This window comes from Homo sapiens, chromosome 22, assembly GCF_000001405.40.
Source record: "Homo sapiens chromosome 22, GRCh38.p14 Primary Assembly".
Classification (NCBI taxonomy): domain Eukaryota; kingdom Metazoa; phylum Chordata; class Mammalia; order Primates; family Hominidae; genus Homo; species Homo sapiens.
This window is the reverse complement of record NC_000022.11, coordinates 15,740,005-15,884,183: the sequence shown is the minus strand read 5'-3', so window position 1 is coordinate 15,884,183 and position 144,179 is coordinate 15,740,005. Positions and strand designations below refer to the sequence as shown.

The window sequence follows — 144,179 nt, the reverse complement described above, 5'->3', positions numbered from 1 at the left end:
TATTAGGCCCCAGAATGACACCAGTCCCCAGGTTAACAGGAAGCCCCCAGTGGGCACCTATGCCCCAGCTGGACATCAGGCCTAAAGTGGACACCCAGGATCAAGATGGACATCAGTACTCAGGTGGACATCAGGCTCCAGGTTGACATCAAGCCCAAGGTGGACACTGAACTAGAGGTTTACACCAGGCCCCAGGTTGACACCCAGGCTCAGGTGGACATTGGGCCCCAGGTGGATACCTAGGCCCCTAGTAAACCTCAGATTCTAGGTTGACATTCAGGCCCCCAGTAGTCATTTGGCCCCAAGTGGACACTCAGGCACCAGGTTCACATGATGTCTTAACTGGACACCAAGGGGCCAGTTTGATACCCAAGTCCTATGTGGGTGCCAGGTCCAGGGTTACACTCAAGCCCCAAGTGGACACCAGGCCCTAGGTGAATAACACAACCCACGTGGTCATTAGGCCCCAGAATGACACCAGTCCCCAGGTTAACAGGAAGCCCCCAGTGGGAACCTATGCCCCAGCTGGACATCAGGCCTAAAGTGGACACCCAGGATCAAGATGGACATCAGGACTCAGGTGGACATCTGGTGACAGGTGGACATCAAGCTTGGTGTGTACCTTGTCCCCGGGTAGTCATCAGGCCCCAGTTCAACACCAGTCCCTGGGTGGATTCCTCGGCTCCAGGTGGACATCCGGTCTTCAGCTGAACATTAGACCCCAGGTGAACACCAGGTCTTAGGTGGACATTAGGCCCCTGGTGGACATAAAGTACCAGTGGACATCCATGTTGCAGGTGGACACCCAGCGCCCAGATGGGCATCAGGCCACATTTGGACATTGAGGCCCCAGGTGGATATCAGGCCTCAGGTGAACCCTAGGTCCAACATAGACATCAGGCCTTAGGTCGACACTCAAGCACCAGATGGACTGCTGCACCTAAGTAGAAAACAGACCCCTATCTGGATATCTAAGATACAGGTATACAACAAGCCCCAGGCTGACATCCAGACCCCAGGTGGACACCATAGCCCAGGTGAACAGCAGGCAACAGTTTGGCACCAAGTACCTAAGTGAAACAAAGCCTTAGGTGATTACCAGGCCATAGGTAGTCATTAGTCTCCAGCTGGACAATAGTCCCTAGGTGGATACCTAGGCCCCAGGTGGACACTAGACCCCAGATTAACACAAAAACCAAGTAAAAAAAAACCCCAAGTGGAAAACCAGTCCCTAGGTAAATACACAAATCTCAAGCTGACACCAGGCCCTATTTGGACACCCAAGCCCTAGGTGGACTTCAGGCCCCAGGTGAACACTGAACTCTAGAAAGTCTTCAGGCCCTGTGTTGACTACCTGGCCCCAGGGGGACACCAGGCATTCATGAACTTCAGGCACCAGCTGTACATCAGGTTCCAGACAAATGTCCAGGCCCCAGGTGGATATCAAACCTCAGATGAACACCAGGCCCCAGGTAGACATCACAAACCAGGTGGACACTCAGGCCCCTACTGAATATCTGTCCCCAGGTGGACATCCATCCCAAGGGGAACATCAGGCCACAGATGTACACTTAAGCCTAAGGCAGACCCCAGGCCCCAGGAAAACTCCAGGCTCCATGAGGGCACTCAGACCCCAGGTGGATGCATTGGTCCTAGGTAAACACATGGCCCCAGGTAAGACATCAGGCTGCAGTGAACACGGGAGCCCAGGTGGGTACCTAGTCCCCAGGTGTGCATCAGGCAGAAGGTTGACCCAGTCCCCAGCTGAACTCTGGGCCCCAGCTGAACGTCATAACCCAGATGGTCACCCAGGCTCCAGGTGAACACATAGTCTTAGGTGGACATCAGGCCCCACATGAACACCCAAGCCCCAGGTAGAGATCAGGCCTTAGGTTTACACCAAACCTCAGGTGGGCATCTGGCTCCAGATGGCCATAGGTGGATAACTAAGCCTCTCCTGGATATCAGGCCCCAGGTAGACACCAGGCTCCAGGCGAACATCTAGCCCCAGGGGGACATCCAGCCCCTGGTGGACATCAGGGCTCGCATGGATAAGCAGTTTACAGATGGACACCTGCCACAGGTGCCTCACCTCTACTCCCTGAAACCTCACTTCCCCTCATGGGCCTTCTGTCCGACTTGGGGTATCCCTAGCCACCCTAGGCGCACACTGGACTCGAAACAGGGACGCCAGGGTCCCTGGGGCTCAACGCAAGGGTTCATGGGAATACACTTTCGTCCGTGGGAGACCCAGTCCCCGGTTCTCGGCGGTGCAGTTCTTTTTTTTTTCCTCTGCCCCAGGTGCCTCACCTTCCCCTCATGGGCCTTCTGTCCACCTTGGGGTACCCCTAGCGGCCCGAGGCACACCCTGGGCTCGAAACAGGGATGCCAGGGTCCCCGGGGCACAGCGCAAGGGCTGATGGGGAGACACTTTCTTCCGTGGGGGACCCAGGCCCCGCTTCTCCGAGGCGTGTTTTTTTTTTCCTCTGCCCCAGGTGGGTCACCTTCCCCTCATGGGCCTTCTGCCCGCTTTGGGGTACCCCTAGCGGCCCCAGGCAGGTGTTGGGCTCGAATAAGGGTCGCCGGGGACCCCGGGGCCCAGCGCAAGGGTCGATGGGAAGACACTTTCACTGGTGGGGGACCAAGGTCCCGCTTCTCCGCAGCGCGGTTTTTTTTTTGTTTTTTTTTTTGTTTGTTTTTTTTCTGCCCCAGGTGATTCACCTTTCCCTCATGGGCCTTCTGCCCGCTTTGGGTAACCCCTAGCAGGCCAGAGGCGCACCCTGGATTCGAGCCAGGGATGACAGGGTCCCCGGGGCCCAGCGCAGGGGCTGATGAGAAGGCACTTTCGTCCGTGGGGGACCCTGGCCCTGCTTCTCTGTGGCGCGGTTTGTTTTTTTTTTTTTCTGCCACAGGTGCCTTACCTCTCCTCCCTCAAACCTCACCTTCCCCTCATAGGCTTTCTGCCCACCATGGGGTACCCCAAGAGGCCTGAAGTGCACCCTGGTCTTGAACCAGGGATGCCAGGGTCCCCTGGGCCCAGCTCAGGGGCTGATGGGAAGACACTTTTGTCCGTGGGGGACACAGGCCCCGCTTCTCCGCGGCAGGGTTTTTTTTTTTTTTTTTTTTCTCTGCCCTCTCCGCGGCGTGGTGTTTTTTATTTTTTTCTGCCACAGTTGCTTCACCTCTCCTCCCTCAAACCTCACCTTCCCCTCATGGGCGTTCTGTCAGACTTGGGTTACCCCTAGTGGCCAGACGCACACCCTGGGTTCGAAACTGGGACACCAGGTTCCCTGGGGCCCAGCGCAAGGGCTGATGGGAAGACACTTTCTTCCTTGGGGACCCAGGCTCTGCTTCTCTGCGGTGATTTTTTGTTGTTGTTCTTTTGTTGTTTTTTTTTTTTTTTGCTTTTCCCCAGGTGCCTCACCTTTCCCTCATGGGCTTTCTGCCCGCCTTGAGATACCCCTAGCGGTCCAGAGGCGCACCCTGGTTTCGAGCCAGGGACGCTAGGGTCTCTGGGGCCCAGTGTAGGGCTGATGGGTAGGGACGTTGGTCCGTGGGGGACCCAGGCGCCACTTCTGGGCGCCGCAGTTTTTTATTTTTTTTCTCTGCCCCAGGTGTCTCACCTTTCCCTCATGGGCCTTCCGTCTGCCTTGGGGTACCCTTAGCAGGCCGAGGCGCACCCTGGGCTCGAGCCAGGGATACCAGGGTCCCCGGGGTGCAGCGCAAGCGCTGATGGGAAGACAGTTTCTTCTGTAGGGGACCCAGGCCCCGCTTATCTGCGGCGCGGTTGTTGGTTTTTTTGTCTGCCCCAGGTGCGTCACCTTCCCCTCATGGGCCTTCTGTCCGCTTTTCGGTACCCCTAGCGGCCTGAAGCGCACCCTGGTCTCGAACCAGGAACGCCAGGGTCCCCTGGGCCCAGCGCAAGGGCTAATGGGAAGACACTTTCGTCCGTTGGGGACCCAGGCTCCGCTTCTCCGTGGTGCGGTTTTTTTTTTTTTTCTGCCCCGGGTGCCTCACCTCACCTTCCTCAAACCTCAACTGCCCCTCATGGGATTTCTGCCCGTCTTGGGGTACCCCTAGCGGGCCCAAGGCGCACCCGGGGCTCGAACCAGGGTCCACAGGGCCCAGCGCAGGGGTTGATGGGAAGGCATTTTCCTCCGTGGGGGACCCAGGCCCAGCTTCTCCTAGGCGCGGCTTTTTTTTGTTGTTTTGTTTTGTTTTGTTTTGTTTTGTTTTGTTTTCTGCCACAGATGCCTCACCTCTCCTCTCTCAAACGTTAACTTCCCATCATGGGCTTTCTGTCCGACTTGGGGTATTCCTAGCGGCCCAAGGCGCTCCCTTGACTCGAACCATGGACGCCAGGGTCGCCGGGGCCCAGCGCAGGGGCTGATGGGAAGGTACCTTCGTCCGTGGGTACCCAGGCCCCGCTTCTCTAAGGTGCGTTTTTTTTTTTTCTCTCTGCCCCAGGTCCCTCACCTTCCCCTCATTGGCCTTCTGCCCTCCTTGGGGTACCCCTATCAGGCCCGAGGCACACACTGTGCTCGAAACAGTGTTGCCAGTGTCCACGGGGCCCAGCGCAGGGGCTGATGGGAAGGCATTTTCGTGCATGGGGGACACAGGCCCCCCCTTCTCCGTGGCGCTTTTTTTTTTTTCCTGCCACAGGTGCCTCACCTATCCTCCCTCAAACCTCACCTTCCCCTCATGGGCCTTTTGTCCGCCTTGAGGTACCCCTAGCGGCCTGAGGCGCATCCTGGGGTGGAACCAGGGACGCCAGGGTCCACTGGGCCCAGCGAAGGGGCTGATGGGAAGGCACTTTCGTCTGTGAGGGACCCAGGCCCCACTCCTCTGCACCCGAGGTTTTTGTTTTGTTTTTTTTTTTTCTCTGCCCCAGGTGCCTCACCAGCTACTTGGGAGGCTGAGTCAGGAGAATTGCTTGAGTCTGGGAAACCGAGGTTGCAGTGAGTCAAGAGATCACAGCACTGCACTCCAGCCTGGACAAAAGAGTAAGAGTCCATCTTAAATAAATAAAGAAAGAAACTAAAGACGTAATAGGCATCACTGAAAAAGTTGGAATTAGTTAATACAGGGAAACATTAGGATGAATGATATAAAAGAACTAAAATCAAAATGAAAATAAGTATGCTGACTCCTCACACTCTCTTTTATCTCCATGATGAAATAAATACAATTTAAATACCAAGATATGATATACATATTAAATGAGTTTTGAGGAAGGACAGTAAAAAGTAACCATGCATCTTGTATTAATGAACCAGATAACCTATGACATATGGTTTTAGCAGTAAGATTTGATAATATATGTATTTCATATTATTTCATAAGAAAAATTATACATGGATTTTTCTAGTGGCTACTTCATCTCCCACTTCTTTTCATAGTACTGACTAGATTTTAAATTACTGATCATAATGTGTCTTAGTTCACTGAGATGATAAATAGCAAAACATTTCGAATTTAAATAAAGGAAAGAAATTTTAAGTTTGATTTTTCCACTAAGCTGAGCTACCTTCCAATTAGATTATTTGAGATCTCACAAACAAAATAGTATCACAGCAGGACATAACCTCAGGATTCCTTTTCACATCAAAGTTTTTTACTTTCAAAACTCCAACCTTTACACTATATTGATATAAACGGCGGCAAGACCCGTAGACGGGAGGTAATGTTATAAATGTACAAATTCCTTATCTATATTTAGATTTATACTTTACATAAAGATGTTCCCAAAACAGAAATAATATTATTAGAAATACTAAAATTGAATTTCATCAATACCTAATTTAGATAATAATTATGAGAAAAAGCATGTATTACACTTCATTGTACCTTAAATTTTTCCCATACCTTCATTCACTAGATTCACCATCAATTCAAAATTAGATAACCCATGAAGGAGCTCATGTATATGTATATATACTGATGAAGCACTACTATGTTACTTTTGGAATAAAAATTAATGCTTATCTATATAACTTGCCCATTAAAATCCCCAAGCATGGCAATGTGTATAGTCAAAATAGCTACTAGAGTTCATTTTTAAATTCTTGTATATATAATTCTAAGATATAACAGTAAATTAGAGTCTGGCACATAAGGTTTTTTTAAATAAAAGAGAAGCTATAAAAATGCACATGAAATTACACTCATTAGAAGAGACTTAATTTTTACATAAACTTGGATTTGCCACTAGTTAGATTTGAGTCCTCAAACATAAACTATATATAAATAAGGGTTGATGTCAATTAATATTATGCTAGACTTATGCCACGACAAAAGCATCATAAAATAATACCAGTCTTTATGATATAAATTATGTAATTGCTAATAAATATTATTCTTCTGAATAATTTTACCCTAGTAATTTTCTTCAACCTGACAGGGTTTCATGGACAATTCGAACCATGAGTATATGCAAATGATAAGGTCAGGATTCATATTTTACCTCAACATAGTATATTATAATCACTATGCTATCTTTGTTAAGGATTTTCTATTTATTGTCACAAAAGGCATTCCTTTATAGTATAACAACCTAAATGTCAGGGTTTTCTTTATTTATTGTATAAATATCTATCTGCATTAGTTCTAAAAAATGTATTAGCACTTTAAGGGCAGAACCCAAATACTGTAATACATTTACACAGCACTGAGTACATCATGTATAGTCTAAGTGTGTATAAAATACCAGCAATTGTACATGTAAAGAAAACTTACCAGACAGTTGTTTCCACTTGACTGTCATTGAGCTGCCAATTATCCAACTGGGGAAACAGTGGAAAAAGCACTTGAATCTGTCCAATTGAATGAATTGCACTATGAATTGAATGTGTTACTATCCCTTTCACATCCTATGTCTAAAAACAAAAATGTTTATTAAACTTCTATAGAATGATTTTCATCACTATTTCCTTGGTCCAAATACGTTTATAAGGGAATTAAATAACATAGTTGGAAATTTTTTAAGCCCTCAATTATAATTTTTATACACATGTAAGACAAAAAAGTGAGTACCTTTGCTAATCACTTTTAAATTTCAAATCTTAGGTCAACCTAAGATTTTTTTTTACACTAAAAATATGAAGTTAAAATCAAATGTTATTTTAAAATCAGAAATACTATTGATGGATTTAAAGACAAGTAATTTTAATGTTACAGAATATTAGTAATACAATCTTAAAGCAAAGTATGTTTTTATGTCTAACAACTAACTTATTCAGTTAATTGATTTAATTTGAAAGGCTGTATAATATATAAGATAATAGGTATGACAGATTTCCTACTAAGGAGACAAGGCCAGGGTAGAGCATATTGCTACAGAAAAGATAGACATTCTTTAAAGTTTCACTTAAAAGATCTGCAAAAGCCAAAAAGAAACAAAAAGTCACAGATTTATAGATGAGCAATGTTTGATATATAAAATAAAAATATTGTTAAATTCTGACAAGAACATGAAAACAAAGCCATGATTCACCCACCGGAAGCATTAGAGCATGTTGGGAATGCACAAAAATTGATGCATCCTCTTTTGGTGATGATTCCAGGCAGAGTTGAGTATCAGTGGCCCTAGCAATTATATGTAAAGGCAATGCTACTTGCAAGTTTCCCATCATATAAAACCTGTTTATGATGTTCTGCCAAATGAATATCACTCTTAGATTTAAACTTGAAGGTACTCTGAAAAAATAAAACTAAGGTAAACCCTGTTTTTAAAAGCAACAATTAAAAAGCCAAAGTTTTAAAGCAGAGAAACATTTGCAATAAGAAAGTACTTGTGTACCTTTCATGTGTCAGGGACTATTCAGTGGTGTTACTTACTTCGTTATAGTCACTTCAATTCAATGAGAGTTAAGTTTTATTATGCCAATAAAGATGCTCAGATCTTCATTTTCTAATTTAAAGTTTTTGATTACTGGCAAAATCATTTCATTAGAAAAAAATATCAAACCTGATTTTATATATAATAGGATTGTACTTGACTACATCATAGCATAAGTTTAACTTTTCTTGTTAATATTTTAAAAAGTATTTATGTAAATAAACAGTGCCTGACACGTGAATTACTTACAAAAAAGACTATCATTTGAGGCTATAAAAAGTTAATATGCAAAAATATTCATATCTTTACTAAAAAGCAAATCAACCTATGAAATACCAATGCTACTCAACAATAATATCACAATATACATACTAAACTCAGAAGATAAGTTTGTTAAAACATGTTATTACTTTTTATGAAAGACAACTAAACATATGCCATCTATAACAAGAAAGGTATTGTTAGACGTGGTTAAAATTGCTCTGCAGATATGAGTCTAATAATGATAAATGATATTTAACCTTTGCAGTCATCACATATCAATATTACTATTACTTTCAACTTACAACTATGAAAGCTTAATGTTAAGAAATTAAGATTTAGAAGGGAAGGGGCCAGCATGTAATTCTAAGTCTTTTGATTTATAGTCCATATTCAATGTATCACTAGTGAAATCATCTTAAAATCCTGACTCTGCCACTAATCTTTCTCAGCTTAGGAAGTCATTTAGCTGATGTGGCTCCAGTTTTCTCACTCAATGTTATAATAGGGTTAAATCAAATGTCCCAAACTCAAGTTCTTACAGGAGGCACACAGATATGCATGTAAGCGAATTTGGCCAGATGGGGACTTCCTCAAACTAGAGAATGTTTGTCCTTCCTAAAAGTGGCCCCTACTCCTCAGTTCAAGTCAATTGTTCAATGTTGCTAGTTCTTCCATATTTTTCAAGAGAAACATGAAATCCGAATTTTTATCTAAAAGCACTATATTTTACAATTTAATTAAAACATTTTAACACTGTGAAGACCAATCATGTCAGTTTTTACTTCTGGACTAGTGTGTAGAGACTAATACAAAACTGGATGCAAACTATTAATTATTAGGCATGTGCCAAGACAAGAGCAACATGAATAATTAAAAATTTGTGTATGCTGTAGTCTGAAGTATTTCATTGATAATACTTTTTTTTTGAACGAGGAGGGTAGTGTTATCACTAGAATGCTTAAGAACTCAGCATATCTGCATTCAAAAAAACAATGACTGAATTAAAACACACAAGATATGTTGTTAAACACTAAATCAGCTTTCCGTGTCTGCATTTTACAAATGCTGAAACATTTGTACATCCCATTGTCTAGAACAAAACTCCTGCTTTCATTTTGTTCATCTTGCTTACACTGGAATTAACAAGTTTTAGTATATTATCTTAAAAGATTTAAAATACTTTTGTGGAAATGTAAGATGTTTAATAAAACCTATTCTTATTTGGAAATACATTGGTCTTAGTTTTTCTGAGTCCATGATACATAACATACCCTATTTTGGTTTGTAGGAGGAAAACAAGTTTATGTAATGAAATCTAACACTTTCAGGTTAAAAAAGTGTATAATGTAATTTAAATATAAACATGGAATCCATTAAATAAAACTAATTTTCTTATCTCCCCTTATTTGTAGTATTAGATTATTTCTATGTCTTTAAGTTTATATATAAAGGCAGACATGCACAATGGCACACACCTGTAATCTTAGCACTTTGAGAGGCCAAGGTGGGGGACCACTTGAGGCCAGGAGTTTGAGATCAACCTGGGCAACACAGAGAGAGACCCCATCTCTACCAAAAAATTAAAAATTAGCCGAGTGTGGTGTCACATGCCTGTAGTCCCAGCTCTTCAGGAGGTGAAGTGGAAGGATCACTGAGCCCAGGATTTTGAGGCCACAATGAGTCATGATCATACCACTGCACTCCACCCTGGGTGACACAGTGAGACCCTGACTTTAAAAAACATTTAAAAAGAAAAAATTTTACATAAAAATATAAGCCTTTATATAAATATCAATATTTATTGTATTATTTCTTTCAAAAGGATTTTCAGAGGAAGAATTGTTATCTAAAACTGTATGAATAGGACACGGATGAGAATGAGGAGTGATTGCAAATAGGTAGGTAGGATCCTTCTGGGGTGATAGAAATGTTCTAAAATTAAATTGTAGTGATGTCTGCACAACTTTGTAAGTTTATAAAAAATAATTGACTTGTACACTTAATGAGTTGTATGGCATGTAAATTACACTTCATTAAAACTGTTATAATTATTTTAAAAGAAGAAAAGAAGGTATGAATATATTTTGTACCAATTATACTCAAATGAGTAGAGTATTATGCATGCTTTTCAATACGGACCACTTCAGCATAACAAAGAAGGTGGATGGAAGCAAAGTTATACTGAGCTAAGGAAATGACTCCAAGTGGTAACTGAATCCGCAGAAACAAATGAAGAGATTCATAAATGATAAATCAGAAGATCAATATAATAAAATCTACAAACATATACTGTATCGCCTTTCTTCTCTCAGCTTCTTTAAAATACACAATTATAGGAAGTAATAATTATGTCATGTTGGGTTCGTAACATATACAGATACTATATGTGTAACAATGTCACAAAAAATGGAGAAAACAAATAGAGCTATATAGAAGTAACATTTATATAACTCACTAGGATAAAATTAGTATAAATCTGAGGCTGATTCCAGTGAGTTAAGATGTATATGGTAAGCCCTAGTGCAATCACTAAGGAAATGTTTTTTTCAGTGAAAAAAAATTATTTAAAAATTGAAAATGCTATATAAGAAAATAAGCACATAATCCAAAGAAAGTGGTAAAGAAGAAATAAAGAAATAAAAAGAACATGAGACACATAGCTAACAAAAAGTAAAATGACACATGGAAACCTATCAATAAACACATTAAAGATCAATGAAATAACCAATCCAATCAAAAGGCAGAGATTGTCAGACTGGATAATAAAGTAAGATTCAATAACATACTCTTTATAGAATATTCAAAGATAAAAACATATTTAAAGTAAATTAAATGGGAAAAATATCAATAAATCACAAGAAAGCTGGAATGGCTGTGCTAATATCAGACAAAACAGACTTTAAAACAAGATATATTACTAGATATTAAAAAGACATTGGATAATGATAAAAGGGCCAATCATGAGGAGGATATAGCAATTGTAAACATATATGCACCTAACAGCAGAGTGTCAAAATACATGAAGCAACATCTGAAGAAATGAAGGGAGAAATAGACAAGTTAACAATAATAGTTGGGCACTTCAATACTCAACTTTCCATTCATTAAATCAAGAAGGAAACTGAAGACTTGAACAAAAACCAAACAGAACTAACAGACAACTCTAGAACACACCATCCCAAAGCAGCAGAATACACATTCTTCTAAAGTACACATAGCTGGGCTCAGTGGCTTATGCCTGTAATCCCAACACTTTGGGAGGCTGAGGTAGGAGGATCACTTGAGGCCAGGAGTTCAAAACTAGCCTGAGCTAGCAAGACCCTGTCTCTGTAAAAAACTGAAAAATTAGTCAGACACAGTAGCTTGTGCCTATAGTCCCAGATACTCAGGAGGCTGAGGCAGGAGGATCACTTGAGCCCAGGAGTCTAAGGCTCCAGTGTGCTAGGACTGCACCACTGCACTCCAGCTTAGGTGACAGAAGGAGAGACCCTGTTTCCAAAAAATATGTACACACAAAACATTCTCCTGGATGGACCAAACTCAGGTCATAAAATAAACCTCAATAAATGTATGAAGACAGATATAATACAAAGTATATGATCTGTCCAAACTGGAATGTTAGAAACCAATAGTATATGGGAATTTGAGGAATTCACAAATATGTGGAAATAAACACATTCCTAAATAACCGATGTGTCAAAGAAGAAATAATCAAAAGGGAAGTTACAAAATATTTTGAGATGAACAAAGGCACAAATACCAAAATATAAGCAGTTAAGGCACTTAGAAACTTATACGTGTAAATGTTTGTATTTAAAAAGAGGACTTCAAATCAAGAACTAAACCTCCCACCTTATGACCCTGGAAGCAAAAAAGCAAACTAAACGTAAAACAAGCAGAAAGAAAAAAATAAAAAGAATTATAGAAGAACTTAATGAAATAGACAATAAGAAAACAACTGTGAAAACACAATAAAATCAAAAGCCAGTTCTTTGAAAAGATCAACACTACTAACAAGCCTGTACCTAGACTGATTAACATATTAATATTATTATCTCAACAGATACACAAAATGTCTTTGACAGAATCTAACACTTTTTATAAGAAGCATTGAACAAACTAGGAATAGAATGGAACTTCTAACTACCAAAAAAAAGCATCTATAAAAAACCTACAGCCAACAACATAGTGCAATTTGTTGCAGGATGTCAGAGCATAAGAAGGGTAGGAAGGGTAGGTAGGAGAGCTGCCCAGTTCGTGAAGTCAGAATTCCAAAAAAGTGATAAGGCGTCTACCTGAAACAACAAGGAAGAGGCAAGTGGGTTGTGCTTTGACATAAAGTTTCTGAGTATGTGCAAGGTAAGGAAGGTTAGGTACACTAAAGGCTTCTCTGTGTAGAGATTCAGAGCCTGAAAAGGGTGAGAAGGCTTCTGCCTGGAGGAGAGGGCAAACGATCGGAGGCAGCTGGACCTAGAGTGGGGGTTGAAAATCATTCATTTGGTGTGTGGCTTGACATGTTGGAGCCTGGGCAGCCAGAGAAGGGCATCCTCACAGAGGGTTGCCTGGCTCAGTTTGTTGTAACCTGAGGAAGATGAGAAATATGCACAAAGGGAAGCAACCAGGCAAGGGAAGGCACAACACCAGCAGGGCAGGGAGCACATTGCCTAAAGGAGTAAGCCAGGGTGGGGTGTCAAGAGTTCTAGAGAGAAGGTAGCATCTGAATAAGAGGGCTGCCCAGCAGGAGGTAAAGAAACCCGGGGCTCCAGAAGGATATAGGGAAGGCATCAGCTCAACAGCCTAGCTAAGTGTATTGTGCTAGAACTGAGGAAGGGTTAAGAGGGCATCCATGACGGAAGGTAACCGGAAAAGAAGCCAACACCTGCCTCAGGTTAAGAGGGCATCCATATGGAAAATGAAGGAAAGACTGAGAAGCTGTTTGATGCATTATAATGTAAACGCAGTAAACTGGATCTTTTTACTATAAAATATACAACAAATAGCAAAATTTTAACGGGGTCTGAGAATTAAATGGTAGTAACAAATCATTGCTAATCTCTTGATTTTATGTTACAGAATAATTATGTGAAAGAATGTTCTTGTTTGTAGCAACATAACATTCAGGAATGATGGAGCATCATGTCAGTAGTTACTCTCATAGTTCAGGGAAAAAACTGGCATAGTGCTTGTAGCTTTTCTGTAATTTTTATTTTACTTTTAAATTTAAAAATGAGAGAGAAATAAAGAAGGAGATAAAGATTTAAGAGAAAGTGAAATAAAATAAGTGATTTAAGAGGAATATTAAAGATAAGCAAAGTAAATAAACTTGCATAGTCAAGTCTCTGGAGAAGAAAACCAAAGCAAGGAAACAGAAGAAATTGTAAAAGTATAGTATAAGAACAATTTCTTAAAATATGAAAAGATGCAAACTACATATGAAAGTGCACACCATATACCTGAGAAATTAACTCAGAACGACCAACACCAAGACATATCTACCAAAATTATTAGATTTAAGGAAAAAGAAAAAAAAGTCCTTTGAACATCTAACAAGACTGAGTGTCTTGTAATGGAGAAGATATTACATTGTCAACAGACTTTCAATACTAATACCTCATGCCAGGGAAAAATTAGTAGCATATTTAAGACATCCAAAGAGAGAAAGAAAAGTCAAGGATTTTATAGCCAGGCAAAATGACTTTCAAGTAAAAAATATAAAGCACCTTACAAACTAGTATCAAAATGCATTTCTCAAGAAATACTGTTTCCATGAACTCTTCCTGAGGAATCTACTACAGAAAGAGCTAAAACACAGCCAAAACACATCAATATAAGGAAATAATATGAGCCCTAAACACACAGGTACTTATAGGACTATGATTAAATAAGAGTTAAGAGAGAATGGTATGTAATAACTGTGTGTGCTCACAATGTAGATAAGACCTTGTATGAGCTTGCTGGGTCTGCTATGACAAAGTACCGGAGTCTGGATGGCTTAAATAAAAGTTGTTTATTTTCTCATAGTTCTGGAGGCTGTAAGTCTAACATATGCGTGTAAGCAGGGTTTTCTTCTGAAGACTCTCTCCTTGGTTTGAAGACAACCTAACTACCTTTTCTTCCCTGTGTCTTCACATGGTCTTTCTTTTGCATGTGTCTGAGTCCTAATTTCCTCCTCTTTATAAGGATACAGTTATACTGGATTAGGACCCAATAACCAAAATGACCTCACTTAATCTTAATTACCTCTTTAAAGACCGGTCTCCAAAAACAGTCACATTTCAGGCTACTGAGGGTGAGAATTTCAATGAATTTTAGGGGAACATAATTCACCTTGTAACATACCTCAACTATTTTAAAAATGGCAAGAGGGAGAATGAAGAGAACGCATGCAAAAACAAATTAACTGTATTTTCAGTAATTATAACAATTGGGCATTATTGATATTATTATTCTGAGGCTGTTCTTTATGTATAATCATGGGATTTTCTAATCTATTATCCTGTGTGTATTTGACAGTATCCTCAATGAAGAAAGGAGATTTAACTTCAAGTAGGTCAAGTTAAAACACCACACTCTCCTGCTTTTTCTCCTTATTCCCTTGCTCTCCTCTTTCTCCTTTGCTGCTTCCTCTGCATCTCCTCAACCTACAAACAGTGGCTTTCCCAAGGACTCATTTCTCAGTTATCTTTTTCTCTGAACTCACTTCATTGGCACGTAAATCCAGTCCTTTACCTTTAAATCCTGTCCATATCCTGCCAATGCCAAATTTCTATCTCCAACCTAGATGTCACCTCTAAACTCCAGACTTACTTCATTTTTCCATTTAGATGTTTATTGGGCATCTCAAACAACTATGCCCATAACCTATGTCCACAACCTAATATTTGATCTTCTCTGCCAAAACTTATTTCTTCATAGTCCTCCCATCTCAGTAAATGACAACTCCATCAGCTCAGTTGTTCAGGCTGAAATTCATGGGGTTACTTGCTCCTGTCAGTCCTCTCTTGCTCCCTTACCCCATGTTCACAGTGACAGAAAATCCTACTGGCACTACCTCCAAAGTATATCCAAAAGCTGACCTTTTAGAGTCTTAGATATTTTAGATATGCTTTATCAAAAATCTAATCAAGTCTCAATACTTTCCAGAGCTCTTTCACTAAATAACTGCAGCAGCCCCCTAACTAGTCTCCCTATTTCCACCTTTTCTCCCTATTTACCATAGTAACCAGAGTGATCCCTTTCAAATTGGTATCAGGCCAGTACACCCAAAACTTTTCAATTGCTGTCCCTCTCACTCAAGAGCAAAAATAAAGTCATAACAATCCTCTGAAAGCATATAGTTGTTCTCTGAATTAATCTTCTTTGACTCTCCCCCTTGCTCCTTCTGTGACAGTCACAGGAAAACATAGTCACAGTGTTCTTTAATCTGTGAAGTAAGCTTCTGCTAATGGCCTTCATTCTTGCTCTGGCATTTACCCTTAAAGCTCTTCCCCAGATATCCACTTGGCTAGCATCAACTTCCATCTTTTTTACCTGCTTTGTGTGTCTCATAGCTCTTATCACCATATACACACTATATATTTTTCTTTTGTTTTGTTATGTCTTCTCCCATGATACTGCAAACCCTACTTCTCCAAAATACAGGCAAGGGGTTTTTGTTGGTTTTGTTTGATTGTTATGTCCCTAGCATCTAGAACAGTGCCCAACTGTTTAATAAAAGAATGAATGGATGAATTAGTGAAGGCTAATTATTTGTATTTAGTTAGCATTGATGTATTTTGTTTTCCTTTCAATTGGGCTTTTGTTATCTTTAATTTGAAAGAGGGGTCTACAGCATATGCTGTGGGTAAATGAAATACCAGATACATACCTATCATTCAAGAAAAGACATGCAATTTTGACTTTGATAATTTTGTTTTAGCCATTGAATTGTAGTCAACATTCTATCAAGACACATTGCAAAATACATAACTTTTCAACTACATAGGTGCATTTATAGCCTCTCCCCAAATCTTTCTGTGAGTTATCATATGTATTACATGTATATACACTGAATCATCCAGGTTTTCTTCTTTAGTCAGTAATGAGAGTCAAATAACAACAAATTTTTAAAATTTTCTTTCAAAAGACTTAAAGAATATTTTCACTGGATAAAAAATTCTAGGTTGACAGATTTTTTTCTTCCTTTCAGAACTTTAAAGATTTTGTTCCACCTCTATGGCTTCCCTGCTTTCTGATGAGATGTGTACAGAAATTCAAATTATTGTTCCCTTATCAGTATCTAGTTTTCCTCTGCCTGCTTTCAAGATTTTCTCTTTATCTTCGGTTTTCCACACTTTGACTGTAAATGCCTACTTTGGTTCTCTTTGCATTTATTTTGGTTGGAATTTTCAGAGTTTCTTCAATCTATAAACGTAATCCTTTTACCAAATCTGAAAAGTTTTCTGTCATCATTTAGTCAAATATTTTTTCTGGCTCTTTCTCTTATACTGTGCCTATTAGACCTTTCAAAACTGCCCCCATACATCTCTATGGTTCTATTTTTTCACCCCAATCTTTCATAACTCTCTTCAGATTTTCTATCAATCTATAATCAAGTTCATTTACTTCTCTATAATATTAATTCTGCTAATAAGCCCATAGAGCCTATTTTTAATTCTGATATATTTTTCAGCTCTAGAATTGCCATCTGATTTTGTTTTATTTCACGGCTGGTACTTCCTATCTTTTAATTCATTATAAGTAAACTTTTCTCTACCTCGCTAGTTACAATAGACCTCATGTGATATTTCCAACATGTGGGTTATCTTAGAGTTGGTATATGATGATTTTCTCTTCCCTTGAGAATAAGTCACATTTTCCTGACCATTTTTAGAATAAGTACTTTTGGATTATATGCTAAACAGTGTGACTATAACTCTGTACAATATTATGGAGAAACTTTCTGGCCAGAAAATTTCCTATAAAAGCAAAAAATGGGGATATCAGTCCATGTAGACTGACTGTTCCATATTTTGATTACGCTCCAAAGCTTGCCTGCTTTTATTCAATCTCCACAACCCTCAGATAGATGTTATCTATATTATGTGCAGAGTTTACAAATGGTTATTTGTGAGAAGATCAGTTTGTTAGGAGCTCACCCCTCCACACAAGTATTGGAAATCCTCTGAAGTGATTTTTAATTTTGGAGGTTGTGTTATACTTTTTCTCTTATCAGTTAGAACTTTATTATGATATAGCAAATTATAAAAACCATTATGCTATCATATTCATAAATGAAAGAGAGAACTCAAAGCTAAATTTTCAAATATCTGGCCATGAAGACTAACTGCTTGCTACACGGGATTAAGAGAACAATGAGAAAATGTCTAGTAATAATTATAAAATATAAAAACTTTGTTAAAATCTGATTTGCAAGCTTTTGTCAAAGGGCCACCTCATACAGAATCTTGAAGACATTAAATAACCCCAAATAGAGATCCACAGTAAACTTATCTGGTAGTAAATTTTACTATACTAGACAAATCTACAGTGAGATTTTCTGTATTTAAATATTTTCTGTATTTCTGTATTTTCCAAACTGAATGGTTTATTTAGTTAATAAGTCATACCCTAACTTATTTACCATTTCCAGAAAATAACCAAGTACAGAATATTTACTGATAAGATGCAATGCTCAAAACCAAATATTCGACAGAAAAAAATTTACCTAGCACTACAGTGACCAACAAGTCAAAATCATTTGTGACAGACTCTATTGAATATTTAGTTTGATGACATTATTTGAAGGTAGAATTAACTTATTTTATTAACTTCGAAGCCCATATGTTGACATGCTATCCACACTAAGCTCAGAATCATAAATTTTGTCTGACCATTACAATGAAAGAAAGTTCCATATAACTTAAGGCAATAAATATAAATACTATGTTATTATACAACACTACGTAATTTAAACTCCATTTGTGATTTATCCAAATGTCCATTAGTTATTATATTATCTACACCTTAAAAATTCCACTGTAGCCCTCCACCCCTTCTCTCACAGAGAGTGACTTTACCAAGATAATTGTGACTATAATGTGTGAACTACTCAGCTTTTCCGTCAAAACACAGTCTGATCATTTGCGTTCCTCCTTCTCTATGTTCTCTGAATTTCTAAAAAGAAAAAAAAAGCTTTTTAATATAAAAAAAATTTGCTGATGCCTGTCATGGTGCAATTGTACTTACAATATTTACAAATTGAGAAAATGCATGTACCTGTGGATTTATCATCCATCCCCACTTACAACAAGGGTGCAGTAAGCTGAGAACTTTCAAAACTTAATAAAATACTATCTGATGTAATGCCCAAATTTACAGGTATCTCTCTTAAAAGTTCTGACTTTAGGTACTCTACTGTGTGTTAGGATACTAAGGATACTATACTATGTCACATGAGCTGTGCACACATGATGACCGGGTTAAAAAGAATGACAAGATGACTGTTGTTAAAAAGAACGACAAGAAAGACGTGTGAAAAGAATACTACCAACTACAGAGTTTGCAAAACTGTTCAGGACACAGTTTGCTTCTTTGTGAATAGAATTACAAAATTGCTTATATTCAGCCTTTTTTCTTGATGTTGCCAGGAAGCTCCCATCAATTCTGAAATTTCACATTAGCAATCATATTGGATTTGTATTTTCTTGATATTCTACCTTTTTATATTTCATTTGTTTGCTTGTCACTGTATTTAATATCATTCTACTAGAGCTTAAAAAGACACTACAAGTATTTTATGAAACAACTCAAAGAAGTAGGAAAGAAAAGCAGGCAGCATATTAATAAAAAATGTGAATTACAAAAATATTCCTATGCAAGATCAACAATGGAAGAACCAGGATGCAAACCCAACAAAAAGACCCATGAAAGAAGAAGTAGCTGGACAGGCACAAATTCATTTCTAGAGCTAGTAAGACAAAAACAAAAATGATATGGAAAATATATGATAGCAAGTATTGTTACCTTGACATAAAAATAATAGCATTATTATTCTTCAATATTATTATGGTTATTAAAGTCACTGAGAAAAAAAGATCTTTTAATATAGGTAAATTCAAACTTTCCTCTCTCTCTCTCTCTATATATATATATATACATATGTGTGTGTGTGTGTGCGTATATATATATATATATGACATAAAAATAAAAAGAGAAATACCAATGCAAAAATACAAAGGCCAAAGAGGGACTTTTTTAAATGTTTTTCCTTTCCATAACACAATCTTCACATTAATTATTTAAATTGAGTTCAATAAATAAACCAAGCTTCCATACAAGACAAGTACTCCTTCAGAATTATAAACACTTTGAGTATAATGTGTAATTCTCTTTCGGCTCCAAGTAGTTTGAGACTTCACAATTCCCAATGTGATTTAAACAGAACCTTTATATATTTCCCTAGCCAGGTGTACTGCACATTTAAAACTAACTCATATATGTGCATGCTATATCTTACCTAGAGTCTTTGTTCTTAAGAATCAATGAATGAGTTCATATTAAGTGCCCATTTTATAGTTACTGCTGTCAAATAGCATTTTAAGTATCTGTTTTAATATGGATGGTTTGATTTCTGAAACAACCTTTATTCTCTTGAGAGTTAATACCCTAAAATAGAGAATATAGAACTATTTTTTTCTAAAGTATAGAAAAATACAAATGATCTATAAACATTTGAACAAGTATGCTTTCTGAAGTTAAGAGGGGAAAATTAACTGGTTTCTCCCTCCCACCAAAATATAAAATACAAACTTTGTTCTACAGATTACTTGAATGCACTATTCAATTATTTCATATATATTTTGAGAAATAAAAAGTTATAATAATCCTTAATCACTAAAATATTAGTCATTTCAAGGTATCTAAAATACTTTGAGAAAAATTCAATTTTGTCCATTTCAATTTAGAAAATAAAAATAGGCTGGGCACGGTGGCTCATGCCTGTAATCCCAGCACTTTGGGAGGCCAAGGTGTGCAGATCAACTGATGTCAGAAGTTTGAGACCAGCCTGGCCAACATGGTGAAATCCCGTCTCTACTAAAAATACAAAAATTAGCCAGGCGTGGTGGCATCTGCCTGTAATCCCAGCTACTCGGGAGGCTGAGGCACAAGAATCACTTGAACCTGGGAGGCAGAGGTTGCAGTGAGCCAAGACTGCACCACTGCACTCCAGCCTGGGTGACAGAGCAAGACTCTGTCTCAAAAAAAAAAAAAAAAAAAAAAAAAAAAACAAGGAAAAAGAAAAAGAAAAAAAAATAGTGTGTTAAAAAAGTCAGTAATACAAAACAACAGTGTGCTTCTATAAAAGCAAGGAGGTCAGGTCCAGACATTTAACTGTCTAAAATGCTCACCCTTTTTTCAGGTTTTTCATTCCAGGTAATCGTTAATTTATTGCAAACTAAGTCTTTTACTTGATTCGAAACTGACATATATGTTAGCCCTGATTAAAATTAGAAGAGAAAATCTTTAAAGTAGTCATTTAACCATTGTTTCTAAATATTACAAAATTATCAAGAAGAAACCATAAAAAAAGAGCTTCAAATAAATTTAAGGAAAATCTTATAGAATTTTACATGTATAAGAATTAAAGTTTGCACATATTACCTTCACTGAGTTTGAAACTATCCAACCAGAATGCTATCTAAATAACACAGAAGACACAATCTTTATATTCTAGAGTAAAATGTAAAGTAAAATGTAAAGAAAACTTTACATTTCTTTTTTTTTTTTCAGAGAAAGATATGCCACTTTTATAATAGACAAAGTTAACCTGCCTTAATTATTAGGAACTCTTATAAATCAACAAGAAAAGGAAAGCTATTCATTAGAAACATGAACAGGTGGCCTAAACAGCAAATTTACAACGAAAAAGAAATACAATGGCTTCTGAACATACTAAAAGATATTTAGCTTGTAATTGTAAATGTTTGTCTAGCATGGAGCTAACCTGCACAACATGCACATGTACCCTAAAACTTAAAGTATAATAATAAAAAAAAAAAAAAAAAAAAAAAGAACACAGGCGCTGTCCAACTGCAGCCTGGTAGTAAAGTTGCCCTATTCCACTTCGTTTCTCTTCCTACATTTCTAAAGAGAAGAGACACAAATAAATACCTATATATAGGCAAAGATTTCCTGCCCAAAGACAATTTTAAGATAAATACTAGATGTATTATCATACTTATTGGTGTACTTACAATTAAAAAAGTACTCATTCAAACAATACTTACTGAGTTCTTACTACTTCAGATAACTTAATGTACTGGGCAGGATAAATTTTACTTCCTAAAGACATGAATTGGTTCCCAAATTACTAGCTCTATGGCTTTTGGCAAATTACTTAGCATCTCTGAACCTATTTTCATCTCTGAAAAAGGGGAATAATAATGCCTACTTTGTGGATTCCTTGTGAATATTATAAACAGATAATGTATGAAAACTATGAAGAAAAGTTCCCAATGTATTTGGCACCCATAAATAACATACCATTCACTAAACTACTATTTTAATTTTATCTACTATGTCCTCATGATGAGGTTCATTTATGCTAAAGTTGATTATTATTTACCTTTCAGAGTCATTCATTCATTCAAAAAATGTACTAAGAGCCTACTTTATGCCAAGTACCCTGTCCCAACCTTGGATCATGGATATATAAAGACAGACAACATACGCACACTAAAGGAAGTTTCACTAGAGAAACAGTTATGAGAACAATAGAGAATATCTAAAATACAGATATGAGAGTAATAAAAGTAATTACTATAAGTAACAGGGAAGGAAAGACAAATAGAGAAGAAAGACTATCATAGAAGTATTCACTAAAAGCATAAAATGAACCACAAGACTATGCTTGAAGGATGAAAAGGAATTGTTCAGCAGACAGGGGTAAAAAAAACATTCCAGGTGGAATCTTAATATGATACAGCACAGATGCTTGACAAAACTTTCTTCAGTGTGTAGGTTTAGAAGGAAAAACAAAAACAAAAACAAAAACAGGCAAAGACCAGATTATAAACAGACCTTTAGGAAACTGGCCTTTGTTTTTTGCATAATGTGGTATAACTAAATAATTTTGAGCAGGAAAGTTAAACGATCAGCTTCATAGTTAAGGAAAATACCTGGCAGCAATGTGGAGGTGAGATAGGTAGGCAAGTGTGGACAAAGATAAAACTGAAAAACCACTGCAAAGGTTGAGGTAAGACACCATAAGCCGCTGAACTAAGACAAAGTCATTAGTAATTTTAAAATGAGGATGGGAATTAACTAACAGAACTGATAGGAAGTGTTAACATACAACAGGGGAGTCTAAGATGGCTTCCAATTTTCACTTAGAGGGGTAAGGGTACCATTAACTTAAGATCATTAATACAGAAAAATTAATCAGATTTGGAGTTTACCAAGGTTTGCTTTTGGTTGTAACAATGATATATGATAAAATTAAATGAATAAATAAGTGAATGCACTGGTGAATTAATGAGCTGATCTCAGTTAAGACCAGAGTACTTATTTATAACAAAAGTAACTTTTCTCTTTCCTTGGTACATCAAACTGTACTCTACAGATAACAGACACAAGTGAGTTTTTCAATGGTTAAAAAAAGCCTAACTTTTGACCTTATATATGTGGACTAAAGAAAATAAAAATAAACTTGGAAACTAGCTGTGCATACTGATATTATGTATATATAGTGAAGTCTGCATTTAGTTTGAGACTCAAAAAGAAATTTATAGAAGAAGGACACAACCAGGAATAAGGGAAAAAAAAGATCCATATTAAGAATCCACAAGATATATATTACAAGTTGAAGATATGGAAATAAATTGAAGACAAAAAAGTACAGATGATATCAATAATAGCTAATATGTCTAGAGCACATATTACCATTAGGTAACATGCTAATGGTTTATACCCATTTTCACAAGTTCTAACAGCTGGTAAGCGGTGCAGCTGGGAAAGCAAAAGTTTTAATGTAAAGATTTCTTTTTGAAAGGCCAGTAAATCTCTTATTAGGAAGGATAACAACAACTTAGCTAGGGCATCTGTGGGAAATTAAAGAAAGGAAGAAATAAGAGAATAAATTTATTTTGAATAATGAAACACAATAAAAGCAAATACTTATGACTTTTCAAGGTTTTTGAGAATCTTCACAGAAGACTTTTTAAAATCCACATCATTCTCTGGCCCTGCTCCTAACTAGACCCTTAGTATCATTGCATATTGAGAGCTTTACAAAGGAGAATGTGTTTTCCACAAGTAAACAGTGAAGAAAACACAAAATAGAAAACGTGAGAACAAATGGGTTAAAGTGCTTTTTATTGGCTAATGACAATTTCATTTGGTTATAACTTCACTCTAATTGTTTGCATGTATATTCTTTAAACCACTGTTTCCTAAAACTGTCTGATGAGAAAGTTACCTAGAATATTCATTAAAAACACACAATCCTAACATGAAAAATTATAATACCAACAATCTGTACTTCTAATCAATTCCACTGAAATTCAAAATAATTTGGCAATTTTAGCAAACAATCTTGGTCTTATCTTAGTTTTAATAAAACAGAATGTCCAGAGCAAAGGCAATGTGATTGGTATTAAAGTAATCAATTTGTATTAAAAAAGAAAGAATACACCATTATAACGAACGAATATATTTATTCAGATCATTGCTTTTTAAACTATTTTCTAAGTATATATTGATGAATTATTGTTAAATTGATATTCTTTAATAGAAACCACAATTACTGACATTAAATATAAAACAAATATTTTAATTAGAATCATATAAAATCTAAACAAATTTTTGAAAATACCACCCAAAATATTTTTTTTTCTGTATATGACAAGACACACATCAGATCATAAGCTACAAGAAAACAAACAAAAAAGATATGAAAAAGATATAAAGACCTCCCCCTCACCACGTTTGGATTCATCATATCTATTATGATTGTACCATTAATCACAAAGGGTAAGGCGATATTTCTGTTAGGAGGAGGCAGTGTGCCCTAAAAAACGTTGACAATCTCACTGTCATATACCCAAGAAAGAACCCTGAACCTGGAAGGGCAAAAAAGCCTTAAACATGTGAGATGGGAACTGCTATGCACTCTGTCCTTGTTTTCTTTCATCTGGACTTTCAGATGGTTTGTTACTCTGACACAAAGATGGAGTCCGGTACACAGGCAGGAAAATCTCTCTAGAAAATGCCACCCGATTATGAATGAATTATCTCTTATAATTCTAATTATACAGTTGCACATTTCTCTGCATTTTCTCTTTACAGCAGTTTTTAAAATGTGTTTTGACCTTGTTTTTGCTATTATTTGGGATATTAAGTAAAGACATATTTTATGAGCCAAAACTAACAGTACAGCAACATTCAACTCCTTGAAGCCAGCATTATTAAAGCATCAGAAATTAACAAAACCTCCACTCTTAGGAAACAAGATTCAGAACTACTAGGATTAGGTGAATCTCCCCAAGAAAACTATCTGTGCATTGCTTAATCTGGGGGTTTAACATTTAACTTTTTTAAAAAAGAGGCAAAGATTTATAACTCCCTAGTGCCTACAATGGTGTCCAATACTCAGTAAATAATAAGTATCTATTGAAAGAATGCCATAGAACAGATGAGACTGAGATAATGAGAGAATGTAAGAGAAATACACGCAAGAGATCAAAGCACTGACCTTACAGAAGACAAAAATTAGACATAAAAGTAAAAAGAAAATGCAAACAAGGATAAGAGAAAACCATTAAAAGCATAGGAAATCCAGTGAAAGAGAATGCTACAGAGGTCATAAAAGGATAGTTAAGAATTCTGTCATAACAAGTGAGTTATAAAAATATTTACTTTTACCTACCTTACGTGGTTGAAAATCATATTTCACACAATGCTGAAAACATTTTCCTTTGGACTTCGATGATGTGACTATAAAACAGTTGCCAACAAAATGAGCAGAGTAACCAACTCCTTTGCTAGCATGAAAACTGTAAAGACAACTGAGAATAGTATAATATCCTCTGATAAAAAGAACTAAACACCTAATGGCTATTAAACATTCCTATAAAAATAAAACTTATTTCCCTGTATGGTAGAAGGAGTTTAATATGTGTCAAATAAAAACTAAACAAAAATATAAAAGGTTGAGTTATAAGTAAATATAAGAAATTTAAACTAGGAAATAAAAGACTATGGAAGCTTTTAGTATTTCCATCTAAAATCTCAGAAATACATAAAAACAAATTAACTGCCAACAAAACCCTACCACCAAGTAGACTTTATCTACCTTTAAGGACCATTTGCAATCAGCAAATACAGAACACATTTATACAAAGTTCACATTTTAAATAACAACCTGCTCTCTAATTCTGGTATACCTTTGAAAATAGCATACAAATTAAAAAGAAAAAGGAAAAAAAAAACTTGGTCATAGTCAAGTTTGATAAATACTGCAGTTGATTGAGCAAAGCAGTACATTTTTAGTTTAAAAAATTAAAAAGATGTAACTATGAAATATGGTTGTTTTCTTCTACAGAAGCATTCCCTTAGCTGTAAATTTAATCATGAAGTAGAAAAATGTGTAATCATTGAAAAATGAAGGTACCACTGAAATTAATATATAATCTCCCAAAATGACCACTTTGAAGTTCAACCCCATTTATGTTTGGAAGTTCAGATGCTTATTTAAAACTCGCTCTCATGTTATCCATATATAGTATTTTATAATAGAGCTTAAAAGATAGTAATAGCGCACATATTTCTGTGCTCACATTTCTGACCCAGCCATTACAAAAGGGCTTTAAATATGATTCTCTCATTAAATCCTATGGGATAGGCACTATTCCTATCCTCATTTTATAGTTGAAGACACCAAAAGTACAAGGTGAATAGTAGGTGGTGAAGCCAGAACTTGAACACAGGCAGTCTTATTTCAGTGTATTGCAAGTAGTAAATGAGTACATATATATAAACACTTACAATGCCTAACATATAGAATGGCAATCAATGAATGTTTGATGTTCTTATAGGTAAATATGCTGTACTGTGCATTACTGGCATACTAAAATTACAGAGGTTTCAATCCTTACAGATCAACACATTGTTAAGTTGATCAACTCATTCTAGTGGTTTTCAGTAGCAATCCATTTGGTTAAAGGAGATTGAATCCTTAAAGCCAAAAATGACTGAGCTAGAGAATGTTAATGGAATCAATATTGAAGAAATGCAAGCATTAAGAGATAATGTTCATAATGTTAACAACATTGAAACCAAGAAAGGCAAAGCATGACATTTATTACTCAGAAACATAACCACTGATATTTATAACCAAAAAGGATTTAGGTCCATTCATAAGCAGAAAAGGAATAATGTAGGACTCCTTTGAAAATAGCAATCAAATAAAATGTAGCCATTCTAAGGAATAAATGAGAAAGTAGCTGATTATTTCACCTGACTTCAAGAAACATCCGAATGGATTTATTTATTTTCCTAGACTTTATTCAAATTCTACATAAAAGATAATTACCCATTATGACTTTAAAATTAATCTGTTCCCCAAAAAGATCCTTCACGTTGCTGATAATGGCCTTTCTCAAATACAACATGGACCTTCCATGTCAAAAATCTTCTGCCTTCAGAATAAAATTGTAATTTCTTCAGGTTATACAAGACTTCCCACATGCTATGGCTCCAACAAACCCTTTCGATTTTATCCTCCTCTAGTACCCAACCCCACATTCCAAAGTACATCTAAATATACCAGCTGTTGCACTTGTTCTTTTACAATTCCTCTTCCTATACATCACGTTGCTTCTATCCAAATCATTCTTCCTTCCGACAAAATCTCGATTATTCTTTAATAGCAGACTAATATGTTCCTCATCTGTGAAGCTTTTCTGGACTTCAACTTAGCTTGGTTTCTCTTTTCAATTGTGTCCCCATAGTTTTGAGTACCTAAATCTACAGTATCAGTTATAAAACAAGCTGTATTTGCATGTCTAGCCATCAGAGTTCTTCAAGAATAAGGAATGTAATCTACTCCAAACATAATGGCTGAAGATATAGAAAATACTCTGTAGGTGGCCAATAAATAATTTCAAAGTAGTCAAAGAATTCTAAGTGCTTGCCATGAAAAAAAAGTACACATACACACACATACACATGCATGCACACATACACACTATTTCAAATGAGTTAAACCCTATACTAACCTTTCAGATTTTAGTGTGTAAGCAACTATTTCAGGCAGTTTTATTATCATACAATATAACTAGCATTTTATTATCAAACAAGATAGCTTTTCTTATCAATTTGCTATAAATGTTTAATTTAGCCACCTTCTAGTGACACTTTTACTACATTATTAAACAAAAAGTACCCCATTGAACTTAACATACTACAATACATTCAGATGTGAACAGTTAGAAGTGTTTTGGTGGCTACTGGTTCTTCCTTAGTATAATATTTAAAGTTTAATTTCTCTGTTAAAAAGCAAGACAGAGGTATTTTTCTGACATTTATTCTCTTTTCTCATATCCTTCCATCATCAAGCTCTTTTGAAAGGAAATACTAGAAATTACAAAAAGTGAAAAATTTTGTGTTATTAATATTATTACTGAGAAAAAGATAGGAGAATGAAGAAGCTTTATATAATGGCAATGTCAAAATATGAACTTCTATGGTACGATCACCCTCACTGTCACTTTTACATTTCAGTGTTGATGAATTATGTACTAGTAAACTACTATGCATGTAATTTTGGCTCATTCTCTAAACTGCACTCCATAGAGTAGCAGGCAATTTCCAAAAAAAAAAAAAAATTAAGAGCTTAAACTCAGATATAAGAATTGAAGGATCATATGATGTTCTATAAAACATGTGTACACATAAGTCTATATTAATAAATTCCTATTAAGTAACTCTAGAATTTATAGAAATGCTACTATTAATATATCTGTATTAAAAAGGTATTTTAAGAAACAGATGTGTGAATCTCATTTTTCACCAAGTTAGCCATCGGTCCCCAATACAGGGGTGCTAAGTCATTATAAAAAAAGATACTTGCCACCCTGAAGGTAATTACGTATGATTTTTAATATATTTTCTCAGAAAATCAAATTTTGGGAAATATTTAAATTCAAAGCATTCTTTTTGCGATTTTGCATTCTTTTAACCCATTTTTCATTCCATTCTTTCTCATTTAATGTCTTGTTACATAAATTTTAAACATAATTAAATGCGTGAGTCAAAATGTTTAAGAGTATTCTCTGGTATCTGAACTACTTTGCAGGATCAGATATAATACTGTGGAGAGTAATATCAGCACTTTTATAATTATGAAAATGCTTTTATGTCAGAAGATACTTAAGCTGAAGATTCATGGGTTACAAAAAATAAACATTTCAAACTTTAAACTTATTTTCTGGAATGATACTTGCTCTGAAATAATATTCAAAACACTTTTCCGAAATGCATCTAGCCACACAGGAGAATGAGCATGCAAGGAGGTAGAGGGTCGGTGGTGAAAAAATTATAGATTTCAAAGTTATTGTTTGAAATAACCCAAACAAGCAAAACATTAGTATTTTTATCTTGAAATTCTTGGTGAATTTTATGTTCTAGCCCATAATATATTAGTTTATTTTAACACAAAAGTTTCTTCCAAAATGGACATGTCCAAAAGATACACCATGCTGGCGACGGGGGTGGCGGCGGCGGCAGCGAGTTCGGTTGCGCGTGACGCACCGGGTGGGAGCGGAGACCAGGCCGGGAGCAGGCGCCACCGCCAGCGACCATGGGGAACATGTTGGCCGCCAGCTCGCCGCCCGCAGGGCCGCCACCTCCGCCCTCGCCGCCGGGCTTCACGCTGCCGCCGCTGAGAGGCGGCCTGGGCGCCGGCACCCCTAGGAGTCGAGGTTCGGAACGGACCCCCGGGGCTGCAACCGCCAGCGCCTCAGGGGCCGCCGAGGATGGGGCCTGCGGCTGCCTGCCCAACCCGGGCACATTCCAGGAGTGCCACCGGAGGTGTAAGGAGCTGTTTCCCATTCAGATGGAGGGTGTCAAGCTCACAGTCAACAAAGGGTTGAGTAACCGTTTCCAGGTGAACCACACAGTAGCCCTCAGCGCAATCGGGGAGTCCAACTACCACTTCGGGGTCACGTATGTGGGGACAAAGCAGCTGAGTCCCACAGAGGCGTTCCCTGTACTGGTAGGTGACATGGACAACAGCGGCAGTCTCCACGCTCAGGTCATTCACCAGCTGGGCCCCGGTCTCAGGTCCAAGATGGCCATCCAGACCCAGCAGTCGAAGTTTGTGAACTGGCAGGTGGACGGGGAGTATCGGGGCTCTGACTCACAGCAGCCGTCACCCTGGGGAACCCAGACGTCCTCGTGGGTTCAAGAATTCTCGAAGCCCACTACCTCCAGAGCATCAGGCCTTGCCTGGCCCTGGGCAGAGAGCTGGTCTACAACCGGCGGCCTGGGGACGAGGGCACTGTCATGTCTCTAGCTGGGAAATACACATTGAACAACTGGTTGGCAACGTTAACGTTGAGCCAGGCGGGCATGCACGCAACATACTACCACAAAGCCAGTGACCAGTTGCAGGTGGGTGTGGATTTTCAGGCCAGCACAAGGATGCAGGATACCAGCGTCTCCTTCGGGTACCAGCTGGACCTGCCCAAGGCCAACCTCCTCTTCAAAGGCTCTGTGGATAGCAACTGGATCGTGGGTGCCACGCTGGAGAAGAAGCTCCAGCTCCTGCCCCTGACGCTGGCCCTTGGGGCCTTCCTGAATCACCGCAAGAACAAGTTCCAGTGTGGCTTTGGACTCACCATCGGCTGAGCCCTCCTGGCCCCCGCCTTCCACGCCCTTCCGATTCCACCTCCGCCTCCACCTCCCCCTGCCACAGAGGGGAGACCTGACCCCCCTCCCTTCCCTCCCCCCTCAGGGGTTGGGGGGGACATCGGAAAGGAGGGACCCCGCCACCCCAGCAGCTGAGGAGGGGATTCTGGAACCGAATGGTGCTTCGGGATTCTGAGTACCAGGGGCAGTGTGCCCAGTGGGCATGGGGTCCCAGGAGGGATTCCGGAATTGAGGGGCACGCAGGATTCTGAGCACTAGGGGCAGAGGCGGCCAGACAACCTCAGGGAGGAGTGTCCTGGCGTCCCCATCCTCCAAAGGGCCTAGGCCCGCCCCGAGGGGGCAGCGAGAGGAGCTTCCCCATCCCGGGTCAGTCCACCCTGCCCCGCCCACTTTCCCACCTCCTCGGTATAAATCAAGTTTATAAGTTATGGAAGAACCAGGACATATAACAGAAAAAAAAAAAAACAACAAAAAATATACGTGGGAAAAAAAAAAGATACACCATGCTTATCTAAGGCTTTTAGTACCTCCTGTCATAGTTGCATATATGCCAGATTGAGGGGCACAGAACTAGGGGAATTTGATAAAATGCTCATTATACAGAACTGTAATACCTATTGTGGCATTTTAATTATGTAAAAGCTTAATGAAATACTACATAAAAAGATACTGTTTATTTTTCTGATAGATTTCATAGCACTCCGTGGTACTGAGATTTTCTAAAATTTAGAAAACAACATTAGTAATTATATTTGTCTACTATAGTAAGTATATTTTTCTTCTTTCACTCTTCAGGTTTTCCATTAATATAAAAAGTAAAATTTCCATACATTTCCATTTATTTTAAATCAAAGTAGTGTCAACAAATCTACATTACCTATAGAATATAAAGAGAAGTATGTGAAACTTTATAAACTTTTAAGTTATACTTCCCTAACAATCAACCCCATACCTGCTCTCATGTCATCTACAGCACTCATTTTCAGCAATACTTGTTTAATTAGCCCAACTTCTGTGCTAGTCTGTACATTCCAAACACTTTTTCATAGAATGGCTGTAAACATGCTCCCTATTTCTGCTTGACATGTTACATCACAGTGCTCTAAAAGCTCTGTCATGCGTATTATACTCTCAGCATCCTGGATAATAGAGTTCATCTCCAGTTCAAATTCTCCACCAACCAGCTGAAAGTAAACAGAAAGAAACAATAGTGTTAACATGGGAGGTTACTGATAACAGTAGAATAAAATAATAACAAGAGTTCAAATCTACTACTCTAAAAAAGTTTCAAGGCTTTTGGTGTAAAATTACTTTTTATAAAAAGTATAAGAGCTACAGATAAATGACAGGCATTGTAAGCATTGAAACTAGCGAACACTGAAGGCGTGGCCTGCCGCTCCACACCTGTGGGATATCTCATCGGGTGGGATGAGAGACTGAGAAAAGAAATAAGACACAGAGACAAAGCATAGAGAAACAACAGTGGGCCCAGGAGACCAGCACTCAGCATACCAAGGATCTGCACCGGCACCAGTCTCTGAGTTCCCTCAGTTTTTATTGATTATTATTTTCATTATCTCAGCAAGAGGAATGCGGTAAGAGAGCAGGGTGATAATAAGGAGAAGGTCAGCAAAAAAACATGTGAGCAGAAGAATCTATGTCATAATTAAGTTCAAGGGGAGGTACTATGCCTGGATGTGCACGTAGGCCAGATTTATGTTTCTCTCTGCCCAAATATCTCAGTGCAGTAAAGAATAACAAGGCAGCATTGCTGCCAACATGTCTCGCCTCCCGCCATAGGGCAGTTTTTCTCCTTTCTCAGAACTGAACAAATGTACAATCGGGTTTTATACCGAGACATTCAGTTCCCAGGGACAGGCAGGAGACAGTGGCCTTCCTCTATCTCAACTGCAAGAGGCTTTCCTCTTTTACTAATCCAACTCAGCACAGACCCTACACGGGTGTCAGGCTGGGGGACGGTCAAGTCTTTCTCATCCCATGAGGCCATATTTCAGACTATCACATGGGGAGAAACCTTGGACAATACCTGGCTTTCCAGGGCAGAGGTCCCTGTGGCTTTCCACACAGTGCACTGTGCCCCTGGTTTATCGAGACTAGAGAATGGCGATGACTTTTACCAAGCATACTGCTTATAAACATTTTGTTAACAAGGCACGTCCTGCACAGCCCTAGATCTCTTAAACCTTGATTCCATACAACACATGTTTTTGTGAGCTCAATGTTGGGGCAAAGTGGCTGGGGCAAAGTTACAAATTAACAGCATCTCAGTGAAGCAATTGTTCAAGGTACAGGTCAAAATGGAATTTCTTATGTCTTCTCTTTCTACATAGACACAGTAACAGTCTGAGCTCTCTTTCTTTTCCCTACAAACAGAAATCTAATTTTCACATAAATGGGAAAGGGTGATTTCAAATCTAGTAAATCAGAGCAAACTACAGCATGTGATTCCTGGATGGGATTCAGGAAAAATTCCTAAAAAGAGGGTTTGGCCTTTAAAAGTGATAATCAACAGAAAATATAGAATTTACTAAGGATAAATTTTAAGACATGAAATTCATTTTCCTTTTTGATATTACTAGTCTTACAGATAAAGAGATGTAACTGGGGCATAATCTCCATATATAGAAGATGAAGAAACATGAAACTGATACAACTTACAATAAATGTTGCAATAATGAAATGAATGTTAAAAATAAGTTGAACAGAAATATGCAAGGTCTTGTAATGCTTTTTTTTTTAAGCACAAATGTGAATTGGGTAAAGAAAGCTGATTTAACAGCAACACATTTGACTTCAATATTATGGCAAATGAGTCCAAAGTCATACTGCCCCTCCCGTTTGGTATTTTAAGTACAGTAATAGACAAATACACACAGAATAAAATAACATAATAATACTCTGTTACTCTCTGTTGATCGAATCCCATAAGAACTATTATATTCGGTTATAAGCATCATTCTTAAAAAAGAACACTGTCAAACTGGATATCCTTTTGGTCTAAAGAATGATAAGATTTAGGAATAAAATAATAATCATATACAACACCTCACAAATTCAAAGTAATTAATTCCTTTGTTCATTCAATAAATAATTTATTAAGGTCTAGAAGTTACTGTTCTGGGAACTAGAATATATGAACATCCAAGATAAAGACCATGCACTAACAGTGCTAAATTCTAGGAACAAAGATTTATATGTATGTATGCATACACTACTTTATTCCAAAAAAACACTGAAGGTGGCTACAAGTTATGTAAAGCATGAAGGAAGGCATAAAATATGAGTAGATGAGAAAAGAGGAAGCAAAGGAAAACAAGATTAGGAACAGACAGGGAGTAGAATTAGGATCAAGAAGTAGAATTAATTTCCTATCACTGAAAGGTATTCGCAAATACGGACAGGTCACCACAGAATATGATATAAATAAGATAAATAGTAACAATACCACCACCTAACCTTACATGGCGTTTAGTCCTGTTTTAAAGGTTTTACATCCATTATGACACTATTCTTATCTTCATTTTACAGAGAAGGCATCATAGGCACAGAGTTATAAGTATGTTGAAGAATGTTACAAAACCGGTAAGAGACCCAGGATCCAAGCACAAGACGTCTGTCTTCGTGCAAGTTCATATAAACATTACAATCTCATTTAAGAATATTTTTTTAGGAGGGAGGTGAGACAAGACGGCAGAACAGAAAACTCCACAGATCATCCTCCTACCCCTACCACAAGGATACTAAGTTAACAAACAACTACACAGGAAAAAGCATCTTCCTAAGAGCTAAAAATCAGGTGAGCACTCACAGTACCTGGTTCTAACCTCGTATCACTGAAAGAGACACTGAAAAGACAGAAAAACAGTTCCGAGTCTCCGATGCCACCCCTCCCTGACCCCAGCAGTGTGGCTTGGTGCCAAGAGCACCTCTGGGTGCTGGTGAAGGGAGAACAGAGCAATTGTGAGGCACTGAACTCAGTGCCATTTTGTTGCAGCAAAAAGGAAAACCTGACCAAACTAAGCTGAAGTCCACCCAAAAGAAGGCATGTCAACCAGCCTTAGCCAGAGGGCAATCACTGATACCAGCAGTCCAAACCTGACTGCCCGCAAACCTCAGTACCAAAGGCCACAGTGCTCTTGTTGTCTAAGTAAATTGGAAAGGTAGTCTAGGCCATAAGGACTGCACCTCATAGGTGAGTCCTAGTGCTGAACTAGGCCCAAAGACAATGGACTGAAGTGGCATGGGACATACTGAGATACCAGCTGGGGCAGCTAAGGGAATGTTGGCATCACCTCTCCCCTAACCTGAGACTGCACAGCTTGTGGATCCAAAAGAAACCCCTTCCTTCCACTTGAGAAGAGGAGAGGGAAGAGTTGGGAGGAGTTTGTCTTGCATCTTGCTTATCAGCTCTGCCACAGAAGGACAGGGCACCTTGAGGTCATGAGGCCCTTGTTCCAGGCTCTAGCTCTGGGATGACATTTCTAGATACACCCTGAGCCAGAAGGAAACCCACTGCCTTGAAGGAAAGGACCCAGTCCTGGCAGCATTCATCATCTGCTAACTGAAGAGCCCTTGGGTCCTGAATAACCAGCAGTGATACCCGGGTACTACGTTGAGGACCTTGGTGAGCTTCTGAGACTTGTTGGCTTCAGGTGAGACTATGCACATTACCAGCTGTGGTGGCTATGGGGCAAAACTCCTTCCACTTGATAAAAACAGAAGGAAGAGTAAAGGGGACTTTGTTTTGCATCTTAGGTACCAACACCACCACTGTGGGGTAGAGCACCAAGTGGGCTTTTGGGTTCCCAATTCTAGGACTTGACTCTTGGACAGCATTTCTAGACCTGCCCTTGGCCAAAGGGGAGCCCACTGCCCTGACGGGTGAGTCCCAGGCCAGGCAGCATTCACCACAAGCTGATATAAGAGCCTTTGGTCCTTAAGGGAACATCGGTGGTACTTTGGCAGTACTCCTCATGGCCAGGTGTGGCGGTGGCTACGGGGTAAGGCTCCTCAGCTTTTGGAAAGGGGAAAAAGTGGAAAGAGTGGGAAGGATTGTGTCTTGTGGTTTGAGTGCCAGCTCAGCCACAGTACAACAGAATGCCAAGTAGATTTCTAAGTTTTTTGACTCTAGTCCCTGACTCCTCTATGGCATCTGTGGACCCACTGGTGGCCATGGGGACTTTGCCACCCTGAAGAGAAGGACACAGGCCCAGCCGACTTTTCTACCTGCCAATTGTAGAGCCCCAGGGCCTTGAGTGAATATAGGCTATAGCCAAGGAGTGATTAAGGCAGGCCTTGGGCAAGACCCAGCACTGTGCTTGCTTCAGGTGTGACCCAGTACCTGAAGTGGTGGTGGTGGTGGTCATAGGGGTGCTTGTATCATACATCATACCAGCCCCAGCTTTAGGTGTCTCAGAACAGAGAGAGAGAGAGACTCTGTGTTCTTGGGAGAAAGTAAGGGAAGAGAAAAAGAGACTCTGCCTGGTAATCCAGAGAATCACCCCAGATCTTATCCAAGGCCATCAAGGCAGTACCTCTACAAGTCTGCAAGAACCAGTGTCACTGGAAAGCCTTCCCAAGAAGGATGGCTACAAATAAGCTCAGGCAATGAAGAGTACAATAAATACCTAACTCTTCAATGCTCAGGCCCCGAGGAACATCTACTAGCATTAACACCATCCAGAAAAACATGACCTCACCAAACGAACTAAATAAGGCACCAAGAATCAATCCTCGAGAAACAAAGATATGTGACCTTTCACATGGAGAATTCAAAATAGCTGCGTTGAGGAAACTCAAAGAAATTCAAGATAACACAGAGAAGGGATTCAGAATTCTATCAGATAAATTTAACAAAGATATTGAAATAATTTTAAAAAATCGAGCAGAAATGCTGGAGCTCAAAAATGCAATTGGCATACTTAAGAATTCATCAAGTCCTTCAAGAGCAAATTGGATCAAGCAGAGGAAAGAATTAATGAGCTTCTGAAGAAAGGCTATTTGAAAACACACAGAGGAGAAAAAAGAATAAAAACCAATGACACATGCTTACATGATCTAGGGAATAGCCTCAAAAGGGCAAATCTAAGAGGTATTGGCCTTGAAAAAGAGGTAGAGAACAGGGTGAGAAAGTTTATTTTGAGTAAACCTTCAAATAACAGAGAACTACCCAAATCTAGAGAAAATATCCAAATACAAGAAAGTTATAGAATACCAAGCAGATTTAACCCAAAGAAGTCTACCTCAAGACATTTAATAATCAAACGCCCAAAGGTCAAGAATAAAATAAGAATCCTAAAAGCTGCAAGAGAAAAGAAACAATAACATACAAAGGAGCCCCAATACATCTGGCAGCAGACTTTTCAGTGAAAACCTTATATGCCAGGAGACAGTGGCATGACATATTTACATTGCTGAGGGAAAAAAACTTTTACCCTAGAATAACATATCCAGTGAAAATATTATTTGACCATGAAGAGGAAATAAAGACTTTCCCAAACAAATAAAAGCTAAGGGATTTCAACAACAGCAGACCTGTCCTACAAGAAATGCTAAAGGGGGTACTCCAATCAGAAAGAAAAGGGCATTAATGAGCAATAAATGATCACCTGAAAATACAAAACTTACTGGTAATATAAGTACACAGAAAAGTACAGAATATTATAAACACTGTTACTGTGGTTTGCAAACTACTCTTATCCTAGGTAGAAAGACTAAATGATGAATTAAACAACAATAATAACTACACCAACTTTTCAAGACATAGGCAGTAGAAGATATAAACAGAAACGACAAAAAGTTAAAAAGCAAGGAAATGAAGTTAAGGCAAGTTTCTACTAGTTTTCTTTTTGCTTGTTTGTTTGCTTATGCAAATAGTGTCATGTTATCAGGTTAAAATAATGAGTGATAAGATAGCATTTGCAAGGCTCATGGTAACCTCAAACCAAAAAACATACAATGGACACACAAAAAAATAAAAATCAAGAAACTAAATCACCAGAGAAAATCATCTTCACTAGAGGAAGACAAGAATGCAAGAAAGAAGACCACAAAACAACCAGAAAACCAAAAACAAAATGGCAAGAGTAGATCCTTACTTAATAATAACAGTGAATGTAAATACACTAAACTCTCCACTCAAAAGACACAGACTAAAAGGATGAAAAGACAAGACCAATTGATCTGTTGCCTAAAAGAAACACACTTCACCTATAGAGACACACAAAGACTGAAAACAAACAGATGGAAAAAGATATCCCATGCCAAAGAAAAACAAAAAAAGAGCAAAAGTCACTACACTTATATCAGACAAAAGAAATTTCAAGACAAAAACTAACTATAAAAAGAGACAAAGAAGGTCACTATATAAAGATAAGGGGGTCAGTTAAGCAAGATGATATAATAATTTCAATATATATTCACCCATCACTGGAGCACCCAGATATATAAAGGAAATATTACTACAGCTAAAGACAGCTATAGGCTCCATAATATCTGCAGACTTCAAAACCTCACTTTCAGCATTGGACACATCTTCCAGAAAGAAAACAAAGAAACATCAGAATTAATCTTCACTACAGACCAAATTGAGCTAATAGATATTTACAGAACATTTCATCCAGAAGCTGCAGAATACACATTATTTTCCTTAGCACATGGATCAGTTGAAAAGACAGACCATATGTTAGGTCACAAAACAAATCTTGAAATATTCCAAAAAAATGAAATAATATAAAGCATCTTCTCTGACAACAATGGAATAAAACTAGAACTACCAAGAGAAGTTTCAGAAACTATACAGATACATGGAAATCAAACAATACGCTCCTGAATGACAAGTGGGTCAATGAAGAAATTAAGAAGGAAATTGAAAAATTTCTTGAAACAAATAATAATAGGAACACAACATACCAAAATCTAAGGGATACAAGAAAAGTTGTACTAAGAGGGATGTTTATAAGTGCCAATATCAAAAAAGAGGAAAAATATCAAATAGACAATCAAATGCTGCATCTTAAAGGACTGAAGTATCAAGAGCACACCAAATCCAAAATTAACAGAAGAAAAGAAATAATAAAGATCAGAGCAGAAATACATAAAATTGAAATAAAAAAATACAAAAGATCAAAGAAATGAAAAGTTTATTTTTTGGAAAGCTAACGAAAATTGACAAATCTTTAGCCAGACTAAGAGAGAAGATCCAAATAAAGAAAATCAGAAATAAAAAAGGAGACATTACATCTGATACTGCAAAAGTTCAAAGGATCATTATCAGCTACTGTGGGCAACTGCATGCAAATTAGTTGGGAAATCTAGAAGAAATTTATGAATTGCTACACACATAAAACTACCAAGATTGAACCAGGAAGAAATCCAAAACCTGAACAGACTAATAACAAGTTACAAGACTGAAGTTGTAATAAAAGTCTCCCAGTAAAGAAAAGTCTGGGAAATGATAGCTTCACTGTTGAATTCTAACCAAACATTTAAAGAACTAATATTAATCCCACTCAAACTATTCTGAAAAATAGAAGAGAAGGGCATCCTTCCAAATAGAGGAGGAAGGAATACTTCCAAACTCATTCTATGAGGCCAGTATTACCCTGTTACCAAAACCAGTCACAGACACAAATTTTTAAAAATATATTTATTGACTGACCAAAAAATAGAACAAATGAGGGATTCTTACCCCAATTTTGTTCGTTATAAATATTTATAATATGTCTCTAGTTCTACAGTAAGGATATAAGCTTGGTTAGTTACATGGCTTTAACAAGTTTACATCAAAAAATATCTCATAAGCCACTGGCACTCTGAAAAAGGTACTGTGATGCATTTCATTGGTTTCATTATAATAAGGTCTCTTGTAAAAATTGTCACTAAGCAAAAAATAACATAACTCTGGGCTACTAGAAAATCCTTAGTTCTTCATAAGTACAACAAACAAGCACCTAACAGTAGAATTAAATTGGACATACTGCCAGAAATTACAACAATGAATGCAAATTTGAATACTAGCTTCATAGTTCTCAGCCTCAAAAGTGAGAACCTTAAAAGGTAAAAAGACTTTGGGATGACAGTTTCAGTAACACTTGGTTGGGAAAAGATTAGTAAAAATACAAAGAATAACTTTATTCTTAGTTTTTCCTAAAAATGAATTATTAGGCAAAAATATAATGGATATCATGTCTGTAACTCATAAATTACTGACATTACACAGCATAAATATTTTTAAACAACTACATTTACATGTAAGAGTTTTTGAGATATTAGCTTGCTGGTCTAGAAGCAAAATAATTACCACTTGGGGAATAATCGTAAGGAAGAATGAGTTCATATATCAATGTGCAATGGAATCAGAGTATCCACATTTTAAAACTGAAAAAGATGTTACAAACCATCTATTTGAATTGCTCCCTTCATGGAGAGCCTAGCTAGGCTTTTATAGAGACAAATGGATACTGTTTAAGTGACTTTTAATATTTCAAAAAGTATCACGTATCATATCTCACTGGAAAACAAAGTCATATTTATTTAATAGAAATAACAGTAGAAACTGGAGAAGAAGGTAAGGTAAGAAATAATTTTAAAAATTAAATGTTGGTAATCATGGAATCCCTACACCAAGGTCAAAAACTAAGGTAACAGACAGGTAGAATATTCAAATTTCCTGACTAGTCCAGGCTACCTGAGGTAGGCTACTAGTCTTGCCTACCTCCACACTACTTTGAATACAGGACATAAATAATAGATTTAACAAATGTCAAATGTTTACAATAGTGACCATGGAGCAATGAGATTACTGGCGACTTTCCATTTCTTCTTCACATGTATTTTTAAATGATTTGCAATGAGCACATATACTATTATAATAAAAACATACACACACATGCATACACACATTCACACACATTTAATAGTGAGTCTTCCTAAAGCAAAACCTATAATTGGACAAATCATGTTCAGAAATATGATTTTCCCATGTTTCCTTTTCCATTCACATAATCTTGGAGTATGTTTCGTCATTTATAAAACAAGGGTAATGGTTGGTTCTTACACTATGTTTCACTAATTATTGCTGGGACCACTCAAAAGATAGATGTAAAAGTAAATCTACTAACCGATTATGCAATGAGTGCCACTCATGTGGTATCTAATAAACAGTCTTCATTCACTAGAAACATAAGAGATTTTTTTTTTTTTTTTTTGAGACGGAGTCTCGCTCTGTCACCCAGGCTGGAGTGCAGTGGCGCGATCTCGGCTCGCTGCAGGCTCCGCTCCCCGGGGTTCACGCCATTCTCCTGCCTCAGCCTCCCGAGTAGCTGGGACTACAGGCGCCCTTAAAAGCCTAAAGGAGAACTAACATTTTATTCCTTACTACACCTATCTATTGAATGTATTTTGCAAGCCATGTGTAGTTTCAAGGTACAGGAAATGTAGCGGTAAATGAAACAAAGTCCCTGTCCTCATATAGCTTATGTTCTAATACAGGTCACAGACAATAAACTAGTAAAATGTATATAAATAATATGATTTCAGAAAATGATACTTTTTTATGGTATTTATTTTTATGAAAAAAATATAGTCTTGTAGTAATTTGTTATACAATTTTTTCCTGACTACCTTAGCACTACTTGAAGGCAGGGACTATAGCTTATAAATAAACTCTGCAGCAATAAGCTATGCTCATTGATTGATACATGGTAAATACTTGATAAATGTCTCAATTAAGGAAAGAAAGGAGGAAATAACTTAAAGGTAAAAATTCAATACATTCAGTAGTTTGATACAGATTACTTACATTACAAGGCAATGTCACATATTAAAGGAAGAAAAACAAAAGGTTTTAAAGTCAGAATAAAATCATTCCTCTAAAGGACTGTTAAATTCCCTAAAACATGATTTTGGGGGAATAATAAGGTCCTCAAAACTAGCATTCAAAGTATTAAACCATCATTGTTGTGTTAAGTAAATTATTTGGCCTCTTGGAGTCTTGATTTTCTTACCAATGAAATAGGAATGAGAGCATAGGAATGAACAGCTCTCATTATAGAAAGGGGTTGTAAGCACAAATGAGATAAATTATGATCCTTTGAAAAGTACAAAGTATTACAGAGAAAGCAATAGCATTAATTCTGGCAGCAGTCTGGAATGGAGCAGTAATTCCAGTCATCTGGAAATACAGGCAGTAGTGAGTCATGGCTACAGACTCAGAGCAGGGAACTGGTTTGGATAAAGTGTGTGACAAGTTGTGGGGGATATTAAAAGGAGCTAGGCAGGGTCAGGCATGGTGGCTCACGCCTGTAATCCCAGCAGTTTGGGAGGCCGAGGCGGGCGGATCACCTGAGGTAGGAAGTTCGAGACCAGCCTGGCCAACATGGGGAAATCCCGTCTCTACTAAAAATACAAAAATCAGCCGAGCGTGGTGGTGCATGCCTGCAATCCCCGCTACTCGGGAGGCTGAGGCAGGTGAATCGCTTGAACCCGGGAGGCAGAGGTTGCAGTGGCCACTGCACCACTCCAGCCTGGACAACAGAGCAAGACTCCGTCTCAAAAAAAAAAAACAAAAAACAAAAAACAAACATCGGAGCTAGGCAGGTTCCACACCCAGAGCTAGTGGTCAGGAATCAAATGGCAAGGAATCAAATCTAGTCATACAAGCCACAGTCGGGTCAAACCTGAAAAGACAGTTGCAGTGACCATGGATCCTCAAGAACAGAATAGGAAGGCAATATAAAGTTTGGTAAACAGTCAGGAATCTGGAAATGTGATGAACAAAAAGAAGGATAATGTAAATGAGAGGCCAAATTTGAGATCTTCAAAAATGCAGCAAGGCAGTTTTGTGCATCAGCTCCAGTGTATGTATAAGGATCCTTTGAAGGAAAGCATTCACTCTTGAGGAGCAGGTGCTCAGGATTACATGATTGAGGTAAGGGAATGTAGGTGGAGCCGAACCAACACTTTCTCCTCAAGAAAATTCTGGCAATAAATATCTTAGCCAGTTTTTAGAAGAATCTTTCCAGTCATTCATTTTCTAATTGGACAGCAAGATAAAGCTTCATCAAATCTCTAGACAAATTTCCCTTGGGACTTATGCCATGTTTTCATGATACCACAAAATATTTTGAAAGTAAAAAAACTCAATCGTCGATGTATGCACTCATTATTAGATCCTCAGTATGTATGGTTTCAGCTATGAATGAAAGCATTGCCTCCTTTCTTGTTGACCTGAGTTTACTAAGTAATTGGCTAAAGTTAATTAATGAATCAATTGTACTGTAGCAACATGCATGTGAATGCTAGGCAAAACCCTCCTGTGGATGGGAGAGAATTACTGTCTTTGGGTAACTGTTTGTTTGCTTTCTATCTCTACATTCAAAACTGACCAAGGAATGCCACTAGCTAGACATGTGTAGTGACTACCAGTGAACCTCAGGGAGGCTCACTCAGGACTGGCTACCCCCAGGATGGAGGGGTGGCATGCCAGTAAGGAACCTGGCCTTAGCAGCAAGTTGGTTTTTTTTCTGCAAGTATCTTCTATTTCTTCTCCAACCAATTTTGTTCCCCTTGGTTCTTGGGAACCATTATACTGTTAGGTTAATGGATCATTGGTTTATCCACCTGTACATTTCCTGAATTTTGGCCATTCAACCATGCATTCCTGGTGACTGGGTTTATAAGTATTAGTTTCCTAGGTCCAACACCACATTTGGATATCTCTTAACTATAAATTGGTGTAGTAACCGTGATATATCAGCATAGAGATGGCTCCATCCATTAAAAATATATTGGTATTGGTGGTTTCAAAAAATTGTATATTTGTTACTGGCATCTAAAACAAATGAATGGCCAGATACAAAATTGTACAGAACCCAGATTAGTATCTAATAAAGAATTAATAAAGAATATGAATTAATGTAGATATATCCATTTACATATTAATTGTTTTTTTCAAATTGGCCAAATTTTTCAAAACAATTACATATTAAAAACTGAGATATACGGAAATTCTAACTAATAGGTTTATAGTCATTCCTAGGGTAGGCATTAACACTTCTTGGTAAGTTCTGTAAGTTAATTATAGTTTAACTTCCTAATTAATTAATTCTGTAAGTCAATTTATAGTTTAACTTCCCAGAGGCTTTGGTGTCTTTTTTTACCCTCACTTTAAAATACACACAATAGTATATAATATATCACATTTGGTCAACAGTTCAAATTTTTTTATTCTTTAAAGCATGTACAAAAAATATACTAGTTAGAATTCCTGTGAAAAATTCTAATACAGAGGAATTATATGGCTATGTTTGGAAAGATAATATTTCTTTAAAAATGTGTTTTCTTTATGTTTTATGTTTGCAATAAGGATTATTTAAGTTTGATTGAAGAACTTCATGATTCTTATGTATTATTTTCTTGTATTGAGAAATAGTGGCCCATTGTTGGGCTGTATTTAAAATTAATGTGTATGAAACAAGAAATATTTAATTAGAGTTATTAATTTTCCACAAGTAATATGTGTACTTGACCTAAATCAGTATCTTTTATCATATCAGCCTCACATACAACAAGAATAATAGCAAGGACAACAACAACAAATTTGAATGTTTCCTTTGTGCCTATGCTCCTAACTATCATGTTATACTCATTCATATAAACCTAACAATTAATTTGAAGTTAGACACACAGGATTTACTCATCAGTATTAGAGCATTCGCTGTTATCCAGGAAGAAAACTATCCCTGGTGCTGAAACTGCTCTGTGTAGTCCATGCGGTTGAAGAATTAAAAGTCTCTTTTAGACATTTCCTTTCATTGAAATTATGAATTGGATAAGTGTTCATACCTTAAAGGAAGTATTAAATTTCACATATGTTAACATCTTAATTAATATAAGATTAATATTCTACTTATGACTATGTTATAATATTGAAAAATGAGTTTATGATGAGTTTCATTAGTTTCTAGAGAAAACAGTGGTTTAAAAAATTTCAGTCATAAGACATTGAAGAGTCTATGACTGTTCCAGAAATCTGAAAACATATACCACTAATCAAAAGTTTCTCCATTCATGTTGACTAGCATTTGCCTTAGGTGTCAGAATTAATGGATTTGTGTTAAAAATAAACACCTGAAATCTAATTCCCTAACTACATTATAACACACTTGATTTCAAGTTCTTAGCTTTTATTTAATGCTTCTAATGACTTTAAATTGTAGCAAAATGGGCTTCCCCCAAGAGCACTGCTTTGTTGATCCTGAGTTGGGGTCCTAAGCCAGAAGTTAACTATGCTTTCATATATTCTTGCAAGTAGAAGTACAGTGTTGGTGTAAATTCCCCTTAGATGGATAGCTAAGCCCAGAGGAAATAATGGTAATTGGAACCATATGACCGTATGCAATTCATGTGCATATTTATATCAAGAAAAGAACATTATAGGTCGGGTGAGACCCTATTTTGTTCTGACAATGTCATCTGTATTTACATGTCTGTTTCGGGAGTTTGGATGTCAAGGGATTCTGTGCTGGATTGTAAAGCATGTGCTTCTGCTTGATGTAGCTACTCAATTTTGTATTCTTGACTAATAAAGTCATAAACATAATTCAACCTCTGTGTGCGTGCTCTCCTTCCATTAATTTATACTTTAGCAAAAAGTATTGAATGTGTGTGTTATGTAACAATTTCCTATAAATTATATTAAATGATTTATTAGCTTTATTCAATAAAGTTTTAAGTGTTTTCTTCTATGACTACATTATTTGTTAACAAGAAATTTCTTTAACTGAAAACTTCAAGGAAGACTATCTGGGTAACTCTTTCAAAAAGAATTGTCCCTGTATTTTGGGATTGAATATATTAATTTCTTGTACTGTTTTAACAGCACATAATTTTACAAGACAAGCCACTTTTTCAAAGCCTGCTTCTCCTCCCATTTTCCCTATCTCTGTGATTGACACCTCCAACCCCTGTAGCCTGCCTCTGCTCTCTCTTAACCAGTCCTACTGATACTACTTCCTAAGTATTTTTCAGCCCTGTCCTTCCTCTCCATCATGATGGATTCACTTCCAGTTGAAATCCTTATGGTACCCTCCCTGGATTATGGCAGTAATCAGAGAGCTGGTCTCCTTAACTCAGGATTCACTTCTTCTCATCTGTTGTTCACAGTGACATCAGAAAGATATTTTAAAATGATGAACTAGAATTAATTATATAAAACACACATACACACATAAATAATACTTAAATTTTTCAATGATGTTCCAATTATGTAAAATATAATATAGGAGGCACTTTATGTTCTGGCCTCAATCTTTCAATTCAAACTTATCTCCTGCCACTATCTCCTTTGAACATTGTATTCCAGCTACTTTAGAATAATAATAATACATAATATTCATAGAGCCCTTCCTGGGTTCCTATCACCGTACAAAATACTTCACATATAACATTTAATCTTTGACAACTTTATTAGGCATGCACAATTATTATCTATCTATATATCTATATCTATATATATAAAATCTATATTTTATAGATAAGAAAATAGAGGGTAAAAACTTGCCAAAATTACAAAGCTTAGAAGTGTAGCAGTTGGGATTTGAATCTAGGCATCCTGCCTCTATAGTCTACAGTGGCTTTCTTGTGCCAAAAGCCTTGCAGTTCCCTAGACTTAACATTTCTCAAAATCTGTGTCTTTCACATGCTCTTCCAATTGTCTGGAAAATCTTTCCCAACCTCAGTCTAACTGTGGTACTCATGTTCACCCCACAAGAATTGACTCCATCTGTCCCCTCTCCATGAAAATTTCTTTGAATCTCAGCACTTTGGGAGGCTGAGGCAGGTGGATCGCCTGAGCTCAGGAGTTCGAGATTGCCCTGGGCAACATGGTGAAACCCCGTCTTTACTAAAATACAAAAAACTCACCAGGTATGGTGGCACACGCCTGTAATTCCAGCTGCTCTGGAGGCTGAGGCAGGAGAATTACTTGAGCCTGGGAGGCAGAGGTTGCAGTGAGCCAAGATTGCACCACTGCACTCCACCTTGGGCTACAGAGTGAGATTCCGTCAAAAAAAAAAAAAAGAAAGAAAGAAGAAAGAAAGGAAGGAAGGGAGGAAGGAAGGAAGGAAGGAAGGAAGAAAGAAAAAGAAAGAAAGAAAGAAAGAAAGAAAGAAAGAAAGAAAGAAAGAAAGAAAGAAAGAAAGAAAAGAAAGAAAGGAAGAAAGTAAGTAAGTTTCCCTGGTAAGGGCTCATGCCTTGGCACTGAGGGCATCTTGCAAAACTCAAGGATGCCACTTGGCATAGCAGATAGAAAATAATTGTGATATGAGACAGGCCTGAATTGGATTTATGGCTCTATTGCATATTTGTTTTGTGATTTTGGGAAAGTCATTTAATCTCTCCGAATTTTAGTTTCTTTAGGGATTAATAGTACCTTTTCCAGGGAGCTGTTATTAGGATGAGACAACGACCAGAACATAGCAAGAATTCATTAGTGCTCTCACCACCCTTCCCCCATTGCAGCCCTCAGTACCTGAATGGCAATCGTGCATCTTCTCATCAGCCTGGAATTGCTTCCCCTTTCATCTTTGGCTCTGCAGTATTCAGTGTCACTAGTGAAATGTGTGAAATGAATGAATCGACAACTGATGCTTAATACCTAATGAGACAAGTGAATGAATCCTTTTGTTCATTTTATGGCCAGAAAGATAGTGTAATTAAGTAATAACAACTGGCAAAAAAGAGAAACTCAACCTATACTTTGTCCTTTTCTCAAGTAGCATCTAAAACTTTTTCCCTCTGATTAAAAAATTATCACTGAAGGATCTCTTTGAATGTGTCTTGAATTTTATATAAGCAGATGATCACAGCTCAGCATAATATTAGAAGATTATATGATTTTAAAAATTGGTTCATAGTTTTATAGTCTTGGAATATCTATCTATCTGTCTGTCTGTCTGTCTGTCTGTCTGTCTGTCTGTCTATCTATCTAGGTATCTATCTATCTATCTACCTACCTACCTACTTACCTACCAATCTGTCATCTTCAAATATATTTAGGCTGCTTTCCTGAGGCTAATTTTTTATTCCATTCTTTCATCTTTTTCAAGATCCTCGTATTCCCTGGTGTATTGGGTCTAGGTATTTATGATTAGGAGAAGAAATGATTCAGTGGCAGCTCCACAGGATTTTGAATTATGAGATATGAAACTAGAAATGGCAACTTAGGTGGATTGTTTGAGAACACTGTGTATTACTGCTTCTGTATCAACTTCTATTCTCCCTTGTTCATACTTTTTTAATACGCATTTCAAGCACTATATATTGGTGAACATTTGAACCCGAATCATATAACGATAGAAGATGCCATAGTTGGAAAGGCATAAAAGGTCATTCTAAATGTGTGAACAAATTAGAGAACTACAAAATTAGAGATCATCATAGCTATATTGCAGACAGACTTCATTGCTTTTCACAGAAATTAAGCCATAGATAACAATGACAGGTTGAAATAGGTCATGATTTCTAAAAATAATGTCATGTAAATTACTTATCTAAATACATTAAAATATGAATTATTTAAAAAAATGAATAGCAGGTCCTCAGAATAGCCCTACACATAAGTATCTAATAAAAGCATGAGTTCAAGAGCAGAATGTTAATGAAGCTCCCTGCCTTGGTTTCTTTAATAAGATTTTCTATTCCGCTTTCTGGAACTATTATGTTCCCATTATAAACTTTGTACCAAGTTAAAAGTAAGGCCCCTTTTGCCCCTTTTTTCTGTCTTCCTGGCTCTCTAGTCCTAGGAAGTTAAAAAGAGTCAGAAAATCCCATCTTTTCTTCTATGAAGTTTGGGAGAAAAGTCAAGATAGGCTATAAAGTGTTGCACGTGATAATCCAAGCATCCTTCTACTGATAGTAGAGTCTCATTATCCTTCCTCAGATATATGCAGTGATGAAAATAGATAATGAGAATGCATGCATCCAAGTAACTCTTTGAGTGTATAAGGGCTGATTAAGTTGAAAGAAGATTGCCAGGCGAGGTGGCTCACGCCTGTAATCCCAGCACTTTGGGAGACTGAGGCAGGCAGATCACTTGAGGTCAGGATTTCGAGACCAGCCTCGCCAACATGGTGAAACCCCATCTCTACTAAAAATATAAAAAATATTCGGGCGTGGTAGCGCATGCCTGTGATCCAGGTACTCGGGAGACTGAGGCAGGAGAATCACTTGAACCCAGGAGGCAGAGGTTGCAATGAGCTGAGATGATGCCACTGCACTCCAACCTGGGCAGAAGAGTGAGACTCCATTCAAAAAAATTGCAAAGTATCTACTAATCTAAAAAATGCACAGCCTCAGTTCTCAAAGAGTTTATGTTGTAGGATCACGTCAGTTCCATATATAATTTGTTTATCACAACTGCACACTGTTACTGAATCTGAAATGCTTCAAAATCTGAAAGTTTTGAGCACTTACATGATGCTCAAAGGAAATGTTCATTGGAGCATTTCAGATTTCAGATTTTCAAATTAAGGATACTCAACTGGTAAGTATAATGCAAATATTCCAAAATCTGAAAAATATCCAAAATCCAAAATACTTCTGGTCCCACGCATTTTCGATAAGGGATACTCAACAAGTATTTTAAAAGATCAAAATAAGGGTAAGAGAATATGGATATTTAGGCTTATGGTTACTTACATGGAACAGTTGAGGCCATTAAAAAATGTCTAAGACATAGGCAGTGGAAGGCTGAATTCAAGAAAAAGTCTCAGAGCTGAGGAAACAAAGAACCTATGAGGTTAAGGTGTTAAATGAGCCAACCACATGAGTGTGAAAGGGAGGCCAAATGAGAAAATGATGTTGCTTGGGTGTAGAGGAAGTTCTGGAATAAATGTGGCAGTTGTTAGAAGACATTATAGTTAGAAGACATTATAGTTAGATGGATAGACAGTAAAGAAGGGGCTTTTGTATTAAAATAGAGGAATAGTGGTTGGGAATAGGAAATATGGAGCTAAAATTATGCCAACCCACTTCTATTAAATAAATTCTATGACACCTTAGCCTTTGGGAAAATGACTAGCCTTCAGTGGAGCACATGTCAAGGGAAGCATTGTCCCCATATAGATAGCTGAATTTTAATTAAAGCAAAGAAATGGAGTCAATGTCCTCTAATGAGGTTTCCAGAAGTCACATTGAAAATATTTGGGAGGGAGGGAAGATTGATTCAGAAGTAAAACACAGAGCAGTATGGAGATATGACACTGGAGAGCATAAATGAGTCGAGTTTTCAAAAAAATAGAACAAAATTTTTTGAAGTCAGTTGCCTATTAGCTTCCCTCACAGTTCTTAGGGAGATATAACTGAAGGCCTCCAAAGAATTTGTGTCTGTCCATAAGGTACAGAATAAATTTATTTCAAAGATCTCCTCCTCCCAGAGTTGATTATTTGACTTAGGGCAAAAGACTGAATGTAAATAGTAGCGAAACTGTCTCTGATATTATTGTAAGGAATAAAATAATTTTGCTTTGTAAATAAAATAGAATATTTTCTAGAGAGAACTGACCCAAACTCAATTTTAGGACTGGTCCTGAAATTCAGAAATGCCTTTCCCATATTGCCTAACTGTGCCTTTTTCACTGGAAAGAAAGTGCTGCCTTCAGGGAGCACGCCTCCGCAGAGATCAGTAAAATCAATGAGAAATGCAATGTCCATTTGTCAGTAAAGACATCTGAAGTTTGATGGGTTTCTTGGGACTGGATAACTAGTTAAAGATTCTAAAGAAAAATTAAGTGGGGCATAGAAACCAAAAATCTCAAGAGATCTTTGAAGAAAGAAACATGAAAAATGAGGACAAATTTAGAGAAATGTTGCTGGCATAGATGTTAACTTCCAGAAGAAGATGGAAATAGACTACCATGCAAAACAAAAAGACAGAAGAGAATATTAGCACTCTGTTGCAAAGGAGAATAGGTATGCTCTACTGGTAAGTATAATGCAAATATTCCAATATCTGAAAAAAATCCCAAATCCAAAATACTTCTGGTTCCCTGCATTTTGGACAAGGGATACTCAACAGGTATTTTAAAAGATCAAAATACAGATCACAGAATATGGATATTGAAGAATATGAGCAAACGAGAGTAAGAAAAAATGTTGGAGGACTTTTAAAAATGTATAAAGGAATTAATGAATGCAATTAGTATTATTTTTTAAATCAGTCATTAATAGCCACTCGCCATGATTGCCAACCCCTTTGATGAGTACTAATTTCAAAATTATTAAGGAAAGGCAAATATTTAGATTCATACAGGTTAAAAGAAAATATTTTCAAAATTTCAAATTTAAGCTTATAAATGTTCTAATCTACTTTTGAATGTGTATTCGTGACCCAAGATTGGTTTTTTCCAGGCCCCATCATTCTAATGACTTTTTTTTTTTTTTGAGACAGAGTCTCTCTCTGTTGCCCAGGCTGGAGTGCAGTGGTGTTATCTCGACTCACTGCAACCTCCACATCCCAAGTTCAAGCAATTCTCCTGCCTCAGCCTCCCGAGTAGCTGGGACTACAGGCACATGCCACCATGTTCGGCTAATTTTTTTTTTCTTTTTTTTTTTTTAGTAGAGACAGGGTTTCACCATGTTAGCCAGGATGGTCTCGATCTCCTGACCTCATGATCTTCCTGCTTTGGCCTCCCAAAGTGCTGCGATTACAGGCATGAGCCACTGCACCCAGCCCAGAGTTTTTTTTAACAAGGTTCTTCTCAGCAATTCTAGTATCCAGATATAGGCCCATCATAGACATCACACAAGCGTGTACTTCATAATCCTGGTGAATACAGAAGTTTCCTGGACTCCTTGATGAGCTACTGCTTTCGCTCCTATATCAGTGTTTTCAGCTGATGTCATTTGTGATTGTGTTTCTGACTTTCTGTAGGCAGAAAAAAACTTTCATTTTTTTTGCTTACATGCACATAAATGTAAGCGCTAATTCTTATATTAAACTGTTTATTTCTATAATACTTAATTGGCTGTTTTCCTGGCTGAACCAAACCAAGAGCATAAGGGATGATAACCTTCAAAACTGATTAAATTAGAGATCAATAAATGGAGCTGTTTTAATTCTATTATTCTTCTTTCATAGATGAAATAGAAAATTTTTGTAGATAGTTTTTCTTCGCTGTCTCTTTGGTTACCATGAGGTACTGCTTGTAGTGAAAAGGTAGAATAAATACGTGATCCTTTCCCTTTATTTACCATTTTCTATTTATCAGTTACTCTTTTATTTGCCAGTTTTCTAAGTAGCAATATGGTTTCCTAAAATCCTAGAAAGTACTTGAAGAAATTAAAAATGGATTGACTTTTTAAAAATTAATTTTGGGAATTATTCTCCTGACTCTTCTCAGTCTGATGAAATTTTTCTGTAAGATGTTGTATTTTTAAGTACTAGAATTTTTTTTAAAGTTTTTATCTCTGCTGAGGCTTCACATCTGTTTTCTCAATTTTATTTTTATTTCAATCCTTGAGCATGTTTATAATATAGTAGTATCCCCTTATTGTGGCTTTACTTTCCTCACTTTCAGTCACCCACAGTCAAAAAATATTAAATATAAAACTCCAGAAGTAAACAGTTTATAAATTTTAAGTCACACCTTGTTCTGAGGAATGTGATGCAACCTCCCGCCATTCTGCTGTATCCAGTTCAGGATGTGACATACCCCTTTGCTCAGCAGATACACAATTCCTGCTTCCTGCTCATTAGACATTTGCAGCTGTCTAAGTTATCAGATGGACCTATCTCAGTATCGCAGTGTTTGTGTTCAAGTAACCCTTATTTTACTTAATAATGGTCTCAATATGCAATAGTGTTGATGCTGGCAATTCAGATATGCAAAAGAGAAACCTGAAAGTGCTTTCAGTAACTGAAAAGCAGAAAGTTTTGCACTTAATGAGGAAAAAGATATGCTGAGATTGCTAACATCTAGGGTAAGAACTATTCCTTTATTGGTACAATTGTGGAAAAGGAAAAATAAATTCTTGCTAGTTTCGCTTTTGTACCTCAAACTTCAAAAGTCACAGACACAGTGTGTAGTAAGTGCTAATGTAGGGTTCGGTATTATCCATGGTTTAAGACATCCACTGGAGGCCTTCCAAAGTATGCCCCACAGATAAAGAGGGAATACTGTAGTCTTTTTATGCTAATTCCAATACCTGCATAATGTATTTATTCTATTGACTGCATGCTTTAACATCATTATAAGCTCAATGATTTAAACATATAAGGTGTGCACCTGCTCATTGCAGTCATCATCATCATCATCATCATCATTATTTTGGTTTGTTTGTTTTTGAGACAGATCTTGCTTTATGGCCCATGCTGGAGTGCAGTGGCATAATCACAGCTCACCGCATCCTCAGACTCCTGGGCTTAGGTGACCCTGCCACCTCAGCCTCTCAAGTAGCTGGGACTACAGACACAAGCTACCATGCCTGGCTAATTTTTTGTTTTCTATTTTTGGTAGACAGAAGGTTTTACTATGTTGCCCAGGCTTGTCTTGAACACCTGGGCTAAAGCAATCCACCTGCCTTGGCTTCCCAAAGTGTTGGGCTTACAGGTGTGAACCACCGTGCCTGGCTTGTGGTCATCAATATTATTGATGCTTATATTAGTTCATGTTTGGAGAGTGGGACTTCCTTCAAGTTGCCTCTTGGATCCTATGGACACGATCCTAGGGGGTATAAAAGTGTCCTTGCATTCCAGTATGACGAGATGCTCTAGATTGATTTTGCACATTGCCTGCCTGCAGCCAGAAAGCAGCCATTTCTCCAAGAAGCTTTGGTTCCTTTTAGTGAATGATGACATGGAGAATCCAAAGTTATGGCACCAAGGTGCTTTCTGCTTCTGTTTTATTTAATGCTTCCAGGACTTTTCAGTGGATAAGTCTAAAAGATAAGTGTATTTTTTTAAAAAATTTATAACTTTTAAACAAACCTTTAGGTTAACAGTCTTGATTAGAGGATTTTAATTATGCTCAGAGATATTACATCTGTATCTTCTTCTATTTCATTAGAAAAGTACCAGTTTTCAATGTCACACCCATAATGAGATGGAGTCTAGCTCTGTCACCCTGGCTGGAGCGCAGTGGTGTGATCTAGGCTCACTGCAACCTCCACTTCCGGAGTTCAAGCAGTTCCCTACCTCAGCCTCCAGAGTAGCTGGGATTACAGGCAAACTCCACCACACCTGGCTAATTTTTGTATTTTTAGTAGAGACGTGGTTTCACCATGTTGGCCAGGCTGGTCTTGAACCACTGACCTCGTGATCCACCCACCTCGGTCCCCCAAAGTTCTGGGATTACAGGCATAAGCCACCGCGCCCGGCGCTTTTTTTTTTTTTTTTTGAGACGGAGTCTCGCTCTGTTGCCCAGGCTGGAGTGCAGTGGTGCAATCATTCTCCTGCCTCAGCCTACCGAGCAGCTGGGACTATAGGCACGTGCCACCATGCCTGGCTAATTTTTTGTATTTTTAGTGGAGACAGGGTTTCACCGTGTTAGCCAGGTAGGTCTTGATCTCCTGACTTCGTGATCCACCCGCCTCAGCCTCCCAAAGTGCTGGGATTACAAGCATGAGCCACCGTGCCCAGCCCCATAACTACTCTCTTTTTTTTTTCTTTTTCTTTTTTTTTTTTTTTTTGAGACGGAGTCTCACTCTGTCAGCAGGCTGGAGTGCAATGGCACCACCTCGGCTCACTGCAACCTCCACCTCTGGAGTTTAAGCAATTCTCCTGCCTCAGCCCCCTGAGTAGCTGGGACTACAGGCACATGCCACCACGCCCAGCTAATGTTTGTATTTTTAGTAGAGAGGGGGTTTCACCATGTTGGCCAGGATGGTCTCAATCTCTTCACCTTGTGATCTGCCCATCTCAGCCTCCCAAAGTGCTGGGAACTAATCATTTTTTTAAAATCCTGCAATATAAGACAAACCAATAGCCTAAGACTAAAAATACAGCCTTCTGAAAAATAATAAGCAATCTGAGATTATTTTTGTGCATTATTTTGTTCTTAGGCTATATTTCATCATGAATATACAGTCATATTATTGCTTTTTAAAGTCAGTGTAATTCTGATTGACAGATGACATAAATATATTGATTAGAAAATAAAATATGATTTTCCAACCATTCCTAGACAGTGTTCTAACATGATTAACTTTAATTGCCAGAAGTAAAAGCTTTTATTTTACATGATTACACTTCATTGTACTAGAACATATCACAATCTCTATTTCCTTGAGACAAACAGTTTCCCTAATATGGTATTATAAAACTGTTTAAACATATAAAAATGTTGTGGGAAGTGCATATTTATAGTCCAACCACTTAGATTGTACAATTATCATTTTGTTATATTTGCTTTACTACATATCTATCACTCTATCCACCATTCTATCCAATTATCAACTCACCGTTTCTTATTTATGTCAAAGTATATATTTTTCTTACATACTTAACATATGTAGCATTATTGTTCAGTATTTGTGTACAGCTCATTTTTTTTAAGTTACTAAGGTTTTTTATTAACACCTCAGAGTAGAGGTTATGAAAGGACCCTGAATTGTTCCAGGAATTTTCTTCAGTGAGCATTTGTGAAGACTCGGGGATCAAGGTTGGGTTAAACTTTGTGATGGGTCCATTGGCAGTCTAGTCACAAGCACCTCCTCGATCCTTAGGTCCCAGCGGAAAATGATGCCAGACTCTTAAACTGCCACAAGGTAGCCTGGAAAGAACTCTACAGTCCAGAAAGAGCCTGGAAAGTGGTTTTGTGAGATGAAATTTACTCCTGGTGAAAATGCTGTGAATATTGTTTAGCCTACAACAAAGGATTTAGAATATTGATAAACATAGTAAAACAGTGGCAGGGTGTGAGAGGACTGACTCCAATTTTGAAAGAAGTTCTACTATGGGTAAAATGCTTATCAAACAGTATCGCATGGTACACTGAAATCTTTCGTGGAAGGAAGAGTCAGTTAATGTGGCAAATTTCATTGTTTTCTTTTAAGAAATTGTTACAACCACTTCAATATTCAGCAACCATCGCCCTTATCAGGCAGCAGCCAACAACATCAAGGCAAGACCCTTCACCAGCAAAAAGACTAAGACTCCCTGAAGGCTCAGGTGATCATTAGCATTTTCAGCAATAAAAGATTTTTATATTTTTTCTTTGTTTTAAATAATTGAGCTTCAAGTAAGGGCAGCAAGTAGTTTTTCTTCTTTTTCTTTCTGTTTTTCTTTTTTCTTTTCTTTTTTTAAAGACGTGTTTTGCCATGTTGTCCAGGCTGGTCTTGAACTCCTGAATTCAAGTAATCAACCTGTCTTGGCCTCCCAAAGTGATGGGATTACAGGTATGAGCCACCGAACCCAGCCAGCATCAAGAGTTTTAAAATTAAGGACATAACGCCATTTCACACTTTAAATAGACTATAGTGTAGTGTAAACATAGCTTCTTTTTTTAAATAGAGACAGGATCTCCCTATATGCCCAGGTTGATCTCACAATTCCTGGGCTCAAGTGACCCTCCCGCCTCCGTCTCCTAAAGTACTGGGATTATAGGCATGAGCCATCACACCCAGCCAATATAACTTCATATTCACAAGGAAACAAAACAATTTGTGTGACTCACTTTGTAGCAATATCTGCTTTATTGTGGTGGTCTCGAATCAAATCTACAATATCTTTGAGGTATGGCTGTACTTTCTAAGCATTTCCTGAGTCAGCCTACTGTTTCTCCATTTTTATTGTCACTATTCTATCTATTTTTTGTTTTGTTTTGTTTTGTTTTCTTGTTGTTGTTTGGAAACAGGAACTTGCTGTGTCACCCAGGCTGGAGTGCAGTAGCACGATCATAGCTCACAGCAGCCTCGATCTCCTATGTTGAAACCTTCCTCCTGCCTCAGGCTCCTGAGTAGCTGAGACTACGGGTGCATGCTACCACACCTGGCTCATTTTTAAAAAGATGTTTTTAGAGATGGGGTCGCATGATGTTGCCCGGGCTGATCTGGAACTCCTGGCCTCAAACAATTATTCCACCTCAGCCTCCTGAGTAGCTAGGGTCGATCCATTGTTGAAGAGTACATGGATGTTACTTTGCAGACTGTCAACCTGAATTTGTATTTGCTTGACATTGCCTAATTATTAGTTTCAGTGTCAGCTTACCCACTTTTTGTCTGCAACATGCAGAAGAGACAGTGCCCTTTTTAGTGTATCATATCAGGAATCATCTCACATTGGTTTGTGCCATTACTGGTGCAGTGACTTTCAGCCACTTGGGTAAGGTGGAGTTGGCCATATGTCTCCACTGCAAAATTACTGATTTTCCTTTTGTAATTAATAAGTGCGTGTGTGAAGATTCTTTGAGATGAGGTATATATCTCACTCTTCATCAAACTATAAGTTTTTTTAAGTAAAAGAAAATTTATTATGAAACTAAAGGAATAAAAGAATGACCACTCCATAGGCAGAGAAACGTCACTTTAAGGTTTTGACATCAATTGATTTTTGTCCAAATCAATAATTACTGCAATGATTGAAAAATGATTATTACTAAGTTTGTTTTCATTGTCTCAAGGTCTGCTGAACTCTGGATCCAGGCTGTGTCAACAGGGTAGTGTGGTGCCTCCTGTACCTGTCTTGGCCTCCTACAGTCCTTTTTACTTATTTTGTTTTTTAGAATAGAGACAGGGTCTTACTATGTTGCTCAGACTGGTTTCAAACTCCTAGGCTCAAGCCATCTTCCAGCCTCAGCCTCCTAAAGTGCTGGGATTACAGGCATGAGCCACCACACCCGGCCAAGTTCTTTACCATCTTCAGAAGGCTTAGCTTGCACTTTTGGAAGAAGAATAGACTCCCAGGAAGACTGTGAGAGAGATTTGGGGCCCAAATTGATATTATCAAATACACTGAACTTGACTGTATTCACCATGTTCTGGCTCTTGAGAAATGAGAGTGCTAGTGAGGCTGGTGCCACTTTGTGTATCTTCTGTACCTTGAAGTCCCTCAGAAACCTTGCCCCTGGTCTTCTCTGGTCTTCTCATTCTAAGGACATAACAGGTTCTCTTTTTCTCTGGAGATGAAATCTAGATCTTTGATTTTGGAACCAAATTTGGACTCTTGACTCTGAAGCACCAATTTCTTCAGCAAGTTGTTCTCTGGAATCAATCCCAGGGTATGGGTTTTTCATAAATGCATGGATGACTGTGTGTAATTGAAAGGTGCTATAGGTGGTACAACACCATCTGGCTTCTCTATTTTGAAACTCCACACCAGGTTAATCTTGTCCATGGCTGTGGCTTAAATCTAAAGTCAGGTTCTGGTGTTTTCTGGAATCCATGCCTAGCTCTTTGATTCTGAAACCAAATCTGGATTCTGGACTCTTCTGCATTGATTGCTAAAGCAAGTTTTTGTTTGGTAGCATAACCTGGGTAAGGTTTTTGAGTGAAGGTATTGATGAGGATTTTCAATTGATCTTCTGTGAATTTGGTGCAATTGCACCTATGATTTGTTGCTACCATCTTGTGTGAAGAGGGGTCTTCAACTATGCAGAAAGAGAGTTCTGGAGGCTGAGCTACTGTCTGGGAGACTGCTTACAGCTCATTTTTTAAAAAGAAAGGTCACATATAATACAATATAAAATTCACAAATCTAAAGCTTATGGTTTTCTGGGTTTTGACAAATGAAAACTCCTGTGCAACTTCAAGCCTTACCAGGATATGGATGAGGGTTTCTATCCAAAAGCACCAGTATTCTAACAAACAACTTTACGTTTTTTGAATTGTCCAGTGCCTGTGAGGATTCCTTACTCCAAGTTTATGACAAACATATTCAGAAGGCATAGTCTACAATTAGTGTTTGGGTAAGTATTTTCATCAATTGTCTGATTATTTGCTGTGAATTTGAAGTATGCTGATTCTTATGTAATTGTCTTCTGAGAAACATTGTGCCATTTTTCTTGTGGAAACCACCTGTAGAATAAACAGAAATTATGAACGCACAGAGTTGGTTGTGATGGGCACGTCTACCTGTGGCTGCCATTTAAGTGGAAGGTGGAATCCGACTCTGGAGCATCGGCAGCCTGAGCTGCTGCTGGGCTCACACTGACCCTGGGAGTGCTCTATGCATGCTTCACCTTATGAGGGGTGCAGAAGGAACAAAAGTAGAAAAGTGTGCTCTACTTTCATGTGTTACCAAAGGACAGAGGACACTACCAAGGATTTAGAAAACTGTTAAGTGAGGATTTATTCTTCTTAATAGCCTTTCAAGCAAGGAATTTGAAAACAAGATTCTACTCATCCCACACCAAAATGTAAACAGATATATTATTTTCTATACTCCCAGGATAATTTTGGTTTTACTTAAGCATCACTATCGCCCTCAAATGTCAAGTGGAAAAATAAATGTGAATAATCCCACCACTAGCCTCCAGACTTGATGTTCATGCTATTTCGTTTTTAAAATGACCTTTTAAAAGTTATAAATTAGAAACGTGGAAGTAGAATGGCTTCATGCAAGAAATACTGGAATAAGATCCCTGTTCTGGTCCCAGAGTCTTAGACAAGTCATTCAGCCTTTCTAAGCATCAGTTCTCCCTTCAGGAAAACATGGGCATTCATCTCTACGGGAGCTGCTAGCTCTAACTGTCAGTGAGTTTCTGAAACTTGCCCAGGAAGGAGCAGCCCCAGTGTGAGTGCATGCCACCCCTGTGCTTGCCTTTTGCCTGCTTCTTATCCTTGAGGTAGCCTGCAGGCTTCTCCTCATTCATCTCCTAAGCCAGTGCTATCTGACGGCACAGAATATGTTTCCAATTCTGGTCTCATCTGAAATACATTTTTCGTGGAAGAAAGATTACATCTATGACCTGCAAAGCATTATGCTCCTCTCTGTATTCCGGATCTTGTGTTATTTTTTTAATATGGGAAAATTTATGATTTTTTTTTTCCTGAGATGGAGTTTTGCTCTTGTCACCCTGCTAGAGTCCAATGGCATGATCTTGGCTCACTGCAACCTCTGCCTCCTGGGTTCAAGCGATTCTCCTGCCTCAGCCTCCCGAGTGGCTGGGATTACAAGTGCCTGCCACCACACCTGGCAAATTTTTGTATTTTTAGTAGAGATGAGGTTTCACCATTTTGGCCGGGCTCATCTTTAACTGCTGACCTCAGGTGATCCACCAGCCTCAGCCTCCCAAAGTGCTGGGATTACAAGCATGAGCCACCGCTCCCAGCACGATTATGTCTTTTTATATGAGAAAAATTTATTGAGATCATAAGGAAAAAAAAATCCCTGAGCCAAAAAATGTCAACCAAGAAGAAAAAGAAAGTGAGAAGTAAGAAAAATATGTATTTTAGAGAAAGTGAAGTGGGCATAGCAATCACATTGAAATCTGGGTATAGAACAACCTTCATCTCTAAAATTTATATTTAGTCAACCACTATGCTAAGCAAGGTTGTGGTAGGAATACCTGCCACCTATTTTAGGCCACATGTCTCTTACGGGCAAAAAGTAAAGCAAAGCCATAATTGTGGTTCGATATTTTGGATGTATTAATTCTCATTTCAGCATTTGCATAGTCTCACATTTTGGAAAACAAAATTGTGGTGATTTCACTTGTCTCTCCATATCATGATTATATTCAAAACTAGGAAACAAACGTAGACTAAAGAAGCAAATACTAAAGAGTGAGATCATGCAGGTTAAACAGATACTCTTTCTCAGGGAAAAGTCATTTACCCATCATGAGCTGATATACTGTTGTGAGTTTATATGGTTTAGTGTATTTACAACTTAACTAAGTATACATGATTCACTGTGTACTGTAGAATATAATTAAATTGACATTTGCTGGTACGGAATAAATTTGCACATCAGTGAAATAAATGATGAAAATAAATAAAGTCTGAGGCCAGATAATTCCATTGGTTACCAATTTATGTCTTCAGCTCTACACCAAAGCAAACATTTGTACTGGTTCTTTTTTTTTTTTTTTTAGTCACGCTGTACTTTATTTAAAGGTGGCCATAGCATTAAAGTGTGAATTCATTTTGTACAACCAGAAATGGAAAAGGAGTCAGTCAAGGTGGGGCAGAAGTTTCTAACAAAGTCTAAAGCATAGTTTTATATAACTAATAATAAGGACACAATGTTTAGCTTACTTAATTCCCAAACTGAGGTCACTAAAACTTAAGAATATCTACCAAAACTTAAGCAAAATCTCAGAGAGAAACTTTAAAAATAACATTTTATTTTTGATCATTCAAAATGTTTCAATCAATATTCTGAGCCTAAACGTGTAGGTGAGTGCTTTCTCCATCTTTGCACATGTGAAGTGCGCCTGAACCATAGCCCCACATTTTCTCAAACACCATCACACTCATAGAACAGAAAGGAAAGGGCAGTTTCACCAGCTAGCCCCCATAAACCACTCCCTAGGGTCCTCCCCAGCACCTGCTAAATTTGGGAGGCCTGATTCCAGGGGGCTGGATAATGAGCTGGCAAAATAAACCCAGAAGAATCGTAATTGCAGACAAAGATAAACTCAGGTTCCAGCACAGATAGACAGCCCATACCAGTGCTTTTGATATTAGCTGCAGTTAAGCGGGCAGGAAAGGCTCCCACTCTATGGCCGGTGGTGTGGTCAGCTCAGCGCCGCCACCTCGGCAGGCTCCATCCCACCATCACCCTCCCAATCAGGCTGATAGTGTCTCCTTATGCCAAGTGGAAGGAACTGCAATCAAATTCTGACACGACCTGCAAATCCTCCAGGGCCCTGGGCTACTGGTTAGGCCAGTAGGGCTGTGTATCAACCGATTAAACCAATTAATAACTGGCAGCACAGCACGGCCTCCTTCTCAACAAATTACGATGCTGATCCCCAGACTCGGCCATCCATGCCCATGGTCTATTGTTCTTACGCTTTCAAAACGCCTCCCCTGCTTCATGCTTTCTAGTCTTGAGGACTTGGCTTAAATATGCTTCTGAATTGCCACTCCCTCTTGTTGACAATTCTTCTTTTTTTTTTTTGGGAGACGGAGTTGCTCTTGTCACCCAGGCTGGAGTGCAGTGGCGCCATCTCTGCTCACTGCAACCTCCGCCTCCCGGGTTCAAGCAATTCTCCTGCCTCAGCCTCCTGAGTAGCTGGGATTACAGGCATCCACCATCACGCCTGGCTAATTTTTGTAGCAGAGACGGGGTTTCACCATGTTGGCCAGGCTGGTTTTGAACTTCTGACCTCAAGTGATCCGCCCCTCTCGGCCTCACAAAGTGCTGAGATTACAGGCGTGAGCCACTGCACCCGGCTGACAGTTCTTTACACCGTTCTCCAGTTGGGGCGGAGTGGGAGACACCACGGAGCCTACCTCTGCAGGAGGCACAGCTTGGCAGAAGGGAGACACCAGCCAGAGGAAGGATGCATTTTAGGCACCGAACTTTAGGTAAAGCGCTCTGGGTCAGGGGTCTCCTCCAGAGTGGTCTGTTTAAAGTTAAAAAGGTCGCCTTCAAAATAGTTGTAAAATCTATACACTTACCCAGACATACACATTTTTCGAGACAGGGTCTTGCTCTGTCGCGAAGGCTGGAATGCAGTGGTGCAGTCGCAAGCCATCTTCCTGCCTCAGCCTCCCGAGGAGCTGGGACCACAGGCCCGCACCACCACACCCGGCTAATTTCGTTTTCTGTTTGTTTTATTTTCGTTTGTTTGTTTTGGAAGGATGGAGTCTGACTGTGTTGCCCAGGCTAGTCTCGAACCTCTGGACTCAAGGGATCCTCCCTCCTCGGCCTCGCCAGGTGCTGGGGATTAAGGCTTGAGCCTCCACACCCGGACCTATTAATTATTCTTAATTAAAACATTTAAAGGACACAGCATTTGGGGTCAGCACAGCATTTGCAGTGGCTGCTCCAGCTTCGGGTCCGCAGGTCACCGCGGGGGCCCGGTGCCTACTGGCCCGGCCGCCCTGCGGGTTAGCTCATGGGGATTCTCTGGAGAACCCTGAGCCCACCTCCTGCGCCCCGCCCAACCTTGGGTCCCCAGGCCCAGCCTCCGAGGCCCCGCTCCCAGCGCTGCCGCCAGAGCTCCAGGCTGCGCTCCCCCAGGCAAAGGCGCCACCGGCGTGTCCAGCGCAGCCTCCTCCTCCAGGCGGCGCGTGTGAGTCAATGGAAATGACCGTGGCGGGCGGAGCAGCCACCTAGGACATCGCGGAAGCCTCCTGAGGGGACTTCCACGGCTTGTCCCAGGAGCTTCTACAACAGCTGGCATTGAGAGTTCAGTTATAATATTTTCCGCCAGTTTTTCCCAGCCCGGCCCCCAAGCGTCTGATTTTAAAGTTCCCGCCTCAGGCTCCGGGGCGCCTACCCTGCAAGGGCGCCAGTTCTCCGACACCTGCTAGGGAATGAATCCCCATCCCAGGAGGAAGGCGTGGCGGGGACGGAAGAAACAACCACACGATCTGTGACAGTGACCAAGCTTTAGAGGCCCCGTGTGCCTGCCAGGCGCCTGAGCCCACACCGTCCACGCTTCCCTGCCCCGGCGGGAACCACCTGTTCTCCTTGCACCGGCGAGGGCCCGGGGTCACCCCCCGCCGGGCCGACCCCAGGCAGCTCCAGAACCCCCTCCCAATCGCCCCGTCTTGGGAGCGCAGGGAGTCTGGCTCTTCCCTGCCAATAACGAAATCATCACGGACATTAGGAAAGCGGGGCGAGGCTGGGAAGGGAGCGGCTTTAATCCGGGGTCCGCCCCCTTCAATTCTCCAGCTTAGCGGTCCCGAAAGTGGGGTGGGGACGGGGATTGAGGCTGAGCTCGCTTCTTCCTTGTTTTCCGGGTCTTGCGCCTCTGAAGCGAACTAGGCCTGGAGGAGTGCTGGGGGTCGAGGAAACAGGGTTGGGGTGACCGAGGGACAGGTGGGGCGGGCACCTGGGCCCCGGTCGAGGCGGATTCCGAGGCGGAGCCGCTGCCTGCCTGCGCCTCGCCTGCTCGGTCCACCCAACAGCTCCGCCCTAGACTCGCAGCTGCGGAAGCGGTGGGCCGGGTGGTGATTACAACCCTGAGCGCTGTCCCTTTGGAACCTGACTCCCGACTCCGCTCAGCAACCGGGAGGTTGCGACCTCAAAGCCCTCTGTGCTTCTCCATCGATACCGGGCCGCCTCTCTCGCCTGCAGCGCACGCCTCCGCCCCCAGGGGCAGCGCAGCGAGGCGGAGACCCTCCTGCATTCCGAGCGTGCGGGGCAGCCCTCAGACTGAGGACCTGCGACTTCGTGGGACGCCGGTGTCCGCCACTGCGCCCCTCCAGGGAGCAGAGGCGGCTCTGGAAGTCGGTTTAGGGCGGAGACCGCGACTGGAGGGGCGCAGAACGCTCTTCCCAGCGTCCCGGGCTCCACCGGCACAATTTTAAAACCAGGGGCGAAATCCGAGTCCTGCCGCCACGCGGGGGTGGAGCGTGACCGCCTCGCCGCGCGCTGTCTCAGGCTCCGCCGGCTTTAGCGCCGCGAGGCTGCCAGGTGAGTTCCAGGGCTCTGTGGTTCCTAGAGCGCTCCCGGGAGTCTCCTGGCTGCAGCGGGAACCGAGCTGGATGCCCGGACAGCGCCGGGGTCGTTTTTCTGCCCCTGCCCCGTGGCCGGAGCCGCAGGCCTGCCGCTACCCCCACCCGGGCCACGCCTTCCTTCCTCGCGGCCGGACCGCGCCAGAGTCCCGGGCCCTGGCTGGAAACTCGCAGGCCCCGGGCAGCCTGGGCCGCAAGTGCGATGAAGAAGCGGGGCCCGGCGCGCACATGTGGTTCCGGGCAGGAGCCCCGGCCGCCTCGTGCCCTTCTTCTCGCCCACGACGGTGGCCGGCGGCGGCCTCTGCTTCCCGGACCCATGAACAAAGCTGGAGATGCGGCTTTGGAGTCGGCCCTGGGACCTGCTTCTTCTCTTGGCTTCGGGGACCGCAGCCCAGGGCGTTCCCTCCGGATCGGTGGCCAGGGCTTGCGGGGCGTGTGCGACTCGGGACCCCCAGCCGGGCAGCAGCGGCCGCCAAGCATGGCAAGGAGCAGCGCCAGCTTCTCCCCACCGCGTCCCGGGATGGCGGGCTTCGGGTGGGAGCCGGCCCGGGACATCCAGGTGGGATCAGCCACCGCTCAGGCCTTGTCCCAAGCGGACGCGGCCAGAGGCAGTCTCAGCACCACGCAGGCCGCGGGCTCAGTGGGCAAAGAGAGGGGCCCCCGGTTTAGACCAAAAACGTGTGTTCTCCAACCTCCTACTTAACAGCCCCTGTCTCATATGCTGGTTCCTGTCTCTAATAGTTCCTAGGTGTCTGGGACCGGTGACTTGGCCCCTGTTATCCCCGAGCTCAGCCGCAGGCTTCAGGGACCTGGGCAAAGTGTGGATAACCCTGCCCGCCTTTTGGGGAGGAAAGCCAGTTGCTCCCCTAGCCTCTACTGTGGCACTACGAAGCAAGGGCAGCCAAGCTGATCGCTGGTTTCATCTGCACCACCCCACTCCCTCTGGCAGGTGATGAGATGGCCAGTGACGGGTGGGTTGGCAGCTGGACTGGCGTGGCATGGCTAGCTGCCCTGGGCACCATATTCCCTGCCTGTCACCACTCCTGGTTGTCCAACAAAGCAAAGTCACAATGACAAGATCCAGAGAGGGGAGTCTCCAGCTGGAGATGGTGCCGCTGTCACAGGGCACCAGAGCAGCAATGTGACAGCTTCTCATGGAGGCAGACTCTGTTCCCAGTCCCTACCCAACCCTGGCTTGATCCTTGTCAGTGTCTTATTTCTTTGCCTTGCCTTTATCTCAGCCTGGCTTCCCTTCCAGGCAGCTCTGAGTGGCTCTTGGTCCAGGCTTGTCTCCATCTCTCCTTCCTCTTCCCAACTCCCTAAACTCAGGACCCAGTCACTCCTGCTCCTTACATACACACACACACTAACACACGCACACACTCACTCTCACCCTCTCCCCCCCACACACTCACACACACTCCCACCCTACCTTAGGAAACAGGTTTCCTTCCATGAACCTTTATTAAGACCTGTGGGGAATGACCAGGATCTGGGCCCCCAGTGTGTCTGTGAGCCAGCTTGTGTGTGTGTGCAAAGGTGTGAGTGTGTGAGCATCCATGTGGCTGTGGAAATTAGAAAGCATGTGTGTACACACGCGAGTGTGACAGTGAAGTGCTGAGAGTTGAAACAGTGTGCGTTTGGGGTCAGTGTGACCTTGTCTGTGTGGGCACACAGGTGAGCTGTGGCGACGGTGGAGGGATGTGAGTGACTCTGAGTGTGGAAGCTGAGCCCAGGGCAGATGGACAAATGCATCCTTTGAGCTCCTGTAGAGACTGCCACTCCATACCTTGCTCAACTACTCCCTCTTTGTCATCCTGGGCTCCCTCAAATCAGGATGGGGTGCAGGAAGGGGAAGTGAAGCTGGTGACCTATGGGAAGGGGACTGTCTGCTTCCTGGGCCTGTCAGCCACTGATCTGTTCCATGTTCCTACAAATACTTACAAATCCCAGCTGCTGAGGAGCAAGACATCCTCCACCAGCCAGTTGGGGCTCCTGGCCTGGAGCTATGGAGCGAGACACATGGGGGAGGGGAGGGGGGACCGCATCAGAAAGGCTGGCATCAGGGACTCCTGAGTTCAGCTCCTAGTTTTGCCAAAGGTTAGCCTGGGCACCCCAGTATGTCTTCATCAGGAACTGCAGAGCCAGACACACCATCCACGCCTCTGCCCCAGGAAGCGGCCCTACCTCTGCCTGAAGAGAGAGACTCCCACCTCAACAGCCAGCTTTCTGCCTTCTAGTCACGCCTCTCAATTAGGGGTAAAAAGAGGGGTCTTCTTGTTTTTTGTAGTGGGGGGTGTCTCACTGTGTTGCCCGGACTGTTCTCTAACTCCTGGCCTCAAGTGATCCTCCTGCCTGTAGCTCTGAAAGCACAGCAATTACAGGTGTGAGCTGCCACACCCAGCAGCTTCTTACCCTTTAAACACCACACAAAATTCTCCTGGAGTTCCTGGGGGAGATTGTCTCTTTGAAATCAAAATCTTTCCCAGGACACCTTGAGCAATCCTTCAGGCTCTTTCTGGATTGGAGGCAGAAGAAATTGCAGCTCGGTGACCCTCCCTTTGCAAGGGCCCCCTCTGCAGCCCTTGAGGGGAGTGAAAGCATTTTCATTTGGCCTCATGCCCAGCTGAAGCCAGCTCTTTCACTTCTGGAGCTGGGCTGGTTGTGATAACCTGGAGGAGGGGGAATGAGTTGGGATGACTCACTTGCCCCAGCCCATCAACCCTGGCCTAGGCTTGTGGCCAGACACCTGGTTAACCACCCCAAGAGAGCTTCCTTTCTCAGGGAAATAATGATTATTGATTATTGATCCTCTATATCCACTTCCCAGGACACTGTCAGGCACACCACAGGCCCTTGGGCATTTTTGTGGCATCATCAGCCTTATTCCTGGATCACCATGTCAAGCTTTCCCAATAGCAGTTGGTGGCAAACTCCAACTCCTACTGTCAGAAGGCATCACAAGGCCCAGATATGCTGGGCCTCCCAGCTCAGGCAAGCCCAGCTGTCAGGGACACAGAAACCCCTGACACTGAGCCAAGATCTTTTCCCCCTGTCTTGGCTTGAAATTCAGATATATTGATGTTGAGCCCTCCTGGCCCGCAGTGGGACCCCCCTTAGCCTTACAGAGGTAATGCCTATATCATGGCCTAGGTTTTTCCAAAAAGCCAGACTCTGGGAAGAACCTGGAGTGGAGGAAAAAACCAGGCAGAGGTAACCCCATGAGGGGCTCTGGCATGTGACTCCCTGCTGGAAACGTGCCCCTAACAGGGCATCAAAGCCAGGCAGGCAGGGGCTCCTGCTCTGCCAGAGGCTGGAAATCAGGACTGCAGCTTCCCATCTTACTCTGGGGATGCAGGTCAACTATTTTCCCTCAGATGAGAGATGCTGAAGTTCCAATTTTATAAGATGAGAAGAAGGGCTGAGGTGATGCCCATTCTGCCACTTTGCTGAGTCCAGAGCTGTGATGAAGAGGGAGAAGTCACAGGACAAAGAAGGGGGCTCAGGGACCCCGGAGTTTTCCTTGGCAGAAGTCAACTTGCCCCGCCCCTGAGAAAACTCTGACCTCAGCTGCCAGGGAGGAAAGCAGGGACTGGGGAGGAGGGGACAAGGAGAGGGAATAGTCTGGTGCTCTGTGCTCTGGGAGAGAAGTCTGATGGCGGCAGTGACTCAGGAAGGGTTAAGAATATTCCTAAAATAGCCAAGCCACAGCCTAAGCCAGTTCATGAATGCCTCTTCCAGAGAGCAGATCAGTAGCAGGAAAATTCAGCCTGATCTTCGCCCCACTGCCTGCCGCCTGCCCCTGGCTACTAGTTAAGCCTCCCACCCTGTCCCCTTCACCAACTCCTGTCCTAGTGGGGATGGGGTAGGAGTAGTCAGAGGGGCCAAATCTCCCCCAGTCAACAGGGAACTCCAGCTGGGACCAGGAGTACTGGGCCCCAGTGCCCGCCACCACCCCCCACCCCCATCCACATTCCTGGTCTGAGTCAGGTAGGAGGACTTGGGACAGACAGGCAAAGTGCAGGCCTTGTACATGGGATGGAAGGTGCCAGAAGAGAGCAGCCAAATTCTCCCACCCACACACATGCATCACCAGCCATGATCAGGTGGGACCTCCAAGATCATCCTCAAATACTGCCTTCTCCTAGCTCTGTGTTCCCCTTTACTTAGGGCATCTTGGAGTGAGATGGGCAGGGAGGGGTCGAGTGAGTCCCTTCATGAACAAACCTTATCTTTGTTTCAGGGACAGGACTGGGTACATAATTTGCAGGACCCGGTGCTAACTGAAAATGTGGAGTCTGTTCAAAAATTGTTAAGAATTTGAAGGCAGTGACAACATAGCACTAAACCAAGTTCAGGTCCCCTCTGACAGTGGGGCTTTTGCCACTGCACAGGTGGCACCTCTATGAAGCCAGCCTTGTGCAGGGGTTTGGTTTAATGAACATTTACTTAGCGCCCACTGCTCAGCTCTTCTGGCTCTGTAATATGGTGTGGCTCTGTGTCTGCACCCAAATGTCATTTTGAACTGTAATCCCCACGTGTTGGGGGAGGGGCCTTGTGAGAGGGCATTACATCATGGGAGTGGTTCCCACATGCTGTTCTCGTGATACTGAGTGAGTTCCCACGAGATCTGATGGTTTTATAAGGGGACTTTCCCCTCTTCTGCACTTCTCTCTCCTGCTGCCACGTGAAGGATGTGTTTGCTTCCCCTTCCACCATGATTGTAAGTTTCCTGAGGCCTCCCCAGCCATGTGGAACTGTGAATTAAACTTCTTTCCTGGAGTGTGAAAATGAACTAATAAACTCTGTGACCTCAGAGACTCCCTCTCTGTGACCCTGTTCTCAAATGTATGAAGATGGGTGCTCAAAGATCTCTCTCTAAACATGGAACAGGGCCTGTCTGAAGACATAAGTGATTAACTTCTAATCTATAACTAAGGTCTGAGTCCTGAAGACCTTCCTCTGGAGGCTGAGTAGTTAATCTAGATGGGTCCAGGTGCTGCAGGTGATTACCTTTATCTTGTTTCCTGCAAAATCATGGAGGTTTGGGAAGTTCCTTTAGACCCATTCTCGTATGGAGGTTTGTTTTCTTCTTTTTTCTTTCCTGCAAGGACAAACCGAATTCTGTGATGGTTTGTGTAGCATTTTTGAGTTTATTGCCAAAAATTGAGGCTCGTTTGTAGACTACATTTTTTAATAAAATAAAACTTTCTAGACAAAGAAATGCAGGTGAAACTGTTCCTTTGACACCATTTTCCAAATCTACACAGAGTTGATAGCAAATTTTTCTCTTTATCTTTCCTTAAATTGTATATATTCATATAAATGCTCTTAAATTCTTAGTGCAACCGAGTGGATTGTCATTACAGAGCATGTCCTTAGCATAGAGCACAGATCTTCCCACTGTCAACTGGGCTCTGTTCACAAAGCACCCAGAGCTGGCCTTCAACTTCCACTCCTCAGTTCCTTTGCCTACCTTATTTCTAAAATAGGGAAGGTATTTGTCTTTTTAATATTTAATAAATGACATTTATTATCATTCTGCCTACTGAATTTCACTTGTCTGTCTGGTAATAACCTACTCCCGTAAGAATCAATGAGTTCTTGGTACATATTGGTCTAAATTTGCCTCCTCTTTGAACCTTTTTCCAGTTTTCCAGGCAAGGTTGATTTATCTATCTATTTATTCTATGTTTCCATAACAATCTTTCCAAGCATAATACAGTAAAAAAAGAGCTGATTCATCATGTCCTGTCCGTTTCCCTCTGGAGACTTTGGAGCCAATGTGAGGGTACAGGTATGCTCCTGTATAAGCTCTTTGGTCGCCTTTGTCAGTTTAGGACAGTTCTCAGTATGTAATTGTTCTCAGGTGCCATTAAACTAGACCTGAATAATTGAAGGATTGAAAGTGTTCAGAAATCACCCAGGATGCTTCAATAATTCATCCTAATTAGGGATATGGGGATAGTTTGCATGAGAAAGAAGTTTTTCTTTTTGAGGAAAAGTTAAAATTCAGCAGGCAGAATGAAAATAAATGTCAATAATTTTTTATTTTAAAATATTCATGTTTTACTATTTTGATATAATTTTTAAAGAAAAAGGCAGAAACCACTGCTTATTAGAAGGCAGATTTTATTGATTTTATACCCCTAGACTTGTTGCATATCAAACCTATGTAAAAACATCTATAAATCAAATCATTAATTGCACCTAGTATAATAATTCTATATATGGAGGTAATGTTTGATTCTTCAGGAGCTTTAATAACTTGAAGCCCGTTTGATTGCTTTAAAATGATTTCTCATTGTATTTGTTTATATTGTATCATTAAGCAAAAGTACAGAGTAAGCAATTAGTGTGATTAATTCCTCTTCCATAATACAGTAAAGCACTGCCTCCATAGACCAATTCTCTGGGATCCCTGGAAAACATCTGGCATCCAGCAAGTCTTGACCCCTCTTTAGAAAGCCATGGAGAAACTGGAGGCAATTCTGTTAATTATTTGCCCTCTAGAGGCAATTGGGTTAATTACCCTCCCTTCCCTATCCATGACACAATTTCTCCAGTTACATGTAGAATGCTGTTATGTGTCTCCTGACCAGACCCCTTATTTCATAGATGTGGAAACTGAGGCCATGAAGGATGAGGTGACTGTTCACAATCCACATGGCTAGTTAGTGTCCAGAGCCTGGCCTGGACTTCTCTCTTGTTCTGGGGCCTTGAGTTCTCTCCCTCTTCTTTAGTACATATGGCCACAGGTAACGTAATCTGCGTACCACATTTGCATTTGGAGTGCATCTGTTTTGCATTCATTTAATCTTGTTGAGATGGTTTGCTTGTTGACCTACTCAGTCAGTTATCTTTTCACCTTTGTGAGTTGAGAGCTTTGTGTATTAAATCTGTAAAACTTTGCATCGTGGAAAGTGACATAATCTGTAGCAGACCCATGCTGTTTTTAGATGCATCTTCATTGTGGTAGTGACAGTGATTGAGAAACTTTACATGTTTTTCTGTGCTATTTCAGAATATGCCTTCTGAATTCAGCTAGAGGTGGAGTCAAAAACAACAGAATACTATATTTTTGTTTCTCTGATTTAGGTAAAATACCTCTTTTCTGACAAGACTAGGACTCTTACATAGACTACCATGAACTAAAAGAAGCACAACATTGCCAGAGTAACCTGTGGTACGTGTATTAATCACTTACTGAACATTTTACTTGCATTCTTTCAAGAAAATGAGTTTATTTTTAGATACTTAGTCAAATTATCTTGACTCTCTGATGTTTTTAAAGAGTATTTATAATAGATTTAGTTATTTCATTAATATTGAATGTATTTAAAACTAAATGCATCCCAAAGGAAACTGAACAGTTAAAACATGGTTTATTTCTGCAAATATTAACTTAGTGAGAAATCCCAGGGAATCTGCACATTTGTGTTTTCTATCTAACAATCATGAATTTCTTAGTGTATGTTTTGATCAGGCTGTCTTTTGATCACAGTTTTGTGACCACTCTGTTATTCCTCTCTCTCTGGCAGTCATTTCCCAGAATTGACAAGGAATTCATCCTGAGATGATTTCTGCTAAGTAAATCCTAGCACTTCTTGACACTTTAGAAAAGGCTTTGGAATAATTTTATATTAGCATTTTTCACCTGCATATTTTTACATGTAAATATAAGCTGTGAATGCATTACTTTGAAAGAGAGCCAGGATAAAATTTAAAGAAACATGGTTTTAGAAGTCCAATGGTAGTATAAGATTTCACAAAGAAACAGACTGCTCTTCATTCAGTACTTCCTATTTACTCCCCAGACACAGCCAACTTCAACATTTTTTACTTAAAAAATGTATTTTTATATTTCAAAATAACATGTTTATGTGACCTGTCTCTCACCCATCCTGCCCTACTCTGGCTTTACCCCCTTCAGAATATTTAAAATTTCTTGAGTATCCTTAGCATATACCATTCCAATCATGAATCTTGGGGTAGGCTTATTTTTTTTTTAATTTGTGCATTTAATAAACCCCTAGTGGTACATGTCTGTTTTTCTTGTTAATTCTTGGAAATGTCTTTCTATTGTTTCTACAATAATTTTCTTCCCCTCTAGCTTCCCTTTTTCTTCTGGATCTCGTTAGGTATTGAACCTCTTGAGTTGATTTTCTAATTTTTGTCATCTCCCTCTCTCATTTTTTGTATTTTGTGTTTAATTTTCTGGTATCTAATTCACCTTGATTTTCTATCTTTCTGGTGATATTTTCATATGCTGTCACTCTTACAGTTGTCAAACGCCTTCTCCTGACCTTGCCCTTGTGTTCTGTTTACTCTGCCCACCTCTTCGATTCTCCCCATTGCTACCTGGTGTTTTGGTTTCTTTTTCTTTTCTTTTCTTTTTTTTTTTTTTGAGACAGAGTCTCGCTCTGTAGCCAGGCTGGAGTGCTGTGGCGCGATCTCAGCTCACTGCAATCTCCACCTCCCGGGTTCAGTAGCTGGGACTACAGGCACATGCCACCACACCCAGCTAAATTTTGTATTTTTAGTAGAGACTAAACATACATTTCACCATGTTGGCCAGGATGGTCTCGATGTCTTTACCTCGTGATCCGCCCATCTCAGCCACCCAAAGTGCTAGGATTACAGGCGTTAGCCACCGCTCCCAGCCTTGGCTTCTTAATTTTGTTTTATAAGCTTTCTTCAAAGGCCTGGTCATCATTTGCTGTGTGTTTATATATTTTTATTTTTTCAGTGGGCAAAATACATGTAACATAAAATGTATCACATTAACTATTTTAAGTGTACAGTTCAGTTGCTTTAACTATATTCATAATGTTTTGTAATGATTCCCACCATTCCTCTCTAGAACTTTTTCATGTGAAGCTCTGTACCTGTAAAACAGTAATTCCTAACTCCTGTCATCTTCCAGTCCCTATTAACCACCATTCTACTTTCTGCCTCTATGACTTTGCCTATCTTAGGTACCTCATATAAGTGGAATCATACAGTATTTGTCTTTTTGTGTTTGGCTTATTTCCATTAGCATAATGTATTCAAGGTTTCATTGTTCATCCACATTGTGAAATGTGTCAGAATCTCCTTCCTTTAAAAAGGAATAATATTCCAATAATATTCCATTGCGTGCATATATCACATTTGTTTATCCATTCATCCACCAGTGGGCATGATGTTGCTTCCACCTTCTGGCTACTGTGAGTACTGCTGCTGTAAACATTGCTATGCAAATATCTTTTTGGGTCCCTGCATTTAATTATTGGGGCTATATACCTCAAAGTGGAATTACTGGGTCATATAGTAATTCTATGTTCAACTTTTTGAGGAACCACTGTGCTGCTCTGTAGAGCAGTCCACCACTTTACACTACTATTAGTAATGCACAAGGGTTTCATTTTCTCCATGTCCTTGTCAACACTTTTAATTTTCCATCTTTTGTTTGTTTGCATTATAATCGCCATTTTAATGGGTATGAAGTTGTACCTCTTTGTGATCTTGCTTTACATCTCCCGTATGACTTGTGATATTTTCTGCACATATTTTAAGGTTTATATACTAACAAAGCCGATTACTAGGGGGGTGTGTGTAGGGGGAACTGTGTGGCTGCTGAGTGGCTTCCCTGTGGGATGATCAGCCAGAACCCACTATTGTATCAGGAAATCCCCAGGTGTCACCATCTATGGGTCTTTTGTAGTTTTTATGGGTACACAGTAGGCATATATGTATTTATGGGGTATATGAGATATTTTGATACAAACATATAATGCATAATAATCACATCAGGGTAAATGCGTTATCCATCATCTCAAACATTTATCATTTCCTTGTATTATGAACAATTCAGTTATACGCAGTTATCTTAAAATGTACAAAAAACTATTGCTGACTATAGTTACCCCGTTGTGCTATCAAATAAAAGATCTTATTCATTGTAACTACATTTTGTACCTATTAACCATCCCCACTTCCCCCCACTGGCTACACTTCCCAGCCTCAAGTAACAACCATTCTACTCTATCTTCATGAGTTTGTTTTAATATTCAGCTCCCCCAAATCAATGTGAATGTACAAAGTTTATCTTTCTGTGGCTGGCTTATTTTACTTAAAATAATATCCTACAGCACCATTCCATGTTGTCACTAATGACAGAATCTCATTCTTTGTTATGGCTGAAAAGTACTCCATCATATATAGGCACATTTTCTTTATCCATTCATCTGTTGATGGACACTGAGGTTGCTTCCACATCTTGGATATTGTGAATAGTAATGCAATAAACATAGGAGTGCAGTTATCTCTTCGATATATTGATTTTCTTTTTTTGTGTATATATCTAGCAATGAGATTGCTGGATCATATGATAGCTCTAATTTTAGTTTTTTGAGGAACCTCCAAATTGTTCTCCATAGTGGTTGCACTAATTTACATTCCCACCAACAGTATGCAAGGGTTGGCTTTTTTTCCATATCCTCACCAGCATTTGTTATCACCTGTCTTTTGAAAAAACAGCCATTTTAACTGAGGTGAGATGATATCTCTTCATAGTTCTGATTTGCATTTCTCTGATAATCAGTGATGTTGGCCACCTTTTCCTAAGTCTGTTAGTCTTTTGTATTTCTTTTTTTGAGAAATATCTATTAAGATCTCTTGCCCATTTTCAAATCAGATTATTAGATTTTTCTCTATACAGTTGTTTGAGCTTTTTATATATTCTGGTTATTAATCCCTTGTCAAATGGATAGTTTGCAAATACGTTTCCCCATTTTTTGGATTTTCTCTTTGTTGACTGTCTCTTTTGCTATGCAGAAGCTTTTTAACTTAGTGCAATCCCAATTGTCCACTTTTGCTTTGGTTGTCTGTGCTTGTGGGGTATTGCTTAAGAAATCTTTCCATAGTCTAATAGCCTGGAGAATTTCCCCAATGTCTTCTTGTAGTAGTTTAACCTACCAAGATTAAACCATGAAGAAATTCAAAACCTGAACCGACCAATAACAAATAATGAAATCAAAGCCTTAATAAAAACTACCAACAAAGAAAATCCTGGAAGCAATAGCTTCACTGCTGTATTTTACCAAACACATACAGAATAACTAACACCAATCCTACTCAAACTATCCCAAAGAATAGAGGAGGGAGGAATATTTCAATGCCTGATACTTAAACCAAAGACAAATTAAAAGAGAAAACTACAGGCCAATATCCCTATGAAAAATTGATGCAAAAATCCTCAAGGAAATTTACAAACAAAACAAATCCACAACATATTGAAAATTATTCATAATGACTAAGTGGAATTTATGCCAGGAATGGAAGGATGGTTCAAAATATGCAAATCAATGTGATCATCATATCAACAGAATGAAGGACAAAATTTATATAATAATGTCAATTGATGCGGTAAAGCATTTGATAAAATTCAACATTTTATTGTAAAAACCCTTCAAAAAACAGGGTATAGAAGAAACATACCTCAACACAGTAAAAGCCATATAAGACACTCCCACAAGTATAGTATCTTACTGAATGGCAGAAAAACTGAAAGCCTCTCCTCTAAGCTCTGGAACAAGAGATGCTCATTTTCACCACTCTGCCTCCTGAGTTCAAGCAATTCTCCTGCCCAAGCCTCCCTAGTAGCTAGGACTATAGGTGCATGCCACCACACCTGGCTAATTCTTTTCTTTTCTTTCTTTTTTTTTTTTTTTGTATTTTTAGTAGAGATGGGGTTTCACCGTGTTAGCCAGCATGGTCTCAATCTCCTGACCTTGAGATCTGCCCACCTCAGACTCCCAAAGTGCTGGGATTACAGGCATGAGCCACTGGGCCCAGGCCTTCCTGTCTTCTTCTAAGCTCTCCAAACTGTTCCAACCTCTGCCCATTACCCACTTCCAAAGCTGCTTCCACATTTTCAGGTATCTTCATAGCAATGCTCTACTTCCCAGTACCAATTTTCTGTATTAGTCTGTTCTTGCACTGCTATGAAGAACTACCTGAGACTGGGTAATTTTATAAAGAAAAGTGGTTTAATTGGATCACGATTCTGCAGGCTGAACAAGAAGCATGGCTGAGGAAGCCTCAAGAAATTTACAATCATGGCAGGAGGTGAAGAGGGAGGTGACACGCCTTACATGGCTGAAGCAGGAGGAAGAGAGAGCAAAAGGGAAGATGCTACGTACTTTTAAACAATCAGATCTGGTGAGAACTCACTATACAAGAATGGCAAGGGAGAAATCCTCCCCCATGATCCAATTACCTCTGCCCAGACCCCTCCTCCTACACTGGGGATTACAATTAGACATGAGATTTGAGTGGGGACACAAATCCAAACCATAAGGTTAGTATTAAAAGTTAATTGCTTTCCTATATACTAGCAATGAAAAAAACTGGAATTTGAAATTTCAAATACAATGCTATTTACATGAGTACCCCAAAAATGAAATATGTAGGCATACAGTAAACAAAATATGTACAGGATCTATATGAGGAAAACTTCAAAACTTTAATGAAAGAAATCAAAGGAAACCTAAATAAATTGATATATATTTCATGTGCAAGGATAGCAAGACTCAGTATTGTTAAGATGTTAATACTCCCCTTCTTGATCTATAGATTCAACTCTACTCCAATTAAAATTCTAGCAGGTTATTTTGTAGATATAAACACATTTATTCTAAAGCTTATATGAAGACGCAAAAGACTCATAGTCAAAATGCTGAAGAATAACAACTCAGAGGACTGACACTACCCAACTTTAAGACTTACTCTCCAGCTAAATAATTGAGTTAGCATGGCATTAGTGAAAGAATATGCAGATTGATCAATGGTTCAGAAGAGAGAGCCCGGAAATTGACCTATGCAAATATAGTTAGCTGAGCTTTGACAAAGAAGCAAAGGCAATTAAATGAAAGAATGCAGTCTCTTCAACAAATGGTGCTTAAAAATTGATGTCCATGTACAAAAAAAAAGAATCTAAGTTCAGACTTTACACCCTTCTCAAAAATTAAAACTCAAAATGGATCAAAGATCTAAATGTAGAATGCAGAATCAGAAAACTTCTAGATCAAGAATATCCAGGTGACCTTGGGTTTGGTGATGTATTTTTAGATACAGCTAAGTGTAGGTGCAGTGGCTCACACCTGTAATCCCAGTACAGGTGTAGCTGTAGGGAGCTGAGGGAGGCAGATCGCTACAGCTCAGGAGTTTGAGACCAGCCTGGTCAACATGGTGAAACCTAATCTCTACCAAAAATACAAAAAATTAGCAGGTGTGGTGGTACGCACCTGTGGGGCCAGCTACTTGGGAGGCTAATGGGGGAGAATTGCTTGAGCCTGCGAGGCAGAGGTTGCAGTGAGCTGAGATTGCACCACTGCACTCCAGCCTGGTGACAGAGCAAGACTCTGTCTCAAGAAAAAAAAAATGTCGTTTTATCCACTGGGTTTTGTTTCCTACTTTTTTGATTTGTGTTAAGAAAGGGGAAAAAAATCACAAGTTTGTCTAACCATTCAGTAGAAAAACAGAGCATTTGCAGACAACTTGGCAAGGGTAGAGAAATGGATGTACTGTTTTTCAGTATTTGGGGAAGGTGGTTTGAGCAGTATTTATTGACAATTTCATTAGTGGGGATGTTTCTATTAAAAACACATAGTAAGATCATTAAGTGTTCTTGCAATATAAAGTAATAATACCACCAGTGTTTATCTTACTGTTTTCATGTTCTAAATGCATGCACCTGAGTAAAAGGATCTGGGCTGCAGTCTAGGCTGAGAGATGCCAGCAAAGGCTGCCTAGGCCAGTGCAGTCCAGTAAATCCCTCTTTAATCTTCTTTTCCACACAGACAGCAGTGATGAGCATGCCCACGAACCCACATGATTATTTTGGGAAAAATGAAAGAGTTGTATTCTTTTTGTGGTAGTAATTCCACTTCCAGGGGCAAATACATTTTGATTATTTTATCACCTTTCAGTGAGTTGTTTTTGTTCTTTAACCAAGGATGTATGTTTGAGGTAAGAAGTAAAGCATAAAGTATATGATTTTTTGTGTGTATTTTTATCTTGCTATACCCATAGGGAATGTTTAATTCTGCCTTGGAAGTGGCCATATTTGAAGGTGCTGTGATTCAAACTGTCAGCGAGATAAGGCAGCAGATCAAGAAAGCACTCCGGGCTCCAGAAGGAGCCTTCCAGGCCAGCTTTGAGCATAAGCTGCTGATGAGCAGTGAGTGTCTTGAGTAGTGTTCAGGGCAGCATGTTACCATTCATGCTTGACTTCTAGCCAGTGTGACGAGAGGCTGGAGTCAGGTCTCTAGAGAGTTGAGCAGCTCCAGCCTTAGATCTCCCAGTCTTATGCGGTGTGCCCATTCGCTTTGTGTCTGCAGTCCCCTGGCCACACCCAGTAACAGTTCTGGGATCTATGGGAGTAGCTTCCTTAGTGAGCTTTCCCTTCAAATACTTTGCAACCAGGTAGAGAATTTTGGAGTGAAGGTTTTGTTCTTCGTTTCTTCACAATATGGATATGCATCTTCTTTTGAAAATGTTAAAGTAAATTACCTCTCTTTTCAGATACTGTCTTCATGCGAACTTGGTATCCTGTTTCCATCCCAGCCTTCTATAACCCAGTAACATCTTTTTTGAAACCAGTGGGTGAGAAAGACACCTGGTCAGGAACGCGGACCACAGGACAACTCAGGCTCACCCACGGCATCAGACTAAAGGCAAACAAGGACTCTGTATAAAGTACCGGTGGCATGTGTATTAGTGGAGATGCAGCCTGTGCTCTGCAGACAGGGAGTCACACAGACACTTTTCTATAATTTCTTAAGTGCTTTGAATGTTCAAGTAGAAAGTCTAACATTAAATTTGATTGAACAATTGTATATTCATGGAATATTTTGGAACGGAATACCAAAAAATGGCAATAGTGGTTCTTTCTGGATGGAAGACAAACTTTTCTTGTTTAAAATAAATTTTATTTTATATATTTGAGGTTGACCACATGACCTTAAGGATACATATAGACAGTAAACTGGTTACTACAGTGAAGCAAATTAACATATCTACCATCGTACATAGTTACATTTTTTTGTGTGACAGGAACAGCTAAAATCTACGTATTTAACAAAAATCCTAAAGACAATACATTTTTATTAACTATAGCCCTCATGATGTACATTAGATCTCTAACTTGATCATCCTATATGTCTGCTTTGTATTTTCTTAATGTACGTCTCCCCATTTGCTATTGGTCATTTCCTATTTGGCTCATTTTTCAACTGGGTTGTTTTCCTGTTATTAAAAGAGTTCTTTACTGATTTTTGGACATTAACTCTTTATCAGATATGTGATCTGCAAATATTTCCTCCAGTCTGTAGGTTCTCTTTTCATTTTGTTGGTTTTTTCCTTTGCTGTGCAGAAGCTTTTTAGTTTGATGCAGTCCTCCTTGTTTATGTTTCCATTTGTAGCCTGGCTTGTGGTGTGATATCAAAAAAATAATTGCTAAGGCCAATGTCAAGAGGCTTTCCCCCTATGTTCTCTTCTAGGAGTTTTAAGGTTTCAGGTCTTATTTGGGTCTTGGGTCTTGTATCTGTTTTGAGTTGATTTTTGTGTATGGTGTATGATCAGGGTCCATTTTTATTCTTTTGAATGTGAAAATCCAGTTTTCCCAGCACTATTATTGAAGAGACTATTTTTCTTTCCATTGTGTTGTCTTGTTTGCCCTTGTCAAAAATTAGTTGACAGTATATGTTTGGATTTATTTCAAAGGTCTCTGTTCTGTTCCGTTGGTTTATACTTTTTGTTTCTATGCCAGTATCATACTGTTTTGATTACTATAGCTTTGTAATACAATTTTAAATCAAGAGGTGTGATGCCTCCAACTTTTTCTTTCACAGTAATCTGTTGGCTGTTTGGGGTTTTTTGTGGTTCCATACAAGTTTCAGGATTGTTTTTTCTGTTTTTTTTTTTTGTTTGTTTGTTTTTTTCTTGAGATGAAGTCTCACTCTGTTGCCCAAGTTGGAGTGCAGTGGCACAACCTTGGCTCACTGCAACCTCTGCTTCCCGGATTCAAGCAATTCTCCTGCCTCAGCCTCCCGAGTAGCTGGGACTACAGGCACATGCCGCTATATCCAGCTAATTTTTGTAGTTTTAGTAGAGACAGGGTTTCACTATATTGGCCAGGCTGGTCTCCAAGTCCTGACCTCGTGATCCACCTGCCTCGGCCTCCCAAAGTGCTGGGATTACAGGCATGAACCACAACACCTGGCCAGGATTGTTTTTTTCTGTTCTGTGAAGAATGCCACCAGAACTTTGATGAGGATTGTGTTAAATCTATATATTTGCTTTGGGTAGTGTGAACATTTAAACAATATTAATTCTTCTGATCCATAAACATAGGATATCTTTTCATTTGTTCATATCTAAATTTCTTTCATCAATGTTTTATGGTTTTCAAGTGTACACATCTTCCGTCTTATTGGTTAAATTCATTCCTAAGTATATGTTTTTCTTTGATGTTATTGTAAATGAGATTGTTTTCTTGATTTCTTTGTCAGCTAGGTTATTTGTATATAGAAATGCAACTGATTTTTATATGTTGAGTTTATACTTTGCAGCTTAACTGAATTGATTTAGTAGTTCTCAGAGTTTTTTGTGGAATGTTTGGAGTTTTTTACATAAAGGGTCTTGTCATCTGCAGATAGAGATAATTTTACTTCTTTAATTTAGTTGCTTTTTTTTCCTCATCAGATTGCTCTTGCAAGTACTATGTTCAATAAAAGTGATGAGACTGGGCATCCCTATCTTGTACTCAATCTTAGTAGAAAAGCTTTTAGTTATTCCCCACTGACTATGATGTAGGCCATGGGTTTCTCATAAACGGTCTTTATTATGTTGAGGAACTTTCCTTCTATACATAAACTATTAAAAGGTTTTATCAAGAAAGGTTGCTAAACTTTGTTAAATGCTTTCTCTGCATCAATTCAGGTGACCATGTGGTTTTATCTTTCATTTTGTTAATGTGATATATCACATTGATTTACATATGTTAAACCAGCCTTGCATGCCAGAGATAATTCCCACTTAATCATGATGTATAATCTTTTTGATGTGTTGTTGAATTCTACTTCCTAAATTTTTTTTTCCTGATCAGCCATTTATTTTTATATACATATATATATTTTATTACACTTTAAGTTCTAGGGTACATGTGCACAATGTGCAGGTTTGTTACATATGTATACATGTGCCATGTTGGTGTGCTGCACCCATTAACTCATCATTTACAGTAAGTATATCTCATAATGCTATCCCTCCCCCCTCCCCCCACCCCACAACAGACCCAATGTGTGATGTTCCCCTTCCTGTGTCCAAGTGTTCTCTTTGTTCAATTCCCACCTATGAGTTAGAACATGTGGTGTTTGGTTTTTTGTCCTTGTGATAGTTTGCTGAGAATGACAGTTTCCAGCTTCATCCATGTCCCTACAAAGGACATGAACTCATAAATTTTATGGCTGCATAGTATTCCATGGTGTATATGTGCCACATTTTCTTAATCCGGTCTATCATTGTTGGACATCTGGATTGGTTCCAACTCTTTGCTATTGTGAATAGTGCCGCAATAAACATATGTGTGTATGTGTCTTCATAGCAGCATGATTTATAATCCTTTGGGTATATACCCAGTAATGGGATGGCTGGGTCAAATGGTATTTCTAGTTCTAGATCCCTGAGGAATCGCAACACTGACTTCCACAATGGTTGAACTAGTTTACAGTACCACCAACAGTGTAAAAGTGCTACTATTTCTCCACATCCTCTCCAGCACCTGTTGTTTCCTGACTTTGTAATGATCGCCATTCTAACTGGTGTGAGATGGTATCTCATTGTGGTTTTGATTTGCATTTCTCTGATGGCCAGTGATGATGAACATTTTTTCATGTGTCTTTTGGCTGCATAAATGTCTTCTTTTGAGAAGTGTCTGTTCATATCCTTCGCCCACTTGTTGATGGGGTTGTTTGTTTTTTTCTGGTAAATTTGACTTCATTGTAGATTCTGGATATTAGCCCTTTGTCAGATGAGTAGATTGCAAAAATTTCCTCCCATTCTGTAGGTTGCCTGTTCACTCTGATGGTAGCTTCTTTTGCTGTGCAGAAGCTCTTTAGTTTAATTAGATCCCATTTGTCAATTTTGGCTTTTGTTGCCATTGTTTTTGGTGTTTTTAAACATGAAGTCCTTGCCCATGCCTATGTCCTGAATGGTATTGCCTAGGTTTTCTTCTAGGGTTTTTATGGTTTTGGGTCTAACATTTAAGTCTTTAATCCATCTTGAATTAATTTTTGTATAAGGTGTAAGGAAGGGATCCAGTTTCAGCTTTCTACATATGGCTAGCTGGGCAATGTCAACTTTGTAAATTAACTGAGAACTGTCTCAGATTTTGAGGGTTCACAAACTATACTCCAAGGATATAGTAACCAAAACATCATAGGTCTGGTACAAAAACCATGACACAAAAGCCAATGGAACAGATTAGAGAAGGTTGTAGGCTGCACTCCTACAACCATCTGATCTTTGACAAAGTCTATAATTAGAAGCAATGGGAACAGACTCCCTATTCAATGAATGGTACTAGGATAACTGTTTAGCCATATTCAGAAGATTTAAAATGGACAACTTCCTTCCAACATATTAAAAAAATCAACTTAAGATGGATTAAAGACCTAAATGTAAAACCTAAAAGTATAAAAACCCTAGACAAAAGCCCAGAACATAATATTCTGGACATAGGCAATAACAAGGATTTTATGATCAAGTTTCCAATAGCTATTGCAACAAAAACATAAATAGACAAGTGGGACCTAAGTATACTAAGGAGATTATGTTCAACAAAAGAAACTATCAGCAGAGTAAACAGACAACCGACAAAATGGGAGAAAATATTTGCAAACTATGGATCTGACAAAGGTCTCATATCCAGAACCTGTAAGGAACTTAAAAAAATTTTTAAGCAAAAACTAAACAACCTCATTGAAAAATGGGCAAAGGACAAGAACAGACACTTCTCAAAAAAGACATACATGCTGTTAACAAGAATATGAAAAAATGCTCCATTTTAAAAATCACTAATCATTAGAGAAATGCAAATGAAAACCACAATGAGATACCATTTCATACCAATCACAATGGCTACTAATAAAAAGTCAGAAAATAACAGATGTTGCTGAGGTTGCAGAGAAAAGGGAAATCTTATACACTTCCGTTGGGAATGTAAATTAATTCAGCCATTGTATAAAGCAGTGTGAAGATTTCTCAAAAAACTTAAACAGAACTACCATTTGGCGCAGCAGTCTCATTACTGGGCACATACACAAAGAAATATGAATTGTTCTACCAAATGACACATGTACTTGTATGATTATCACAGCACTATTAACAGTAGCAAAAACATGGAACCAACCTAGAGGCTCATCAGTGGTGGACTAGAAAAAAAAAATGTGTACCGCCTGACGTGGTTGCTCACGCCTGTATTCCCAGCACTTTGGGTGGCCGAGATGGGCGGATCATTTGATATTAGGAGTTTGAGAAAAGCCTGGCCAACATGGTGAAACACCATCTCTACTAAAAATACAAAAATTAGCCAGGCATGGTGGTACATGCCTGTAGACCCAGCTACTTGGGAAACTGAGGTGGCAGAATAGCTTGAACCTGGGAGGCGAAGGTTGCAGTGGGCCCAGATTATGCCACAGCACTCCAGCCTGGGTGTCAGAGTGAGACTCTATCTCAAAAAGAAAAAAAATTGGTACATATACACCATGAAATACTGTGTAGCAACAAAAAAACAATAAATTTATGGCTTTTGCAACAAAATGGATGTAGCTGGAGGCTACATCCCACAAATTAAGCAGATTAACACAAAAACAGAAAAAGACAGCATATATTATCACCTATAAATGAGAGATAAACATTGGCTCCACATGGTCCAAAACAAGGACCAATAGATACTAGGGCCTGTGTGAGGGTAGAGGGTGAAAAATCGGTGAAGATTGAAAAATTACTTATGCCTATCAGGTACTATGCTCACTACCTCAGTGACTAAATTATTTTTTCCATGAAACCCCAGCAACATGCAATTTACCTACATAACAAAGCTGCACGTGTACCCCCTGAACCTAAAATATAAATTAAAAAAGAAAAAAATGAATATCAATAAGATACTTAGTAAGCACACAAGTGTTTGGAAATCAAACAACAAACTTCTGAATAATTCACAAAGAAACATCAAAATAAAACTTAGAATACATTTTGAATTGAAAGATAAACATCTGAAGTGCTGAAAGAATAGAGATGGCTTTAGTCTCGAAACTTACATATAAAAACATTGAAATTTCAATCAGATGGCAATTGGTATGTGATTTGATAATCTACTTTAAAGTTTATACAAAACTGAGAACCCGGTTAGGTGCGGTGGCTCACGCCTGTAATCCCAGGACTTTGGGAATCAGAGGTGGGTGCAACACGAGGTCAGGAGTTCAAGACCAGCCTGGCCAAGATGGTGAAACCCTGTCTCTACTAAAAATAAAAAAATTAGCCAGGCGTGGTGATGGATGCCTGTAATCCTGGCTACTCAGGAGCCTGAGGCAGGAGAATCAATTGAACCAGGGAGGCAGAGGTTGCAGAGAGCCAAGATTATGCCACTGCACTCTAGCCTGGGTGAGAGAGCAAGGCTTCATCTCAAAAAGAAAAAAAAAAAAATTGAGAACCCAGATAAAAATAGCTAACTTTCTTCTCCAAAAGAAAAAAGAATGACAGTGAGTAGAGGTCTGCTTCTATTGGCTATCAGATAATCTTATAACCCTGCAGTACTGTGGTGGTACGAAGCACATCCACAGCAGTAGTGTGACCATCAGGTATCAAATAGACAAGAACTTCAGAGAAGACAAATGTAACATTTGAAATCAGTAGAAAGAAGTATTACTTTGAGAAAGTTGGTTATTATTTGGAATTTGAAGAAATAAACAATAAATTTCAAATAACTTAAAGAATGAAATAAAAAATAAAATTAATACTACAAGGAAGTTTTTAAAATATTCATGCCTTTTCCTCATGACATGAAATATAAATATCATGAAGTAAAAGACAGACAAATTTTACTAACTAAACAAACTCATTTTTAGCAAACACTTGATAAATACCATTGAGACAAATAACAAATTAGAAGAAAATATTTACATGGTATACATAACAAAAAAATGGATATTCAGAATGTATAGAGATTATCAAATAATAAAGAACTTGCAAATCCCAGTGGGAAAATGAGCAAAGAATATAAAGAGGAATTACACAGAAGAAAACGTATGCTATGTATTAACAAATGAAAAGTTGCTTCATCTGTGTAATGGCCAAAATGTATGTTAAAATATAAGACAGCATTTCTCCCATCTCATTGGTAAAATAAAAAATACATATGCACTTCATAAATTCATATGTCACTTCAGCATTTTTACAGTTAATATCACTTTTGTTATTCTTAAAAAGTTGAAAAATTAAATGAGTTAAAAGCAGTATGAGAGAAATTATTGCAAATATGTGTATAATATTGTTAGGAGAAACCCAAGTAAGACCCCAGAGGTGTAAGTTTAAATTGAAGACTAATCAGTTTATATATATAATAATTTAAAAATATTCTGTGCATTATAAAACTCACAAAAGAATTAAAAGGCAAAAAAATCAAGAAAAAATAATTTCAAAATAAATGCCACAACACAGCTTCCTGTGGTCAAGATTTCTCTCCATTCTACTTTGACGTCTAAATAGATCTTTGGGCATCTAGACTAATATTGGGTTTGTATACTCCCAGAAAATTCAAGACTACTAAACGCACCCAACCTTACAACCCCGAAGCATATTATCACATAGGGGTCTTGTGTAGTTTGCTAAAGTGTAATGTACTACCTGTCACAGAATGAGCACTTAACTGATGTTGGGTGTGATGTAGCATAGTAGCAAAAAACTTTAGAATTAGGCCACAGTGTTTTTAAGGGCTTTGCACGACCCATTATTTTTTGGCACTTAATTTAAAAAAATCTGCATGCTTATTTTAATTTTGTCATTACTTGCCATTGTATCCATCTCAGCACACTGATCAAATAATCACAAAAATCACAGAGATGATACTCTGCTAATTAAGAAAGTTTTCTTTTTTTCTTTGTGAAACCATTCTTCATTTTTTTTTTTTTTGGTATTTAGAAATAATTTCTAGTGCTAATTTATTTTTAGTGACATTTTGCACAGACTCTCCAAATAAAAAACCAAGAACGACCAATTTTATTGGGAAAATACTAAATGTAACAAACTTTATTTTTTGATGAGTGAAGACTATTTTTCTAATTTTGCTTAAAAATTTTAGGTTTAGCCTTAGGTAATAAAGTTAATAGAGAGAATGTTTACTACCATGCATAAATTCAAAAGACTTGTTAGTTTAGATTGTCAATTTAATGTTGAACAAAGTTGCTTGAAATTTTCAGATGAAATAACTTTAGGTAAGCTTAAGAAAAGTTTGATTGCATTTTGTTTATAATCTTGTACTTCTATTTTCATTCTGATTTAGTAGGCTGCACACTTTTTAAAAAAAAATTTCAGGTGGATTGTGGCCATTCCTTTTCCTCTTAAGTCTTATTTGATTGTTCTTCCAGAACAAATATTAACATTTGCAGTCCTGCATCTGGATCAAGCAGTTTGGTTAGAGAAATTTAAACCTTTAAATCACAAAACAGCTTATTTTCAATTGTCATAGCTGACACTGAATCTATGACTAATGGTGTAAGCAATGTGGATATTGGAATGTCTCTGAGTTTTTATATTAATAAATTTACTAGCTAAATAAGTGATGTAATCATCTGTTGATGTCTGAGATGAAGAGTGAGTAAAAACCACATAAAAGTCTTCCATAAAACTAAACTTATCTTGGAATTCTTTGTAAAAATAATTTCTGTGAGATGGAACTTTGGAAAGTTTTCCTGTAATTTCTTGAAATCAAATTTAACAGTGCATGGTAGTCTGACCATTCTGCATTCTCCTTTCTGTATAAAAAACATCACTATTTCAAGGCCAGAGAGCCCCCTTTACATGGCTTGTTAAGAATTCTTCAAAATCCAGCATGATTCAAGATACTGATGGATTTTGGGTATTTCAAGAGAATTCCTCTGGTGGCTAAAATGCTTTGAAGATCATTTGTGCAGCAGTCACTCAAGATGAAAGACTCCCTAGTTAATTGTCCAGTGAGATTACAGTTCCTGTGACAGTGGCAGAAGAAGTCCAGCAAGGAGTTAGCAGCAGCCTAGTTGGCTTTTGTTGCATTCTCAATGAAAGCAGAAACTAATGAATAGCACTCAAAGTAATCAAGTTCCTGCTTTCTTGTCAAAAATTGAAGATGTACTGCTCCAGCTACTTTGGGGCTTAACACTTTCTCCAATTAAGAAGAGATGTTGAGAGCTTCTAGGAACCCATCATCCAAGACTGCGGCACTAAAAAAACACACCTGAGATTTTGCTCTACGAAGTTATTTTCTATTAAATTCACTGCCTTTTTCACATCAGAGTGAATAATGACAAAACATTGTAGCTTGGTCGTTTTGCACTCTTCATTCTGATTTTGCAGCAACTTGCATTCCTTTCAACTGCTCATAAGTTAAATTTCTCAATGAAGTAATCACAACAGAACTATCTCCTTGAACAGTTTGGAGTTTCCTGAAAAAAAACAGATATACTACCATATGATCCAAAAATCCCACTGCTTGGTATATACCCAAAAGAAAGGAAATGAGTATATCAAAGAGATTTCTGCACTCCTAGGTTTGCTGCAGCACTGTTTACAATTACTAATATTTGAAAGCAACCTAAGTGTCCATCAACAGATGAATGAAGAAAATGTGGTACATATACACAGTGGAGTACTATTCAGCCATAAAAATGAAAGCCTGTCATTTGCAACAACATGGATGGAACTGAAGATGATTATGTCAAGAAAAATAAGCCAGGCACAGAAATACAAACATCATGTGTTCTCGCTTATTTCCGGGATCTAAAAATAAAAACAATTAAACTCATGGACATAGAGAGTAGAAGGATGATTACCAGAGCTTGGGAAGGGTAGTGAGAGAGTGAGGGGGAGGCAGGAATTGTTAATGGATACAAAAAACAAAAAAGAAATAATATATAATAAAAACCTACTATTTGATAGCAAACCCAGGTGACTATAGTCAATAATAACTTAATCATATATTTGAAAATAACATAAAGAGTGTAATTGGAATATTTGTAACTCAAAGAATCACTGAGGGGATACCCCATTCTCTAGGATGTGTTTTTTTTCACATTGAATGCCCTTGTCAAAACATCTCATGTACTCCATAAATACTATGTACCCACAAACATTAAAAATAAAATACAAAAAAGAACCATCTTCTCTCTGTGTAACAAATACTATAGTTTCAAATCCAAGGCTAGAGAGCTGCCCTGAAATAATATACACTCTTTTGACTTGAAGAGTTTTCTCTTTGCTCTATACATAGGTATTTGTAGAAGTTAACATTCTGGAACACTGACTTCCAACACAGCAAGAGGGACAGCCACACATGTAAAATACAATGACAGAGCAGGACTCACAAGTGCATTCTGCTGAAAAGGTGAGCAAGCCAAATTCAAATTATTTTTCAAACTCATTGATTTTAGCTACCGAAAGGTCTATAGGACATTATCAGACAGAGTTTTTGTAGAACCTAAGATTTAGAAAGTGAACTTGAATGTGACTGTGATCATTATGCAACAACTGCTGTAAAAACTCAGGTTGGTGTTGGCCACAAAGGACTACAACACTCTTGTGTTGCCTTGACAAAGCTCCTCTAAACGTGGCAGTAAACTTAGTGCCTTTCAGTATTCTCCTTTTTCCCATAGACTCACAGACAGCGAGAGACACCTGGCTCCCCCACATCACTTCCTTAGCAGCCAAGAACAGCATGTCACCCAGAATGAATTCTGGCTGTGGCAGAAAATGGCCCACATAGAGAGATGTCTGGCATTTGGTAGTACCTGGGTGAGAGCTTTCCAAGCTCTTAGGAAGTATACAATGCATAAGGTCCATTTCTAAATACTAGAAACATCTTGCTGTGAAAGCACATAAAGTCCATAGTTAAGATGATGATGCCATGCAGAAAAACACGTGGCAATGTAACCACCAGTCTTTACTTTTTCAATGGCCTTGCACATGGCTGTTACTGTACTGCTGAAGTCCAGCGTCAGCAGTTTATGTTTCCCCATTGTGTCATCAGCCCAATGCAAAGTACCATCAAAATAACACCTGGAGGTGCTGACAGGAAAATAATCTGAGTAAATCCACATTTGCTGTCTCAACTTCCAAAGACTGGTCATCAAACAGTGTGTTTCTGTCTTTCTATCTTGGCTGCCACCTTTACTACACTGTAGGGGTCTGAGGTTTGTAGAGTGGATATCGCAGAGTTCTGGTTGTCCTTGTGAGGTTTGATATGATAAACTTTTTAAAAGAAAGTAGGCCTGATTACAGAAATGAGTATTGTCCCGACAATCCACATAGAATTCTGGGGCATTCTTCTCTTTACATTCAATAATAGCTTCCGCTAAACTTGTAATGTTCTGTGGGAATGTATCACTTCTTCACCTTCTTGCTCACTTCCCACCTTCTTGCTCAGAGCTCCAATGGGCTCAGAGCAATGTTTGGAGTGCCAATCACCCTGAGCTCAACCTTGCTCTGAGCATCATCTTCTCTGAGCTCCATCTTACACTGAGAAGCACCTGCTGCAAGCTCCATCTTGCTTGGAGCTCCTTCTTGCTCCAAGCTCTATCTACTCCAAGCTCCATCTTGCTCAGAGCTCCATCTGCTCCAAGCTCCATCTTGCTCGAAGTGCCAATCGCTCCAAGCACTATCTTGCTGTGAGCAACATCTGCATAGACATTCATCTTACTCAGAGCTCCATCTAGTCAGAGATCCATCCACTTTGAGCTCCATCTTGCTAGGAGTTCCAATCACTCCAAGCCCCATCTTGCTGGGAGCTCCAATCACTTCTAGCTCCATTTTGCTCTGAGCACCATGTGGACAGAGCTCATCTTACTCTGAGCTACATGTGCTCTGAGCTCTACCTTGCTTGGAGCTGTAATCACTGTGGGCTCCGTTTTGTTCTGAGCTCCAACTAAAACCAAGCAACGTCTCCTCCAAACTCCATCTTGCTTAGAGCTCCTTTTTTGCTCAGAGCTCTGTCTGCTCTGAGCTGCATCTTGCTCAGAGCTCCAATTGCTCAGAGCAATGTTCAGAGTGCCAATCATTCTGAGCTCCCTCTTGCTCTGAGTACCATCTGCTCTGAGCTCCATCTTACACCAGCAACATCTGCTCCAAGTTCCATTTTGTTTGGAGCTCCTTCTTGCTCAGAGGTCTCTCTGATCTGAGCTCCATCTGGTTCGGAGATCCAATCACTCCAAGCTCCATCTTGCTCTGAGCACCATCTTCTTGAAGCTCCATCTACTCCCAGCTCCATCTTGCTTTAGAGCTTCCATCACTCTGAGCTCCACTTTGCTCAGAGCTCCATTTACTCAGAGCTCCATTTGCTCCAAGCTCCATCTTTCTCAGAGCTCCAATCCCTCCAAACTCCATCTTGCTCTGAGTACCCTCTGCTCAGAGCTCCATATTCTCGGAGCTGCATCTTCTAGCTCCATCTTGCTGATATCTCCAATCACTTCCAGCTCCATTTTGTTCTGAGCATCATGTGCTCGAAGCTCCATCTTACTGTAAGCAGCATGTTCTCTGAGCTCCATCTTGCTCTGAGCACCATCTGTTCTGAACTCCATCTGAAACTGAGGAACATTTGCCCCAAGCTCCATCTTGCTTAGAGCTCCTTCTTGCTCTGAACTTCGTTTGCTCCAAGCTCCATCTGCTCCGAGCTCCAGCTTGCTGAGAGCTCCAATTACTTCCAGCATCATTTTGCTCTGAACACCATCTGCTCAAGCTACATCTTACTGTGAGCAACATGTTTTCTGAGCTACATCTTGCTCAGAGCTGCATCTGCTCCAAGCCCCATTGTGCTCGAAGCTCTAATCACTCCGAGGCTGATCTTGCTCTGATCACTATCTGCTCAGAGTTCCAATCCTCCAGAGTAAAGTTTTTAAGTTCCAATCATTTCAAGCTCCATGTTGTTACGAGCATCTGCTCTGAGCTCCATCTTACACCGAGCAACATCTGCTCCAAGTTCCATCTTGCTTGGAGCTCCTTTTTGTTCAGAGCTCTATCTGCTCCAAGCTCAATCTTCTCTGAGCTCCATCTTGCTTGGAGCTCTAATCATTCTGAGCTCCATCATGCTCTGAGCACCATCTGCTCTGAGCAACATCTGCACCAAGCTCCATCTTGCTTAGATCTCCTTATTGCTCAGAGTTTCATCTGCTCTGAGCACCATCTTGTTCAGAGCTCCATCTTGCTCAGAGTTCCAACTGCTCAGAGAACTGTTGAGAGTTCCAACGACTCCAAGCTTTATCTTGCTCTGGGCTCCATCTTACACAGAGGAACATCGGCTCCAAGCTCCATCTTGCTTGGAGCTCCTTCTTGTCTGAGCTATATTTGCTCTGAGCTGGACACTCCATGCTCCATGGTGCTCTGAGTTCCATCTGCTAAGAGCTCCATCTGCTCCAAGCTCCATCTTGCTTGGAGCTCCAATCACTCCAAGCTCCATCTTGCTCTGAGCACCATCTGTTCTGAGCTCCACCTTGCTCAGAGCCCCAGTCACTCCTAGCTCCATCTGGCTCTGAGTACCATCTGCTCGGAGCTCCATCTTGCTCTGAGACCACAGGCTTGGTGCTCCATCATACTCAGAAACATCTGCTCCGAGCTTCATATTAATCGGAGCTCCATCTCACCTGGAGCTCCATCTGCTCTGAGCTCCATCAAGCTTGGAGCTCATCTTGCTCAGAGGTCCATCTTGCTTTGCGAACCATCTGCTCCATGTATGGTTATAGCAGCACTATTCACAATGGTAAAGACTTGGAACCAACCCATATGCCCATCAATGATAGACTGGAAAAATAAAATGTACTACATATACATCATGGAATACTACACAGCCATAAAAAGGTATGAGATCAAGTCCTCTGCAGGGACAGGGATGAAGCTGGAAGCCATCATCCTCAGCAAGCTAACACAGGAACAGAAAACCAAACACTGCATGTTCTCGCTCGTAAGTGGGAGCTGAACAATGAGAACACATTTTAATACTATTACGCCCTCTGAAAATGGTCTCTATTTCTCTTAACAAAGGATATTTATACTTTGTAATTTTTTTCTCTCTAAAGGATTGTGGCTTCTTCTGTCTGTGCCAGTCTAGGGCCCAGGTTGACTACCTCACTTTGAAATGACCCACCCCATGTCCGTCCGCACATGGTTGGTCCCTCCTGTAAACTGTTTGTTCACAGACTGTTACCACCTGTGGGTCATTTGACGGGAGGTGACCTCACACAGCAATGCACCAGGCAAATCACCAACTGAAAGAATCACTGAAACAACATGTGTCTGCTTATTTCAAAGAATGAATAGGAGTCAGTTGAAGGTGATTAAGTCAGCAACATCTTAAGGTGATAAGATGTCAGTAACATCTTAGATGACCAAGAATAATCTTGTGGGCCCCAAGAACATATGACAATATGGACTACGCCAGCAAAAATCTCACCCATCAGACAACAGCAAATGACACTGTGGCTCAAATGTTAAATGTCCTCTCTTGATGTGTGAAAGCACATGACCAGCAGGAGGCAAAAACATCAGGGAGACAAAGGCTTTGTTGCATATCTGTGGACTTCAGTCTCCAGTGAGACACTCAGAGCCTACATCTCCTCTGTTACCACTGCTGTTTTGATTGCACAGAACATTTCCATATATGTTTCATTCTACAAGAAACGTTTCGACAAACATACATCTGATAAAAGGCTGTCTTCAAAATGTCTAAGCAACTAACACTACTCACTAGCAAAAACACAAAAGAGAAACTAATAACCAAACAAAACCTGAATAGACATTTCTACAAAAAAGACATAACATTGAAAACAAGTTTTAAAAACTTGAATAACATCACAAACCATGAGAAAGATATAAATCAAAACAACACACATATCTCACTATAATTCAAATGGATGTTATCAAAGTGATACAATATATTAAAAGAGACACAAATGCTGGTGGAAATTTCCAGAGAAAAACTCATTTGGTAAGAATGTTAATTAGTATACAGCTGGGCACGGTGGCTCACGCCTGTAATCCCAGCACTTTGGGAGGCCGAGGCCGGCAGATCACGAGTTCAGGAGATCGAGACCACCCCGGCTAACACGGTGAAACCCCGTCTCTACTAAAAGTATAAAAAATTACCTGGGCGTGGTGGCGGGTGCCTGTAATCCCAGCTACTCAGGAGGCTGAGGCAGGAGAATGGCGTGAACCCAGGAAGCAGAGCTTGCAGTGAGCTGAGATCATGCCACTGCACTCCAGCCTGGGCAATACAGCGAGACTCCATCCAAAAAAAAAAAGAATGTTAATTAGTATACATACTACAGAAACCAGTGGGAGGTTCCTCCAAAAATTAAACCTACAACTACCACTTCATCTAACAATTCTACTACTAAGTATACTTTCAGTGCCAAAGAAATCAGTTTATGCAAGAGGTATCAGCCATCCTATGTGGACTGCAGCACTATTCACAATCGCCAAGATAAGGAATAAACTTACCTGCCCATCCACAGATGAAGGGATAAAGTAACTGTGGTGGACATACACAAAGAGAATAGTCTTCAGCCAGAAAATCAGAATGAAATTTCATCATTTGGAGCCATACTGTTGAACCTGGAGGACAGCATGGTAAATGACCTGAACCAGGTAGAGAAAGAAAAACATTGCCACATCTCACTCATGTAGAACCCAAAATAAAAGGCTTTATTGCAATAGATCTAGAGAGCACAACAGTGGTTTCCAGAGATTGGAAGGAAGCAGAGGCATGGGCAGGGATCAGAAATAGGTACAAAATTACACTTAGATGAGAGCAATGAATTGTTCCTCTCTGTTCTACAGCACTGTGACCAGAGGTTAACAAAACATCACAGCTTTTTCACAAAATCTGGAAAAGAAGATTCCAAATGTTTTCACCACAAATAAATTAACAACTGTTTGTGATAACAGAGACTCTAAATATCCTGATTTTAACATTCCTCTGTGTCTGCATTAACCAAAATGCCCCACTCTAACTCCCCCCATTGTATACCTTTACTATATGGCCAACCTTTTAAAAAATATGTAAATATGCAATGCTAAAATTCATGCAGACCACAAAACACCCTGAATTTCTAAAGCAATCCTGAGAAGTCCACACTACATTGGTTGTGTCACACTTCCCGATTTTAATTTTCATTGAAAAGCTAGGGACCCCATTTCACACAGAGCAGTGGAACAGATTAGAGGACCCAGATGTAAACCCACACCCCTAACACCATCTGATCTTCAAAAAAATCCACAAAAATAAGCTTTGGAGAAAGGACTCCCTCCTCTCAATAGATGGTGCCAGGATAAAGTGCTAGCCAGTTGCAGAAGAAAAACAGTGGGCCCCTGTGTCTCACCCTGCACAGAAATTAACTCAAGATGAATGAAAGATGTAAACACAAGACCTCAAACTATGAAAAGCCTGCAAGAGAACTTGGAAATACCCTTCTTGACAGAGGATTTGGCAGAGCATGGCTATGCCTAAGTCCCCAAAAGCAAGTGCAACTAAAACAATTATTGACAAGTGGGGCCTAATATACAAAAGAGCTGCTGCACAGCAGAAGCAATTACCAACACAGTAAACAGACAGCCTACACAATGGGAGAAAATGTTCCCACATACGCATCTGATGAAGTCTAATATCCAGGATCTACCTCAAATACATTAAGCAAATAAATCAGAAAAACAAAAACTCAATGAAGAAAGGGTAAGGGGCATGAAAACATGCATCTCAAAAGAAGGTTTACAGCAACCAACAGACAAGATATCATTGCTTTACCTCAGGAATCATCAGAGAAATGCAAAGCTAAAGGCCCATGAGATAGTATTTCACACATTCTGATGAATGACAATTATGACACAGTCCACAAGAATGAACACCAGCAAGGCAGAGGAGGAGGGATGCTGGTCTGCTCTTGGTGGAAATGCAAACTAGTTCGGACACCATGGAAAGCAATGTGGGGATTTCTCAAATAACTTTCTCGACATCACTAAACCTCACAAAAAAATGTCCATGAAAACCACACTAAGATTCCGTCTCATTCCACTCAGAATGAGTACTACCAAAAACAAAACACAAATTTTTGAAGGTGACATCCAGTGTAGACTTACAGAAAGGTAACCTCTTAAACACTATTGGTGAGGATGTAAATTAGTATACACACTATAAAAAACAGCTAGAGGTTTCTGAAAAAATTCACAGTACAACTACCATGTCAGCTAACAGCCCCACCACTGGTTCCACATTTAAAGCAGTTGAAGTCCCTAGGTTGAAGAGAGCTATCTGCCTTCCCACGGGTACTAAAGCACTCTTAACTGTGGCCAAGGTAGAGAACCAACCTACCTGTTCAAACACAGCTGCAGGGATGAGGAAACTGCTGTACAGATACACCACGGAATATGTTTCAGCCAGAAACCTTTGGGAAATCCTGCCATCTGCAGCCACATGAAGAAACCTGAAGAACATGAGGTTCAAAGAATAAGGCTGGTAGAGAAAGTCCCATGCCACGTGATCTCAGGCATGCAGACTGAAGAAAGCTTTATCTTCTAGAAGTGGAAAGTTCAATAAGGCTTACCAGAGGCTGCTGGGGAAGTGGAGGCAGTCTCAGAAGGAATCAGTGATGGGTACAAAGTTACTCTCAGATGAGACTGATCAATTCTGGCCTTCTATTCCACAGCAGGGTGACTAGCCTTAACACAAATGTACCATATGTTTCAAAGTAGCTAGAAGGAAAGATTCTGAATGTTGTTACCACTCAAAAATAATAACTATATGAGATAAAGAGATGCTAAATAACCTGATTTTATCATTACTCAACATATACACGTATCAAAATCTTCCTTGTACCTTTTAATTGTATACATTTAGTATATGACAAATAGTGTTTTAAGAAATATAAAGAAACAATGCCAAAATTTATGTGGAAATGTGAAACACCCTGAATTTCCAAAGTTATTCTGAGAAATACAAACCATATGGGATGTGTCACATTCCCTGAGTTCTAATTAAATGAAAATCTGTAGTTAACAAACCCATATGTTACTGGCGTACACAGAGAAACACAGACCAGTGAGCAAAATGAATGTGCTCAATAATAAACAAAAATTTATATGGAATGAACACATTTTTCAAAACACCACCAAAATGACACAACGGGGAAGATTTCCAAAACTAGATATCCATATGCAAAAGAATAATACAGGACTCTTATGGTACTAGATACACAATAATCAACTCAAAATGATTAAAGATTATACACAAAACTTGCAACCATAAAGCTCCTATAAAGACAACCTCAGGTGTGCGTATATTTAGGGCAACTTGGATGTATGCTCAGGGTTCGCAAAAAGTAAACAAAAATACAAGGGAAAAAATTATTGACAATGAACTGCTTTGGTAGTGATTTGTGATTTTGTTTTTTCTTGATTAGTAACCAACAGCACAGCCACCAAGAAATTATGCACATGTGGGACCACGTCAAGCTGAAGCGTTTGTGCCCAACAAAGGAAACAATAAAGAAAATAAAAAGGCACACTAAAAATTACAAGTTTGGGATAAGGGATTATTTTTGAAAAGGTACAAGCGAGTCATACTACCAGCTGGCAAAAAAAAAAAAAAACAAAACAAAACAAAACAACAGAACAATTGCCAGACAAAAACTGGGCAAATAACCGGATTAGATATTTTTCTAAAGAAGACAGGAAACTGACCCAATGTCTACAAAAACGTGGTTAACATTACTACTCATGAGAAAAATGCAGATCAAAACCACACTCAGATCTTATCTCACTCCAATAGAATGAACATTACAAAAAGATCAAAATATTTAAAAAGACAATTCCTGGTATGAATTTCCAGAAAGGGGAACTGTTTGTGGAAACATAAATTAGTATTAACACTATAAAAAACAGTTGGAGGTCTTGCAAAGAATAGGAAAAAAAGAAATACCATATCATCTAGCAGTCCCATTACTGGGTATAAATTCAACCTACCTGTTCATCCACAGATAAAGAGATCAAGAAACTCTCATATACATACACTAGGAAATATTCTCCAGCCATCAAAATAATGAAGCAGTGTCATTTAGAGCAACACAGATGAACCTGGAACACATTATGTTAAATGTAATGAGCTAGGCCTAGAAGACAAACACTGCATGATACCACTCGTGAAATCTTAAGATGTTTATCTTAATGAAGTAGAAAGCACAATATTGGTTACCAGAGTTTGGGAGATAGAGGGGGAATGGGGAAGGATTGATTATGGAAACAAAGTTATCTTAACATTAAAGGAATAAATCTGAAGTTCTCCTCCTCAGCCTGGTGACTGGAGTAAACAATATCATATTTTTCTAGAGCAAGAAGGGAGAATTTTGAATGTTCTCCCCACAAAAAAAAAAAAAAAAAAATGCCTGGACGAGCAAATAGAGATCCTAAGTACCCTGATTTGATCATTACCCAACCTATATGTATGAAAATGTACCCCTAATTATGGACCTTTATGTTGTGAAAAAAAGTTAATAGAAATAAATAGGTATTGCTAAAAATCACAGGGAACCACAAAAGCAATGAATATCTAAAGGAATCCTCAGAAATACAAAGTGAAGACCCACAATCCTCAATATCAAATTACACTGCCAAGTTGTAGTTATACAGCTGATATATGATACTTGCATAAACTATGGACAAAAACAGGGAGAACAAAAACATGATCAACACAAATATGGACACAGTCAACTGACTTTGATAAAGAACACTGCAATGTGGAAGGCAGAGAATGAGTACCTTTGAGAAAAATGATATTCAGATGCAGAAGTGAGAAATAGGACCTTATTTTACACGATGTATGAAAATGAACACCCCCTCCCCCAAATTGAAGGCAAAACAAAAGACCATAAACCACAAAATGTTTTTAACTAAAACACAGGATGAGCATATATTTTGGGTCACTTGAATCTCTGCTCACCTCTGCAAAGAGGAAAATAAACAAACACCCTAGAAGAAAAACCTCATTAACAATTAAATGCTTTGTCACTGATATATATTTTCTTATATGGGTGACAAAAATTACATGCATGAAACGCAAAAATAAATATATGGGACTATGTCAACATGAAAAGTTTCTGCACATCAAAGAAAACTACTTTCCAAATTAAAAAGCATCCTATAGATTAGGCAAAAATTTCAGGCAATCATGTAATTCACGAGGAGTTGTCATCTAACATGTACACAAAAAACACTACAAAGTAGCAAAAGCATCCAATCTAATATTTTGCAAAGAACCTGAACGGACAATTCTGCACAGCCATAAAATCGAACAACAAATAAGAGATAAGGTCCTCAAAATAAACTATTCATTAGAAAACTGTAATTCAAAACCACACACAGATAATCTCACACTTATTGAATATTCCTAGATTTTTTATAAAAAAAATAAGAGGGGCTGGGAATGGTGTCTCATGCCTGTAATCTCTGCACTTTGCGAGGCCGAGGCAGGTGGATCACCTGAGGTCAGGAGTTTGAGACCAGCCTGACCAATATCGTGAAACCCCATCTCTACTAAAAATACAAAAATTAGCTGGGCATGGTGGCGGCCCCTGTAGTCCCAGCTACTCCGGAGGCCGAGACAGGAGACTTGTTTAAAACCAGGCAGAGGCTGCAGTCTGCCGAGATGGCGCCACTGCACTCCAGCCTGGAAGACAGAGCAAGACTCCGTCTCAAAACAAAAACAAAACAAACCCCAAACCAAAAATAATAGGAATGCGGGTGTGGTTTTGGAGAAAGGGAAACTCATACACTGTAGGTGGAAATGAAAATTAGGATACACACCATGGAAAACAGCTAAATAGCTGGAGACTCCTCAAAGAACTGAAACTACAGATGTCCCCTGCTCTAGCGAGGTCTCTTTTTAAAGGTGCTGAGGCATCAAAAATAATCCTAGACTCCAGCTCAGAGGCCCCTGAGGCTCGGAGGGACCCAGGTCCGGCGTTTCACCGCCAGCTCTGGGCCAGGGCGCTCCTATACGCTGGACGCGGGTCGGACATTGGCATAGCCTTCCCGGCCGGGGTGCGGACGCTGCAGTAGCCAGGACCCCACAACCGCCCCCACGCGGAGGACTCGGGCCCAGATGCCCACGAAGAAGTGAAAGCACGAAAACAGGGAGAGGCAGGGAAGGAGCCGGGAGGGTTCCCGGTGGGGTCCACGCCCCCGCCACTTACCGCGGAGACCTGCCTCCTACTCCACCATCACATGGAACCCACCACTGCTTCTCCGAAGCTCGCTCTGACCACGCCGCTGCTGCTGCAGGGGCCTCGCAGGAAGTGCAGTCTCAGCTTCCGTAGGGACACGCACGCTGGCAGCATCCCTCGTGCCAGGTTGAAGCTCCACCCCCTCTTAAAGGGACGCGGCTCGGACTTGCCAGAAGCAGCTTTGGGTGGCAACACAGGCTGAGCCTCTGCCCAGCCCCAGGGGGCGACGAAAGACCCCTGGTCTCTCATCCTCCCCAGCTTTCGGGCCCTAGAAGTCGCAGGGACGCTCCCTGTGACCCCCTCCCCGAGATCGGCTCCCTTTGCCTAGGGAGCACCCGGGACCTGCCCCTGCCCTCCTCTGGACCTCAGTTTCACCATCCGCAAAGGAAGCAGCCTCGCTAGAGCTCTGGGGTTCCTCAAGCTTGGCGTCTCAGGATCCAGGGTGTGCTCCCCTGCCCCTCTGCAGAGGGGGTCCAGAGAACCACAGAAAGCTGGGGGCTGGAGGGACAGTCCGGAGGGCAGCAGGGCCTCCCCGGCCTCACTGTCCGCATCTGTCCTGTGGGAGCCCGGGGGCCTCGCTATGGCCCAGACACCCACAGCCTCACCAGGGCTGCCTGGGTCACCGGGCTCCCCAGGAGGCAGGCAGGGGCCCTGGGGTCCAGCGCTGCCCCCACCTCAACTCCATCCTGCGTCAGGGCCCGCGAGGGGCCCTGTGGACTGGACCCAGGCCGCCCATTCCCAGGGAGAGGCTATTAATTATTGCCTCAATTTCAGAGCCTGTTATCGGTCTCTTCAGAGATTCAGCTTCTTCCTGGTTTAGTCTTGGGAGGGTGTATGTGTCAAGGAATTTATCCATTTCTTCCAGATTTTCTAGTTTATTTGCGTAGAGGTGCTTATAGTATTCTCTGATGATAGCTGGTATTTCTGTGGGATCGGTGGTGATATCCCCTTTATCTATTTTTATTGCATCTATTTGATTCTTCTCTCTTTTCTTCTTTATTAGTCTTGCTAGCGGTCTATCAATATTGTTGACCTTTTCAAAAAACCAGCTCCTGGATTCATTGATTTTTTTGAAGGGTTTTTTGTGTCTCTATTTCCTTCAGTTCTGCTCTGATCTTACTTATTTCTTGCCTTCTGCTAGCTTTTCAATGTGTTTGCTCTTGCTTCTCTAGTTCTTTTAATTGTGATGTTATGGTGTCAATTTTAGATCTTTCCTGCTTTCTCTTGTGGGCATCTAGTGCTATAAATTTCCCTCTACACACTGCTTTAAATGTGTCCCAGAGATTCTGGTATGTTGTGTCTTTGTTCTCATTGGTTTCAAAGAACATCTTTATTTCTGTCTTCGTTTCGTTATGTACCCAGTAGTCATTGAGGAGCAGGTTGTTCGGTTTCCATGTAGTTGAGCGGTTTTGAGTGAGTTTCTTAATCCTGAGTTCTAATTTGATTGCACTGTGGTCTGAGAGACAGTTTGTTATAATTTCTGTTCTTTTCCATTTGCTGAGGAGTGCTTTACTTCCAACTATGTGGTCAGTTTTGGAATAGGTGTGGTGTGGTGCTGAAAAAAATGTATATTCTGTTGATTTTGGTGGAGAGTTCTGTAGATGTCTATTAGGTCTGCTTGGTGCAGAGCTGAGTTCAATTCCTGGATATCCTTGTTAACTTTCTGACTCATTGATCTGCCTAATGTTCACAGTGGGATGTTAAAGACTCCCATTATTATTGTGTGGGAGTCATATTTTGGTTGAAGTTGAGTTTCTAGTCAAAGAAAAAAACACATGAAGGGCATTCATGTTTCCAGGAACAGAAGCATCCTGTCTGGTTTTTCAAAGGTGAAGGGAGCAGTCTGAAGGGGCCATGGCATACGTGTGTCTATAATCAAAGCTCAGAGCCAAGGCCCTGGGGGAGGGTCAGGGGTTCCCCAGGGGGTGCACCCCATCCAACACTGCACTGCCAGGGGCCTTGTCTTTATTAAATTCTGGGCCTTTTCCTGGGCAATAGTTACACAAGGTGGGTTCAATGAACCCTGTGTCCTGTGGCTGCCACCCATTTCAGGGTCGCAAAGGTAATGATCACCCCTTCACCTTCTGCTGAGGGTCCAGGTGACCCCCTGGTGGTGTAACCCAGGCCCTCGCCCCTAAGGGGTCCTGAGTCTTGCTCACCACTGAGTCCTTGGTCTAGGGCTCCCGCACTTGTCCAGGTACCATCAAATGCTGTGTACTGAGAGGCGCTTGCGTAGAGCCCCTTCTTCCCCAGGCAGCACAGCCCTGCTCCTGCTGACACCATGGTCCAGGTGGTACACATCTTTCTGCCCGCAGGTCCCATGGAGGAGCAGCCTGAGAACAAAGCAGCACCCAGAGCTTGTTTTTTTTAGAGAACCTGGCTCTGTCCTGTCTAGAAGCCCCACAGCTGTGGAAACCAGGACCTCCTGCTTTTCAGAGCCTAGATGTGCAGGACATAGATGCACCTCAGAGGTCCTGGGTGTGAGGTGGAAGGTTGGGGGACACTGGGCTTCCTACTGCTGTGCTCCCATTGCCACATCTTCTACCTGGTGGGACCAGGCAGCTAGCAAAGGTGACAGATTCACCCAGACACTGTGTCCTCCCACATCCTGACCTGGCACCTGAGCCACACTGCTGGCTCTGAAGTTCCCAGGAGCGTGTGTGTGCTGTGACCAGCGGACCTATGGCATGTGCCGTCTTCCTCCCTCTGTGGCATGGTATCAGTTCCTCTGATGGTGTCATGTGAGGTCTCGTCCTGATGGGCAGAACTTTCTATAAACCGTCCCGTGGCCCCGGGGAAAGGCAAGCTCATCCCTGCAGGTTTAGTTGTTTCTGTTAAATGCAACCCTGTTCTTCCCAGGATGTCAGGGCCTGGTGCAGTTGTCCCAGCCTGGCAGGCAGTCGTCCCCTTGATGGTTTTGTGGAGCGCGCAGCCTGGGCCTAGCTCATGACCCTGGCAAAGGGCAGGTGAGCCCTGGGGCTGACCACCTGCACTTTCTGTTTGGTGGTGGGAGATGTGGGGCAATATTTCTTGCCTTTCCTTTAGAGATCATCTCCCAGCCTGCACAGACCACTAGACCCCTAAAAATGGGATTTGTAGGCAGGGCCTGGCTCTCTGTGGTGCTTTTCTCTCCCCTCCAAGCACCTGTGACTCCCAGGCCTCCAGCCCTGCCGGTTTCCCCCATCTGTGCTCCTGATGCAGGGGGAGGACTGTATTATGGCAGACAGCATGCTGGTTTACACAGTTCTGGGACAAAACTGTAGGTATACATTATTTTATGTCCCAAGTAAATGAATCCAATTTCTGGATGCTTTTTTGACACAGAGGGAAGAAATGCATTGGTGAGATCCATGAGCCAGAGCTCAGGTCCATGCTCAGGCTCTGGGAGCAGCTGTGCAGCTCTGGAGCTGTTGCGGGGCCCGGGGAAGGCGTAGGTGCTGTGTCTTTGCTCACTGTGTTAAAGGCTTTATTTGTTTCTTTGTTCAGTTTGTTTTCTTCAATCCCTGTTTAGCAATACTGAAAATCAAGCATTTCTAAGAGGCGGAGACCTTGATTTGGAGCAGGGGCGGGGCATTGGGTGGAAATGGAAAATAGGTTGATAGTGGGAATTTCATTTTCTGGAGCTCACGTGCAGCCTCTTGATGGCCCCGTCACAAGTTCACCTGATGACCTGAGTGGCCACTGTCCTTCTCCTGAGTGGTTTGCGTGCTTGCCAGGCACATGAGCAGTGCTTGCTCACATTCTTCAATTGAAGGAACTAAGAAGGGTTTGTCAGCAGATTGTAAGCCTGAAGCTGCCAGTGTTTGGTCCACAGTAAACCACATGTGGAGAGCTTTAAAAAATTGCCTTCAAATCTGGCAAGAAAATTACAGTAATAAATTATTACTATAATACACATATTTATTTAGTTACAATTATATATATAAAAAACAATTTTGCAGAAGTTTCCCATCTACCAGCATTTATTATTATTATTTTTTTTGCATGATAAGTTTCCAAGGAACCTTAGTGATGGGGACTGTCTCTTTTAAAATTAAATTGTGTAAATAACTCCCAGAGCCATGCTGGTAAGAAACAAAACAAAAAAAAAGAACTAGAAACTTGAAACAAATGTAGGATTTCTGCTGGTAAAAGGATGCAAAGCAGGCCTGCCTGCTGAACTTCCCCAGAGCTAATCCTTGAGCCAAAAGAGCTTCCTGGTGAAGCCTCGCACTCTCCGTAACAGGGTGTGGGGGGACCGAGACATGTGGGCTCCAGACTTGACCATCTTTACCTAGTTATGGGATTTCAATCATGTCTTTTAAATTCTTTGAGCTGCAGTTTTCACATATATAAAGTGGAAATATTTTTAAAATTTTAATTTGTATTATAACCTTGTGTAAAGATAAAATAGTACACTTGAAAGCATTTTAGCTGAAGTCAAACGTTCATGTGTGTGCATGCGATGGCTTAATTATTTTAGGGCTTATCCTGGTTTTACTGGTAGTGTTACTAGCACTGCTACTTCTCCATATCTCTGAAGACTATGAAATACTTAGAACTGAAGCAACAAGAAGCACCTGTTAAAGGGTTCTATGGCCGATGACAGATTTGACACAACTGGATATAATAATATGTTAGATGGTGACTAGAGCACTGCTGAGCAGAGACTTCATGCTGTTCAAAGTCGAAGGTGTCCCTAGAATTCTGAACCTGCTGAAGCAGCATTCAGAACTGAAGTTGAGAAAAGTACATTTTCAATTAAAGAAAGTCTGAGAGAATGTGTTGCCATCACACCCAAACCACAATAAATGCAAAAGAAAGCTGTTCAGCTTGAAGAAAAATGATAACAATTGGAAATTCTAGTTCTCAGAAAAGATGAAAGTGTGCCAAAAATAGTAAACATCTGGAGGGGAAACTGCTGTTTTAATGACATCCTCCAGGAATTACAACATGTGCAGAAGAAAAATCTATGACAACATGGCACAAAAGATGAGAGAAGGGAGGAGGGTAAGGTAAGGTTTTTATATTTTATATACAGTGTTATGATATTTAATATACTTTAAGTATTTTTATTTTAATTTCTAAAGAACTCACTAAAAATAAATAAATGAAACAAAGAGTCATAGTTAAGAAAAATACAATATACAAAATCCATACTAAAAAAAAAAGAAAACCCCATAAAACAAACAAACAAACAAATGAAAACTACAATAATCCAGAAGAAGACCAGGAAGGCAGAACAGAGACTGTCAAAGTAGGTAAAAAGGAAACCTCAATATCAGCTTTTAAAACGATATACACTTATGAGGTAAAGATACAAACAGATTCAAACTGAAAAGATGGACAAATATACACCATGCAAATCTTTGTTATCAAAAACTGCAGCCAGTGTATTAATGGCAGATAAGACAGACTACAAGAAAGACAAGCATCAACAGGGATAAAGAAGGATGTTTTATGCAATAAGTCCATTTGCTTAGAAAACCTAATAAGCATAAGCATGTATGCACCTAAGAAAAATAACAAAATACACGAAGCAAAAGTTATTGAATTAAAAGGATAAATGCATAAATCCACAATTTGACAATTCTAATTCTTATATCTCAGAAATTAATAGAAAAAAATAACTACGACAATAAGGCTACAAGGTATTAATAGGAGAGATTATAACCAGAGCACTGGGAGAAAAACAGCAATATCCAATATGCTTACAATATTGGTTGACAACTCAAAAGTTCCCAAAATAATTTTTGACACTAAAGGTAAATAGCCTGGAAAACCTAAAAGCCAGCATAGGAAGGAAGTGGAAAATGAAATGCTGATTGAAAATAAATCTGGAAGTCCGGGCGCGGTGGCTTATGCCTGTAATCCCAGCACTTTGGGAGACCAAGGTGGGTGGATCACCTGAGGTCAGGAGTTCGAGAAATTCTGTCTGTACCAAAAATACAAAATTAGCCAGGTGTGGCGGCACATGCTTGTAATCCCAGCTACTCGGAGGCTATGGCAGAAGAATCGCGTGAACCTGAGAGGCAGAGGTTGTGGTGAGCCGAGATCACCCCATTGCACTCCAGCCTAGGCAATAAGAGCAAAACTCCATCCCCCACCCCCCCAAAAAAAGAAAAGAAAAGAAATCTGAAGAAAGGAAAAGAGAATTGAGGATAAAGCTTTGGGATACAAAATCCAAAATCAAATGCTAGAAATAAGTTCAAATATATCACTTTTTCCTACCAAACATAGAAGGATTAACCTCATATATTAAAATACAAAATATCAGTAACAAAGCAGCACTTGCAAATTAAAGAAAGAAAAACAATGGGAATAAAAATTTTAAGTAAATATTCACAGAAAGCAAGCTGCTACCACAAAATTAATTTTAGTTCAAATAAAATTTAAGGAAGAAATAATGAACAACAGGATAGACACTGCACATGGAGGGACCATAGAACCGAGTAGGTGAAGCAACGTCAAGTCCAACGCTGGCCTCGCCTCCAGGACATACAAAGAAACTAACAGGAAGAGCAGGTCTAGAGAGGGACGCTGGAACTCATACTTCTGAATTTAAATGGGAAATAGACAAAAATGTTACGTGTTTATAAAAGATTTTAAAATCACAACAAATGCTGAATATACATCATTTCCTAGTATATGTAATACTTACTAAATGGGACTCATATTAGGTTGCAAAAGAAATTACAAAAAAACTGGAGCTAGGGACCAAAGGACTAACAGAAGTGAGAACAAAAAACACGCCCCATATATTTTAGGAAAAAACGGCACAGTGATTTAATGGTAAGTCACTATAAACATGAAGGGAAAGACTGCCATCCAAGGAAGCGCAGAAAAGGACACCCCTCAGGTCCTGGATGGAGGAGGATGACCCCCAATACTGGATGGAGAAGGATGCCCCCAGTCCTAGATGGAGAAGGATGCCCCCCTCAGTCCTGGATGGAGACGTCATGAGTAACTGTCGGTAGGAAACATCATGTTCTTCATTCTGCCCTTGCTCCTTGGGCTCCAACAGGAAAAACCAGAAATTCTGTGGATATAAAACATGGAAACATTCATTCTTTAAAGAAAAAGGCTGCAGAGACAAGAACAGCGAAAGGATGGTATTGAATACATGCAAATGGATAAAATATGAATGATTATGTTCTCATGTTCAACCCAATTTTTAAAAGTGGATGTATGAGCAGTGCGAGCATTTAGTCAGGCCATGGTGAGCCTGTGGGCAGCGGTGGCAAACCCGGACTCTGCCCGCCGACACCAGCGGCCCCGAAACCCTAGAGCCAGAGGCCACCTAGTGGCCAAAGTCAGGCAGTCGGCCCACAGCTGCAGGAGAGCTGCAACCCGCCCTTCAGCGGATTCCTGGAGGCTGCACAGTGCCCAGCTCCCGCCACCCGGTGCTCTGGGCGCGGGCAAATGACCCTCAGGCCGTCTGGGACCGGGCCAGCCCTGCAGCCTCAGCGGTGGACTCAGAGACGGCTGCCACGTGCACACGGTGAACTATAGCAGCTGTGGCAGCCCCCGACCCTGTGCAAGCCACCGGCAGTGCAGACCCCATGACCAAAAGCCGCCGCGTCCCCTAACTCAGACGGTCGGCCCCCCAGCAGCCAGAGGGAGGAAACCTGCAGCTCAGCCCCATCCCAGCGCTTGCACTGTGCTCAGCGCCTGTAATCCCACTCTCTGGGCGCGGACGAGGAAGACTGGACCTTACGGTGGGAGGGCGGTGCACTCGGGGACCCTCAAGCCTTCTGGAACAAGCCCTGCCATCCTCCGCCGCGGGCTCAGCGGCAGCTGCCACCTGCACACTCCTGGAAGCAGCAGCGGTGGCAGCTCTGGTCTCTGCCAGCTCCAGCAGGAGCGCAGACTGTAGAGCCAGAAGTCACTGCAGCGCGTGTTAGGAGGTTGGCCTCTCAGCCGCAGGAGGGCGGGAATCTGCACCCAACCAGATCCTCATGGCTGCACAGTGTCCAACGCCCACGACCCCGCAATCTGGGCGCTGGTCTAGGAATAACGGACCCTAGGGTGGAAAGGCGGTGCACTCACCCACCCTTGGGCAGCCTCAGGCCAGCCCTGCCAGCATCTGCCTTGGGCTCAGCTGCAGCTGGCGCCTGTGCATGGTGCACGGCAGTAGCAGTGGCAGCCCTGACCCTGCCCTCAGACACAAGCAGCAAAGACCCCAGGGCCGGACGCCTCCAAGGCACCTAAGTCAGGTGGCCGGTCCCATAGCTGCAAGAGGGCGGGAATCGGCTGCTCAGCCCCATAGCAGCTGTGGCAGCCCCCATCTCTGTCCATGCCACCAGTAGCACGAACCCCACGGCCAGATAATGCGGTGGCGCCTAATTCAGACTGTAGCTGCGGCAAGGCGGGAATCGGCCGCTCAGCCCCATCCTGGAGGCTGCTCAGTGTCTAGCGCTCGCACACCACGTCCTGGGAGCAGTCTAAGGAACAGGAGACTCTAGGGTGGTAGGGCGGTGCACTCAGCGACCCTCAGGGTGTCTGGGACCAGCCCTGCCAGCCTCTGCCATGCTCTCAGCTGCAGCTACCATCGCCAGGTGGCGCCCGTTAGCAATGGTGGAAACCACACCCCCATCCCCCGACCTTGCCTGCCCCCAACAGCAGTGCAGATTCCATGGCTGGATGCCTTGCCAGGGCGGGAACCAGCCGCACAGCCTATTCTGGGCAGCTGCACAGGGCCCAGCGCCCGAAACCCCGAGCTCTGGGCGCGTGCCAAGGAAGAGTGCACCCTAGGCTGGGAGGGTGGTGCACACCGCGATCCTCAGGCTTTCTGGGACCAACCCTGCCGACCTCTACTGAGAGCTCAGCTGCAGCTGCCACCTGTACAAGGGCACGACAGCAGCAGAGCAACCCGGCACTTTGCCTGCACCAGAGCCCTGACACCGGGGACAACGCAGCCTCAGCGCCTAATTCAGGCAGTCAGCCCCGCAGCTGCAGCAGGGCAGAAACCTTTGCCCTCGGCCCAGTCTCCTTGGCTGCACAGTTCCCAGTGCCCGCGACCCGGAACTCTGGGCTCAGGCAAAGGAACAGCGGACCCTAGGGTGGGATAGTGGTCCACTCAATGACCCTGAGGCTGCCTGGGAAACGCCTTGCCAGCCTCCGTCATGGGCTCAGCTGCAGCAGCCACCTGCACATGGCGGGGGAGCAGCCTTGATGGCAACCCCAGACCACGCTTTCACGCCAGCCAGGCAGACTCCAGGGCCAGGCGCCGCCCAGCGGCCAATTCAGGTGGTCCGGCCCCAGCTTCAGGAGGGCGGGAACCGGCAGCTCAGCCATTTCCTGGCGGCTGCCCTGTGCCCAGCCCCTGCACACCCTGATCTGGGCACCTACAAGAAAGAGCTGACTCTAGGGTGAAAGGGCCGTCCACTCAGCGACCCCCAGGCTGTCTGGGACCAGCCCTGCCTGCCTCTGCTGTAGATTCAGCTGCAGTGGTAACCTGCACAAGGCGCGCAGCAGCAGCTGTGGCAAATTCTGACCCTGCCAGCGCCACCAGCAGCGCGGACCCTTGGGCCAGAAGCCTCCACGACGCCTAAGTCAGGGGTGTTGGTCCCCAGCCGCAGGAGGGCAGAAACTGGCTCTCAGCCTCACCTCAGAGGCTGCATGGTGCCAGAGCCAGGGCCCAGCTCTTCTAGCGCAGGTTGTGGAGGGGCCAGGGGCCCCCCAGGCTGGAGAGGCCCCCCCAGGCTGGAGAGCAGCGTCATGAACACAGCTTACTGAAGCCTCATCCTCCCAGATTCAAGCTACCCTCTCATCTCAGCCTCCCGAGTAGCTGGTAGCTGGGACTACAGGCGGGTGCCATCATGCCTGTATTATATTTTACATACATTTTGGAGAGACAGGGTCTCACCATGTTGCCCAGGCAGATCTTGAAAGCCTGCAGTTCAAATGATCCTCTCACCTTGACCTCTCTCAGTGGTGGGATTATATGTGTGAGCCACTGTGCCCTACCTGCCGCTTTTCTTATAAGGATACTTGTCATTGGATTTAGGGCCCATCCTAATCATCTCAAGGTGCTGGATTTAATTACATCTGCAGATTGTTTTCCAAATAAAGGCACATTCACATGTTCCAGGTAGACATATCTTTTGATAGACCACCATGCAATCCACTCTAGGAGTATTAAAGTGCCAGTGTGGACTGAGGCACCAAAGAATCACATTATGATGTCATATAACTTGCCTTATTTGTAGTGACCAGTGGGCTTGGAAACAACCATTTGCAGCTGTCAGGGAAGTGCACAGTGCCTGACCTTTCCCGCAGCCTCCTCCCCACTGGTCTTCCATGAGAGGATCAACCCTTGGAGTGTCCAGAGATTCCTGTTAAATGCTAAAGACCACAGGAGAGTTTGGGAGGGGGAAGATGTTTGGGGAGCAGCTTAGTTGTCCTGAGGTGCCCATCACCCTTCACCGTTTCAGCAATATGGATCTTCCAAGGATCTGGGAATGGGAACCAGGCATAAGACAGATACATGTGGATGAGAAGAGGCCAGAGTCTTTCTCTGTGTAGGCACCATCCAGCCCAAGATGAGCATTGCTCCAGAAACACATGCACTCATGATGCTAAACCCAATCTATTGAGGACTTAATACAAACTGCGATTTTTTTAAAGCATTTAATTCTTACCACAGTCCTTTGACATCTTATTATATCCATTTTACAGATAAAGAAACAGGCACAGAGGGTTTAAGTAACTTGCACAAGGTCACACAATCACAACTAGTAAAGCCAGAATTAAAGTCCAGTCAGTCTGCATTCAAAGCCTGTGCTCCTGCCCCAAAGTGACAATTAGTGACTTAAAGGCAAGAAAAACAGACCCTCCTCTACCCACCATCCTCATACACAGCCTTCCAGCCCAGGATCTGAACCATTTATTCATTTTCTCTCATATTCATTCATTCATTCAATTCTTCATCACACATTTAGTGAAGCTCTGCCGTGGAATGTTCACACAGAAGGTACAAAAATGAGGCAGGTGTATTTTCTCCCATCTAACAGGGGATGACCACATGAAAAGAACTGGTGGCCTGTGTGTCCCATGGTCTTACAGGGCAGTGGTGGAGGGTGGCCCGGTCATCCACTTTCTGGGGAGGCAGAACCAGAAGCACCAGTTGGACAACTGCTAAAAAGATATTTATGCAGCCTCATATGTTAAGTCGTATATTTTGAAAGCTTTTTAAATTTTTTCTTTAAGAAGATTTTAGATGCTTATCACTGAGTACCAGAGGGATGTAGGCTGATGCCCTTATCAACAAAGTCAGGGACTGTGGCACACAAGGATTGACTACTGCAGACACGGTCACAATGCTACCTCTAGAGGGCCTGAATCCCCCTGCCCTCTCTGGTGGGGAGAAGGGCTGGCAGAGCCATTAGCATGGGCTCCGGCCAATCCTGGCCACTTTGACACTCCTGGTGCTGACCCAGGGTCCTGGAGGAAGGGATGAGGTGGGCAGTAGAGATGCTCAGGGCAGTGGCCCCTTTCCATCCACACTGGAACTATTTCAATATTTTACCACCAATTCAGCCATTCCCTTGTGCGCTGGCTGAACATCAGCCCTGCTCCAGGTCTCAGTTTCCCCTTTGTAAAGGGAAAGCTCTGGATTCAGGAGTGATGAGAGGTCATCATGGTCTTGAGATTCCAGGCCTGTAGGCAGGGGGTGAGAGGTTCACTAGGAGCACAGAAGGAAAAGATTGGGGAGAGGCAGCAGAGAGAGTGGCTTCCCTTCGGCCCAGGTGGGAGGTTCACAGAGGCAAACTTCCTTCTTCCTCAAGGCAGGACTTGTTACAGTGAGCTTCAGGCAGTCTGGCTCTTAGGACTAACTGGGATGTCACCCTCCCTGCAGCATCCACTCCACAGACAACATGAGAGGAGTGTGTAAGTATAACTAGGAACAGGCTAGTGTCCTGATATTCTCTGTGATGGAGGGGACAGCCCTCCTCAGAGACGTGGGGGAGCCCAGAACCATGGGCAGCCTGAACACACCTTACTTTCTCAGCAGTGACAATCAGAACCTTGGCCTACTAAAGCAGAAATTAAAAAGAGAAAAACCTAAGTTCTGGCCTGTTCCAGGCTGACTCAGTCCAAGGCCCTGCTAGGACTAAGATAACTTTATATACAAGGCCAGGAAGAGCCCAGAAGGAATGGACTCCAGGAACAGGGATGAGAAAAACAAGTTCTTATCAGCTTCCCCCTTTGAGATTCTTTCCCAGGCCAATATTTCTTTGCTCTGCTCTCATAACTATTTTTGTAACTATTTCTGTAAGTTTATAAGGATTTTTTAAGTTCCTGTTTTCCATCGGTGTGACCCTGAGAAGGTCACAAGACATGCCTGTGCAAGCCTAAAACAGTTGCCATCTGCTGAGAGCCTGCTGGGTGGCCCAGCAGAGGTCACCAGACATGTTTGAGTCATACACTTGTCACTGTTTGATTAACTGCCTTTGTTCTGCTTCTGTAAGCTTGCTAAGCCTGCCCTGTAAGTTTTTCAAAGCTGCATGCTTAAAAAACAGGCCCCATCTTTTTTCCGGGCTCAGCCTTTTGGATGCAAATCCACTGGGCAAGTGGTCATTTTAATAAAATCCTCCTGTCTCACCCATTGGTCTCTCCAGTCTCTTGACTCCCTCAACACTGAGACGGCTCCAAGGTAGCATGTGAGATTTAAGTAATAACTTTTTTGTTTGTTTGTTTGTTTTTATTTTTGTATGAGACTGGGTCTGGCTTTTTCACCCAGGCTGAAGTGCAGTGGTGCAGTCACAGCTCACTGCAGCCACTTCCTGGGCTCAAGCCACCCTCCCACCTCAGCTTCCCAGGTAACTTAGGACTACAGGTGTACACCACTATCATTGGCTAATTTTTGTATTTTTTCCAGAGACAAGGTCTCACTGTCTCACTGAGCTCAGGCTGGTCTCAAATTCTTGAGCTCAAGAGATTTACCAGTCTCAGCCTTCCAAAGTGCTAGGATTACAGGCATGAGACACTGTGCCTGGCCAGTAATTTTGTTTTATTATATTAAGGTCAGGTTTATACCACTTTCTTCTGATTACAGAAGTAATACATGCTCATTGTATAACACTGAAAATGTAAGCAGTATAAAGAAGAAAATAAAAAAGAATATGAAAATCACTAGTGGTCCCATTGCCTACCGATACACTATGTGCTGCTTTCTAATCTTTACTTACTCTCCCTCCATGTGTGTCTTTGTGTGTGTGTGTGTCCGTCTGTGTGTTTTTTTTTTTGGCACATAGGACAATAGCTGACATTTATAGCTCCCCTACCAGTGTTGAGCATTATGTTAAGCAATTGAAAAAGTGTATTTTAACTCCTACAGAAAACCTATAAAGGGGAAGGGCAGTATAATTAACAGAATTTTCCAGATGAAAAGACTGGGACCTGACTTCAGGTCACATTTTATATACAGCATTACATTTTACTTCAGACACTTAACAAAGTAAGTGTCCTGGAGAATCTTGGTCTGTTAGTCTATATAATTACATAAGCATCTTTTGTGGGATTAATAGTTTTTCCAAAGCATGCCTGGAATGCTTGCATAACATTTTAGAGTTTAAATATGTTGTTTATCGCCAGGCACGGTGGCTCACACCTGTAATCCCAGCATTTTGGGAATCTGAGGAAGGTGGATTGCCTGAGCTCAGGAGTTTGACACCAGCCTAGCCAACACGGTGAAACCCCATCTCTACTAAAATACAAAAAAATAGCCAGGCATGGTGGGGTGTGCCTGTATTCCCAGCTACTTGGGAGGCTGAGGCAGGAGAAATGCTTGAATCTGGAAGGTGGAGGTTGTGGTAAGCCGAGATTGCACCACTGCACCCCAGCCTGGGCAAGAGTGAGACCTTGTCTCAAAAAAAAAATAATTTTATCAAACCATTTTCATCTTTGAAACATTTTAGGTCTCCTCTTTGGCTTTTTCACATTATAAATAATACTGTGATAAACATCCTTCAGCAGAAACCTTCATAGGCTAGCTTCCTAGAAGTAGAGGTATTAGGTCCAAGGTTGTGAATTGTTTTAAAGCTATTGATTTTTCTGGATAAAATTGCTTCCAGATATATTGTCCCATTGCATTGCAATCAGTGGATCTCACCTTCAGTATTTTGTGCAAAAAAAAAAGAATGTTTCTCCTTTTAAAGATTATATTTAAAATAGCTTTCAAATATTAAAAATTTGTATCTACAAATAAGAGACAGTGAAAAAATTAATAAAAGAAACACAAAAGTAGAAAGTAGATGAAAACATTAAAATTCAGATCACAGCCCTCTGTCATGGAGAAGACAGCTGCAATAGCTTTTTTGTTCTTTTATCTATCCTTGATACATTTTTCTTTTAATTAATTTTTACCCCAACTTTTAGTGCTGGCTGAGTTGTCGATTTGTTGCTGGGATGGAAAGAAGAAATTTGCACCTTGTCCTTTGCAGGTTATGAGAGCCCTGTCTGTCCTCGTGGTTATGTGGATGTCTTTTAGATTATTGTGAATATTGAGCTTTGAAAATAACCTAACAGTCAATCAATTGCTGAGATTCTATTACCAGTAGTGGGACACAATGTACATCATGTAGAGAGGCAGACTCGTCGCTGACAAAAGGGCTGACCCCTGGAAAACCAGCACAGAGCCAGCTCTTCTGTCTGAATCCACTCTCTCCAAAACATAACATAAGTCATGGAAAGAAATGAGTCTCAAGAAATGAGACTCTTACCGTGATGAGAGGGGGACATTGAAAAGCTACTTTAGTGATTAGGGAGAGAAGTCCCCTTTTGCATCCCAAATCAAGCAGAGGACTGGTAGTCCAAATATAATTTTGGAATAACCTGAGTCACCTGGGCCTTGAGGAATCCTGGCCTCTTAGTCCACATTTGCAGAAATATCAGGAGGTCAATCAGGAAGCTGTTTAGGCATCTCAACACAGGGTCAAAAAGCTCCTAGGTACACAAATAAATGTGCACACTGGAAATTGAGTTCAGTAATTTTTCCATGGCCTAGAGAACTATGATGATGAAAATGTTCTACATTTGTGCTGGCCAGTTCAGTAGCCACTAGCCACATGTGGCTATTGAGTAACTGAAATGTGGCTAGTACAACTGACCAACTAAATTGTAAATTTTGTTTTATTTGAATTAATTTTAATTTTAATAGTCATCTGTGGCTATTGGCTACTGTACTGGGTAGCACAGAGATGAGAAATAATAGAAACCTTTTTGTTCGGTTGTTTCAAGAGCTAACATTGTCAAAAGCTCAATTCCTGTTTTATGTAAGGTTTTGGTTTATATTTTCTCAAAGAAGTGAAGTGCAGAAAAAAGAAAACAAAACAAAAGGATGATCAAGCAGAACTTGAAGGGTGAAGCAGAGATACTTAACTCAGGGTGGGGACAACAGCAATGACCTTGTTTGAAATGCAGCTCCTGTCTCTGTGGCTCTCTGTGCTCTGCTGGGGCATCAGTTCCTTTACTTCTTAGTTAAAGCAGTTATTTCGATGGTGCAACGCTTTTTTGGTGCAATGATTTTTTACACAGCTGGTTTATCTCCAGTATGGAAGCTCTCTGCTTAATCATCTTGATTTTTCTGGGCTTGTTCCCACTCTGCAGATGTAAGCATGACACCTGTATCTCTCTCCCCAGGCTCTGATCTAGGACGACAGTTTCTATGATGTGCCCATCTAGAGAAATACTCAAATTGCAACTTTAGGAAGAGAAAAAGAGGGCCCTGCAAAAGGCATCTACAGGCCCCATGTGCTGTTCACCTTTCTTATTTATGGGTGAAGTGAGTCCTCATCCATTTATTGGGCAGTTACAAGCAAAGGAATTATATGACTACGACAACACACCCTGAGGTACAACAATTTTGTCTGTTTTGAGTTTCCACTGTTGAAAAAAACCTAGTTATTCTAATTAAGAATAGTTATAGATAGTACAGTGATAACATTTTTTTTTGAGACAGGCTCTTGCTCTGTCCCCAGATTGGAATGCAGCAGCATGATCATGGCTCACTGCAGCCTCAACCTCCCTGGGCTCAGTGATTCTCCCACCTCAGTCTCCTGAGTAACTGGGAATGCAACACATGCCACCATGCCTAAATATTTTTTGGATTTTGTTTTCTTTTGTAGAGATGGGGCTTTGCCATGTCACCTAGGCTGGTATTGACCTTCTGGACTCAAGTGATCCTCTCTCCTCAGCCTCCCAAAGTGCTAGGATTACAGGTGTGAACCAGCATGCCATGCCTATAGTGATATCTTTAAGTAAGCCTCTCCTATCTTCTTTTGAGCAGTTTTTCAAAGCAACAGGCACCTTATTAAATTAGAAAGTTGATGTGTTTCCCGAATGCCTGCTAATAAAGTAGAGAACTAAAGAACCTCTGTGATTTCAATGAAGTCCATTCAGATGTTATGGGCTACTTGTTACTGACAAGTATGGTAGGAAATGTAGGTCAAGCTGTCATAGGCAAATAGATCTTGCTGAAGAGGAAGAATTATTGGCTAAGATAACACCCTAGAACACCTGGCATACTTTAGACACAGCTAAATTGAATGCTTTCTGAGGAGGAGTGTATTAATCTGTTCTCACACTGCTATAAAGATATACATGAGAGTGGGTAATTGAAAAAGAAAAGGGATTGAATTGGCTCACAGTTCTGTGGGCTGTACAGACTTATGCTTATAGGGAGGCCTCAGGAAACTTACAATCATGGCAGAAGGTGAAAAGGAGGCAAGCACATATTCACATGGCTGAAAAGAGTCAGGGGAGGTGCTACACACTTTTTAAACAAGCAGATCTCAGGAGAACTTTATCATCAGACAGCACGAGGTGGATGAGGCTAAACCATTAGAAACCACCTCTATGATCCAGTCACCTTCCAGCAAGCCCCTCCTCCAACACTGACAATTACAATTCCATATGAGATTGGGGGTGGGGGGTGCACAAATCCAAACCATGTCAAGAAGCATTTTAAAAATTGAGGGAAGTTCTAATCAGATAGCAATTGAGGACAGGGCATTTCATCAGCATAACACTCCTCTCAATACATGCCAAAATGGGAAAAAGGAAAAATTGCAAGGACGAAGATGGGACACAGCAAAATGACAAGATGACTAACAAGATGACCCCTGTGGAAAGCATTTACTGATTCAAAAACCAAATAATGAAGAAAATAAGAGCAAATTTGCTGAGTTTATATGCTCTTTATGCTTATTAGGGAAGGGCAGAAGCCAGCCCCTCAACATTGTTATTATTAATTAACATCATCACCACCTGCTCTTAAGTGTCTAGATACTTTCTAGAATCTAGTATTATCTTCACTCAAATGTTTTTTGGATATGCCCTTCGTGCATGTGATACTGCAAAAACATTCTACATTAGCCACAGCAAGATGGCTATGTAATAATTGGGATCACTTTAGGGGAGGCTATTTGTACCACATTTTGAGACAGAAAATGAAGTAAAGATGTCCATTTGTCAATTTCTTCTACGTTATGTCAAACATTCAAAGAGCTTATTTTATTTATTTCAAAGATGTATACATGTTGAAATTAAAATTTAAATTAAGAAAATGTATAAACTGAGTCAAAAGAAAAGTAAGTGAGGCAGTTGGTTAATGTGTCGGTTAATGCCACCATAGTTCTGCATGCCCTGGAAGTGTCAGGCATAAACAACTCTAAAGTATTCGGCATGCAGCCAGGTGTGGCAACTCATGCTGTCATTCCAGGACGTTGAGAGGCTAAGGCAGGTGGGTTGCTTGAGCTCAGAACTTTCAGACCAAGCAAGGGCACATGGTGGAACCCCGTCTCTATGAAAAATATGAAAATTAGCCAAGCATGGTGGTGCCCGCTTTTAGTACCAGCTACTGGAAAGGCTGAGACGATCATTTGACCCCAGGAGGTTGAGGCTGCAGTAAGCTCTGGTTGCACCACTGCACTCCAGCCTGGGTGAAAGAGGGAAACCCTCTGCCCAGGACTCTTGGGATATGACTATATCCATAGGGACTGCCCGCAGTAACCTCACATTTGAGTGGAAGTGGAGATCGTATGTACCTACACCAATATGTAGCAAAAAAAGAAAAACAGAAATGATAGCAGAAATGGCCCAAAGAATAAAAGAAGGTGGGGGTAATTGAGAGAGGCTTTCTGCTGATAAAATTTGAACTGATTTCTGGAGAATGGGTTTAATTCCAATAGGGGGAGATGGACCAAATTTAATTTTGATGAGGGAAATGTCTTGAGCAAAATCTAGAAAAGGAAAATATGCCCATTTTAAGTTTTAATGAGTGGTCCAGTTGGGGCACAGTGCAAGAAGAGAGTTCTAGTGAAAAGGTAGTTGGTCTGATAGGTCAGGGTCTTGCAGGCAGAGGCAGATACTATCATTATTCCGTTTTTCAGATTGGAAAACAGACACAGAGAGTCCAAGGTCACAAAGACAGAAAGGGAATCTGGGCAGTCTAGCAGTAGCACCCTCTTCTTAAATGATCCGTTAAAGGGCCTCTTCTCCAGGCACTCTAAAACCCTTCTCCATCTTTAGTTCCCCAGAGTACAGTGAGGCCCCCTGTCTACCTCACAGGACGGGGTCTCAGAAAAGCAACAGATCCCAACTCATACTAGCTTTTAAATAAAAAAAATTATAACCTTGCAAAACAAGAAGTGCAGAGGTTGGGCAAGAGCCAGCCCTGGTTCATTCAGCAGCTCAACAATAAATCCAAGGACTTGGGTATTGGTTCACCTCTCCACACCACCGTCCTCATGGGCCAGCTTCTACCTCCTCCTGAATACTGTGTCTTTGCCTAGTTTTCTCCCTGATTTTGGCTCAATTGCTGCTTCCTGGAGGCATCCTTTCCTGCCTCTGTCTTGGGGTCAGTCCGCCTTCACAGGCTCTTGCAGCACACCTGGGTCTGCTGCACTTTCCCTTATTACATAATTTTGTGACTAATGTCAGCTCTTTCTGTTAGATTCTAAGCTCCACTAGGGAAGAAATTCTGTGCATTTTTGATCACTATTGAACCCTGGAGTCTACCACTCAAATATTTGTCAAATGAGTAAATGGTAGCTCTGTGCAGGGCCAAGGAACCCAAGAACCACAAGAAATAATCTGCCAAAATAGTCATTACAGCTCACTCTCCTCTGGTGACATTTCCCTGAGGCACATTCCTGTTGGTTTCTTCCCCTCAAGAAGCATTCTTCTTTCTCCTTCCTATAAAAGCCAGGTTTTTCTCAGATAGCCACACCATGCCCCATGCAAAGAGATTTGGATTATTATACCATCTTGAAGCATTTCTGTGGAAACTGCTATCAGCCAGGTGGCCCATGACCTAAGTTGACCCAAGCCAACTGAAGGGAGGATGTATTCTATGCACCGTATGGAATTCCACAGGGTGCTGGTTTCCCCAGCTGCTGCTGGTGGTCATCATGTAGTGAAGATATTTCTTTTTTCAGCATAGGCCTCAAAGGGTTCCAAATATCCACTTGCAGATTCTACAAAAAGACGGGTTCCAAACTGCTCAATCAAAAGAAATGTTCAATTCTGTGAGATGAATGCACACATCACAAAGAAGTTTCTCAGAATGCTTCTGTCTAGTTTTTATGTGAAGATATTCCCTTTTCCACCACAGGCCTCAAAGCGCTCCAAATATCCACTCGCGGTTTCTGCAAAAAGAGTGTTTCAAAACTTCTCAATCAAAAGAAAGGTTCAACTCTGTGAGATGAATGCACACATCACAAAGAAGTTTCTCAGAATGCTTCTGTCTAGTTTTTATGTGAAGATATTCCCTTTTCCACCACAGGCCTCAAAGCGCTCCAAATATCCACTCGCGGTTTCTGCAAAAAGAGTGTTTCAAAACTTCTCAATCAAAAGAAAGGTTCAACTCTGTGAGATGAATGCACACATCACAACGAAGTTTCTCAGAATGCTTCTGTCTAGTTTTTACGTGAAGATATTTCCTTTTCCACCATAGGCCTCAAAGCACTCCAATTATCCACTTGCAGATTCTACAAAAAGAGTGTTTCAAAACTGCTCAATCAAAAGAAAGCTTCAACTCTGTGAGATGAATGCACACATCACAACGAAGTTTCTCAGAATGCTTCTGTCTAGTTTTTAAGTAAAGATATTTCCTTTTTCACCATAGGCCTCAAAGTGCTCCAAATATCCATTTGCAGATACTACAAAAAGACTGTTTCCAAACTGCTCAATCAAAAGAAAGGTTCAACTCTGTGAGATGAAAGCACATATCACAAAGAAGTTTCCCAGAAAGTTTCTGTCTAGTTTTTATGTGAAGATATTTCCTATTGCCCCATTGGCCACAATGGTCTCACAAATATCCCTTTGCAGATTCTACTAAACGACTGTTTACAAACTGCTCAATCAAAAGAAATATTCAACTCTGTGAGATGAAAGCACACATCACAAAGAAGTTTCTCAGAATGTCATGTAACCAAGGTATTGCTAGTGCTTATGGAGAAAATAGAGCAAGTGGAGAGAAACTGAGTAGGTAAAAGTGGACAGGGCTTGGTGATGTTTGGGATATGAGGGATAAGACAGAGGATGGTCTTAGGAAAATCTCCTGTTCTTTCTTTTTGGACAATGGTATAGATGAATAAAAGTTCCAATCACTGGGATAGAAAACACTTGGAAAATATGAGATTCATCCAGGCGAGTCTTTCATAAACTATTCCATAATCAGTTTTATAAGTGAAAGGGAGTCAGAACTCATCTCAACCTTGTTTGCTTCTATCATACTGCGTTGTACCCTGTTGGATCTACTTATCATATTCTTCCTGGTAGCAGACTTACCTACTAATGTTTGCACTTACTCCTTGCCGGCCTGGAAGCTCTGAGTCAGCAGGAGCAGTGTGTGTGCCCACGTGTGTGTGCACTTTCTTGGGTGTGTGTGTGTCTGTGTAATTGGATTCCCCACAGCACATTATTGTTTTATCCATAGTAAATGGTGGATGAATATTTGCAGTATTTAACTGGACTGCAGCATTGTGGAGGTCAGATAACCACATTTTGATAGACAAGTTGCATTCTAACCTTGAAGCAAACAAAATGCCCATCTTATCAGCCTCCCTCACACTGGCTGTGCCTTTCCTTTGTGGTTGTATGTTTAAAGAGCTCATCCAACAAGCTTCTTAAAAAGGGGATTGGACCTTTGCCAGCCTCTGGCTGCATGGCAGGGTGACTGTGTCTTTGAATATCCCTGATGGAAGCTGGTCATCCTTTTGTCTTTGGGTGAATAGACTACTCAGGAAGGCAGGGATGAATGCACCCCCCACCCTGCTTTCTTGTTAATGAGTTTGCCATTTATTTTGGCAGATCTGAAATAGTATTTCAAAGGCAGTGCAGAAGCAGATGGGGACATTACTTGTAATTGTTTAATACTGTTATGACATGACATTTGCTTACAGAAAGAGAGGCAAGCCACCATCTTCAAGGGAGGGCATAGTCATCGACTGTGATCCTGGTGTCCATGTTGGAATATCATGGCAACTATCTCCCAGCACTGGACTTGATTACTTCTACTGCATTCCCAGTGATAGCTGAGTTGCTTAATTTACTTTCTTCAACACCGTTTGTGAAAGGGAAGCTAGAAAACTGCACTATGTATGGCTTAGTGCACTGAAAATTTGACGTTATCAAAGGAGCCATGATCTCGTCTTTCTCTATCCCTCTTCAAATGTTTTCTATAATTATATTCAAAGGCTCATGGGTCTTACCATGGGTCATCGAGGAAGGGCTGGTAACTCTTTAAACCACAGGTAAAATATTACAAACATCTGAAACCTGCATTTTTACAGGTGAGAGAAATGAGGCCAGAAAAGTTAAGTGCATCATGTTGAATACAATTTTATTTGGTGGTCAGGCAGCCCTGGGTTCAAATCCTGGCTCGATTGCTACCAATTAAGCCACTTAACTCCATCTGAGCCTCAGGTTGTCCATCTGCGTAATAAGCAGTAATAGCAGCTATCCTGTAGGACTACTGTGAGAATTACAACTCAGGCAATGACCATGATATTTCTTGGCACAGAGGTGTTCACTACTTAGGCAGTGTTATTATGATGTCTAAAGTCACAAAGGGAGTTTTTGAGAAAGCTGGAATGAAAACTTGTTTCTCTCAACTCTGACCTTATTAGAGCACACTGTTGCTTGAATAAAGCAGCCCTGCAGTCTCACAGTGGAGGGTGTTTGTAACATCTGCTCAGGCACGGTTTCATTTACTATATACCCAGAGACTAGCACTGTACAAGTTGTGGGGAGATACTCATGTGAGTTGGTGGACATTTGGTCAAATATTTTCCCTAAACCCAGGTCTCTATGGCATTCTACAGAACACTCTGCATCCTTCTAAGGGACACTCGAAGAGCAAATGGATTGTACAGTGAGTTACAAATAAAATGGCCAATCTCAGCATGAAAGACTGAGGGTGTTACCTGAATGAGGATGCAGACCCTCCATCTACATATAAGCAAACCTAGGTGACCATGAGCCTGCCAGAAAGAAATCACATGCTATGTAAAGGCTTAGTAACAGTGATGAATATCTGAACTTGAAATCCAGCTCCAGAGCAGTTCAGTGGCCTCTCTTCCAGGAACAGAAGCCAAAGCAGCTCAGGATTGTTGAAGGCTCTGAAAGGTCAGTGAGAATCCTGGTATATGTTAAGACTTTCCCACCAAAGAAGGGCTCCGTGTGTAGAGACTGAAAAAGGATTCCCAACTTTGGTCCCTTCAAAACCAGAAACAAAGGTGGGGGATAGCCCAATTAAGTGGCCCTAGAGATTTGCCCAGGAGCTGGAGCCTTCCGGAGAAGTCCAGTTTTCCTATGCAGGGAGAGGACTGGGAGTTCTCTGGTCACAAGCGTTCTGCCTTTGTTTTCATGAAGCTATGTCTCTTACCTGGTAAGAAAAATGGAACCGCATGCAGCTGCTGAAAACTTTAACCAGAAACCCAAAGATATTGGCACAAAGAAAGGAGGCCTGAAGAAAACAAGTGACCATGAAAACACATTTAGCTCTTAATCTGACCCATTTCTCATGGGCCAGGCCTGGTGCCAGGAATGCGGTGATGAATAAGGCCTGAGCTGAGATTGTGAGGATGAGAGGGAGTCCACCCTGTGGGGATCTGGGATGATAGAAGGGCTCCACAGATAGAGGACCCGGGTGGCCAGAAGTTCTGCTGAGTGGAAAAGGGCTTGGAGTAACTGAGGTCAGCTGGATTCCTTAAACACTGCCCAGAGCCCTTGAAGCCATCTAAGGGCACACTTCTCAGGGCTGCTCCGAACCACACTCAACTGGGAATCTTTTAAGGACAGCTGCTGGGTTAGGCTTGCCAGAGATGGTGCAGTTTTTCCCCGCGGCAGTAGAGGAACAGACCGCCTCTGTGCAGGAGCGGGGCCTCACAATGCCTTGGACTAGGGCAAAGGAGGATCTCCGCCTCTCCCCGTTCTGGGCTAAGACATGGCAGGACGCCGACCCATGGCTCCATGGACTCTGGCACCAGAGGACCCCCACTCTCCAGCGCCCTAGACTGAAGCAGAAGACCTCAGACCTGCTCCGCCCTGAACGAGAGTACAGTGGGACCCGCGACCCGCCCTGGCCTCAGGCACTGGAGGACCCCTGCAACGCCATGCGCTAGACTATGCTACTGAAGGACCTCTCCCCCGGCTCCGCCCTGGACTAAGGTACCGGAGGATCCCCGCCCCGCCCCGCCCCGCTGTGTCCTGGGCTGTGCCACTGCAGAACCCCCACCCCTCCACACCCTGGACTGTGGCTCCCGAGGACCTCGGCCCTGGCTCGCCCTGAGCTATTCCTGCCCCTCTGTGCTCTGGACTGTGGATCCAGAGGACCTGGTCCTGAGGCAACTTGGGCTACCGCGTGGACTCCAGGACCTCAGTCCCGCCGGGCCCTAGACCAAGACAGGGGAGAACCTCTGACCCACCGCCCCCTGGATAGGGCACCAGAGGACCCACATCTTGCCGTGCCCTGGACTACAGCACGGAGGGACCCCGATCCGCCGGGCACTGGGCTCCTGCACAGAGGAACCCCCGCCATGGAGATCTGGACTATCCTTGCCCCACCGCACCCTGAACTACTGCACGCCAAGACCCTCGCCTGAAAGCGCCCTACACTCTGGCATGGGGGAACCCTGCCCCGCAGAGCCCTGGACTCTGGCGTTGGAGTACTCCCACTCCATTACGTCCTGGACTTCTGCACCAGAGGACTCCTGCCCCACCGCACCCTGGACACCTGCACTAGAGAACCCTGCCCCGTCGCCCCCTAGACTATGGCCCGGGAGGATCCTTGCCACCGACTTCGGAACAATAAGACCCCTGACCCGCCATGAACTGGATTCCAGCACTGGAGGACCCCCTGCCACGGCGCTCTCTGGGTTACGGCTGCCCCACCGCGTCCTGCACTACAGCACAGAAGGACTGCCGTCCCTCCGCGCACTGGACTGGGGCACAGCAGGACCGGGGTCTCGTGCGTGGTGGACTGCAGGCCGAGGTGACCCCCTCCCCGCCGCGCGTTGGACTATGGCACAGGAGGACCACCACTCCCGCATGCCCTGGACCACTGCAGGACAGGTCGCCCACTCCGCCGCACCCTGGAATATGGCACTGGAGGACCCCTGCCCTGCCGCTCCGAGGACTCCACCACCGAAGACCCTCGCCCCCCTGCGCCCACGACAAAGGCAAGCGAGGACCTGGCCTCACCGCCCCGTGGGCTATCGCATAGGAAAACCCCCACCCCACCCCCACCCCGCGCCAGAGACTCTGACAAGAGAGGACCCCTGCCCCCTGCTCCCCGGACTACAGTGAGGCAGGAACCACACTCCTCCCAGGTCCTCACTATGGCAACTGTGGACCCCCGCCCTGGTACCCATGGACTAAGACACTGAAGGACCGTGACCCCACCACGCCGTGAACTCCAGCATTGGAGGACCACTGCCTTACTGCGGACTCAGTCACTGGACTATCGCAGGGCAGGATCCCTGTCCCGCCATGCCCTACACTATGGCACGGGAGGACCCAGCCTCACTGTGCTCTGGACTCCAGCACCGGAGGACTCCTACACGGAGGACTCCCGTTCTGCCACGTCCTGGACTCCTGCAGAAGTGAACCCCCGCCCCGCTGCACCCTGGATATAGCAAGGCAGGAATCCTGCCCTGTCACGCTCTGGACTGCGGCACCTGAGGATCCACGCCCCAGCGTGCCCTGGACTACTGCTCCGCAGGACTCCTGTTCTGCTGCACCCTGGACTACGGCACCAGAGGACCCAGCTCCCGCCGGCCTGAGCTATGGCACCAGAGGACCCAGCTCCCGGCAGCCTGGACTATGGCACCAGAGGACCCAGCCCCCCGCTTCCTGGGCTAAGGCACAGTAGGACCCTGCCTCATCGTGTACTCCTGCTCAGGAGGACCCTCGCAGGGCGGCGCACTGGACTAAGCTACTGAAGGAGCCCCACCCCTGCCTAACCCTGGACTAAGGCACTGGAGAACTCTTGCTCCGCAGAGCCACGGACTCTTGCACAAGAGAACCTCAGCCCAGCCGTGCCCTGGACTGTGGCACAGTAGGGCCCACACCACGCCATGGACTCCTGTATTGGAGGAAGAGTAGTGATAAATGTCCAGGTTTACAACTTGAAAAGTAGCAATCAATGTGCCACAATAGATGGATGTGATGTAAAATTATAAATGATGAAAACATTATGTGTAATTGCCTAGCCAGAACAGTTACACAAGACAAAGACGTAAAAGAAATCCACATAGGGAAGGAAGAGGTAAGATTGTTTCTGTTTTTTGAAAATATAATCTTAAGATAGAGAAAATCTTAAAGATTCCACCAAAATAAATGGTTATAGCTGATGAAGAAATTCAATAAAGTTAATAGTTACAAAATCAACATACAAATATCATTATTGTTTCTATTAACTAATGACAAACTATTACCTGAAAAATAAAGGCAATTCAATTTATAATAGAATCAAAACAGATATATAAATATATAAAAGACAGGAGTAAATTTAATCAAAACCATAAAAGATTTACATACTGAAAACTATAGCACATTGATGAAAAAAATTAAAATGGCATAAATAAATGGAGAAACATCCTTCATTGATGGATTCAAAAATTAGTATTGTAAAAGTGTCAATGCTACCCAAAGCAATCTACAGATTAAATGCAACCACTATCAAATTCCAATGTCATTCTTCACAGAAATAGAAAAATTACTGCTAAAATTTGTATGGAACCACAAAAGACCTGGACCAACCAAAGCAATCTTGAACAAAAAGAACAAAGCTGGAGGCATCAGACTACCTGACTCCAAACTCTATTACAAAGCTATAGGAATTAAAACAGCATAGCAATGGCATAAAAACAGACATGTAAAACAGTACAAAGGGATATAGAACCTGTAAATAAATCCGTGTGTCTGTGGTCAATTGATTTTTTGATAAAATAACTAAAAATACACAGTGAAGAAAGAAAATTATTTTCAATAAATGGTGTAGACAAAACTGACTATCCACATACAGAAGAATAAAATTTGACTTTTATTTTGCTCTTTATACAAGCATCAAATCAAAATTAAAGTTTAAATGTAAAACTACTACAAGGAAATATAGAAGGAGACTGTATGACATTGGCCTGAGCTATGATTTTCTGTAGATTATTCCAAAAGGCAACAAAAGCAAAACACACAAATGAGACTGCATAAAACTTAAAACTTTTCCACAGGAAAAGAAGCAATGATAGAATTAAGAGAACCCACAAATGGGATAATATTTTTAAACCATACATCAGGTAAGGGGCTCATATAATAATATATAAGCAACTCAACCTACTCAAAAATAAGAAAAAAACTATGCTTATTAAAAAATAAGCAAAGAATCAGAATAGACATTTCCTACATCATACAAAAGGCCAACCAGGTACATGAAAAAATCATAAACATTCCTAATTATCAGAGAAGTGCAAATCAATGCCACAATGAGATATCACCTCACACATTTTACTAGGGCTATTATAAAAAAAGATGGAAGATAAGTGTTGGTGAGGATGTGGAGAAAAAGAAACCCTGTACACTGTTGGTAGGAATGGAAATTAGTACAGCCATCTTGGAAAACAGTACGAAGCTTTCTCAAGAAATTATAAATTTATTTACCCTATGATCCATCAATCCCACTTCTGGATATGTGTCCAAAGGAATTTCAATCAATATGTCAAAAAGAGACATCTGCAATTTCATGTTCATTGCAGCAATATTCATAATAGCCGTGAATTACAAACAACCTAAGTGCTTATCAACTGAAGAATGGATAAAAATATGTGGAAAAATTGGAACCCTTCTACACCACTGGTGAGACCTTAAAATGTAAAACAGTCTGGCAGTTCTTCAAATGGTTAAACATAGAGTTATCATATGACCCAGCAATTCCACTCCTATGTATTTACCAAAAAGAAAAGAAAACAAATGCTACACAAAAAGTAGTACAAAAATGTTTATAGCAACAAAAAGTAGAAAAGAACAGAAATGTTCATCAACTGAGGAGTGGATGAATAAAATGTGGTGTGTCTATAAAATAGAATCTTATTTCTTAACAAAAGGGAAAAAAGTGTTAATGCATGCTCCAAAATGGATGAACATTAAAAATATGTTAAGCGAAAGAAGTGAGTAAGAAATGACTATGTGTTATTATGATTCCGTTTATGTGAAATGTCCAGAATAGGCAAATTCATAGTCAGAAATTAGATGAGTGGTCACCTAGAATAGGAGGGGTTTTAAAAAGGCTGGAAAAAATAGGGAAAGATTGCTAATGGGTGCAAGTCTCTTTTAAGGGCATTAAAATGTTCTAAAATTATCTTATGAAGATTATTTGTCCACCCAGTTAATATACTAAAAGAATTTGAAGTTTGTACTTTAAATGAGTGAATTACATAATGTATGAATTATATCTCAATAAAGCTGTGGAAAATTAAAAGCATATGTAGGATGCATACAAAAATACTACTTATCTTTATAAATGAATGAAATTCTGTCATTTGCAAAAACGTGGATGAATTTAGAGGACATTATACTAAGTAAAATAAGCCAGACACAGAAAGACAAATATCTCATGATACCACTTACATGTGAAATCCAAAAATGTGCACTCATAGAAGTTAAGAGTAGAGTGGTGGTTTATCAGAGGCTGAGCAGGTCGGGTGGCGGGGGTGGAAAAAGGGGAAATATTCAATGGGATAATGCTTCAGTTAGGAGAAATACATTCTGGTGATATGGTACACAGCAAAGTGACTGCAGTTACTCATAATATAGTGCATATCTTAAAAGCGCTAAAATAGTACATTTTAAATATTTCACCATAATGTAATAAATATCTGAGGTGAAGGATATGTTATTTAGCCTAATTTGTCCACTTCACAATATTTACATGTATTGTACCACATTGTACCCCATATATATTTATCAATAAAAACAAAATTTTCAAAAGTTAGAAAAACAGATGTGCTAGATCTTCATCTAAAGACATTTCTGAGAAAAATGTATCTGTTTTCTTTCAGAAGAAATTTACACTTAATAGATATTATGGTAACTAAAGTAAGGCAGATAATTTTGGCCATCAGCTTATATTGTGGGATAATCTCTTTTTGCTGACCTTGAAAAGCTGTGGCATATTCACAACAAGTAGGAAAATTTTTTTATCATGATCAGGTAAAGGTTCTGCATGCTTCTATTTTGAATAATATTTTCCCCTTAGAATCACAAAGTGTGAATGCCTTTTATTTCAGAGGTCTAGCCCTAAATGGTTTAGTCAATTACATCATGCATTCTGAAATAAGTACTGGTGCATTTGTGAAGGTACTATATATAATTGTGTTTTTAATTTAACCATCATGTAAGTCTACTTTTCTAGTTAAGAGTCTATATTTTATAGAGGCCCTCCATATATATAGAAGAGCTTTTCTGACAGTATATCCTTTAAATTGCAAAGATAAATAAAGGAACAATTTTGCTTTCATTTTTTATTATTGTTATTATTTTTCAAGGCTAGTCAAGTGAAGCAGTGGGAGTGGAGAAGGAACTGCTTTCATTTTTATATGTTGGTGTTACAGGCTCTATGTGACAGGCTATATATTTGTCTGCTGAATTTTAGAAACAAAGTGAAATATTTATTTCATATTTCATTAGATAGGGATGACGATTACATTGAGGGATTGGGACTAGACTGAAGGCACCACATCATCAATCACTTGGAAACAAAATTTTGCCTATGTGTTATGTTATATTGGCAAAAACTTTTATTGTGTCAGGCGATATAGCTCCCTATTGAAATATGTGAAAAATGCAGAGAAAAAAAGGCAGGATTGGTTATCAAGGGATATTTAGGCCTGAGATACATGATGCAAATATTGAAAACGTACACTTTTTAAAAATTAGATTTAAAATGTAAATTGAAGCAGAGCATTTAGAAAAAGACATAATATCTACTATAAAAGTCCTGGGTTAGAAAAGTTAAAATACTAAATGAAAAAATAATGCTTCTTGGGTGGCTTAAAATCAAATATGAGACAAAAAATTACTCAGAAATTTTTCTAAGATTAAAAACATGTATACAGTTTCTTTGATACAAAATGAAATAAATGTCTGGATGTAACTTTAATAGAATAGAATAGGGAGACAAGGGCAAAGAGCAGGTGTATGCAGAATGAAGTGAACATATTATTGTAACAATGAGAGGGACAGAGTTGAATGATTGCTCTTGGAGACAAGGAGTTCTGATGTCTAAGTTAATGACAAATCTTTTGTTTGCAAGTTAAAAAAATGTAACTTAAACTTGGTGAAGGAATAAAGGGTGGTTGGGGGGATGACTCTTTGTACATTAAACTTGTTTTAATGACTAATGAATTAATCATAAGTTCAAATGATTTTATGGAGGCCCTTTCTTTTTTATTTGATGTTTCTGGACTCCTTTTTTCTTTGTATTTGCTCCATTTTTACCTACTTGAACAATTTTTACCCTCGAAGTTTAGGAAACACTGTAACCAAATGTTCCAACAAGATGTGATCCCTGAAAGCATTTGCAGCTGGGGGATTAGAAAAAAAGGGCTTTCTCTTTCAACAAATGCATGTTAATCTCGATGAAAACTCAGAAGTTTAAACATGGTCCTCCTTGGGTCATGTGGCTACCCCAGGACCAATCATTGCACAAACATAGGAGATACTCTCAAAAGCCAGGCTGGAGTCAAGGTTATCCAGTGGAGTTTCCACTTTAAAAATCAGTTTTGTCAGCCTTTGTGTTTGCATATTACAGACATGATAGCTGTCTATTCCACTTCTATTAGAGATGAAAACTAAGAGCATATGCCCATTCAGAGGATTTTACATGAATCTTCATAGCAGCTTTACTTGCAACAGCCAAAACCTGAAAACATTCCAAATGTCCATGGCAGGTGAATTTGTGACTTATAAACTTACTATGGTATACGTATATAATGAAATAATACTCCCTAGTAAGAACAGAACAATTGATAGATGTAGCAACATGAATTAATCTCAAAAATAGTGATGCTGAGTGATCAGAAAGTATACATACCATATGATTTCATGTATTTGGAAATAAAAACTCATGGATAGTGACTGGAAGTGGATCAGTGGTTACCTGTGGAAGAGATGGGGGGATAGGCAGGAAAAAGTGAGTAGAAAAAACACAAGAAAACTTTGGTGGTAAAGGTAATGGATATGTTTGCTATTTTAATATGTTGCTGGTTTTATAGAGCTACAAATGCCAAGAATTACCAAAATGTACAATTGAAGTATGTGCAGTTTATTGCATGTAAATAAACCTTTTAAAAATTAACCGATACAAGTTGACTTACATGACCAGAAAGCTCTTGAAAAACTCTCCTGTTTTCTCCCCTATTTTTATTCTTGCATGCCCTTATAGACTGTGTTAACACATTTCTCATCTTACGGTTCTTTTGTGTCTACATTTCTCCAGGTCAATATAACTATCACCATAATTTCTTGGTTTCTCTTTAGTTCATCAGTAATTATGAGTAATGTATTGAAATGTTAATGATATGTTCATGCATTCAGAATCCTCTGCTCTCCGATCTACATAATAGTGAATTATGCTGTCAACGATTACACAGTATATTGCTTTTTTTTTCTTTTTTGAGACAGAGTCGCGCTTGGTTACCCAGGCTGGAATGCAATGACACATTCTGGGCTCACTGCAACCTCCACCTCCCGGGTTCAAGTGAGTTTCCTGCCTCAGCCTCCTGAGTAGCTGGGATTACAGGCATCTGCCATCATCCCCGGCTAATTTTTGTATTTTTATTGGAGACAGGGTTTCACCATGTTGACCAGGCTGGTCTTGAACCTCTGACCTCAGGTGATCTGCCTGTCTTGGCCTCCCAAAGTGCTGGGAATATAAGCATGAGCCACCATGCCCAGCCAGAATATTGCTACTTTTGCAAATAGCTACAAATGATCCTGATCTGGACACACTGAGTTGATCATAGCTTTGTAAAAGAGGATAGCATTGTAAAACTACAAAATTAGACTAATAATAAATAACATAGAATGCTTTCACTATAAGAAATAATACTATCCTAAGCAAAAATAAATAAATAAATAAAACTGGAGGAATTATATTTTCTGACTTCATATTATACCACAGAATTACAGCAACCAAAAGAGTATGGTACTGGCATAAAAATAGACCCATAGATCAATGGAACAGAATAGAGAACCCAGTAACAAATGTACAAATGTACCTACAGTGAACTCATTTTTGACAAAGGTGCCAAGAACATACACTGGTGGGAAATGGTATTGAAAAAACTGGATATCCATATGCAGAAGAATGAAAACAGACTAGTATCTATCACCAAATACAAAAGTAAAATCAAAGTTGTTTAAAGATGTAAAGCCAAGACCTCGAACTATAAAACTAGTACAGAAAAACTTTGGGGAACACCTCCAGGACATTGGTCTGGGCAAAAATATCTTGAGCAATACCCCACAAGCACAGGCAACCAAAGCAAAAATGGACAAATGGATCACATTAAGTTAAAAAGCTTCTGCACAGAAAATGATACAATCAACAAAGTTAAGAGACAATCCACAGAATGGGAGAAAATATTTGCAAACTACTCATCTGACAAGGATTAATAATCAGAATATATAGAAAACTCAAACAACTCTTTAGGAAACAATCTAATAACCTAGCTAAAAAAAGGGGGGCAAAAGATTTGAATAGGTATTTCTCAAAAGAAGACCTACAAATGGCAAATAGGTATAAGAAAAGTGCTCAATATCACCGATCATCAGAGAAATTTAAATCAAAACTACAACAAGATATCATCTCACCACAGTTTATATGACTTGTATGCAAAAGACAGGCAATAACAAATGCTAGCAGGGATGCAGAGAAAAGGGAACTCTTGTACACAGCTCCTGGGAATGCAAATTAGTAAAACCACTAAGGTGAACAGTTTGGATGTTTCTCAATAAACTAAAAGTGGAGCTACCATATGATCTAGCAATCTTACTGCTGGGTGTATACCAAAAATAAAGGAAATCAGTATGTCAAATACATATCTGCACTCCCATATTTGTTGCAGCACTGTTTACAACGCTAAGATTTGGAAGAAACCTTAGTGTCCATCAACAGATGAATGGATAAAGAAAATGTGGTACATATACACAACGGACGACTATTCAGCCATAACAAAGAATAAGATCCAGTCATTGTCAGTAACATTGATGGAACATTATGGATCATTATGTTAAGTGAAATAAACCAGGCACAGAAAGACAAATGTCACATGTTCTCACTAATTTGTGGAATCTAAAATCAAAACAAACTCATGGACACAGAGAGTATAAGGATGGTTATCAGAGGCTGGGAAAGGTAGCGGCAGGGGGTGTTGTGGGAAGGTGGGGATGGCTAATGGGTATAAAAATAGAGAGTTAATAAGACCTACTATTTGATAGCACAATAGGGTGACTATATTCAATAATAATTTAATTGTACATTTTGAAATAACTAAGACTGTAATTGAATTTTTTATAACTTGAAGGATAAATGCTTGAGGGGAGGGATACCCTATTCCCCATGATGTGCTTATTTCACATTGCATGCCTGTATCAAAACATCTCATGGACCCCACAGATACATACACATACTATGTACCCACAACATTTTTAAACAATCTAATACAATTTTTTAAATGGCACTTACTTTTTGTTACCTTCAACTATTGTAAAATATATTCTATTATTTATGATTAGCCCTGTTGGAAAACAAATTTTAAAAACACTATTTAAAACCAAATAAATGGACTAGGAGTAACTTGCATAAAAATGACAGAAATTGCTGCTACATCTTCTAATTATTGAGATGGTATTTCTATATTTGTGAAATTATCTGTGATAGAAAGTTGAATTGTTTCCAACATTATTTTTATAATTAAATGTTATATTGCTATTTCTTTAAAAGTAGCCTTTAAAATATTACCAATCTACTTTAAAGTCTACTTGCCAAAATATTAAACTATCCTTAAAAAAAAGTAATTTATTTAATTACCTAACTTCCTCAAAGCAATGTCCTAATTTTCTCAAGCAATTATCTGATTTTCTCAAGCAATTGATATTAGCAAGTTGTGCTAGTTAACTGCTGAGAATCATGGTCTACATATCAGATAAACCATCTGTCAATCCTTTAAAGAAGACTTTATGAGCCTTAGATATGTTAGTCCAATCTGTATCACTGACTTTAAACACTGGATAATTGACACTCCATGTTGCCTGTAAGCCTATTTCACAGCAGCTGAGTGATGTTAATAGGTACTTCTTGGAGTGCCATTTTCCTTGTAACCCTTAGATTAATTCAGATTGACTGAGTTCTGTGTCAGTGGAAATTGCCAGAATTACATCATTGTGCTTTGCATCTAGTTTCACTTTTCCAAAAGCCTACACAGATTTCAGATGTTTAGAAAATAGCTCTTGTTTTCCTTCTGGGTAATCTTTTTCATGTCACCACTCTTGTCAGCATCTGCACTGGGCAAATTTCCTAGGACCTCCCTTCTGCTTCTTTTAAAATACGAAAACAAAATCAATGTAGCGCAGCAAGCCAGGGAAAGTCTGCTTTGATTGACTTACGACCATAGTCACCCAGCAGTTCCTTCAGAGGTGGCTTCCCAAGTCAGACACTGAGTCCACGCGCTGTCCGCCTGCCTGCAGAAGTGGCTCTGAGAGCTGTTTGAGGAGAAAATGGGGGACTTTGGGCTTCAGCCCGAGGAGAACACGGTGGAGATGGAGGAGCCCCTGGGGGTCCGCAGGTTAACTGAAAACATGGGAGGACACAAGCGTGGGACCAAGTCTGTCACTAACCTGTAAAGAACTCTGACCAAGCTGACTGGGCACTCTGTCTGCGCGCCTTTCTTTGCCACCACGTGTGCGGGAATGCCTGGGGCACGACTGGGCCATCTCAGTGTTCTTGTTTCTAGCCATTCCGAGGTTACCCCTCAGCAAAACGCCAGAGGCCGGCAGACACAGTGGAGCATCCTGCAGTAGGGATCCGAAGCCGTGGAATCTCCAAAGGGCCACGACTGCTTCCCAGAAGCTCTAGCCCGTTGCCCGGAAAGCCCAGGTGGTCTTTGGCAAGACCTCCCGGATTGTGGTTTTGATTTGCATTTCTCTGATGACCAGTGATGATGAACATTTTTTCATGTGTCTGTTGGCTGCATAAATGTCTTCTTTTGATAAGTGTCTGTTCATATCCTTCGCCCACTTTTTGATGTGATTGTTTGATTTTTTCTTGTACATTTGTTTAAGTTCTTTGTAGATTCTGGATATTAGCCCTTTGTCAGATGGGTAGATTGCAAAAATTTTCTCCCATTCTGTAAGTTGCCAGTTCACTCTAATGGAAGTTTTTTTTTTTTTTTTTTTTTTTTTGCTGTGCAGAAGCTCTTTAGTTTAATTAGATCCCATTTGTCAATTTTGGCTTTTGTTGCCATTGCTTTTGGTGTTTTAGACATGAAGTCCTTGCCCATGCCTATGTCCTGAGTGGTATTGCCTAGGTTTTCTTCTAGGGTTTTTATGGTTTTAGGTCTAACATTTAAGTCTTTAATCCATCTTGAAAAGTTAATAATAATAATAATAATGAAATATGGAAGAAATAAAAAAAAAAAAGACCTCCCGGAGACCAGGAACTTGGTCGGTGCTTGCGGCCTGAGATCGAGCTCTGGGGCACCTTCCTGTCCTTCTGCTTTTTCCTTGGCCGCCTTAGGGGGCGCGCCTCGCCATGGGTCTCCCTGCGGGCGGCGCGGTGGTGCTCCTGGATGTCACCTCCAGGCGCTTTTGAGACTGCGACCGGCACCGGGCGCCCAGCACCTGCGGATTGGCCTCCCCACGCCTGGCTCAAGGACCTCCAGCACTCCGCAGTGCGGGCTGCAGGCGACCTCAACGTGGAGCTGCTGCCAGCGCCACAGGCCCCAGGGAAGCCCAGGATCTGCTTCCCAGGCCCAAGAAGGGCAGTTTCGGAAAGTCTTTGGCGTGATGGAAGGCGGCGCCCATCTGGGGCGGGGCTGAGAACTAGGCTGGCGCCGCTGCCTGGTAAGCGGGGACCAAGAGGCCCACGGCCTCCATCAGGAACCAGGTGCTTGTCCAAATCCCGGACTTCAAGGAGCAGCAATGGTGTCAAGCTGGCTGACACCAGGAACACCCAGAAGTCCCCGCTCCTGTCCTTCCGCACTCAGGAGTGGGGATGGCCACAGGGACACCATCCGCCCACAAACCACTGGCCTTTGCTGCCATGGTGCGCGGAGATGCGGTTCCCGAGGCCACTTTTGGCCAGGACGCCGGGATCTTATCAGCGGCAGCATCCCGCGCTGACACTCAGTATTGACTTTCCCCAGACATTGCTGGATTTTTTTCCTTTTTAAAACAATTTTGCAGTGGGAGAACAAAAAAGGGCATCCTCAGAGCTTTTACAAAATTCTCCTGGACCTGTGGTTCTATGGTGTTCACCTCTGCGTTTTACTGACCACTAATTGGCCAGAGCTCCTAAGGCCTATAGGGGTCCCCCTGCCCCACCGGGTGCTTTAGACACTCCTGAGGGACATTCATGGCTCAGGAGGATAAAGGTCCTCAGGGGCCTGCTGTGAGGAGGACATGCAGCCCCTCTGCCGCCGCGTCTTCTGCCATTCCAGCCTGGAAAGAGATACCTTGCCCTCCACCCCACAGGCCTTCATGACCTTGGGACCCACTCTTTAGAGGCCACGTGCGTTTCCACTGCCAAAGCAATGACACAGGAGATGGAAAGAAATTCTTGGCCTGGCGCGCTGGCTCACGCCTGTAGTCCCAGCACTTTGGGAGGCCAAGGCGGGCGGATCACGAGGTCAGGAGATCGAGACCATCCTGGCTAGCAAGGTGAAACCCCGTCTCTACTAAGAACACACAAAAAGTTGGTGGGCACCTGTAGTCCCAGCTACTCGGGAGGCTGAGGCGGGAGAGTGGCGTGAACCCGGGAGGCAGAGCTTGCAGTGAGCGGAGATCACGCCACTGCACTCCAGCCTGGGCAACAGAGCGACACTACGTCTCAGAAAATAAAAAAAAAATTTTGCCTTCACTATATGTCCAAGTAATTTCTCGATTAGAGCCCAGAGTCGTGGGGCCCACACCGCCAGCTGACACATGAAAGTGTGGCAACGATGTGGTGGTGTCTGTGTGGCAGTGTGTCCGCATTTCTGTGTGGTGGTGTATCTGTGTGGCAGAGTGTCTGGTGCTATGTCCATGTGGTGGTGTATCTGCATGGTGATGTCTCCGTGTGACAGTGTTTTGTGCATCTGTGTGACAGTGTCTGTGTGTCCTTGTGTCCACATGGCAGTGTGTGTGGTGGTGTGATGGTATGGAGGTGTGTCCATGTGACAGTGTGGCAGTGTGTGTGGCAGTGTCCATATGGCAGTGTGTCGGTGTGTTCATGTGTGTGATGGTGTGTCCATGTGACAGTGTGATGTCTCGTGTCCCTGTGGTAGTGTGACAGTGTGTCCATGTGGTGATGTCTCCGTGTGTCTGTGTCCCTGTGATAGTGTGGTGGTGTGTCAGTGTGATTTCTCCATATGTCTGTGTGTCCGTCCATGTGACTATGCCAGTGTGTTCGTGTGACTGTGTGACGGTGTCTCCATGTGGTAATGTCTCCGTGTGTCTGTACATGTGAGTCTGGTCATGTGTCCACGTGGCGGTGTGTCCATGTAACAATGTGGCGGTGTTCCCTCCCCGGCTTGCGGAGCTAGCATCTTTCTCTCTCAGCCCAGGACGCCTGAAGAGGCCCCAGCTTGAACATAAAGTATTGATATTTTACACATTTGCACATAATTAGAATTTTGAAGCCGTAATTTCAGATAAGGTGTCTAGGACATAACAATATTGATGTAAGAAAGCCATAAGCAATGTTTATTTTCAATCAGATTTACTAAAAAATTTTATTGAACTGGTCAATTTTCTTTGCCAATATTACTGTATTCTTATTTCTAGTAATAGAAGTGTGAAAAAGCATCAAGGAAACTTAAATTGCATTCTCATACTGACTGCATACAATAATTCTGAAAACAGCGGAAGTTATATATATCCCCCATAAGTAAAACATGAGTAACACAACAAATGAAAAACGAATAGGAGACAATTCAAATAATGGCGACCTGTTATTCTCATCTAGTTAAGTACTATTATTTTCTAACAGGAATTTGCTATTTCAAATATATTATCTGAGATGTCTATATATTTATATTTTGAGATACTATACAAATTTGAGCCAATGACATAGAATTTTACAAATCAAGAAGCTTATTCTGGGGCCATTTCTTTTGACGTTTTCTCTAAACTACTAAAGAGGCATTAATGATACATAAATTACATTATCTACATTTACAGCATTTAAAATGTGTTCAGCATGAAATATTAGCTACAGGGGAAGCTAAATAAATTAAACATGGAATAAAGATTTGTCCTTAAATATAATCTACAAGAAGACTTTGATATTTGTTTTTCACAAGTGAAGCATTCTTATAAAGTGTCATAACCCTTTTGGGGAAACTATGGGAAAAAATGGAGAAACTCTGAAGGGTTTTAAGTATCTTACCTGAAGCTACAGACTCCATAACCTCTCTTTACAGGGAGCTCCTGCAGCCCCTACAGAAATGAGTGGCTGAGATTCTTGATTGCATAGCAGAGCTTCTCATCTAAACCCTTTCCCTTTTTAGTGTCTGTGTATCAGTATAAAAGTTCTATAAACTGTAGTTACTTATTTTAATCCCAAAGCACAGTAACAATATACTTCATCCTAGGGTTGGCAGTTTCTCTGAGTGTTTTGTTTAATTATCATTATTATATCTGCAGGATTCCAAAGCGCCTAAAAAGTAAAATATTTTAAAAAGGGGAAAGAGAGAAAGAGGAAGAAAATAAAATTAATAGCCCATTCCGTCACTGTTATTACACACCACAATACCTTTTTGTTAATCTAATTAAAATTAGTGACATCATTTAACATTTATGTCTTCAACAAAAGTTTGGAATCCTGAAAAAGCCATTTAATTTGCTAATAAATATATTTGAATTGAATTGAAATCCTTAAGTATTACTTTAAATAAAGAACACAAGATGAATTATGATGTAGAAAATTCTATCCCTCATTGTCCAAAATCTAATAGTTAAATTGAACTTGTTAAATAATATTTTTGTCCAGGCGTGAGGCTTACACCTGGAATCCCAATAGTTTGGGAGGCAAAGGCAGGTGGATTGCTTGAGCTGAGGAGTTGCAGACCAGGCTCGGCAACATGGTGAAACCCAATCTTTACCAAAAAAAAAAAAAAAAAAAAAAAAATTAGCCAGGCATAGTGGCTTGCCTGTAGTCCCAGCTACTCAGGAGGATGAGACGGGAGGATCACCTGAGCCTGGGGAAGCTGGGGCTGCAGTAAGCCATGATTGTGCCACTGTACTCCAGCTTGGACAACAGACTGAGACCCTGTCTCGAAAGAAGGAAGGAAGGAAGGAAGGAAGGAAGGAAGGAAGGAAGGAGAAAGAAAGAAAGAAAGAAAAGGAAAGAAAGAGAAAGAAAAAGAAAGAAAAAGAAAGAGAAAGAAAGAAAGAAAGAAGAAAGAAAGAAAGAAAGAAAGAAAGAAAGAAAGAAAGAAAGAAAGAAAGGCAGGCAGGTGAGAGAGCGAGGAAGGAAGGAAGGAAGCAAAGAAGGAAAGAAGGAAGGGAGGAAGAAAAATAATGGTTTTGGTGCCAATAATCTTTGTGGAATTTTGCTTTAATGAAATAGATTTAACTAAGTAGTGACATGATCTGCTTAAGTGTATTGACCCTAGCAATCAGAGGCATCTGAATCCCCACAATGACTTGACACTTACATTTGACAAACATTGATTCTCCTATCATACCTAAGGCATAGTCGGAATTTCAGAATTCCAACTTTCCCTATGCTATTTGAGCACATTGCTTAACATCTCTAAGACTCGATATTTTTACTCTTAAGATACTACTAATAATAGTACATAGTTTATATGATATAATGTGTATCAAAAGCATTATACTTTCAGGCAGACAGCAATTTCTCAATAAATATTTGCTAATGTTTTAGTACAAACAGGAGAATTGGATTATGATACTTATGACACTGTTGATCCTCCTTCTAGAAACATTTGTTTCTAAAACTTGTTTTCAAGTTAGAGCACTATTTTGTGTTCAAATTGAAAATACTGTATGTTCAGATTTTTTAAAAAACAGTATTGCATTAATGTTTTAATAAAAATATTCCTAAATGAGCTTGAGCAAGGAGGATGGGGAGATAAGTAAAATAAGGCTTTGTGGCATAGGAGACATTTGGTGGAAATCTTTCAGCTCAACTAAGATTTGAAAAAAAAAAAGAGAATTTTTATAAAAAATGTAAAGGCAGGATTTACCCTGATGAGCTTGTGGAGAAAATACAAAGTCTAACGTAATTCAAAAGAGACTAATCAGTCAAAGTAGTTTTGAAGGAAATATCTTGAAGAGAGAGAACATAAAATGAAGATCAGGTATGTAATTATTTTAATAATCTATCCATGAGATAAAAAGCATTGGGATTTTTTTTATTTGTCAAAAAGGGACAATAGTTTTAAGAACCATTCTTTGTTCAGCCTAAAGAGGATTTTACATTTTGAGCCAGTGACATATTGTGCTAAGTAGGATAATATCCTAATTTGTGTCTATATCAACAATTTTGTTCTCAATAAAAACACTTTATTCACACAACTGATGATCATCTGCATTTGATTTAGTGCTGAACTGTCAAAGGGGGGCTAATAAAAACAAAATATTAGAGTTGCAAGTGGCATAAGTGGAAAATAATGATCATACTCATCACTACTGAAATAATAAAACAAAGCAAAAAATAAATAAGAAAAAAATTGACTACATGAACATTTGCTTCTCTCCTAAGAATCAAAACCCTTCGTTTTCTGTGGCAAAAAAGCATCTGGGTCCATGAACCCACGCAAAAGTCTACTGTTTCTGGGAGATAAGAAGCAGCAAAACACATCAGCTTTCCGAGAAGGTTAAGAAACCTCTCATAGCCTACCCTATCCCACCTGAGACCAGGCAAAGGATCACTGCTTCTGGGGGAGGGATGCAAGAAAAATACTTCTCCATCAGGAGAGGAACAAGGATTGTTTTGGGGCCCAGGATTTTGCACTAATGCAGAGTTGTGCTACTGTGGTAAAGGGTTGGAAAATCTCCATCCAGTGACACAGACAAAGGTGCATTGTTCCTATGGAAGAAGAAATAAAATAGTATGTCCTTAGTGTGGGGTTGAAAACTTGCAATGATATAAATCAAAGGTTTTCTACCACTGAGGTGGGAGGAGGGCAAGGTATCATTTCTTCCTCAAAAAACAACACAGATATGAGACAGTTTGATTCCCACTAGAATAAGAGTCAGGAAGTGCTAAAAATACCCCTTCTCTGAGTGTCCAATGATGAAACTGGCTCAAAAATAACATGAATCATCCCTCTGCCCCCAACCTGAATTTTCTGCCTAGTCACACACACACACACACACACACACACACACACACACACACACAACATGATGTTCTACAGTTAGAGAGGAACAAGAAAGTGGAGAGAGACCCTCCTATGACATATGTGGTAAGGACTATGGAAAGATAACTGGAACAGGAGCACTGGAATATGCCCTCCAGAGCCTAAGGCCCCACACAAGGCACATGATATAGCAGCCTGCTGCTGGAGAAATCTGAGTTACGTGGTTCACTGAATGTTTCAGACACCGTGGCAAAAACCAACCTTTGTTCCTGCCCACACTAATAGCATGACACAAACCAAAATGAAACATAAATATAAAACAATCTCAACATAAACAATTATCTCATGATCTACTGATTTTCTACATCTGATGATTTGCATTTTTTAGAAACTGGGAGACACATAAAACCAAGTTAGAAATTTGGGTTATGAGTTATAATATTTTCAAAAGATAAAAAGTCAACAGAATCAAATTCAGAGATAATTCAGATGTTGGAACTAAATGCAACTAATTTAAAATAATAATGATCAAAATGTTAAAGAATCTACTTAAAAAAAGACAACATGCATGGAAAAATGAGGAATTTCAGCAGAGATGGGAACAGTAAAAGGCAAAAGCTAGAAATAAGTGAAAGCATGAGAACAGAAATGAAGAATTACAACAGCAAGCTGATTAGCAGACTGGTCATCAGAGCTAAAGAAAGAAGCAGTAAATTTTATGCTAGGTCAATACAAATTATTTGAATGGTAGCACAAAGGGAGGAAAGAGAAAAACAAAATAAACCAATGAGCCAAGCAAATAAAATACTCCAGTGAATCCAAGAATTCTCTGGTAACATGAAATTAAGTAAAATACAATTAATTGGAATTCCAGGAGAGTAAAAACAGAATGTAAGGGAAGAAAAATTTGAAAAAGATGACTAAGGAGACCAAATAAACTCAAAAAGATCCAAGAAAGATAAATACAAAATTTAAAGAACGCTAGAATAATCACACTAGTCAAACTGCTGAAAACCAACGATTAGCAAAAATCTTGAATTCAGTCACAGAAAAATAGGAACACTGTGTAGAGAGATAAACAGAAATAGCCATTACAGTGAACTGCGTGTCAGCAACTCTACAAGTCAGAAACCAATGATACAAAATTTTTAAATAACTTAAAAAAAGTCAACCCCCAATCTTACATCCATTAACTATATAGTGAAAATAACAATGAAATGAAGACATTTTCAGATTAACACTGCAAGAGTCCCTTGCTAACAGGTCTGCACTAAAATAAATGTCAAAATCATTTCTTGAGGCAAAAGGAATATGGAAGCAGATGAAAGTTGAAACTACACAAAGAAATAAAGAGTGCCAGAGAAGATATAAAGATATATAGCCCAATTATTTTACATTGCTCTAAAGATAATTGTCTTATTTTTTTAAAAAAAGAGTAACTTTATATTATGGAATTCATAATATTTGAGACTATAATGCATGACATAAATAGTATAAAGGAGAGAGAAAACAAAAATATACATTTTAAGGTTTTTATACCATAGTTGGTATAATACAAATTATAGGTTACTATAATAAGCTAGAATAGGTATTGAAATCTCTAGAGAAACAATGAATATTTTCAAAAGATGGTATGTGCATTAATATTTTCATACAACTTCCAGCTTTTGTTTTTCTTCATTTAATTTTATTTATTTATTTATTTTTGAGATGGAGTCTCGCCCTGTGGCCCAGGCTGGAGTGCAATGACCTGATCTCAGCTCACTGCAACCTCCACCTCCCAGGTTCCAATGATTCTCCTGCCTCAGCCTCCCAGATAGCTGGGATTACAGGTGCCCACCACCATGCCTAGTTAATTTTTGTATTTTTAGTGGACATGGGGTTTCACCACGTTGGCCTGGCTTGTTTCAAACTCCTGACCTCGTGATCGGCCCACCTCAGCTTCCCAAAGTGCTGGGATTACAGACTTGAGACACTGTGCTAGGCCCCAGCTTTTATTTTTTAAGGTAGTTGTTGTGTTATTACATGTGAAATAAGGTTATTCTTGAATATCCATGTTTTGAGAATAATGACAAATTAATTTATCTCAACCTAAATAACATTTTATTATTGAATATTTAAATATTTTTATTATTTTTACTTTGTAACAGAAGTCATTCTAACTGGTGTGAGATGGTATCTAATTGATGTTTTGCTTTGCATTCTCTAATGATTAGTGATGGTATGCATGTGTTAATATGTTTGTTGGCCACGTATGTGTTCTTTTGAAAACTGTCTGTTCATGTTCTTTGCCCATTTTTTAATGGGGTTATTTTTTGCTTCTTGATTTGTCTAAGTCTCTTATAGATTCTGGATAATAGGCCTTTGCTGTATGCATAGTGTGTGAATATTTTCTTCCACTCTGTAGGCTGTCTGTTCAATCCCCCTTGAGAGTTTCTCATGCTGTGCAGAAGCAGCTCTTTAGTTTAATTAAATCACACTTCTCAATTTTCGTTTTTCTGGCAATTGCTTTTGAGGACTTACCCATAAATTCATTGCCAAGTGCAATGTCCAGACGAATATTTCCTAGGTTTTCTTCCAGGATTTTTATAGTCAGAGGATGTAATCTTATGCCAACGGGTCTTAATAATCAAATGACTCCACAGTGAGAATCATTACTCTGAAAAATTGATTTTGTTAGAATGATGGAAATTTAAATATTTGAAAGTAAAAACACATGCCACCTTTTTCCTAGAACTCTGCAAGGCAAATTGCTGTAAGACAGGCAGAGGAAGCACAATATATATACATATCCAAAATATAATTTGCAGTGAAATAAATGAAAGCAAATTATAAATAAACTTACCTGATTTTACAAACTAACCTTTAAAGGGATTTCTACTAATTTTTCTATTGCCTGCATTGCCCTTTCTTCTAGATCCAATTTATATTTTTGTACTTCACCAATGTGTCTCCACCATTGTGTAGTTTCCATATGTTTTTTAAGATTTAATATTACTTTTTCCAACATCTTTTTATCCTCAAGTTTTTTATATTCCTGTTGTATTTTTTTATAGATAATAACTCCTGTTGAATAACTTTTTAGTCAAATAGACATATTTTGAAGATACAGCTTTCAGCTTTGCTGTAAGATCATCGAACTACATTAATAAAATAATATAGCTTGATAATGAAGTAGGCTGAGAATAATCTCATACAAAACCAATAACAAATTTTGAAATACATTTACTTGCAATAAAATGTTATCTATAATGTAGATTCTTTAAATGTTAACCCGTACTCAGAAATTCAAGAACAAAGTAAAAGCCACCATGAGTCACAAACATATATTCTTTACTCTCATCATCTTTGCCACAGAACTTTTGCACTTGATCTTACTGTTGTTTTTCTGATAATTTGTGTTTTTTCCTTTCTTAAATGGCTCTAAGTTAACTCTTATTAGAAAGTTTCAAACCCCCTTCTCTCATCATCATGCCCCAAAATTTGTCAAAAAAAAGTTTCAGAGATATTATATTGAGTTATTTAGGCCAAAGGCAATAAATGGCTCTTACAATAAGACTTTGAAAATAATGTAATACTCTACAATAGGCATGGTGTATCATGCATATAATCCTAGCACTTTAGGAGGCTGTGGCAGAAAGATCCCTTGAGGTCAAACATTTGAGATCAGCCAGAGCAACATAGTGATACCATAATCTCGACAAAAAAAAAAAAAAAAAAAAAAAACGTGAAAAAATTAGCCACGCATGATGCCTTATGCTTGTAGATCCAACTGGTTGGGAGATTAAGGCAAAAGGATGGCTTGGACTCAAGAGTTCAGGGCTGTGGTGAATTATGATCAAACCACGGCACTTCTGCCTCGATAACAAAGACCATATCTCAAAAAAACACAAAATAATCCTATAAATAAGGATTCTAATGCCACAAGCCTTTCCATAGGCTGTAAATGTTTTA

At 40.6% G+C, this 144,179-nt stretch overlaps 1 long non-coding RNA gene and 5 pseudogenes across 3 annotated transcripts, besides 1 other annotated feature; 3 read left to right on the top strand and 3 right to left on the bottom strand.

Moving 5' to 3' along the window:
- NBEAP3 (neurobeachin pseudogene 3) lies at nt 7,496-31,195 on the bottom strand (annotated as a pseudogene).
- On the top strand, nt 28,874-30,503 carry TOMM40P2 (TOMM40 pseudogene 2; annotated as a pseudogene).
- On the bottom strand, nt 56,750-99,230 carry DUXAP8 (double homeobox A pseudogene 8; annotated as a pseudogene). Its single transcript, NR_122113.1, has 8 exons — nt 99,127-99,230; nt 96,902-97,012; nt 95,485-95,599; nt 95,253-95,364; nt 93,386-93,523; nt 93,032-93,174; nt 68,618-68,708; nt 56,750-58,042 (listed from the first exon to the last, which is right to left on the bottom strand). The product of NR_122113.1 is annotated as a double homeobox A pseudogene 8 (transcript).
- On the top strand, nt 63,300-78,486 carry BMS1P22 (BMS1 pseudogene 22; annotated as a pseudogene). The gene is made up of 3 exons (NR_133911.1): nt 63,300-63,563; nt 70,703-70,790; nt 78,173-78,486. The product of NR_133911.1 is annotated as a BMS1 pseudogene 22 (transcript).
- A 6,666-nt stretch (nt 99,231-105,896) lies between the features above and the next one.
- Nucleotides 105,897-143,291, bottom strand: PSLNR (prostate enriched lncRNA). Its single transcript, NR_132385.2, has 4 exons — nt 142,749-143,291; nt 137,285-137,554; nt 129,731-129,796; nt 105,897-106,174 (listed from the first exon to the last, which is right to left on the bottom strand). It is a non-coding gene; the product is annotated as a prostate enriched lncRNA (long non-coding RNA).
- Nucleotides 118,845-119,346: an enhancer, noted in NCBI's record as "OCT4 hESC enhancer chr22:16212624-16213125 (GRCh37/hg19 assembly coordinates)". NCBI's record gives its function as "activates a minimal SCP1, AML or CMV promoter by ChIP-STARR-seq in primed H9 embryonic stem cells {active_cell/tissue: H9 hESC(primed)}" and the evidence as "EXISTENCE:reporter gene assay evidence [ECO:0000049][PMID:30033119]".
- Nucleotides 133,360-133,822, top strand: GRAMD4P2 (GRAM domain containing 4 pseudogene 2; annotated as a pseudogene).
- Nucleotides 143,292-144,179: the final 888 nt, after the last annotated feature.